This window comes from Gymnoscopelus braueri, assembly GCF_963280865.1.
Source record: "Gymnoscopelus braueri genome assembly, chromosome: 2".
Lineage (NCBI taxonomy): Eukaryota > Metazoa > Chordata > Actinopteri > Myctophiformes > Myctophidae > Gymnoscopelus > Gymnoscopelus braueri.
In genome coordinates this window covers 7,275,902-7,390,901 of record NC_137604.1, presented here as the reverse complement: position 1 = coordinate 7,390,901, position 115,000 = coordinate 7,275,902, and the positions used below count along the sequence as shown (strand labels likewise).

At 41.0% G+C, this 115,000-nt stretch overlaps 4 protein-coding genes across 9 annotated transcripts in view; 1 reads left to right on the top strand and 3 right to left on the bottom strand.

Annotated features, from left to right (window-relative positions):
• The window catches only part of LOC308100334 (equilibrative nucleoside transporter 1-like), a 29,917-nt gene extending 28,039 nt beyond the window's left edge, over nt 1–1,878 (top strand). For all 6 annotated transcript variants that reach the window (XM_080449347.1, XM_080449349.1, XM_080449350.1 and 3 more), the window contains one exon: nt 1–1,878. This exon is cut by the window's left edge and continues 732 nt beyond it. The gene's annotated coding sequence lies outside the window, so the exon portion shown is untranslated.
• A 10,803-nt stretch (nt 1,879–12,681) lies between these two features.
• On the bottom strand, nt 12,682–22,839 carry LOC308101799 (chemerin-like receptor 1). Its single transcript, XM_080451274.1, has 3 exons — nt 22,713–22,839; nt 14,758–15,178; nt 12,682–14,199 (listed from the first exon to the last, which is right to left on the bottom strand). Exons 2-3 carry the CDS (start codon nt 15,173–15,175, stop codon nt 13,601–13,603), a joined length of 1,017 nt encoding a protein of 338 aa, XP_080307400.1. The 5' UTR covers nt 15,176–15,178; nt 22,713–22,839; the 3' UTR covers nt 12,682–13,600.
• An 11,936-nt stretch (nt 22,840–34,775) lies between these two features.
• Nucleotides 34,776–47,328, bottom strand: LOC308100324 (GTPase IMAP family member 8-like). The gene is made up of 9 exons (XM_080449335.1): nt 47,311–47,328; nt 44,030–44,609; nt 42,906–43,613; nt 41,608–41,726; nt 40,403–40,991; nt 38,429–38,586; nt 37,196–37,280; nt 36,517–36,617; nt 34,776–35,357 (listed from the first exon to the last, which is right to left on the bottom strand). The coding sequence occupies exons 2-7, from the start codon at nt 44,154–44,156 to the stop codon at nt 37,251–37,253; spliced, it is 1,731 nt and encodes a 576-aa protein (XP_080305461.1). The 5' UTR covers nt 44,157–44,609; nt 47,311–47,328; the 3' UTR covers nt 34,776–35,357; nt 36,517–36,617; nt 37,196–37,250.
• Nucleotides 47,329–52,039: 4,711 nt separating this feature from the next.
• On the bottom strand, nt 52,040–56,857 carry LOC308093769 (uncharacterized protein; the record flags this gene model as incomplete). Its single annotated transcript, XM_080440102.1, has 4 exons — nt 56,685–56,857; nt 53,100–53,294; nt 52,750–52,894; nt 52,040–52,052 (listed from the first exon to the last, which is right to left on the bottom strand). The coding sequence occupies exons 1-4, from the start codon at nt 56,722–56,724 to the stop codon at nt 52,040–52,042; spliced, it is 393 nt and encodes a 130-aa protein (XP_080296228.1). The 5' UTR covers nt 56,725–56,857.
• Nucleotides 56,858–115,000: the final 58,143 nt, after the last annotated feature.

The following is a 115,000-nucleotide window of genomic DNA, read 5'->3' as shown; positions in this document are numbered from 1 at the left end:
CGCGGCCAAGAATCAAACCTGGGACCGTCTGTTTTCCAGGCGGCCTCTCTACCCATATTATTAATGGGTATATATATATATATATTTTATAACAAATGCTCAAAGCATGTTGTTGAAAAAAAAATATACAATTTCTATGAATTTGAATATAAATTTGTAATTACGATGTATTCAGTTGTTTTGAAATTACATTTGATCTGTTAATTAATGTGGGAATTAATACAACTACTGATGTTGATCTGGTATTGACTGTGCGTTTTTATCGAACACACACGAACTGCGTCAGCTCCCATTCAAAGTATTATTCATCAATGTAATCAGTATTAATACTTAGCACTTAGCCATTTCAAGTATTTTTTGAGCACTATGGACTAACTTAATATATGAGTTAAAGGACGACTTCACCCATTTTCAACATATCTTCATATAGCTAATTGGTCCTCACTAATGCTCATTATAAAATGGTACAATGTTTTGTCTACTCGTTCTGTGTCTTCAGAAACCTGCCTACCAGTGACATCATCAATAGGGAATCCAAGCTAATATAAACTGCAGGCTTTCTATTCCTGGAAAGTTAGCATGCAGAAATGCTAAAATAGAAGCAATTGTTCTCGTATTAATAAAAAAAAAATCTGAAATGACCAAACCTGCCTACCGATGACGTCACTGGTAGGCAGGTTTCTGAACTGTCCACAGCCCTCCACTGAGACACAGACCCGAGTAGACAAACATGGTTTCATATTGCAATGAGCATCTAATGAGAAGATAAGGTTGAAAATGGGTGAAGTGCTCCTTTAAGCTTAAGGATTTTTTTTGTTTTTCTTTCAGTGTCAGAATACATTTTATGATAACCCTTTTTTAATCAGCAATTAATTAAACTTTTTTAAGTGTTGTATGGAGAACACAAATGTGTAGTTTACTGCCATATCCAACTATGTTTCGTTCTTATGTTGTTATGCATTATGACATTTTATAGTAGACTATTATAATTGTTTTATAATCATCCATATTTTACATTCAACGTCATCTGTTTTGTTGCCCACTCTACGAGAACAGGCAGGGAAATACACTGTGAGTGTAAATGCAACTCTGAGAGTGTACAAATGGAACCAAATGGACCCGTGAGGGTCCATTTGGGACCTCTGGTGGTCCCCGGACCGCACTTTGAGAAACAGCAGAATATAAATACTTTACACTGTGAAGTCCTGGGTGTTCATTCAACTCTGAGAGTGGACAAATGGAACCAAATGGACCCTTATGGGTCACCTATAAGAGCAACCGATATCTTTATTGGAGTTGAGCAATAAACCAAGAGCTATTTTGGGGGGGGATAAAACGTATACTATTGTTGCTGTCAGCGCAAAAACCTTTATCGTAAAATGATTGCCTTTCTTCATCATAACAGTGTCACAAAAGTAGCAACAATAGTTAAGTGTTGTGAGTTTGCTATTTTTATCTTTTGAAAGTTGTTGTAAGTATGTGTAGCGGTTTTAGGAATATTTAAACAATGAAAGGTATTAATTAAAGTGCTTTTGACTAAATAATAACTACATTGGATCCACTGAAACACAGGTTATTATTTTTTTCCATTTCCTGAAAAGTATAAGGTCAAGTTTTGGACATGCGACAGCGATTATAGACATCCTTGTTATGAATAAAAGCAACACTACCTCTTCCATTACTTTGTGAAACATGAGAAGCATAGTACATGTCATAACCTTATATACAGACGATGCACACTGGGGGTTTTATTGCTGGTCAATCTTTTCATTGTACTGCTCTGATCTGATCCTTTGAGTTGTTGTTTTAAATGTCATTACTGTATTCAAGCAGTCAACTCACTTCTAATTAAAAAGAAGAATAGAAAACGAAAAATAATCATGTATTTTTTTCTTCTTGTTGTGTGATGTTATCTAAGACAAGCGTATTCGATGCGATGTGATTCGATGCGATGTGAGAGTGTGGACTATCCAAGCCCCCAGAACCCATTGGTTGCATTGAAGCGCATTGGACATGCTGGCCATTCATAGGTACTGCAGTTGGGGCCACTGTACGTGAACGAGCGAAAACCGTTTCGACCAATGGGCTCGACTCACGTGCTTGCGCACGAGCTTGCGCACGGGGCTGCGCCCGAAACGCGTCGCAAGAAGCCCCAGATAGGCCTCGCCCATCATATTTCACAACCTGGAAGAAGGGGTGATTTAATTCGGCCCATGTGCTGGGTGAGACACTCAATGCAAGTGGATGGGAGGGGATATCCAGTGCCCTCTCTATATGTTTTTTTACTATGGGACTATCATAGCTTATTACACAGCTTGGTTGAATGCTTGATTCTGATTGGTCAATCACATTTAGATCAGCGGTGTGTTATTTCTGGATAATGACCGATGAGCTCCTGCTGCACTGCTTGATTTTTGGCCGTATCCAACATGACAGCCATGTAAAGAAACGCACAATGTCATTTACAGCTAAACGTTGCTCTCAAGAATGCATTTGAAAACATTTGAAGCGAGAAATAGACACTAACCAAAAATGTATTCTATTTGATTAACACTTCCTTGTTATTTTCCAAGGCGACCATGGCGAACACTAATGGAATACTTTCATTACCGTAAGCAAGGAAATACTTTGTTTTGTTGTTGCTTTTGGGTCAATGTATTAATTAATTCATTAAGTAGCCGTGTAATAAGCAACTTCGCCTCAGGGTTTAACCATCCCGTCGGGTTTATTTCTCAACAATGACCGCCGTGCCGTCAATTATCCCTTGCATAGTGGTTCTCAAACATTTTCATGTCAAGGATCCCCAAATTCATTATTTATTAGGCCTCTGTGATGCCACTGGCTTCAGATTAGTTCAAGAGTGCATTTAAACGTGTAAGCCATAGGCTGATCTCTATGTGAGGTTCCTCTCCCATAAAATACATAAAGGGGTCATACTCCTGAACAATAGGTAAGAAACATATCACCATACATCAAAACATACACAATCAATAAATATTACATACAATATAAAAATATACATACAGTATATCGTTGCTGTCCGGCTGGAACCAGCTAACTCAATTTTTCCGCTTTTGCATTTTTTTCCCATAAATCAGTGCTATTGAACACCCTTTATGTCTGTGTGTTGGTAAAAAAATATTAAAATAAAAAGTGCTAAAAAGTGCTTTTGACGAAATCAACTCCATTGGATCCTCACTCCAGGCTCCACCCCTTTTGACCTCCAACCTCATTGTGAGCTTAGAGGTCCATTCAGCTGTTCTTATCAATGATAAACAAAACCTCCTAACTCATTTTTTTTCCAGTTTTGTTTTTTTTCATTTCCTGAAAAATGAACATTTTGGAGTTAGCTGGTTCCTGCCGGACAGCAGAGATATATATGTGTGTGTGTGTGTGTGTGTGTGTGTGTGTGTGTGTGTGTGTGTGTGTGTGTGTGTGTGTGTGTGTGTGTGTGTGTGTGTGTGCGTGCGTGCGTGCGTGCGTGCGTGCGTGCGTGCGTGCGTGCGTGCGTGTGTGTGTGTGTGTTTATATATATATATATATATATATATATATACTGTATATATAAATACACACACACGACAATCCATCTGAAGGTAGGCCTACTTAAAGCGGCACTATGTAACTGTTTTAAATGAATACAATTACATTTTGTCCAATCTGTATGGTAGAGTATGCTATACAGTACAATATTACTTATACAATTGGGGTGGTCTCCCTGCTCTTCTATTGAGACATTTAGATCGTGTCAAAGATCATGTCTCACCTAGACACAGGATCTGACACAAAGTTTGACCTGATGGTAAAGATTCTCCCCCGAACATGGGCCAATTGTGTTCATTTAAACGCTCAGAAAAGCCGGATGCACCATGGTGGATCCAGACCCTTAGACGCTGCAGTGGTGGACAGGTACTTTACCCGAGGTCCACGTTTCTGATGTGGTCCGCCCATACAGCAGTACTGACTCCACTGTAGCCACTAACAGCCGTCCCTTGAAGTCATCTCCCACCTCAGATTGATACATTTGTGGAAATAAAATAAAATAGAATAGAATAGAATAGAATAGAATAGAATAGAATAGAATAGAATAGAATAGAATAGAATAGAATAAAACAAAAAAAAGTGCTCCTCGGAGCACAGGTCAGGTAGGTTATTGTGGCCTCCTGGTGGCCAGGCGCGTATGGTGGGTTCTAACGTGGACCGGGCCAGATTCTTAATCTTTTCCCCCTGGGGGAGCAGAGTTTTCCAGACCGGGCCATGGCCCCATTGGCCTCTATGACGATACGCCCTTGCTGGTGGCGCTATAATAGGCCAATGTGAAAAAGGGTACCATTTCCTCTTAGGCCTTTCACGGCAATCGGACACTGCATTCATGATTTGAGGCATTTTGTTCGAAACATGTGTTTTGCTAAATTAGACCTGCTGGTGGCGCTATAACAGGCCAATTTGAAAAGGGTGGCATTTCTTCCTCAGCCTAGTGGGACTGTGCGTGTGAAAATTCTGGGAAATCGCAAGCTGCGTTCATGATTTGAGGCATTTTGTTCAAAACGGACAAATCCTGCAAACTTTGGAAGCCAACCTTAGCCAATGAGGATGACATCTGGAAAATTGGACAAATCCGGGTTGATCACATGACTATAGAGATAATGTGTACCGATTTGCATGACGACGGTTGGATAAAATCTGTAGGAGTAATATATAAAAAATGGGTTTTGCACAAATCGGCCTCCTGGTGGCGCTATAACAGGCCCATAGGTTCTGAATTGGCATCCAGGGAGAGTGTGTGCACAGTTTTGCAGCGACCGGGCCAACGGTGCCGGAGATTAGCTGGTCGCAGACGGACAAGACACACGGACGGACACACGGACGGACACGGACGGACGGACGGACGGACGGACAGGGGCTAAAACATACTCTCACCATGCCTTTCGGCCTGGCGGAGACAATAAAATAAAATCAATAAGCTCTATGGACACAAAAACTAAGTGGTTACACAAACTCTATTCAAATTAAATGCTGGCCTTAACGTCACTAATTGCGACCACTAGGTGTCAGCATTTTGTAAAGAATAAATGTCATATTGTGCATGTGGTCAACAATAGGTGTTTAACTGGTGTGTTTAGGCATCTGACCTGCTGATTCAGGGTCAGCCATATGTATGTACAGTGTACATGTTACACTGTTGAGACTAATGATGAGGTTGGAATTTATAGATACTGTGTAGGTCAGGGATACTCAAATGGCTTAACCTGAGGGCCACATTAGGAAAATGGCAAGTGGCCAGTTGATAACATTTTGGTCGTAATGGTAGCTGTATTTTGACAAATCAAACACATGTAGTGCTAAATGATTGGCATGAAAGGGTAAAAAAAGAAAAGAAAAAGAAAAGCTACATCATCTGTCCATTTGGGGGTAAAGTAAAGTATTCTTTTTTTTTTTCATCAAGCTGGCTTCTGCTCTTTGCTGCAAATGCCACTTGTAAATCGGGATATTATTAATGTAATACTGTATTATTGTTAATGCAATCGTAATGTTATTAAATGTAACTAAAGTCATGTAATATAATGTTATAATACATAAAAATAAAAATAAATAGACACTATTAAACTCAAAAAAGTTAAAGCAGAAATGCCTCAATGTAGAAATACTCTGTTACAAGTAAAAGTCCTGTGTTCAAAATGTTACTGGAGTAAAAACAGTACATCTGCCAAACCAAATCTTGGAAGCACACTGGGAGGCCTGGTGTTCTGCCAACTGGTTCTGTCATCTGTACAATTAGTGAAACAATGGGGTCGTGCACGTAATCTCACAACAGCATTGTCATGTCTCATCGGACTGTAAACAATGGGGCCGACGCGCTGTACCACAAGCTTCCCAAGGAGCTTGCTGGGTGAAGAGGGTGTTTCAATTTATTATGGGCAGAGATGTCCACGAGTCTCTGAGCTCGAGTCCGAGTCAAGTCTCAAGTCTTTGAGGCACGAGTCGAGTCAAGTCTCAAGTCTTTGAGGGTTGAGTCGAGTCGAGTCCGAGTCAAGTCTTAAGTCTTTGAGGCACGAGTCGAGTCAAGTCTCAAGTCTTTGAGGGTTGAGTCGAGTCGAGTCCGAGTCAAGTCTTGAGTCTTTTTAAATTTAAATTTAAATTTTTTTTTTATTGGGGGGGGATTCTATTCTTAATTTATTTAATTATGTATTTATATGATGTAGCCTAAGGCTGAAATACAGTTATTATGCACACACACACACACACACACACACACACACACACACACACACACACACACACACACACACACACACACACACACACACACACACACAAACACAAACACGAAGGCATAGATGTAAAAGTATAGACAGGTCATAATAAATCACATTAGATTCACAGATTAGAGATTTTATGTATTTTCCCCACAATTTATTTTCATTCAAATGAAATGTGATTGAACTTGCACTAATAATGACTTTAGTTGATTTTTCACTCTTTAAAATATAGTATTTCTTAATTATTAATAATTACAGCTTGTAGATTGGCTATTTTCACGATTTTAAATTGTTTTTAAATAATAATAAAAAAGGAACATACAAGATTTCCACCCGACAGCGATAATATATAGCCAATATGGTTCTGTATATCAGTATATGAGTCAGTTTTTGCAGATTTCATTCTAATTGGCTACTATGCCTGCATATGAATTTCATGGGCCTGGGTAGGTCACCCTGGCTTGGCGGAGATATGCCCTGTTGCGCACAGGTTAGGCGAGCAGAGCAGTGGCGTCTTATCTTCTCAGCAGTGGCGTGATATCTCTGTGTCTCCTCAGCTGTCATAGACATGTCACTTGCTTGTAGTCAGTGGTTCTCAACCTGTGGGTCGGGACTAGCTGTAGTATACAACCCTCGTAGACGTAGGCCTATTTATGATTCAGAATCATAAATACGTCTACGAGGGTTGTATACTACAGCTAGGTCGGGACCACAACGGAGCTCACAATGCCTCGCAAGCTTGTAGATCTGCTATTTTCACAATATTTATCTGTGGAATCGAGTCAAACTAAATGTGGATCCCCAGTTCAAATATGATTCTTTTGGGGGTCACGGCCTGAAAAGGTTTGAGAACCACAGCTTTTATGCAGTGAACATTACATGAGCGTAGCGTTTACCGTGGTGAAGTGTTGAATATTCACCCAGCTGGGTTTAACGAAATGAAAATCCGATGTTTCCTAAACGTGCTGTCACAGATGATCCGACCATCTTATAAAAAATGTAAGCATACGCCAAGATAACTGAGGTTATATAGCTGATTCTGAGCTAAACATATTTGTTTAATTTCGAAGTTTTTATATTTAAACTTTATGATGAAAGGCCGCGGCGGCCACACACATAGCAGCTGTTGCGCTCGCCTCTCCATGTTTTAGTTAATGAGCAGCACGAAACAGCTTGACTGAAGCCGGCTCCGCGCAGCGCGCACTGGAGCGGAGGTTTCTTCCCCACAGGGGAGTGGAAGTTTCTTGGGCATTTCATTCATTTATTTGTCAAAAAAAAAAAACATAAAATAAAGATTGTCCACGAGTCTTTGAGGCTCGAGTCGAGTCAAGTCTCAAGTCTTTTCGAGTCAGAGTCGAGTCGAGAGTCTCGTTTTTGGCAACTCGAGTGCGACTCGAGTCCGAGTCCCTAACTCGAGTCCCCATCTCTGATTATGGGCATCACTTCCTGATATTAGTCATTCAATTAATGTGAGGGGTCAAATCAGTCGACAACAATGTGGGAACACAACCTGACAGAAATTTAAAAAAAGGGTCATATTAGTCTGCCTACTTAGTTATCCTACAAGATCTCCCTCCACACAGCTGATTCAAATTAATGATTGAAGGAGCAAGTTTAGGGTTAACAGCGCAGACGCTTCTCCCGGTCGCAACGGGTTGAAGGAGAAGTAAGGGTAGAGACAGTAGATACAGAGAACATCAAAGTGTTGCAGAGATGACCCAGGGGAGCTGAGAGAGAAGTAGAGAAGAGCAGAGTGACACAGCAGAAACATCTGGAAGCCAGTAACGAAGCAGGGTGTGAGATGGAACATTCCACAAGATAGCGTAAGGTAGCGGTTAGCGGTTACTCTAGCACAGCGGTTTTCAACCTTTTTTTGCGTCAAGGACCCCCAAATTGACACATATTAGCCCAGGGACCCCCATTTGAAAAGATATGCCAGGGACTCAACCATTTTGATTCCTTGGGGGTCCCAATCTACACAGTAGTATCATCATCTGTGTTTATTTAACTCTGAGAGTGTACAAATGGAGCCAAATGGACCCTGTTAGGGTCCATTTGGTTCCATTTGTACACTCTCAGAGTTACAGACACATAAGGGTCAATTTGGTTCCTAATTATTCATTTGGCTGGGGACCCGCTGGAACCCCCTCAAGGACCACTGGTGGTCCCCGGACCACTGGTTGAAAACCACTGCTCTAGCAGTCCCCAGGGACAGGACGGGTTGGGTTGCTGCAGTGTCAGCAAATAGGTCTCACAGAGGACAATTAGAACCCATGGTAATATGAATGCAATAGAGAAAAGGAGGGGTGGCAAATTAGGCTAAGGGTATTTAATTGTTATGAAAACATGTTTTTTGCCTTTCTGTGGTGAGAATAGTATTGAGAAAGAGGGTGACACTGACGCATGACCCCTCAGAGGGTTTGGGAGACAGGGAGATGCCCCGAGTTAGGAGGGAGGGGGATATAGATTCTGGGAACCCCCTGAAACGATATAAATATGTCATGTAAAGGAGAGAACTTAGGGATTCGGATCATTATGCTGCTCACCACGCTGCTTGCTGTATCTTCGTTGCTGTGAACTCTTCTATAATAAACCTTTGTATGAAGTAACTTTCACGACTGGACATGCGTTCTTCTACCACCTCACCTGAAGATGATGGCGATTACTAGGACCTCGTAAATCAACAACTACATGATCAATGCTTATTAACAAGCGCTGAAGTCACTTAAAGGACATAGGAGGTATTTATTTGCTAGGGTATACAAAGGGATATTTCACTTTCAACGTTTATTTTTGTCATTTTATCGTCTACTCAGGCTTTTGTGAGCCCCCCAGACAGTTTTTAAGTTGCTTGATTCAGTATTTAGATATTTGATATTCATTTTATCAGACACAAAATGTATAAAAATCATTTGAAAATAGCAGATCTACAAGCTCATGAGTACTTTTTCCACCACTGTCTGCAGGTAAATGCCACCTCACTACTCCAGTGGCTGATGACCGCTCGTATAGAGCAGTTGTTCTCAACCTGTGGGTTAATTTTTTTTGGGGGGTCCACTAAGATGTTTTTGGGGGGTCCCCAGATGACAGTGTTGACAATGACAATGACAATTTAAGGGCTTTTAAGACTTTTTTTATACAAAATACTTTTTAATGCTATCAAAACTGGTCAAACATCGGCCAAATTGTCAAATAATATAGGAAAGAGGTGAAATGTTTAAAATTAGCCGATCTACAAGCTCACAACACCTTGCAACGCAAGGTATTGTGTATAGTTTCACAATATTTATCTGTGGAACCGAGTCAAACAAAATTGACAAAATCCTACATTTCGAGTTCTTATCAGGGTGGGGGGTCCCCAGTTCAAATGTGATTACTTTGGGGGGTCCCCAGTTCAAATATGATTACTTTGGGGGGTCACGGCTTGAAAAGGTTGAGAACCACTGGTATAGAGGGAAATGATTGTTAAATAGTTTTAATGTATTTGTTGTTTTGTTATGTAAACACAGGGCAAAGCTAAATACTATATATTTAAGTAATCATCATCATCATCATCATCATCATCATCATCATCATCATCATCATCATCATCATCAATTCCTCCAACAGTATCTATTTTCATTGTCTATTTCCCAGTGGGTTGGTAAAATGTCCCCAGCAGTAACAGTTTGTCTATCTCTGCACAGGAAGCTGTGAGGTCAGCTGTAATCTCCAGTGTTTCCCAAGGCCGTCAGCAGACTGGATGTGGAAGAGGAAGTGAAGATTCCTCTATCCTTACACAATAGGGGAATCTTCTGTCATGAACTTAAAGGCAGTGGGGGAAAGTAACTAAGTACATTTACTTAAGTACTGTATACTTGAGTATTTCCAATTTCCAATACTTTCGCTTCTACTCCACTACATCTCAGAGGCAAATATTGTACTTTTACTCCACTACAATTATTTGAAAACTTTAGTTACTAGTTACTTTGAAGATGTTGATTATTATTACAAAACATACATTAACATACATTGAGTGTTGAATACTTTTACTTTTGGTACTTTAAGTACATTTTTATGCCAATACTTTTGTACTTTTACTTACGTAAAAAATGCGAGTACTTTTTCCACCACTGCTAAAGGCCTGCATGCTGATACTTCTCAGTGTTAATCCCCCATTTTAACCTCCACAAATCCTCTGTCTCCTCACTTTCATTATGAGTACTGTGTATATTTGTGGTTTCTCTTTCCTCAGGCTGAGCTATTACTAAAAACTTCAGACTTGCACTAGCTTGCACATTTGTCATGTTGTGACTACTATTGTGAGTACTGCTGCTTTAGTATAAACACTAGGTACAGTTATTGCACTTTTATATCGTTGTTGTCGGGCAGAAACCTCTTATCTCCATGATTTTCCCTTATTTTTTTCCTTTTTCCACACAGAACCAGGAGATAACATGCATACAAACTGGCTCAATAGCGCCCCGTGCCAAACAGGACAATGTGGTATTACAGGTGAAAGTGCTTTATAAGCCAGAGAGAAGTTAGTTGGAATGAGTATATCTGAAACTTGATTTACGCTCAAACCTTTTGAAAAACGTTTGAGGGACATAAACAATATGATATTAAATATCAAATATATTTTTTGAATTCATGGTGTAGATCCTTTAAAGCCTTATCTCGAACCTTATTTTTCTTTTTATTATTACTATTGCCATTGTTGATGTAGTACAGTAGCACGCACACAATTGCATTTTACTTCTTGTACCTGTATGATTAGGGACAAATAAAACCTTCTTGATTCTTAATTCTTATTCTTTCCCTTTGCTGCCTCGGTCCCTCTTTGCAGCCTTGTATTCCTCACAACCTGACAGAAAGGCTTTGCACCAGGTCCTCTATGGATTCACCTTCCTGTAGGGTTGCCAACTGGTCCCTTCAAAAAGATGTTCCTTATTTGGACACTAAAAGAGGTGTGTCCCTTATTGAGCTGATAAGGGACACACTTTGTTCCTTATACTGTTGGGAATCGATCAATGGCACACATTGTTACAAGTTCAAACAGCTCATATAATACTATATAATACAGGTTGTTAACCACTTAAACCAGGGGTGGGCAACTTTGATGATGGAGAGGGCCACTGTATTTCCACACTCACTCCAGAGGGCCACGTTGCATATACTGTCGGGGAGAAACCTCTTATCTCCGTATTTTAACTTTTTTTCCGCAAATTAATGCTGTACTTCGGCATTCTTTGTCACACAAAAGTAGCAGTAACATTTTTATTTAATTTTAAATGCATTTAGTACTTATGTGAACTATATGAATTTAAATACAAACATATTGGAAATAAAAAAGACAATATAATTTTAATACTAGTCATTAAGATACTAATATAGACTGAAGTAATTAAAGCGGGTCATGTTCGCGTGTTTGATATTGTAACAACTGAAATAATATATATAATAATAATAATAATATGTCAGTATTCCGATATTAACCTGCGGGCCGCATTAAGTGAAGGTGGGGGCCACATGTGGTACCCGGGCCGCCAGTTGCCCATGTATGACTTAAACCCTCTGGACTTAGTAAACTGGACCTGAGTTGTCTCTGTACTTGGAACACTTTTTTTACCACGATGCTAGGGTTCAAGTGGGTTATATAAGAAACTCTACATATACAGTGAGAAAGGTTTTGGCTTGGGGCATACCCTATTTTCCTTGGAAAAAACAGACGAGTGTCTCGTATTATAATTTCAGGTAGTTGGCAAACCCTTGTGTGTGTTTCCTTATACTTACTAGGGCCTGGCTCTCAGTCTGTGTGCATGGCCATGCTAAGGACCTTTGGTAATGCTTTGGCAGTGGTGTAAAGTAAATAAGTACATTTACTCAAGTACTGTAGTCTACTTAAGTATAATTTTAGGTACTTCTACTTTAGTGGAGTATTTCCAATTGTCTATACTTTTACTTCTACTCCACTACATCTCAGAGGCAAATATTGTACTTTTACTCCACTACAATTATTTGATAACTTTAGTTACTAGTTACTTTGCAGATATAAATTATTACATTATAAAACATACATGAACCACTTTAGCCTTATTTTATAACTAGGCTATTTGAAAATAGCCGATCTACAAGCTCACATAGCGATGCGTTGTGAGCTTGTAGATCAGCTATTTTCAAACATTTTTGTACTTTTACTTTTGGTACTTTAAGTACATTTTGATACCAATACTTTTGTACTTTTACTCAAGTACATTTTGAATTCCAAACTTTTACTTGTAACAGAGTACTTCTGCATTGGAGTAGTGCTACTTTTACTTAAGTAAAACATTTGAGTACTTTTTCCACCACTGTGCTTTGGTAATAATAAGGGTTTTATGATATTTATCGCCAACTTGTAGGGCCTAGTGACGCTTGAAAAGAGACATGCGACACAATGTTAAACATCCAAGAGGTTTTTATTTTGTTTACACAAGTGTCGGCTACATGAATCACACACAAGGATTGGACGGTGACATCCCACACGCCTTCTTAATCTGTCCTGAATCTATCCTTGAACACTGAACAAAAATGTAACTTTAGTTGAAGCTATAATTGACAATATCATGTAATAAAGCTGCCTGCACTGGCTGATGATATAAGTGAATATACTTGAATATAAAAAAAGTATAGAAAATCATGCCCACATACCCACACAGACATAAAGATAAATGAACACATATGCACTCACTCACTCACTCACTCACTCACTCACTCACTCACTCACTCACTCACTCACTCACTCACTGTGACAGACAGACAGATATGTTTGTATTACTATACTTCACTACTACACATTGACATGTTAAGATGTTTAGGTGTCTGATATCCCCGCACGACTGAGTACAACATTGAGAAAACTCTAACTCTAACCCCAACCCCTAAACCTGACCTCTAAATGACTATTCCCAACCACAACCTGAAATATGTCAATGTCTCTTGTGAGGACCAGGATGGTTTAAAGGAGAAGTTCACCCAAAAAAAAGAACACATTTTATATCAATTACACACCCCATGAAGCCTTGAATCCATGGAGATTTTTTAGTTTGTGTCGCATTCCTGAGCCAATAATTTGATGACCGGCGGTAGGAGACTCAATTGACCTGCATTTGAGTCTTCTGAGTCTCCTGTAATTGATTGAAATAATAATTCTTTGGGTAAACTACTCCTTTAAAATGTCTTGCACACACACACACGCACGCACGCACACACACACACACACACACACACACACACACACACACACACACACACACACACACACACACACACACACACACACACACACACACACACACACACGCACACACGCACACGCACTAAGGAGAGGTCCCCATCTCAAGCTCGTCCCCATTTGTACTCTTGTAACCTTCCATATCCGCCTTTCCCTTCCAGAGACAGACGAGCGGACAGACACAGCTGTTGAACACAGACAGCACCGTGCAGACCGGCAAACCGTATGTAAAGACGTCGCTGCCCGTGGCCTGAACAACCGAGAGCAACAACAAAGGAGCCCAGAACGTGAAGTGGCTGACGGTCGCGGGCCACAAAACCAGTGACTCTGTCTCTGCAGTCTCTGGCTCATCGTTCTCTCTCCTGCGTTTCTCGCTCTTGCGTTTTAGGAAGCGGCTTATCCCGATAACGATTATGGGAAACAAATGTCCAAAGAGGAAGCGGGAGACCATCACCGCTGTCATCCTCTTCACAGCCACCGCGGACGGGCTTTTCTTTTCGGTGAAATCGTAATTCTCGGTGCATAAGTCTCCGCCCGCCCAGTCGTTTTGCTGCAGCTCCATGGACAGTAAGGAAGGCACGGCTAAAACGGCTCCCAGGAACCAGCTGACGAGGACCGCGCTGCCGGGGCTGGGGAACCATCTCTTAGGGATCGAACAGAAACACAGTTTCACCGTTGTTGTACCTGGGACAGTGGTGGAAAAAGTTATCACATGTTTTACTTGAGTAGAAGTATCAATACTGCAATGTAAAACTGCTCTGTTACAAGTAAACGTCCGTAATTCAAAATGTACTTTGAAAGTACAAAGGTGTTAGTATCAAAATGTACTTAAAGTACCAAAAGTAGAAAGTACTCATTATGCAGAATGTCCCATTTCACAAGTTTTCAAATTTGTAAAAAACATTTGAAAATAGCAGATCTACAAGCTCACAATACGTTGCATCGCGACGCATTGTGAGCTTGTAGATCGGCTATTTTCAAATGGCAAAATGTATATACCTGTAGGGCTGAAGTGGTTCATGTATGTTTTGTAATAATAATCTAAATCTAAAAAGTAACTAGTAACTAAAGTTTTCAAATAATTGTAGTGGAGTAAAAGTATAATATTTGCCTCTGAGATAGTAGTGGAGTAGAAGTAAAAGTACTGAAAATTGGAAATACTCCGGTAAAGTAAAAGTACCTCAAAATTGTACTTAAGTACAGTACTTGAGTAAATGTACTTAGTTACATTCCACCACTGACCTGGGACCTCCTCGGGGACACACCAGCGCACGTTCCAGAAGGTCATGATGAGCGTGGTGGTGAACATGTTGACAAACGCCACGTAGGAGCCCAGCTTGCACATGGAGCTTCCAAACTCCCAGGAGAAGTAATTGTAAGCGTTGTTCACATACAAAGGAAGGAAGAGGCAGCGGATGAGATGTGTGATCGCCAGGCCGAGGATCTGCGTCCATCGGGGCAGCTTCTCCTTGTATCTGAAGACGGCCACGATCACGGCCAGGTTGAGCGGCAGCCCGAGCAGAGCGAAAGAGTACGCCGACACGTACAGGAGTCTGAGCGACTCGATCGTCTGCTTCTTCGTGTCGTCGATCCAAAAAATCTCACTGAGGACCCCAGGATCCGAAGACAAATAGTCATAATCTATGGAATGGTTCGCCATGACCTTGAGAAAGGAAGAATAATATCATTATATTTTACGTTGGTGCTACAGATGTATGGACTCACACAAAGTAGAGCCACAATTCACTGCCACAGGTCATTTTTTTGTAGGAATACAAACCAATGTTATTCATGATAGGAATATAACCTTAAAGAGATACTAGGCAGGATCAAAGATCTGTGTGAGTAGTACACACACTCCCCCCTCCCCTCCCCTCTCTGACAGGTATCAAAGTGATTGCTGTCTTTGATGCATTCGTTGATTAGAGAGAGCACTTGATTTTGATTGATTGAAATTTGTATTAGGCAAAAGAATGTAAAACAACACAGTTACATTTATAATGCTTTTGTCTAAAAGGTCCGGCCAAAAAAGTCCTTGCGGTCTTGTTTCCGTTGGGGTCCTTGAATTAATTTCATAGACATATATAGTAGCAACCAAACAGTTCAAAAATCAACATGAAAATACAGATAATACAGAAACAATACCACTATGTACAAAAAAAAAGCATGAAAAAATACAAAAATATGTACAAAAAAAGGGGGGGAAGCAAGGGAAAAAAAATTATATACAAAAAAAGCATGAGGAAATAAAAAATATGTACAAAAAAGAGGAGGGTGGGTGGTCGTCTATCTACAGGGAAACTGGTACTAGCTCCTCTTTAGGCCTCCAGAAAGATGAGTTTTTAGGGCTGTTTTGAATGAGCCCAGCGAACTGCATTTTTTGAGGGATGGGGTTAGACTATTCCATTCCTTGGTGGCTGTGCTATAGAAGGAGAATCTGCCCATGTTTGTTTTATGGGTGGGTGGTACCAGATTGTTGTTTACGCTCCCTCTAGTTTCGTGGCTGTGGGTGTCACTAACTTTTTCGAGGTATTTATACAGATATGCGGGTATAGGGGGCATTTCGGGCAAATCTGCATTTACAATTTTGAAGACCAGTCCCATTTTTAGTTGTTTAACCCTGTCTTCCACCCTGAGCCAGCCTAGGCTGGCAAAGTGAGTGGGAGAGAGGTGGGTCATGGGCCCCAGTCCGAGAAGTAGTCGAATCAGTTTGTTTTGGGAGGTTTGAAGCTTAGTCTTCAGTGACACTGAGGTGTTGGAGTACCAAGAGGAGCTAGCATAGTCAAAAAGGGGCTGAATCAGGGCCCCTGAGAGGGTCCTGAGGGCCTGAGGGTTGACAAAAGAGGAAACTCTGCCCATAAATCTGGTTCTCTGGTTTACTCCTTTGACCACCTTTGTTGCCATGCTTTCACCTGTCAGGTATTTGTAAAGAATACATCCCAAATAGGTAATCTCTTCTTTGCTAGTGATGATTGTGTCATCGACTTTGACCTTGAAGTCATTTACCTTCATTTTACTGAGGGAATGTTTGGTCCCAAATATAAATACTTGACACTTTTATGGCCCAAACAATCAACTCAGTGCAAAACCCCTTTGAAGTTCAAAGGGATCAATTAAGAGCTCCGGCCGAGCAGCCCCCCCCCCCTCTCCCCCCACAGACTTTTCAGTCCCTGCAAGGGATGAATGTTAATATAAACAGTGGAATGTCAACATAAATAGTGGAACAAAACCAAAATACAGCCAGAGGGATGTGTCTTTCTGCAGGAAAACAGACCAGCATAATTGCGAACGCGGGAGGAGGCGCGGCGAAGCCGCGCCTCCGACCAAGTGGAGCTTACTATGTAACCCTGCTTGGGTTGTGTCTCTGTCTCTCTGTGTGCACTGCCTGTGTGCAGCTCCTCTGAGATAAGTAAATGTCCAATTTAGACGTACCATACATCAAATGAAAGGTCTTTGAAAACTGAACACACCTGTCAAGGTTGCGTTTAAGCCCGCCCCTTCCCCCGGAAGCCACGCCCCGGAGAAGGCTCCTAAAAACTCCCCATTGAAACCCCATGTTAAATGAAAAGTGCCCGAATCGCTCCCAAACTTTTTCTACCCCCCCTAAGTGGGGGTCTACGAACAAATACATCGGGCTCGGATTTTGGCTCCGCCCCCCGGAAGTGGGTGAAACAGGCACTTCAAACACTTTGTTGAATTGTTCAAAAACATTCCAAGTTTTTTTTTGGGGAATTTGTATTTTTCTAAGATGCTCCTTTTAACGCAGATAAAAAAAAAAAAAAAAAAACAAATTATTGGTTACTTTTTTTTAAATATTTTTTTTCATTCTTTTTTTTCTTTTTTTGCGTTCGCTTACCGCGTTCGCGCGTCTTACTTGTGATATAGTGGCTGATAGAGGGGAAAAATGCAAAATAAATATATGTATGCTCAAAGTTACCCAGTCTGCCTTTAATTAATTCAGAGAAATAGAGACACACTGGCTAGGAGTTTAGAGGCGTTATTTCAGCAGAAAAAAACAACTAGAGGGTGACAAAACATGTTTTAAAATAACGCAACACATTGTGAGCTTGTAGATCTGCTATTTTTTGCTATTTTTGAAAAAGATCAACAGAACATCAAATGAAATAGAACCTTTGAAAATGTTCGCCTATAATAACATGAATGCATGGTTGACAAGAAAACATGTAGTGGATTGAGATGCAGTCGATTTAGAATAGGATTAATCTGAAAAGGAATAAAGAAAAAAAAAGAACTAGCCTGCGACCTCAAATGACTCTCCCGCAGGAGTTCACTTCCTCTCTTTAGCCCTGAGACTGACTGTAGTTTCTCTCCAGGAATAGACTTCCTCCGTACAGAGAGGATCCTTTTCCACTACAATTATGTAAACTTGGCACATTTCCCACGACTATTGATATTTGAGACTGAACCATTAAGACCTGAGGCTGATTCCACAAATGACTTCTAAGGGCGCGGTCACACCGAAGTGTAATTCTACCTATGAGCAGTGGTGGAAAAAGTACTCAATTGCTTTACTTAAGTAAAAGTATCAATACTGCAATGTAGAAATACTCTGTTACAAGTAAAAGTCCGGAATTCAAAATTTTTGTAAAAGTACAAAAGTATTGGCATCAAAATTTACTTAATGAACCAAAAGTAAAAGTACTCATTATGCAGAAGGTCCCATTTCAAGTTTTCAAAGGCATACAAATCTTTTGAAAATAGCAGATCTACAACCTCACAATGCATCTTATCGCGATGCATTGTGAGCTTGTAGATCTGCTATGTTCAAATGGCCCAAATGTATATAGGGCTAAAGTGGTTAATGTATGTTTTTTGAAATAATAATTCAAATCTACAAAGTAACTAGTAACTAAAGGTTTTCAAATAAATGTAGTGGAGTGAAAGTACAATATTTGGATCCGAGATGTAGTGGAGTAATACTTCAGTAAAGTACAAATACCTCAAAATTGTACTTAAGTACAGTACTTGAGTAAACGTACTTAGTTACTTTACACCACTGCCTATGAGGGTGGATTCTGCCAATGCTTTTCAATGGGAATGGCGTGGTTTGATGGTCTTGCGCATCTTTCTGTGTGTCGCGCACACCTTGCGTTTATTTGAAGCAGATAAATGCTCGAGAGAAATGCTGCTTTTCCCCCTCTGTCCAATCGGCGGACCGTCCCAAGACTCAGACTGGTTCTGCGTCACTCTAAAATATTATCTGAACCGTCCATCATCCAAGCGAAGCTCTTGGGCCAGTCGCCAGTAATCCCCTTCTTGTTTCCTATCTCGAAGAGTCTCAGTAACCCAAACCTTTTTTCTTTTCTTTCTTTTTTTTAGCTTGTTGCTGTTGCATCTCCCCTTCCAATAAAGCAAGGGCAAGTGCCCTCCGCCTGTCCATTATGGACACTGCACCTGAGATCTAGTTTGATAAAGATAGCCCCGGCCGCCAAATAAAGTTGGCTCAAGTCGCAACGTAACCGTGGCTACAAACAAAGCGATTGCTATAGTCTACGGGCTAAGGGGAGGGAGGGGCTTGAAAGCGAGTGACAGATGCCGAGGTGCGTCAGTGGTTGCCTGGCACCGTCAAGACAGAAGGTGGTGCGGGCTACGGGGAGGGTCCTGAAAGTGAGTTACAGGTGTGTCACCGATTATTGGGACGGAAGGTGCTGCAAGCTACTTGGCACTGGCTGCAGAAAAACTGTCGGCCGCGTACAACCTGAGTTCATCAGCCGGCAGCCATGGTTTGGTGTGACTGTGCCCTAAATCAGTTCTCACACTTTCAAGATCGAGCAGATGTACAAGCTCGCAGTGCGGCACCAAGTGATGCGCTGTGAGCTTGTATATCTGCTATTTCTGAATGACATAGATGCTTTCCCGGTTTGAATGGGTTGAATTACAGTTACAGCAGGGCAAACAACTCTAGTAACCAGGTGCAGAACAAACAAAACTTGTATTAAATCAATTTTGCTTTAACTTACTTTGGTACTGTAAGTATGAGCAATTTGGTGCCCTAGGCAGGATTTTACCTGCCCCCCTCCCCCCCAACAATGTATGATGATAACAATATAGCCTAAATAAGGCTATTTCACAAATACAAATAACTAGGAGATCGTGCAAAATACGAAAGTCAAATTGAAAAACTATTTAAATTTTAGACTATATTAATATAAATGAATTTGCATTGGGCATTAGCAAAGTAGATAGCATGGTGTTTCAATGTGTGCACGCATGCCCATGTACAGTATGTTATACTGTACTGTACTATTGCAATTAATGAACAGGTTTCTGCACATCTAGGGATGAACGCAGCACTCTTTACATTATCTGGGATGCATCCTTCTAGCAATAAATGTCTTAATATCTTTAGTTTGAGACACTTGAGGTAACGTGATCACCATTACATACTGCAGCTCATGGCTCTAGCTCAGGGGTTTTCAACAGATGGTCCGTGGACCACTGGTGGTCCGTGAAGGTATTGCATGTGGTCCCTGATCATGCACGTAGTAATGTAGGAAAGTGAAAGTGAATATTTTCTTCCACGGAACAGTGCACTAATGATCAAGTGACCTATGCGTCATATGCGTCAATGTTGTCAGTTACTGGGAAGCCGGAGGTCAAGAAATTACAATCTCAAGAAGGGGGAAGTGTACGGGATTGCCTGATTGAGTCATCATTATTAGGAAAGGTGCTCATATAATCACATGTGTCTGCTCACTCATACATAAGATACAAAACATGAGTTTAGTGGAAGGTTGGATAAAGTAAAAGAATGGAATAAGGGTAGCTGTGGGGTAGGAATAGATCAGTGGTTCTCAACCTTTTTTTTTGTTTCTCTGGCCACTCACATTATGTCAGTTAAGTAATGCCTGGGTTTGATATAATTTGTTGCACATAGTATCGTGCAACAAATTAAATCAAGCCCTTTAACAGTCATTATTTAATTGCAAGCTTTTTCTCCCACACCACACGCCTATTAATTGAAATATTTGCTTACATTTGATGTACTTACTAAATATATTTTTAATACATTTTACAAAGGTATTTTATTCTATTTTCATTTTAACACATTTTCCCATGGACCACCTGCAGGCCTAATTATACTATGGACCACTATTAGTCCGTGGACCATTGGTTGAGAAACAGTGGGATGCAGACATGGGATGCATAGAAAGTGTTACCAAAGCACTAATCTTAGTCCATATCCCCAGGTTGATTCTTAGTCAGGGTGGTGGTCCCTGGTTCACGATCAGTTGAAAACCCCTGCTCTAGCTGACTCTAATCAAACAGTGTATGAATCTCAGCTGTGTGTGTGTTGCTTTTAAAGTGGTTTTGCACCCTGAATGTGCAAACACCCACTAATGTTTGTAAACAAGAAACCTGCGTACATCCTCCGTGTTGCCACAGAGAGTGAAAAAAAACGAGAAGGTAGAACACAGTAAAAACCCTCAAAGTTAATTTAACTCTGAGTCTGCCAAACTGTTGAAATTGAAAGCAGCCGTCTGGATACACACATGGCTGGGCGAAACCAAACACGTATGAGAGAGAGGGGTGCATTGTTCGGGTCTACTCTGCCTAATGGAAGGTGTTTGATACTCAATACTTTTGTACTTTTGTAAATATTTGTATAGGCTACCGGCATGCCAACAAATGATTGATAATGATCATAATCTGCTCTGACATGTGACACCTGTACTGATAGGAACACAATGGTAGCAAACTGAGGAGCCTAGGTCAGTGGTTCTCAACCTGTGGGTCGGGACCCCCAGGGGGGCCCCCAGATGAGTGGCTTAATGTGCAACATTGTTTTCTCACTCAGAACCAACCAACATACAGTATTAACAGGGCAACTGCACATTTCTAAAGTGACAATTTAAATCCTTTTAAGAAATGTTCAATGGGCCTACCTCAAACAAATTAAAAAGAGACCAAAAGAGACGTAATCAACAAACTATACTATGACACATTGTCAAACATTTGCCAAATTGTCAAATATTACCTCAGACAGAGGCAAAACAACATTTGAAAATAGCCGATCTACAAGCTCACAACGCCTCGAGGCGTTGTGAGCTTGTAGATCTGCTATTTTCACATTATTTATCTGTGGAACCGAGTCAAACTAAATGTAATGCCTCAACTCCTACAATTACATGAAGTGCTTGTCAGGGTGGAGGGTTCCCAGTTCATTTGGGATTTTTTTGGGGGGTTTACTGGCTTAAGTCAGAGGTCTAGGACAAAGGTTACTAGACACAACGTTTAATTTTCCAAAATAACTACACACTCACAACAGACATGGACCGATTACGTTTGGACATTAAGTAGTAATGCACTAGTTATAATGATAGCTTTGAGAATTTCTTCTACTGGCATTTTACTAGTAAAAGAGTACAAGAGTAAGAGTAGCAGTGGTCGAAAAAGTACTCACATTTCATACTTAAGTAAAAGTATCAATACTACATTGTAGAACTCTGTTACAAGTAAACGTCCGGAATTCAAAATTGACTTGAGTAAAAGTACAAAAGTATTGGTATCAAAATGTATTTAAAGTTCCAAAAGTAAAAGTACTAAAATGTTTGAAAATAGTATATCTACAAGCTCACGTTGCGTCGTGATGTGACGCGTTGTGAGCTTGTAGATCGGCTATTTTCAAATAGCTTATGTATAAAATAGGGCTGAAGTGGTTAATGTATGTTTTATAATATAATAATTTATATCTGCAAAGTAGCAACTAACTAAAGTTTTACAATAATTGTAGTGGAATAAAAGTACAATATTTTCCTCTGAGATGTAGTGGAGTAGAAGTAAAAGTGCAGAAAATTGGAAATACTCCAGTAAAGTAAAAATACCTCAATATTGTACTTAACAGTTCTTGAGTAAATGTACTTAGTTACTTTGCACCACTGAAAAGTAGCAAAACCACAATACTGTGATACCGTTACTTTTACTTTTAAGTAAAAACATCTGAGTACTTCTTCCACCTCTGCACGAAACAGACTGCTGACTGTCAGGGAGATAACAGATTTATTACAAACAGCTGCAGCAGGGCGGTGGATTTTACAGTTTTCTTTAAAACCATAAAACAGCTGAGTTTTACTTTCACTTTTGCAACTGTACTTAACTCTCAGAAAAGCATTATTTTATACACTCTGGATTGGCAAAAACAAACAACAATGTGCATTAGATGATGTTGTTCTTACCTTAGCTGTGTTTTAGAGCAGAACAAATGACAATTGAAAAGGTCGGGGGTGGAGAAATGCAGCTCATGTGCAGAGTCCCAGACAGCTCATGTACTTCTGTGAAGACGTGTATGTTTCTGGGTGGGGAAAAAAAAGAAAAAGAAACAACAGGAAGAAGGGGCTTGGATTTCCTCCAATAAAAAAGCCATTCATGCCACTGTCAGTGAACAAAGTGGTTCTTTCATGTCAAGGACCCCCAAATAAAAATATTTTGCCATTTTAAAAGATGTGGTGCCAGGGAACCCCACAAGAGTCTTTTTTCTTTTTTTTAATTACCTAAAAAAAAAAAATATATATATATTTCAATATTTTTGGCTTAGGAATGCGACAAAAACAAAATGCCTCTCCATTAAAAACATTGTGAACTATCCCTTTAAGAGACTTCACTGCATACAATGATTAATGATGTTTACTACAAAAACAATATTGTTTACAGATTGCAGAGTCTGACCGTAAACATGACATGGAGTGACTCAGGCTCCATTGCAGGAGAATCCGCTCAGAAAAGCTAAACCCTGCCTGATGGAAGGTAGGGGGCACCGGAGCCATGCAACCCAGTCTCCAGGGGAAACCGTTTGTTATTGAACGTTTCTCCGGAAACGTTCAATAACAACGTTTTTGGAGCAAAAAACTTAACATTTTCACATTTTTACATTTACGTTGCATTTCAATGTTTTTCTTTAGGGGTTAGGGTTAGGGGTTAGTTTTAGGGTTAGGGTTGGGGTTAGGGTTAAGGTTAGGGTTAGGTTTAGGGTTCAGGTTAGGGTTAGGGGTTAGGGTTTACGGTTAGGTTTAGGGTTCATTAGTATGCAACGTATAATCACAGATCGACCCTGCATGGTTCTCATCTGCACACCCCATTCAAATGCAACATTTTTGGGACAAAATATTTTCTCACTTTCTGCAAAACGTGCTATGACAACGTTTTCTCTAGAGATCGGGCTGGGAGCCAGCAAGAGTGCAGCACGGCAAGAGCGCAGCACGAGCATGAGCTTGTATCCACTGTTCTAAACCACTGTTCTAAATCCTAAGATTTATTGCTCTCTCTCTCTCTCTCTCTCTCTCTCTCTCTCTCTCTCTCTCTCTCTCTCTCTCTCTCTATATATATATATATATATATATATATATCAAATGACTTGACATGCTTCGCTGTTTTTAATGGGTTAAAGCAACACTGTCAGTGAGCTAGACCCGATCTGATTGGAGCAGGGCCAAAATGAGGACATTGAGTTGATGGGGGAGAGGAATGTTAGGAATCACAATACACCCGACAATACAGGTGAATAAACTAGTCTAGGACAATTAACATTTTATCATTCTTACAAACACTATGAATTGACAATGTATACTACACAATATAACTCTTGCACTAAATGAACGAGGGACTTCTTGGGCATTGAAAGCAGAACTGAAACATTTCACTGAGCTGTGAAAAAAATGTCTTGTGACTAGCAGCCAATAGAATGAATGAATGAACGCTTGGCAATAAGCCTGGCATACAGGTTGGGAATTGCTGCAATAGTGTGTGCTAGTAAGAGGAAGTGCAAGTCAGGACAAGGAAATGATCTATACAATTATAGTATTAACTTTAATGTGTGATACATCAATCACGCATACCAGGATACATGAGTCACTGCTGAGTTGTGTGGTACAATAACATCATGAATGATTAATGCAGTAGAATCAGTGGTGGAAAAACTACTCAAATGTTTTACTTAAGTAAAAGTATCAATACTGACTGATAGACTAAAGTGGTTCATGTATGTTTTATAATGTAATAATTTGTATCTGCAAAGTAACTAGTAACTAAAGTTTTCAAATAATTGTAGTGGAGTAAAAGTACAATATTTGCCTGTATGTAGAGTAGAAGTAAAAGTATAGACAATTGGAAATAATAATAATAATAATAATAATACATTTTATTTATAACGCACATTACATTCTCACGAATCTCAGAGTTACAGATTAAAAGCAAGGCATAAAAACAGCATAGGCAACAAAACAATTACAATAGACCCAACTAGGCTAAACTAAAGGACCATGACGGAGGCGTTACTAAAAATGACTTTAGGATATAGGCTTTAAGTTGTTTTATCACTTGATTTGCTTAAAGAAAGAATATGATATTGACTGGTTGAAATGACTGCTGAGGTGCGCTCGAAGGCTTGCAGCCTGTATTTCCTGTATGAGAGCTGCACTCGCTGCGTACGTGACATACAGCCTGCAGTGAGGTCATAGAGTACCCAAGATTTGATAGCTTTAACCAAATGTTACATGCACACATGCAAGTGTGAATCATTATTGATTTATTAATGATTTAATTTAATCATATATAATTGCTGATAATATGCAGTATAATTGCATTTACGGAATTATGCTCAGGTATAAGACACATTTTGGGGGACATTTAACCCCTCAGTATGCCCATATATGGCAATGCTGATAATGTCGTACAAGGTGCAAAGTAAGCGTTTTTTTTGTGTGTGTGGGTGGCCGTTGAAAAAGGCATAAAAAGCCACACATACACACATACACACAAACAGACACAATGACTTCTAAGAATAGGCATGCATGCCTATGTGCACAGAAATACACACACACTGACTTTCTTAACTTTCGAAAAGTCACCTACGTGCACACACATACACACACTGATGTCTGGAGAGCTTCCTTTAGACCGTACTACCGTATAAAGGGGCTCTCACGAGAGCATCAGAGGAGAGGCAGAGGCTGAGGGAGACTTGGGAGGTTTTGGGCCATTTGGGCTCTTAGGTTTTTGGGGTTTCTTCTCTTGCACCTTGCTCAGATGTTAAGCAGTCATGGCTCTACATGGAGGAAGGTAAAACATTACTTAAACTAGAAAAAGTGCTCCTCGGAGCACAGGTCTCCGCCAGGTCAGGTAGGTTATTGTGGCCTCCTGGTGGCGCTACAATAGGTCAATGTCAAAAGGGTGCCATTTGTTCTTAGGTCTTGCACGGCAATCGGACACTGCATTCATGATTTGAGGCATTTTGTTCAATTTTTTTTTTGTGCTAAATTAGACCTGCTGGTGGCGCTATAACAGGCCAATGTTAAAAGGTAGAATTTGTTCCTCCACATAGTGTGAATGTGCGCGCAAAGTTTGACCGCAATCGGGCGCTGCATTCATGATTTGCGGCAATGTGTTCTAAACGGGCCACTCCTGCAAACTTTAGATGTGAATCTTAGCCAATCGGGATGGAATATGAAAAATTAAACAGATCCATCTTGATCACATGACTATAGACATCATGTGTACCAATTAGCGTGAAATTGGGATAAAATCGGAAGGAGTAAAGTAAAGAAAAATGTTTTACATAAGTCGGCCTCCTGGTGGCGCTATAAAAGGCAGACGTTAAAAATGCAGGGTAAAGGTTTTTTCTTGACCTCTATTGGTGCAGTTATAGGTATAAACACGAATGGGGCTATTATAGCGCCACCATGAGGCTGATTAGAAAAATCTCAAGTGGAATTTCTTCCTCGGCCTAGTGGGAATGTACGTACAAAGTTTCACGGAAATTGCATGCTGTGTTCATAATTTGAGGCATTTTGTTCTAAACGGAGCAGTCCTGCAAACTTTGGAAGCCATGTTTAGCCAATCAGGATGGAACATGAAAAATCGGAAAGACCGGTTTCGTTTAATGACTATAGAGATACTGTGTACTGATTTGCGTGATGTTTGGACAAAATATGTAGGAGTACTGTGAAAAAATGTGTTTTGCAAAAAGCGGCCTCCTGGTGGCGCTATAACAGGGCCATATGAAAAAATTGGGGCAGAGGTTCTGAATTGGCATCCAGGGAGTGTGTGTGCACAGTTTCGCTGCGATCAAGCCAACGGTGCGGGAGATTAGCTGTCCACAGACGGACGGACAGACAGACGGACAGACGGACGGACAGGGGGTAAAACATACTCTCTCGCCATGCCTTTCGGCCTGGCGGAGACAATTAAGAAGGTAAACAATTAATTAAATCAAAAAGGGTAAATTTCTCTATTTTGAGATGAAACCTATTTAGTGCTACTTTAAGGACATTTTTGGAATTACCAAATTTAGACTGGCCTGTATTTCAGGCTGAATGAGATCTAAATGGAACCTCCTCCTCTTTAATCTAAATTCTAAATTATTTTAGGACAAGCCTAAATTAAGGCATTTGTAATCTGACCAGACAGACATGAAACATTACTAGATTTCATTTCTATTGGTATTTTGTATTTGTATTTTGTATTGTTAAATCTGTAATCCCACTATGAACTGAGCAAATAAAGGGAAGCTTTTAATCTTCCAAAAAGGCAAATTTTCTGAGTTATTGTTATAAAGATAAATAGACTAGGGGTTTCTTTTGAAGGACACCACCTTGGTGAGTATGAGAATTCCACACAAACGGCTGATACACAACTGATATAATACACACCCCATACAAGTAGAGATTTGTAGCTGATGCAAAGTTTGATGCTAAAGTTTGTTGCAGTGTTGAGGTGTGTAACCATATGTATATATATATATATATATATATATATATATATATATATATATATATATATATATATAATAAGGGAGAACCGAGTTCATGGCTGACGGGGAAAGCTATGATGGAGCCGAGGAGGCAGAGACCGAATTTGGCTCCACACAAGAAGAAGAGTTAGAACGACCCTCTCCCAACGTCCCTCAAGGAGCAAGGAGCTCGGGAGAGTGGGAGCTGGCTTTCTCCCGTTATAGGGAGGTGCCCGCTTATGCAGAAAACCTACAATGACAGAATAGACGGTAGAAACCCCCCTCCGTACCCGGGAGAGGAGGAATCCATGTCTGTCAAAATAGGCAGAAAATAATTGACTTGAAGAAAATGGCAGCTGATGATTTGTGACCCATTGGTTGAGTTCCAAGTAGAGGGACACTTAACCAAACAACCTAAGAAAGGACATGGTATATTAGAGAAGAAGCAGCCTAAGCCTGGGATAACTTTATTCACAGATGGTAGTGTGCAAGGTGGTGATAAAGAGGCTGTGTGGGCTTGTATAATGAAAGATGAGGAAGGCAATGTGATTGTAAAAAGGAGAGGACATTGCCCTGGAACCGTGCAACAGGCGGAGGTAACGGCCATTTTGGAAGGCCTGATTGTTGCAAAGAAAATAAATCTCTCTAGTCTTAGAATAGTGACGGATAGCGATTATTGTTATAAAGCTGGCAGACTAGAAAATCAAGATACCAATACCTAACATAAGTTAGTTTCAAGGAATATATATCAGAATATATATATTATAAGGGAGAACAGTGCACATGGCTGACGGGGAAACCTTTGGTGGAGCAAAGGAAGCACAGACTGACCTTTAGCGCAGACATTACAAATGTTAAAACAAATGTTGGGATGAACCACTAAAACTAATTCAATTGAATTTGTTATAAATAAATAAAAGGTAAAGTGTGAACTGAATAGATAAATAATAATGAGAAATTTTGGACCAACACACTCTAGGAAAATTAGGGAAATGGTCTGAAATAGCATCCCCTCATCCCATCTCACCTGAAGCTGACACCTGTGAACACCTTTTATATATCTCACAAAGCCGTGTGGATTCTTTTTACTTCCCGGGGGACAAGAATAGGGAGAGGCTATTAGTTATGCAGTTGTACCTCAGATAAAGCATGTCCCACTCTGGGAGAATTTCGGGCCTAGTGTAACTGAAATATGAGCCTCTCTGTTCAGGAAACACTCACAGAAATGCTCAGTTCTATTTATAGAAACAATGTCTGCATACGCTTACTCTCACCAATTTGCCAGAGATAGAGGTCAGACCCAAAAGGTCTGTTTTTCTCTTATAAGAAAAGGGGTCTTATTTCACACTTAAGCTATTACAGGCTCTAAGCAATGGCATCAACCATAGGAAACTAAACAAAACATAACTTCTGGTAAGACAGAAGCGTTATCTCAAAAGCATCAATCTAATGTACCTGGCACAGTCATAGTAAAAATGATCAGCAGACAATTATTTAACCTGTTTAAACCTCTTTAAAAGAGACAGGCTTGCTTTGAATTCTTGGTTACATTTTATATTTGGAAATATCTATCAATACCATGCATGGGCATCAATAAGATAACTGAAGCAATTGTTAATGCTAAAGACTGACAGAATTCTCTGTTTTATTTAATTACATTAGAAAAGCTCTATACTGCTAGACTGTTGGGTTACAAAGTCATGTCCAATGCTGCACAAACCTCTACTTTTCAGCTATGGCAAGTCGGTATAAGCAAAAGGAAGTTGTGGTAACATACTGTAGCATTCTGAACACTGAGACAATTTATTTTTGAACTTTGACATACATTTGTTTTTTGATCTTGAACACCCCATTTATTTTGTATTTTAAAAAATAAAAGAGGTTAGTCAAGTAGATTGACAACACTCCTTCTAAAGGCATGACTTGAACTGTAGTTAGACCCCTTGAATGAATGTAATAATTTGTGTTAGAAGGTCCCTGAGAGCCAAGGACCTCCTATCTGGAAGTACACCGCTCCAGCGTGGGCTGGACGGTTGTTTGTTTAGATTGTTTATTTATTTCGAACACTGTTTAAAGACAAAAGAAATACATAAAATAAACATAATACACTTAAAAATAAGAAACATAAAAATAGGAAAAACAAATACAACTCTGGGGTGTTCGAAAAGGGCATAGGAAGAAGTTGAAAACTTATCTAGTCCTATCCCTTATTACTTTTTCAAATAATATTTAGAAATACAATTTCTAAAATCTATGTAAAAATTATGAAGTATGAATTGGAAGGTTAATTTTCATTTACATTAATCTTTTGCTTATTTCTGTTTAATTTTCTAGTACTTTTGTTATTTGTTCTCTAATTTTCGTTTTTTCTGTTTTCATTTTTTCTGTTTAGTTTACTCATTATTTTCTGATGAATCATGGTGATGTATTGGTTGGTAGGATATTTGATGATTTTAATGGCACAAAGGGACAGGTATAAATAAGATGTATCTTCTTCCTGTTCCTTTTCAATTATGGAATATGTGCAAAAAGTTAAAAAATAAAAATAAATGTATGTGATCATGTAAAACATAATTGAAATAAATGAAATGAAATGAATTTTTTTGCAAAAAAAATGTTTTGCTAAATTAGACCTGCTGGTGGCGCTATAACAGGCCAATGTTAAAAGGGTGGCATTAGTTCCCAACATAGTGTGAATGTGCGTGCAAAGTTTGACCGCAATCGGACGGTGCGTTCATGATTTGCGGAATTTTGTTCAAAACAAGCCACTACAGCAAACTTTAGATGTCAATCTTAGCCAATGAGGATGGAATATGAAAAAACAAACACATCCGTCTTGATCACATGACTATGGAGATAATTTGTACCGATTTGCGTGAAATTTGGATAAAATTGGAAGGAGTAATATAAAAGAAATTGTTTTACATAAGTCGGCCTCCTGGTGGCGCTATAAAAGGCAGATGTGAAAGATGCAGGGCAAAGGTTTTTCCTTTACCTCTAGGGAGTGCGCATACAAAGTTTTACACAGATCGGTGCAGTTATAGGTAAAAACATGAATCGTCCTGTTATAGCGCCACCATGGCTTCACGGAAAGTTTCACGGAAATTGCATGCTGTGTTCATGATTTGAGGCATTTTGTTGAAAACGGAGAACTCCTGCAAACTTTGGAAGCCATTTTGAGCCAATCAGGATGGAATATAAAAAATCTGAAAGACCTGTTTCGTTTAATGACTATAGAGATACTGTGTACCGATTTGCGAGATTTTTGGACAAAATCTGTAGGAGTACGGTCAAAAAATATGTTTTACACAAATCGGCCACCTGGTGGCGCTATAAAAGGCCCATGTGAAAAATTTGGGGCAGAAGTTCGGAATTGGCATCCAGGGAGTGTGTGTGCACAGTTTCGCTGCGATCAAGCCAACGGTGGCGGAGATTAGCTGCTCACAGACGGACACACACACACACACATACGGACGGACGGACGGACAAACGGACGGAGGGTAAAACATACTCTCTCGCCATGCCTTTCGGCCTGGCGGAGACAACGACAACAAAAAAACAGCTTAGGGTTAGTGGTTAACAAGTGCTTGAGTAAATGTACTTAGTTACTTTACACCACTGCCAGCAAGCATTGGAAGAAGGTATGGGCTGAGGTTTATACAAAGGACGTGTCGCCCTCTAGTGACCATGCATGAACACAAACTGTCAAATAATAGCAACACATCCTACGGTACCTCTGTGACAAAATATCCAAATGTCCCACATCCAGGTATTAAAATATCCACGCAGTACACAAACTTGCTCCAGTAATCAGGACAGAGCAAGCTACACAGCTGTGATTAATTCCATCAGATTACTGAGCGGAGGAGGGGAATCACCTCAGTGTGGTTGGCAGTAAAATATGAGTATGAGAAGTGTCTTATCAATAAGGAACTTTTGTTGGCTAGATAAGTCATAGGAACAAAGTTCTGCCTTCGATTCTCGAATTGATTAATTTGGAGCATGGAGGCAGCTTTAAGGTTTGGGTTAGCATAGTTTGCATAGTTGTTGCCGATGAGACACATACATTGCCCCCAAAAAACACAACCATTGTGAAATAAGTGGTGCCAGCTGTCTCTTTGTGGACACACACACACACACACACACGCACACACACGCACACACACACACACACACACACACACACACACACACACACACACACACACACACACACACACACACACACACACACCAGTGGCGTAACGGAGGGGCAGCAAGTGATGCGGTGCGGGGGGGCCACCAGCTGATACAAATATGTTTACAGCAAAAAAAAATAAAAAAGTTGATTTATATTGGTCAAATAGAACCGAATTAGACCCGAATTAGACCGAATTAGACCCGAATTAGACCCGAAAGTTTTCACGCACGCGCGCTTCGCGCACGCGCGCAGGTTGTGCACGCACATGTACGTGGGCCTCACGTGAAACTCCCGCGGGGATGGCCTTTGGTGGAGGACAGACTTCATATTTCCCTGCTGTCTTTTGTCAGAGGCATTATTTCATCCAGGGTCCTGGCTGTCCTGTATGGCCGGCTGAAGTTTAGCACCGATGAACACACCTACAACACCAGACATTCATCACAAGTAAGACGCGCGAACGCTGGAAGCGAACGCAGCTCGAAAATATTGTGTATTTACGGACTTGTAATCCGTGTTATTTCACTGTGATGGGGGATGGTGTGTGTGTGTGTGTGTGTGTGTGTGTGTGTGTGTGTGTGTGTGTGTGTGTGTGTGTGTGTGTGTGTGTGTGTGTGTGTGTGTGTGTGTGTGTGTGTGTGTGTGTGTGTGTGTGTGTGTGTGTGGTGTTGCATTGCATTGTCTAAATTCCTGCACTCTGGCGCCCTCTACATAGGTACTGCATGCACACAGACAGACATACAGACAGACACACAGACAGACAGACCCACAACCTGAGCAGGGTTACATAGTAAGCTCCACTTGGTCCTTCCGCGTTCGCAAGAACATGACATTTCTTTATGTTTCCCATTTCAAAAACGGGAATTCAATGCAACACACAGTAATGTATAGAGCAATGAAGGAGCTGCAAAGTCTTCCATCACAACTCATACAGGCACCAAGTAAATATGATTTTAAAAGGAAATTAAATAAATATCTCATGGAATCTGCTTGATTACGGCTAACTGCACACTGTTTAATGTTTTTACATAGTATAACTGAATTTGTAAACCTGAATTTGTGACTAACTATGGTTGTTGTATCATTAAGATGTTACATTTATGCAATTATTTAGGCTACTACACAATTTGCTTTACCATTTTGGTTGTATTTTAAGTGTTTTTACTGTTATGTCATGTACAAGGTTTTCATGTTAATGTAATGTCATTTATTTCTGTGTGGACTCCAGGAAGAGTAGCTGCTGCTAAGGTAGTATAGCTAATGGGGATCCAAATAAACAAACAAACACACACACACACACACACACACACACACACACACACACACACACACACACACACACACACACACACACACACACACACACACACACACACACACACACACACACACACACACACACACACACACATAAAGTTATTGTTAATTGTTTGTTACTTTGGTAACAGATTTTTTATCTGTACAGCACTTTGTTAACCCTGAACAAGTTTTAAAATGTGCTATATAAATAAAGTGGATTGGATTGGATTGGACAGATCACCTCCAGTGTGACGAAGGAATCATAAGGCTTACTGATGCACGCTCCCTCAGTGAAGATTGGGATTCAACACAGTAATACGCCTTTGCAGAGGCACACAAACTGATTTAGCTGTTCATAAACGATTTAGTTATATGGAAGGAACAAATATTTAACAAGACATTAATCCAATGAGACACATACATTTCCAAAAAAGACCACAACCACTGGTAATGGTTTATACATGTCTATAAATCTATTAACTGGTTAAAAGGCATCATTATTAATCCTTAACTAGCTATTAACAAATGCTTAACCAGTCATTAACAAGGTATTAACTAACAGTTTGTGAATGATCTATCAATATGAATGGTTATACTAAAGGGCTACCAATGTTTTAATCATTTTGGGGTCCCTGGCACTAAATCATGTAGGCCAAATACATGTATTCATTGTGGGGGTGCATAAAGTTTGAGAACCAATGCAATAGGCTATTGGGATGATGATGTAAGTTATAGCATTTTAGGAGATTGTCTACATTGTTGGACATGGGTGTCTGGCACCCACAGCACCCATGGAAGCTGTGTTTATACAAAGTATGAGATCAAAGTAACTGACATGAACCCTCAGTCAACAACAGGGCAGGAATAATTAGAGTAGGAAAACCATTAAGTGCTACAAGCAGCAAGTAGCAATGGTAGCAGTTAGATATAGAACCTTTTCAATTCATGGAAACAATATCGAATCCAGTAACACAGAATCACTGTAAAAGTGAACAACATACATCTATCTAAATAACATAACTTGCATCTACCTAAACAAAAGTGAAAACGCTGATTCTGTGTATCCTTTCATCTCAGTCAGCTTAAATTTTATTGTCACATTACCAGTTTACACTAGGTTCTGTATAAAGGAGCGTGTGCAATTATTTGTGTTCAAGCTGCAGATTAAATTGCAGTTACATTAAATGAATGTGGGAACAGTAAATGTAAACCAAAACCTCTCAATAGAGAGACCTTGCAATGCATGCATGCGGTTGGGTCTGCTGCATGCTTCTCATTGTAATGGACTGTCCCTCTCTAACAGGGCGATGTGTGTCTCCATCACAAAGAACCAGACCAAAACTGAAACGTTCAGACTATTTTAAGTTCATTGCACAATACTTTAAGCTCATAGTAGTTTAAAGTTTAAAAAATGATGGATTAGTCACCCCATGGAGACTTGAATTCATGGATTTTTTTATTTTTTGTTGCATTCCTAAGCCAATCATTTGATGACCGGCAGCGGTTCCGGTAAGAGACACAAAGAGTCTCCTTTGTGTCTCCTACTGGAACCGCTGCCTGTCCGCTGGTCATCAAATTATTGTCTTAGAAATGCGACAAAAACTAAACAAATATCCATGAATTCAAGTCTCCATGGGGTGACTAATCCATAGAAAAAAATATATTTTCTTTCTGTGAACTATCCCGTTAAGGCTTATTGAGTAGCATTGAATGGCCTTGGCTAATGCATTCAGATACTTACACATGTTTTTTTTAATGAAATAGAGCTAAATATATATAAATATAAATTGTAGCAAATTGTATTAAATGTTTCAGTTTTCGACTGACGTGAGAACCAACGCTGCGCTACAATTAGATTAAGAACACAAAGGGCCCTGGAGTTACACCTCATCAAAATGATACAATATTTTCAGTCTCTCTCAGGCTTTGAGCTTTTAAATGTAAAATAAACACTATTTAACTGATAGTGATTGTGGCATTGTTTGTCATAATGAAGAGGCGGGAGGCAGTACTGAGTCTCTGGTTCTTTAATGAGGACGTGTGGTGATACATACAAATAAATGAAAAACACATCAGCTGTGTGTGCAGAGGTGGTTTATAGAACCGACCTGCCAGGCCCAAGGCCCCGAGGCCCAGGGGCCAAAGACATCAGGGGGGCCCTCAGGTGGGCTTCTGTGTAAATATAAGTCACAGTTATCAACTTTCTATTTCCTGTAGCATAGTCAAAGTGTTTAGTCATTCATGTTCTTTGCTCAACTACTCCACTGTTTTGTATCCATGTCAATTCTATTAGCTGAGATAACGTTTCACACCCTCACTGAATATTCACACAGTCACCTCTTATCACCATGATACAGACACAGCCGCTAAACCAGGATAATGTTTCTCATTTACACATAAAGTAACTCTACATTAATTGTATTGGTTAATATTTCCTACACACCTACACTTAGTTAGTATTTTATTTGATGAAGAAAAAAAAACTACAATTAAAAACCAACAGGGTGAGTTGTTCTCGTTGGTGTAGTTTCTTCAGGAGCTTCTCGTTCTCCATGACGAGACGTTTGTTGTCCTCAGTCCTCCAGTCTCTGCTGCAGCCTGACCTGTTCTCCTGACACACACCTGTGGACATCACATGAGAGGGACGCTCTTGTCAAAGGCTGTGTGTGTGTGTGTGTGTGTGTGTGTGTGTGTGTGTGTGTGTGTGTGTGTGTGTGCGTGCGTGCGTGCGTGCGTGCGTGCGTGCGTGCGTGCGTGCGTGCGTGCGTGCGTGCGTGTGAGCCCGAACACAAAGATCAAATATAATACTTGTATTTACATTTTATATTATGTAGGCCTATATTATTATTGCGAACGCGGAAGGAGGCCAAGTGCAGCTTACTATGACACCGTGCTCGGGGTGTGTGTGTCTCTGTCTGAGTGTGTGTGTCTCTGTGTGCAATATGTGTGCAGCCGCGCCCCCATGTGACTCGCGCTCTCATTGGCTGCTGACAGACGCGCCCCCATGTGACTCACGCTCTCATTGCCTGCTGACAGATGTCAGAGTGGAGCCGTGCATAGATGAGTAGGAACTCTGAAACTCTGTGCATAGGAGAACCATATCCCCCCTATTAACTTCAATATGAGGCGGAGGCAGTCACGTCACTTTCTCTCTACGCTCTCCCCATCACAGTGAAATAACACGGATTATTAACACGGAAGTCCGTAAATACACAACATAACAATTTCAAAAAGACAAAAAAATAAAATAGGGCTGCGTTCGCTTCCAGCGTTCGCGCGTCTTACTTGTGTATCTATTCATGAGTTATCTGACTGAACTTGAAATTACTACTAACTCTCTGCATATATGCATACATGCATATTCTGCATACTCATATTTGCCAGCCCGGGCCATGTGTATAAACTTACATTATAAAGTTACACAAAAAAAGTTGTCTAACATAATTTCTGCTTGTGGATTTACATTTGCTGGTGGTGTGTGTTACTGTTATTACATCTCTCTCTACTGAGTATAACACATGGGAGCAGAGCAGACAATTACTGTAGATACAGACAATCATAAACAGAAGAGAAAAACAGGTCTGGTGTATGTGTGTGTGTGTGTGTGTGTGTGTGTGTGTGTGTGTGTGTGTGTGTGTGTGTGTGTGTGTGTGTGTGTGTGTGTGTGTGTGTGTGCGTGCGTGCGTGCGTGCGTGCGTGCGTGCGTGCGTGCGTGCGTGCGTGCGTGCGTGCGTGCGTGCGTGCCTGCGTGTGACGTGTGTGTGTGTTTTTTTGCTCTCACCAGTGTGTTCATCACCATGAGTTTCTTTTAGTTGTCTGAAGGTGCAGTTGGATGTTCTTAGTCTCCAGCTCCAACTTCACACTCTCCACCTGCTGCTCCAACTACACCACATGAGAGGAAGTAAGGATGGGAAGAAAGAAAGAAAGAAAGAAAGAAAGAAAGAAAGAAAGAAAGAAAGAAAGGAAATGGTTTATTGAAAAGTGCTGGCACTGTTTTAGTGAACATGAATGTTATGCCGGTTTCACACCAGCAGAGGGCAGTCATAGACTACCAGTGTTCAGTGATGTGAATGTCTCTAGTGACAGATGACACACAAACACGCTTTATTTGACTTTGGTCCAATTTCATACCAACTCTTTTAGTATCATCTAATTAAGCAGTGTTTGATAAAACTATAAATGCATTGTGTGTTTGTTTAATTTCATAAAACTAGAAATGCATTGTGTGTTTGTTTCATTTGATAAAACTATAAATGCATTGCATGTTTATTTCATTTGATAAAACTATAAATACATTGTGTTTTTGTTTCATTTGATAAAACTATATTATGCTATGCGTGTTTGTTTAATTTCATAAAACTAAAAATGCATTGCGTGTTCATTTAATTTGATAAAACGATAAATGCATTGTGTGTTCATTTCATTTCATAAAACTATAAATGTATTGTGTGTGTATTTACCAGGCTCTTGTCAGCAAGTATCCTCCTCTTCTCCTCTTTCTCTGCTTTCAGCTGTTCAACCAGGACCTGTTTCTCTGATTTGTTCCTGTTTGGAGGGAGGAAGAGAAGTAAAAATGCAATATCTCATGAACGCCTGGGGGCAGATTTCCTTACGTTAGGCAAAAATGTCCACTTGGACTTTAGGATGAAATCATTTCCATTTGGGGTTCAAATGTCAAAGGTCAAGGTCCCTGTGAACACTTTTGATTGATTTAATTTGATTACGTACAAAGTCTTCACTCTTAACAGCATATCGTCGAAAACTCCATTTTCAGATTTTTCATAAATCAGCGCTATTGAACACCCTTTACTATTTCTAAAATCTATGAAGTGTTTAATGAGGAGAGCATTGTGACAAGAAATTAGTTCATAGCATTTATGTCGCGCTAGTTCTACTCAAACTCCAACTCTGTGAACCCCTCTTTGCAGAAGTTATTGTAATATTTAAAGTCCTGTTTATTATTAAAGGCCTATATAATAAGTGTCATGAAGCATCAGGGCTTTAATTCACACGTTGTGATGCATTGTGAGCTTGGAGATCCATTGTAAGCTTTTGGGAATTTAGACCCATTTGAAACCTCTCCCTCAGCAGCGATTGGAGCTATTGTCAGCTGTTCGGACTCCACTTGAGCCGGATTTCTGCTCGGACAAAACTCCTAACTCCACTTGAGCTGGATTTGGGTAAAGTGTTGATAATATAATGACACAGTCATGCAAGTATCTGACAATATATAAAGTCACTATACCAACTTTGATGAGGGAGTACTGCTTTGTTTAAAAATATATAAGGTTTTCTTAATTTCCTGAAAAACTTATATTATGTTTTGGAGTTATCTGGTTGCTACTGGACAGTAGAGATATAATATGATAGGACCCCCTGGCAAATGACTACATGTCAAGGGGCTTTCCTTTCAATACATTCTAACAAATGATGTTATGAATGTGGTCAGACATGGATATAACTCTATCTGGTTGGTGGATACAACCAGATATGAAGAACATATTTCTCCATTTGGCACAGGGTGAATCACATTAGCATATTTCTACCAGAATAATAAAATATATGGATATAATAAGTAAATAGCCAATGGAAGTGCCTCCTTGAGTGCAATGATGCACTTTATGGATTCCTGTTATCATTACCACACCGGAAGGAACTGCATTTCTATTAAATAAAATCAGTGTAATTGTTACCATAGTTTCATCTGTCTGGCTAGGAGCTTCACTCATGGTGTCATATCCTGCAGAGGACGCTATTGGCGCAGGAGGTCTCTTCATCAGCCAATCAGAGACCTTGTCAGGTGACCAGCGGTATGAACTTCCTGTTTCAGATGGTGATGTTCCATCACTCACTGCAACAAGACATTTTATGAAAATACAAGAATGAGAAAAGCCTGCAACTGATTATACTAATTATAACAACATCACGCATGCATAATTGCATACTGACATATTTAACCCTTGCATTGTGTTAGAAAACTGCATCCACTTGTGGTGTTAGCGGGTCAAATTTGACCTGTGATTTAAATCAGCCCAAAATACTCAAAAAATAAGTATTTTAATTATTTTTTTCCTCCCACCTCATAGCTGACTTGTAATGCATTCATATCCATGTAAACACTTTTAAAAATATTATGTTGGGTTAGGGCTAGGGTTTCATCTTTCAAAATATCTCGTTTTCTATTATAAAAATGTTAAAATTCACTCATTAAATTTCCTATAATGAAGGCAATGGATAATTAAGTTATCTAGCTAGAATAGAATAATTAAGAATAATAATTAGAACACACTTCCAAAAAAATATATAAAAAAATACTTGTTTTCGTTTTTTAACTTTAAAAAATGTTAAAATTATAAAAAAATAGTGACACTAGTGGTGTTAGGGTCCGAAATGACCCGTGTACCATAGAAGGTAAAAAGTCATTTATTTTTCATAAACTCAAACTTTATTTTACTTCTGATAGCAAATGCTAATTGAGGACAAGTCTCTCTCACTCTCAAACTAGTCCATGAGCCAGAGCCCCAAAATTGAGCAAAAATTATCGAAAGAGTGGGCAAAACCAAACCTATATTAAATTGTTCATAGGGTCAATACGAGTAAATAAATATATGATAACCTTTCCACAGGAGCAGCTTTTTCATGGTTATCACACATTTTGTTATTTTCCCCATACGTACATGACAGGTGAAAAAATGACAAAATTTAAAAAAGAGTTATCATAATGAAACTTCCTGAGTTGATTACTTACATGAAGACAATGATTTATCGTATTACAAGTTTTCTGAAATTGTATATTTAAATATGCAAATTAGGCATAGGAAAATATGCCCAAATTTGCATAACTTTCCAGAATCAACATTGGACAAAGCCAGAGTCAACATACTTATTTCATTTTGTTAAGATGTTGGATTCAAAGGTTTTTAACGAGGGAATATTCAATATCTGCTCAATTTTGGGGCTCTGGCTCATGGACTAAATGCCTAATTTGCATATTTAAATATACAATTTCAGAAAACTTGTAATACGATAAATCATTGTCTTCATGTAAGTAATCAACTCAGGAAGTTTCATTATGATAACTCTTTTTTAAATTTTGTCATTTTTTCACCTGTCATGTACGTAATGTATGGGGAAAATAACAAAATGTGTGATAACCATGAAAAAGCTGCTCCTGTGGAGAGGTTATCATATATTTATTTACTCGTATTGACCCTATGAACAATTTAATATAGGTTTGGTTTTGCCCACTCTTTCGATAATTTTTGCTCAATTTTGGGGCTCTGGCTCATGGACTAAACATGTAAACATTGAATATTGACAATTTGGGGGGGAATTGAGCCACACTTCTTTGCCGGGTCATTTCGGACCCTAACACCACAAGTGTCACTTTTTTTTTTTGAGACCATCAGAATTAATTAAAATTATGATAAATAATTTTGTTGCGTTAAAATGTCTGTTTCTGAGGATATCATGAAGCCTCGTTCCAATAAAGAAATGTAAAGGGTACTTTTTACCTATCTAAACTTGAAAACGGGTCAAAAAAGACCCTAACACAATGGAAGGGTTAAATCAAGATCGAGTCCAAACGCCACCGCCAAATTTACAGTCATCATTGTAAGAACCATCACATTGAAGTCTGTCAGCAGATCAATTATGTTGATACTCACTACTTGGAGGACAATGGGCTATATCTATGCTCTGTCTTCTCCTGACACCTGGCAGTGTTGGTTCTTCTGGCTCCCATTCCTCCTCCATTGCTCCTCTTTGGCTCTGTTCCACCGTGAAGTGTCCTCTGTTCCTCGTCACCATGTCTTGTATTTTCCCCATCAGCGCTGTGACTTCGGAAATGTCCCAATTGGAGCAGTCTAGAACATGGTACCTGTAGCCACATTTCTCCAGGAGCCACCTCAGAGCCTCTCCCTCAGACTCTATGTACTCCTCAACACTTCTCTCGCCCAGCCAGAATCCCCATGTGAACAGAACCAGAGTGTGTCTCCAGACTCTGTCCCCAAGCAGCTCCATGTGTTCCTCCACTGATCTCCTGTCAGCTTCAGAGAAACTGGACATGACATCAACAGTCAACAGGACAGCGTGGGGTCCAGGAGAACACAGAGACACACCGTGTAGGACGTCTTTCATCTTCTGTGATGGGGGCGTAGTCGACCAGTCTGGACAGTTCACCACTCTCACATTTCTTCCAGCCACTCGTCTCTGTTGTCTGTCACATTGTGTCAGTTTAGTCTGGGTTTTAAACTCCTGGAATATGAGCTTTACTATATGTTAGTCATAATAATCATTACATGCGACTTAAACAAAATCTTCATCAAAATTACTATTCTGTCGTCATTGAAGAATTCCACCTCAAGATTGACAGAGATGAACACATTGGTTTATTATTCTCCATCACTTTGTCTAACAGTGCCACTACAAATCAAACCGTGTTGTACTTTTGTACTTTTTACTCCACTACAATTATTTGAAAACTTTAGTTACTGGTTACTTTGCAGATATAAACCATTATATTATAAAACATACATTAACCACTTTAGCCCTATTTTATACATAGGCTATTTGAAAATAGCCGATCTACAAGCACACAACGCGTCACATCGCGACGCGTTGTGAGCTTCTAGATCTGCTATTTTCAAACATTTTAGTACTTTTACTTGTGGTACTTTAAGTATATTTTGATGACAATCTTTTGTACTTTGACTCAAGTAACATTTTGAACACAGGCCCTTTTACTTGTAATGGAGTACTTCTACGTTGTGGTATTGATACTTTTACTTAAGTAAAAAATTTAAGTACTTTTTCCGCCACTGATGTCTATTCTGTTTACTTTGAGATCTTTCCATCAAATGCATTTATTCACCGTGATTAAAGTTTCTGTAAACACAGCGCTGTGCAGTATGATGTTTCCTGCTCTGCTTCTTCCAGGCTGGTCGCCACCAACCATCATCACCCTGACGTATGGAAGACTCTGATGTTCTCCTGGAAGAAACTCTACATTAGTTCGCTGAACACTGATGTGACTGTAGGGTCTGGATTCACACGTTCACTTCTATGAATTCTTATGTTGAGTATATATAGTAGCCTGGCGTAGCCAGACTATATCACTGCGTGGATATGAGTCTGGTGCTTCTATGAGGACGTTTTTTTTCCAAGGGGGGGGGGGGGGTCAAAACAATGACTCTCGACGCAATTGGTTAGTCCTACAAACCAACTACCAATTACACTCTCCCATATTTGAATACTGGGCCCTGATTGGTCACCCCCGTCTTCTGGAGCAGGTGCCAGACCCAAATGGCCGAGTGCATTTTTTTTTGTTGCACTGGCAGATTCGTCTGGTCCCAGGCTATATATATAGTACAATACTGACTAAACTGACCTCAGAGCTGTACTAATGTATCACTCATGATACATTATGTTTATACATTATGCACATTGTCATGAGATCAATTATGTCAATGTGTTGAAAATGTATAAACTGATGTCACGCACGCACGCACGCACGCACGCACGCACGCACGCACGCACGCACGCACGCACGCACGCACGCACGCACGCACGCACACGCACACACACACACACACACACACACACACACACACACACACATACCCAGCAGCTAAGAAGACAAGTATAACATGCTGAGGTAAGGTATGTGTCATATCTGTCAGGCTGAAACCTTGTATGTCCAAAACTGTTACTTTTACGGAAATGGGAAAAATAATCGTCTATTTTTGCTATTTTTGTGTGACACTGTAATATGACATAACAAAACGTTGGAATATGGATATACAAGGTTTCTGCCCGGCAGAAATTATATGAACAATACTAGTATCATGTTAGTCTAAAATGATATTAGACATAACATTAGCAGCCCCTAGAGGCCGTTCTACTCCATGCACCCAACTGGAAATGTTGGCTTAAGTGCTCTAGAGAAAAGGTTACGGTGTCACAAAATCAGTAGGGTCCATCCAGAAAATCTGTCCAATAGCGTATTATATATTTTGCATTTTAGCCTGAGGATAGCACTAGAGGAAAGGTCATGGGGTCACCAGTAGGGAGCATCTTCTGAGGAGCATGAATTTCCTCAGCAAGTTATGTGGCAATCCAATCGTTAGATATATGAATATAATAGTGAAAACATGAATATAAGGAACTCACTGCCACACTCAGCTTCAAACAGAGCTTTCAGAGCAGCTCTCTGTCTGTGTGTCCTCGTCATGAATGTCTGGACGTGTTCCTCTATGTTCCTCTTCCTCTCTGACAACTTCTCTGCAACATCTCCATCAACTTCATAGTGACCACCTCTGTTTCCTGCCACCATCTCCTCGATCTTCACGAGCAGCTCTGTAACCTGACTGTCATCTCTCATCTGATTGTTGAAGACATGATACCTGTTCCCACATTTGTCAACAAGCCAGCGGAGGTCTTCCCCTTCAGCCTCAATGTGCTGCTCAATGCTTGTGTCTCCCAGACAGTCTCCATGGGTGAACAGTACTATAGCATGACTCCAGAGTCCCTGTGACAGAAGTGTGATGTGTTCCTCTACTGCTACTTTCTGTGCTTTGGTGAATTCTCTATAAAGAGGAACCATCAGAAGAACAGCATGTGGTCCAGGAGGACAGAGAGACACACTGTTCTGGATCTCCAGTTTGTCCATCTCTGAGGTGTTCTGTAGTGGACTGTTGCAGAGCCAGCCTGGTGATTCAACCACTGTCAGATGTCTCCCTGCTACTTCACCATGTCTGACCTCACACTGCGCTGACCGTTGACCAGCTTTAAAAACACCTCCTCCAAGAATGGTTTTTACTGCTGAACTCTTCCCAGACCCCCACCATCCCAACAACAGAATCCTGAGGTCAGTCAGTCCTGTAAGAGAAAACATTGTTTAAGGAACAAAGCTACAATGCGTGTGTGTGTGTGTGTGTGTGTGTGTGTGTGTGTGTGTGTGTGTGTGTGTGTGTGTGTAGGATTTTAATACATATCATTTATCTTGATGCAGAGGTGAACAAAGGGTAATAAATACATGAACACACACCTTTATTTATTGTCATGTCACATCACAATAAGCCTCTTTAAGCGTTTTACATACGTCAGTGTTGCACACCAAAAATAGCCTACTAGCTCACAAAGCGTTGCATTGTGACGCTTTGTGAGCTTGTAGATCAGCTATATTCGACTGTTACACCATCGTCCGATGGTATAAATAGTTTATAATATTGCTCATTGGGACCAACCACTGAATAGCAGAATAGAACTACACCACTGGATTTAATAGAACTCACCTCTGATGGAAGCTGAGGTTTGATCAGCTAACACAGGGAAAACCCAGCTAAAACATCCGGGACAACGCTCCACACGTCCCAGACTCTTCTCCCTTCTGTCTCCCAAACCATGGAATGAACTCCCCATAGCAATTAGAACTGCAGACTCACTCCCAATCTTCTGCCGTAATCTGAAGACTCTCCTCTTCAGACTCCACCTCAGCCCGTAGCACTTGCCCTAGCCTTGATGACCTTGTAGGATTATGCAAAGGCTAAAATGTAACTTAGATAGCATGTTATGTAGACAGATACCAGGTCATTGTTGACCTGGCATCCTATAGTGTGTATAGTTTCAATGTAGGCTGATGATAGGTTATTGGTTTACGTATGTATTTGTTATTATTAGATTATTGGTTTACTTATGTATTACTTTATTATTAGATTACTATTTCTATGCATTTGATGTATTATTGATGTATTATCTTGAGTCCTTGCTTATTGTAAATTGCTCTGGATTAAGAGCGTCTGCTAAATGCCTAAACTGTAAACTGTAAACTGTAAACTGTTTGACTGTACATCTTCTCCACCGCTGTTGTTTCAACTGTAAAACAAAAAATTCAAGTGTTGATCAAATAATATTTTCTTGTTGTCTTTGTGAATAAATAAAGGTACAGATGAGGGCATGTGATAAAATTATCACCCAGGCATTCATTGTGTCCCTCTTTATCCAACAGTTAGATAAAGAGGGTAATTTTTGTGTATCATTCAGCCACCAGGTAAAGTACATTAAAAGAAGATGAAACTTCAACACAATATCTCTGAGAGAGCTACCTGGGACTTTACACTAAACAACGCTGTGAGCTTGTATATCTGCTCATTTTGAAACAGTGTGAAAACCCTTGAAAGGTTTGTGAATAGTTGTGGCACATTTTAACAACACAAATCTTATGTGGGTCCCTGGCGCCAAAATATTTTCAGACGAGGTCCGCAGCCAAATATATTTGGGGGTATGAAGATGTAACCACATGCCTATACGGAGGTGTGAAGGGTGGAGACAGAGGTCTATACCAGGGCCTTCTTGGCCAGGTTTAGTCTAAGAAATGGATCCCCAGCTTAGACTAAACCTGGTCCTTCTAACTGTTAGAAGGTGTAGCAGACCCCTAAAGTTGAATTTTCTCTTTGTTTGGGCCAACGATTGCATCCTTCGGGTAATAAAAGCATCAACACTCTGAGATAAAGAGTGCCTCATACCAGAGGGTGCAACGCTGAATACACAGACTTGACGCTTTCACTTTCACTCAGCAGTAATCTGCATACACATTTCGTATGTAGATCGGCCGTATATTGCATACAGTATGTGCTGTGAGCTTGTAGATTGGCTATTTCCGCGACTGATTGGCTCTTTTTCATGACACTCTTGTGCTACAGTGGTACAGTGGTTCTCAACCTTTTCAGGCCGCGGCCCCCAAAATAATAATTTGAACTGGGGACCCCCCACCCTGACAAGCACTTGCATTTGTAGGAGTTGAGGCATTATGTTTAGAACTCGGCTCCACAGATAAATATTGTGAACATAGCTGATCTACAAGTAGAGCAGCTATTTTCATATTATTTTTAGACAATTCGGCCAATGTTTGACCAGTTGTTGATGCAGTGATGGGCTTTTTTCATTAATTTTTTCTTTATCTTTTTTTAGGTATTAAAAAGGTCTCAAAAGTCCTTAAATTGTCACTTCATTGTCATCTAAGGACCCCCCCCCCCCCCCCCCCAGAATCATGTGGGGACCCTCCTGGGTGTCCTGACCCACAGGTTGAGAACCACTGACGTAGGGCGTTCATTTACGAAACAACGGTTTCTGCCCAAAAGCAACAAAATAGAATGTTAACTAACTGATGCCTGTTGTTGGTCAAGTAAGTAGAGGTGCTGCGATCAAGATTTTTCACTCCCGATCCGATTCCGATCAGGCAGCATTAATACCGATCCGATCAATACCGTTCCGATACGGCACATATTTAAGTCTCTATGCTGTCTAAGTTTCCTTTTTATGTAGACATTGTCTTTTTTAATAAGACGGACAATATTAAATCCTGTGGGTTAATGATTAATCACCAGGTCCGAGAGAGCAGTGGTGGAAAAAGTACTCCCATTGTTTAAGTAAAAGTATCAATACGTAAGTATTGGTATCAAAATGGACCAAATGTAGAAAGTACTCATTATGCAGAATGTCCCATTTCACACGTTTTCAAATGTATAAAATGTATACAAATCTTTTGAAAATAGCAGATCTGAAAGCTCACAATGCTTCGCATCACGACACATTGTGAGCTTGTAGATCGACTATTTTCAAATGGCCGAAATGTATGTACGGCTGAAATGGTTACTGTATGTTTTGTAATAATAATCAAAATCTACAAAGTAACTAGTAGTAACTAAAGTTTTCAGATAATTGCAGTGGAGTAAAAGTATAATATTTACCTCTGAGATGTAGTGGAGTAGAAGTAAAAGTACTGAAAATTGGAAATACTCCAGTAAAGTAAAAAATACCTCAAACTTGTACTTAAGTACAGTACTTGAGTAAATGTACTTAGTTACTTTACACCACTGCGAAAGAGAGGGGCTCGAGTCGCAAAAGCGAGTGTGGTTCATTCAGCCAAAGTCACTTGCGTTTCAAATCGTATTCTTTGATCGGCTGGTGATATAACTTAACAGTCACAAGGTATTTATAAACATACTTGTGTGGATTACGGAGACATTTGACTGCAATCTTGATCAGGGACGAGCTACGCACTTCTGTGTTGCACGGAATTTTTGTCAGTCCGTGCAACATGTGGTGCGCGGCCCGACCGGAGCAGCTTGGAGCGGCAGGCGGTCCTCGCTCCCCAAACATCTTTACTTTTTAATACTGATTTTATGTGAAAACTAAGTGTTGAAAAAGGATTGATCAAGTGATATTACTCAAACAGAGAACATAACCTCTCCAGAATCATAGTCAACAATGTTCCACAACTTGCTGGGAGGAAGTGCTGGATAGAAGTGCTGGAGCAGAGTACTGGAATGGAGTGTTTTGATCAGAGTGTTTGATATGTCATTTTCGCTGCAGTCCGATTCGATCCGATCTATCTTTTTTTGGCTGATATAGCACCGATATCCGATCTGTGAATATTCTGTCATAACATCATTATGCATTCATCATTTGATATACTCTTCTGTGGTCTGCCTATAAACAGTACCTTTATTTAATTTTATTTGTTATATTTGGTATATTGAAAGATAATAACTTTTCTCTCATTCAGAGTGCTTACCTGCGTGCAAGGTGTGTCGTAGCAGAAATGAGTCCAGACTGTAAGTGTTGTGCTGCAGTGAAAGTTATTCCTGTTAATCAAGTTCATGTTCACTGAGCGAGAATGACAGGAATGACAGTAATGAAGAGAGTCAGTCAGACAGACAGACAGACAGACAGACAGACAGACAGACAGACAGACAGACAGACAGACAGACAGACAGACAGACAGACAGACAGTGTGTGTGTGTGTGTGTGTGTGTGTGTGTGTGCGTGCGTGTGCGTGTGCGTGTGCGTGAGCGTGTGTGTGTGTGTGTGTGTGTGTGTGTGTGTGTGTGTGTGTGTGTGTGTGTGTGCATGCGGGCGTGCATAATGTTTGCCCCAGAATCAAGGACATGTCTGGTATTTCCAGCTGGCAGATGTGTTAGCGACTGTCGACCACTGGGAGGCAAACTGGAGTCGCAAGTTTGATGCAATGCATTGAAGTCAATGAGAGCTGATGAATAAACACTAATGGTGGGGTGGGGACCTTTGTTAAACAATCAGTTCAGGAATATAAAAGACATATCATAGTGATGTGCGTTCTGATCTCTTGTTTTTGATGAAAACACAGAGGACCAGGACAGTTAGTTCAGTTAGTATTATAACACTAAATATAAGGGGCAGGGTTTTTCAGGTTGTTCAATACAATCAAAACAAAAACTAAATTGCCCGTTGCGAGGCCTTGGCGATGTCATCTGGCATGGCACGCACAGAGGATGGACAGGCTTTTTTCCCCCTGTTTACTAAAGACCTGGAGAGATGGGGATAGAGCTATAGAGCCAATAATGCAAAGGTGGATAATAATAATACATTTTATTTATATTGCATTTTACATATGAAACAAATCTCAAAGTGCTGCATTACAGAATAAATAAAATTTGCACAAGAAAAAAAAAGCAAGGTGGGGGAAGGGGGGGGACCTAGGGGGTAAAACCCGAAAAGCTAACTGAATGCTTTATTAAAAAGGGAAGTCTTTAGTCCTCTCTTGAAATCATTGACAGACTGTGGAGCTCTTAGCTGGTCCGGGAGTGAGTTCCACAGTTGAGGGGCAGCTGAGCAGAAGGCTCTGTAAATCATTCTATACTGATAGATAAGTTGAAGGCAATTGATCGGTTTTGATGCATCTGTGATGAAATCCTATCTATTTTTTTTTTTTTTTCTTTATAATTTTTATCCCACGATTTTGTAACCCATATTTTTTCACCCAGTGCCAATTGCCTATGTAATCCTGGGCGCTACTCTCCCTCTGCCAGCCTAGGGAGAGCCCAAGCTGAAGCTCATGCCTCCTTCAATGCATGAGGAGCAAGCAGGCCGCTTCTTATCACCCGACAGGGGGGAGGTTCCCTGGTTAGACGTAGCGCGTGGAAGGAACACGTTATTCCAACCAGTTCCTTTCCCCTCCATCAGGCGCCCTGGCTGACCAGGGGGAGGCAGTATAGTGACCAGGATTACTGCATGTTTTTGTGAGGGTATTAACTACCCTAGGAGACACGGGGAGAACATGCAAACTCCACACAGTTTAATGAAATCCTATCTAGAGTAGAGATAGAACGTGGTGGATGTGAACGGAACCCTATCCACCCCCTCCCAGTGAGCCGCAGCGTTCCTCAAGAAAATATACTAGGGCCTTTAGGCCTACTGTTTCTAATTTACGTTAACGACATAACATCAGTTCAGTTCAGTTCAGTTTTTATTTTCGGATATTAGACACACAACATAAATAATACATGTTGTTAATACATGTTGCTACTGCAGCATTATCCAAGTGTCAGAAATTTTCAGTCATGTGACTGCAATTTGTTGATGACTCGCCACTCCTGGTCTCGGACAAGGACAAATGGCTGTAGCTCTGAGCTCGGAAAAATCTGCACATCGCTGATAACAAACTGTCACTACACCTGGGCAAAACATAATCCTTTATTTTTGCGTTCAAAAATTAAACTCAGTAAGGCCACAGACTTTACAGTCAGAGTGGGTGACAATGTTATCAAAAGGAAAGAAGACATTACCTACCTGGGTTGTATTTTAGAGAAAAATCTTTTCAGTGAAAAAATGGCAACAGTAATCAAGAAAGTCAACCAAACATTTTAGGGCAGGGTCCCCTCGTTGGTCAGTAGGAACGCTCTGAGGACACTAGCTGGAGCACTCATCCAACGTCATTTTGACTATGCATGCGCTTCATGGTACATGCATGGCATACAGGCATTAAAAGCCACAATGAGGCCACAATGGAACCAAGCCCTCAGGGATTTTAGTGTTATCCTTTAAGTATTATTGTATAACTGTACCGTTGTACCTTTTGCAAACTGTTAAGTATCAATAAATCAATCAAAGCAGACTTAAAAGGCATTAGGACCTGTAGCATTCTCCTGGCATCCACCAAACCCACATAGGTCAACCAGACTGATACTGTAGGTGGTAAGAAGTGATTCATCCCTCTAGAACTAGGCTTTGTTGCATGCTGCTGTTGTCCGGAACGGTGTGGAGGACCCAAAAGCAGTACGACACAACACGGACGAGGATCAAGATTCAAGAGGTTTATTAACCAACTTAGGCTTCCCTAATAAGAACGATAACAGATATTAAAGATGGCTAGCAGCCTAAACACTTTACATACACTGACTGACAATAAAGCGATGATCTGACGAACACACAGACTAACAGAAGGGTATATAAAGACAGGGAAATTAACTAGAGACAGGTGAACTCAAAAGACAATCAACACAAGATAGGCTGACAAGCAAACAGGACACAGGTGACTAGTCTTACAAAAATTACAGGGAGGAGAGTCAAGACAGGAAGGCACAAGAACATTACTACACCATATACTACAAAACACAAATATCTCATGCAAGTCTCCAGGTCGTGTACACCAGTTTCTTTTCCCCATCGTAGACATGTGGTGCAGCATTGTCTGACATTTAAACATTATGCAGCAGCCAATATTCACATAAAATGATGTAACCGAACATCTTAAGTAGCTTGAGTAAGTATCCCTAACATTAATAGGCAGGTGTGACGGGGTTAACAGGTGACATAAATACAAGCATCTAAATGCGAGGTATTTCACTGCCACAATTATTGCTGGCCGTGTTTGCCCACTGCCAGAGATTTTTCATCGAAAAAAAAAAAGTACTCAGGAGCCAAGATACAGAATTTTTAAGTTTTAAGTTAACAAGGAAGTGGATGGGAGTCTAGATCTTCGAAAAATCATATCTCCTTGGTCTTTGGGTCAAATTTGAAAAAAAAAAAAAAAAAAGATTTTTACGTCAGTGGCAGGATTGGTAAACGGGAATAATTACGTCAATTACGTCAGTGGCAGTGAATGAGTTAAAATCATCAATAATACATTTTGGCCTGATACATGTAGTTTGGCTAGGATCATGATATGCTACATGATAATCCCACTCGCAAACAATGTAGGAGTGCATGTTCCACAGTGTGCCAAAAATACACACGGCTTCACTTGGATCAAGGGGGGGGGGCCGACTGTCCATACATGCTGCCACGTCAGGTAAAGTGTCAAACATCTAGTCTGTGGGGTTGTGCACAATATGGCTTTAATATTATAGCATTGACGGGGTGCCATCGGAGGCATAGGCACCAGAAGTGCCTGAATGTGCCGAGTTGGGACTGTGATGGATTTCACAGTCCCAAACTGGAGGCCGCACGACGGAGGGACGGGACAGGGAACTCATCACTTCTAAAATCATGTCTGGCAAGTAGGCTTAACAAACAACACACGTCAAACATTCTCCATATCATCGGTGATTTTCTTCCACACTGTTCTGACTCTTTTTAGTTTGTTCAACTGGACTGTTACGATTGAGGTCATACTTTATCATATTTGTGTCAGATGTAGCCATAATGTCTTGTTCCTGTGTATGCAAATACGTGTGTGTGACTCCACTGAAATGATTGGAGGGGTAACTTTCCACCGGAGAATTTGCTCTTACTTATTGGCTTCCCAGAACTCTCCGGGACGCGCTTCCGTATGAAGGGTATGTTATTTAAATGATGATCGTTTGCAGCTGCCAGATGTATCAACACATCGTCCATTCTTACGCTGCGATTGACAGGACGTGAGCCCCTGTTGTAAAAGGATTCCTGGGCTCGAATTTATCTAGTTTGTACGTTCCATTGATACATGAGAGCCATTGCTTCCATAAAAGGAAATAATGCTTAACAGAGAAATTGTGTGGATTTTATTTGGTGTGACATCAGATCTTCTGCACTTCACATGTCATATACTGGATTACAAAGTAAAATATGTTCCTGCTTTATAAAACGAAGAAAAGAAAAAAACATGTGACTGTAACTACTAGCGTTCTCTCCTATATGAATACACATGTTTCTTAATAGTTGCATTTTCTTTGCAACCAAAGTATTTGCCACAAACTAAAACTATTCCCCCTCTGTATGAGCTGTCATGTGCTCCTTGATATTATGTCTGTCATTAAAGGTTTTTCCACAAACGGTACAGGTAAAGGTCATTTCCCCTGTATGAATCATTGTATGTCTCTTAAAGTTGCCCTCATTATTAAACGTTCTGCCACACTCTGTACAACTAATCATTTTCTTCTCTGTAAAGGGTTTTTCCCCTGTATGGATCCACATGTGTGTCTTCAAATTACCCATCTGCCCAAATCCTTTGCTACATACTATACAAGTAAAGGGTTTTTCTCGTGTATGAATCCTCATGTGGGTCTTCAGATTGCCCATCTGACGAAAACATTTGCCACAAACAGAACACGTAAAGGGTTTTTCCCCTGTATGAATCCTAAAGTGTGTATTCAAATCACCCATATGACCAAATCCTTTACCACAAACTGTACACGTGAAGGGTTTTTCCCCTGTATGACTCCTCATATGTGTCTTCACATCACTCATCTGACCAAATCCTTTACCACAAACTGTACAAGTAAAGGGCTTTTCCCCATGAGTACTCATGTGTAACTTCAACTTGTCCTTACGATTAAAGCTTTTGCTACAGACTGTACAGGTAAAGGTCCTTTCCCCTGTATGAATCATTGCATGTCTTTTAAAGTTTCCCTCATGATTAAACGTTTTGCCACACTCTGTACAACTAATAATTTTCTTCTCTGCGTAAATGCAAGTTTGTTTTGATAATTTCAGGTCCTGGGACAGCTTGCTACCCACAGACAATCTTAGTCCTTCCACATGTTGTGTCTTGTGTGATTTCGGTGTGTTTATAGCGGACTGATCTTCCCTGGTCTGCTCCCACTCATCACTGTCTTCAGTGTCAGAGTCAGAACAGTGTGAAGAGAGGAGCTGCTCATCTCTAGTTGGTTGTGATGTTCCACAGCACTCTACATCAGCTTGTGTTTTCATGTGTTGAGTTGAGGTGCTGGCTACAGGCTCATCTTCCCTTTTTACTGCCAGTAATGTCAACGTTGACCCAGCAGCCTCCTCTGGTCTTTGAAGTAGCTCTGCATGTCCGTCTTTAATCTGTGGAGGTTCTGGTTCCTCCTCGACCAGACTGGAGCTCCTCTCCTGCTGTTGAGGGGAAACCTCCTCTTTACATACATGGAGGTGCAGGAACTCTAGAAAAGGAGAACATGAGAGTTAATTATTCGTTTTTCCGGTTTTAAGCGTTAGAAGGCAGATAACCCACAAACTGTAACAGGTGTGAAATAATAACAATAATAATAATAATAATAATAACAAGTGTAATAATAATGATAATAATAATAATAATAATAATAATAATAATAATAATAATAATAATAATAATAATAGAGTTTTTACCTGAGGGAGCGTCACTCCACACCTTACTAACTAGTAATGTCGACGTTAACCCAGCAGCCTCCTCCGGCCTTTGAAGTAGCTCCTCTTGTTCCTCTTTAATCTGTGGAGGTTCAGGTTCCTCCTGGACCAGACTGGGGTTCCTCTCCTGCTGTTCAGGGGAAACCTCCTCTTTACACACAGGAAAGAGTGGGAGATCTAGAAGGAGGAGAGAGGAGGCAACATCAGCACAGAGCAACTCAATGTGTTTCCCCTTCCATACTTTTGTTGTAGGTGGTTGATAGATAGTGTGTCAGACTGCAGGGCAGCCGGTCAGATGTAATGTGTAATGGTGAGCAACACCGCCGCTTCCCAAGGAGCCATGCTTCCCTATTCACCCTCGAAACCTCTGACTTCCACTTCAACTCAGGTACATGCCACCTACACAAGTTCTCAGATGACTCCACCATTGTCAGCTGCATCATAGATGACAACCAGGAGGAGTACAGAGCCCTGGTGGAGAGCTTTATATGTATTTATTACACGGCTTGGTTGAATGTTTGAATCTGATTGGTCAATTATCTGTCATTATTTCTTGATAATGACCGATGAGCTCTATAACGGAACGCTGTCTAATCAGAGACTCAGAGCACCTGCGCTGCTTGGTTTTATGCTGTAATCCAACATGACAGCCATGTAAAAAAACAAACAATGTCATTTACAACTAAACGTTGCTCTCAAGAATGTATTTGAAAACATTTGGAGTGAGAAATAGACAATGCATTATCCAAAACATGATTCAATTTGATCCACTACATTTCCTTGTTTATCGTGGCGCACCAACGCAATACCAAAACGCTCGCCCCAAAACACAGTCTCCCCGGGGAAAATCCGGCGGTATTATAGGCAAATCCGGCGGTATATAGCATGGGGGCGAGTGTGTTTTGGGGCGAGTCTTACGGTTACCTTATGGACTGCTGTCATTTGTTTTCCAAGGCGAACTTCTCCGCCCAGCCCAATACTTATGGAATACTTTCATTGCCGTAAGCAAGGAAATACTTTGTTTTGTTGTTACTTTTGGGTCAATTTATTTATTTATTAAGTAGCCGTGTAATAAGCGGGATAATGTATGGGGAGGTGGTCAATATTGAAATTTAAAGCCGCATATAAGCCCCTAGATAATCACCCAGTCGGGCTTTAAATTTCAATTATGACCAACTCTCCATACATTATCCCTAGCTTAATTATTTACCTTCACCTTAACTCATTGACTGTCATTGACGAGTACACTCGCTGTTCCGTGTGTCATGATGATGATGATGATGAAGACCACAGCCAAAGATCACATGATCACAACAAAATCGAGCTGGTTTGCATTAGTATTATAGCATTTATAAAAGTCAATTCTTCTCTGTTTTCTGTTGCTTTTTGGCGAAAACAAGCCACATTCAACTACCCATAACTATTGAACGGATTATCCCGATGGCTAGCTTCCTTCCATGTTGGAAAATGTTCTTACATTTTCAAAAGAATATACTGTCAAATGTTTAATTTTTTTTTTTAAATAGCTGATCTTCAAGCTCACCATGCATTGCGAAGTGACACATTTTGAGCTTGTAGATCAGCTATTTCTGTAATAAAAAAATGTAGGTTTTTATCATATCTGACCAGTGCAATTTTAGTTTACAACGCCACTCCTTGCAACTATTTGCAACCATTATCCAACCATTATCCCCAAATGGCACCGGTCTACAACTGGTCAGTCCAGTCCGGAGCACAATTAAATTGTGTTAATCACAATTACTTGTATGACAAGTAATCATCAAGTAAAATGTCATGTGACAATTTAACCTATTAAAACCGGGGAAAGCATCTGTGTCATTTTTTATTTTATCTATATAGCAACATACGTTTTTTTTTTTTTTACTCTTAGTTTTTAGAACAGTGATATTAAAGCAAAGACAAAAATAGCAGATCTACAAGCTCACAATCTGCTATTTTTTTTATTTATTTTTAGCACAAATCTTCTCTCGACGCATTGTGATCTTGTAGATCGGCTATTTTCAAATGGCCAAAATGTATATAGGGCTGAAGTGGGTAATGCATGTTTTGTAATAATAATCCAAATAAATGAAGTATAAGTACTGAAAACCTGAAATACTCCAATAAAGTAAAAATACCTAAACATTTAACTTGAAGGGATATTTCACTTTAAAAAAAATTGGGTAATTTTATCGTCTACTCATGCTTTTGTGAGCACCCCAGACAGTTTTTAAGTTGCTTGATTCAGTATTTAGATATTTGATATTCATTTTATCAGACACGCCCCCTTCCTATAAAAAAACATAACTTCAAACTCAATTTTTAACATCCTGCCCTCCTAATACGTGAGGGGGCCGTGTTTTTTTGGTTATTTAATTAAAATGTTTTATTGTATTGAAGTTTTTTCATTTTCCAAAAAAAATATTTAAAAAAAAATGAAAAAACACGGTCTCCTCACGTATTAGATGAACAATATCAGTCACCAGAACCAAGGATGGGTGTTTCCGATGAATCTAACATGGTTAAAATGGAGTTTGATGTTACAATGGGTTTGTATAGGAGAGGGGCGTGTCTGATAAAATTAATATCAAATATCCAAATACTGAATCAACTGAAGCAACTTAAAAACTGTCTGGGGTGCTCACAAAAGCCTGAGTAGCGATAAAATGAACCAATTTGTTTTGAAAGTGAAATATCCCTTTAAGTACAGTACTTGAGTAAATGTACTTAGTTACTTTACACCACTGAACGTACCTCTGTACCATTTGCAAACTGTTAATACATTATTCAATCAATCAATCAAAAGATTAAAGGCCTTGCCTTACATTTACGTGTACTGTATATGTGAGCCAATTGCGCCACTCAGTGGCCGTAAGTGGTCATGCATCATGGTCAGCTGTGAAAGGTACAGATGATATTGACAGGTGATATGTTCATGCATATATTATATTCACTGGGGATATATTGTACATTATTATACTTATATTTATTGATGGAATATAGGCTACAACTCAGCCAGACTAAATGAAGATGTCTAGGATTAGGTTATTTATTCATGTCATTTCACTCTATTTGTTATTCTTATCTCTGTACTCTATCAGTACCTAAAGATCTATCTTATCTTATATTGTCTTAGTTTCAGGAGGGAGGCAGTGAAAGAATATGACATATGATATTCAATATTTGAATACAGTCTAAGTTCTAAGTCTGGGAATTCAACAGCAACGCCTCACATTGCGAGTTGTAAGCTTGTAGATCAGCTATTTTCACAATGTTTGCCTCTTTCTTATAGTATTTGACAATTTGGTCAATGTTTGACCAATTTTTAATAGTATAGATTGTTGGTTACTTTTGATGCAGTAATAGTCTTTTTTTAGATATTAAAAAGGTCTTAAGTCTTCAAATTGAGAAGACACACACACACACACACACACACACACACACACACACACAGTGTCACACACACACACACACACACACACACACACACACACACACACACACACACACACACACACACACACACACTCGTCTGAAGCTACAGTACAGTGTAGTGTTTTCACCAACCTGCTGTGTGTACTGTGATGGCTGCTGTGTTTAAATCCATGTCCACTATTCTTTCTATTGTTGCTCATAACGTGTTGTTTGGATCAGAACAGCCTAGATGGTCCTCATTGTCTGTTAATACCACCACGTTCTAATCTACACCATTCATATTACAATACAGCTTCATATAGCTATTATATTGATGTTAATACATATTATATTATGCTCCTCATAATGTCTGTTACAAATCTCTCAACGACAACAAAGTAGGCAGCGTTGCCAGATTCTGCTAGAGAAATTAAGCGACCAGGTCTGTGAGAATAAGCCCCAACAGAAGTGAGCCCTTCTCCTGCATTGGCTATTTGAAAAACAAATCTTGAAGAAATTTAAAAAAATGTGGACTATTTTACATTTTAATTTTAATAACACAAATCTTGTATGGGGGTCCCTGCCATAAAATGTTTTCAGATGGGGGTCCGTGGACAACTACAGGCTATACATTTTGGGGGTTTCCTTGACAGGAAAATGTTTGAGAACCACTGATTTACACAACATTAGTAAACAAGACCAAATAAGCACCTACACTTTAGAAACAAGCCCCCAGAAACTACCAATATTTACTAGCGACTTTACAGAAAAATGAGCACAAAGACGCTTATAAAAAGCGGACATGGCAACACTGGAGTCACTGGTTTTTATTAGAGAAATTAATGTTATCATTTAAAACATTGAACAAATAAAGCAGCGGAAGATGGTGGGGATTATTATTAATACCCCCACGTTCTAATTTACACCAGGGAGTTTATATTACGATATAACTTCATATAGATATAATATTATTATACACAACACTTGACCATAGAGCTGTGCGCTGCGTCACACGGCCTGTTTACATGGACGCACCGATCCGTCACCAGTGTTGCCATGTCGGCTTATTATAAGCGACTTTGGGCTTATTTTGTTAAGTTGCTTGTAAAATAATATTGGTATTTGCGGGCTGCGTTTTTTTGTTTTGGCCTGTTTCTAAAGTGTAGTTGCTTATTTGGGCTTACTTCCACATTTTTTTAATTATTTTTTTAAACCAGTGGTTCTTAAATATTTTCATAAATGTTTTGTGCCAGGGAGCATTTGTATTGTTAGAATGTTTCACAAAAAACTATTCCAAATATTCACATGGTATTGCAATAATTGAAAATAGCAGATCTACAAGCTCACAACGCGTCACATCACGACGCGTTGTGAGCTTGTAGATTGGCTATTTGTGTGACCTTGTTCAAGAAGTTGCTACCTGGTTGCTTATTTCTCTCACAAAATATGGCAACATTAACCGTCACCGCAATGCTTCCTACCGGAAACAGCGCGGACGACGATGAATGGTTCCGATGACCGTTTTTAAGTTGCTTGATTCATTATTTAGACATTTGATATTCATTTTATCAGACACGCCCCCTTCCTATACAAACCCATTATAACTTCAAACTCCATTTTTAACATGTTAGATTCATCAAAAACACCCGTCCTTGGTGCTGGTGACTCACCCTGCCCTCCTAATACGCGAGGGGGCCGTGTTTTTTCGATTACTTTTTTCATGTATTTTTTTAAAAAAAATTTATGGTATTTAAAGGAATATTTCACTTTAAAAAAAACTTTGGGTCATTTTATCGTCTACTCAGACTTTTGTGAGCCCCCCAGACAGTTTTTAAGTTGCTTGATTCAGTATTTAGATATTTGATATTCATTTTATCAGACACGCCCCCTTCCTACAGGGCCCTCAGGGCCGTGGAACTACACCAAATCAAAGGCCCCCCCTCAACATTAATCGGACAATATTGGGTGCGTTCACGCACACGTGCGTTTGGTGCACGTGCCACCGCCAGCACGATCGGTGCTGACACAGGCACTGGGCACAGCCTTTCCAACTTCAGTCTATGCTATAACTACAGTGTCTATCATTACAAATTACATTTATTATTAAGGAGGTTACTTTATGGTCATTACAGTCGTAGGCTACTAGACATATGGTGATGAGATGGGTAACAAATGTTTCATATTTATTTTCTTATTCTTCATAAGAAATTCAACAATTCAAGTTTAGAATTGAGAAAACAATACTCAGCAGAGATGGGAAAAGTACTACTCACTTTCTTTACTTAAAGTAGATAGATACATACATAGATACATTTACTTATGTATAAAGCGACTTTAGTAAAAAGTACTCATTCAACTAATTACTCAGGTAAAAGTACAAAAGTACAGGCTCTGAAATGTACTTGAAAAGTTAAAGTAAAAAGACCTCTTGAAGTCTACCGCAGTGGTTCAAACCTTTTTACCACCTCAGAAAATAATATTATGGCTCACCATTATGACTGACTGATGATAAAATACAGCAGCGTAGACCTACTACCCCATCCTATTCAGCTATTTGCACAGTACAAATGTATTAAGAATATGTCATTTAGATTTTCACAGTGTACATTATGGTAGCACTAAGACAGACAGACAGACAGACAGACAGAGATGACATTAACCGTGAGCTACATTATTCAAACACAGCATGTGAGATACAGTTATAAGCTAAGCCTACTTCAAACAAACACACACACACGCACACACACACATCTTCATTGTAAGATGAACTCACCATGCTGCGCCAAGGTTCAAAGAGTTTAATGCACGGCACTTCCAAAGTTTGTACAATGTTTAAGTCACAGGAGCTGGTTTTCATATCGTAAATATGAACGTTGGCCCAAATCTTGCGTTTAATCCACATGGTTCTTGTTTATTTGTGTTGCTGTCACAGACCATGATAGCAGAGTCATACTGGTTAACAGAAACAAACTTACCCTAAAAGCGGAGGATTTCAAATAAGAGCCACTTGTAAAGATTAGTCGACAGTAGTTTTATTTTTTTGTCTACTTACAGGAAGTAGAAGTGACACATCAGTAACAAAAAGCAGTGTTCCGTCAGCAAATCCAGTGAGGTCAGGGGTCAGAAAAGGGCCGTTTTCAGACAATAGTGTCTACAAATTGGACACTGGACAGGAGACGGTGCTTGGCGCCGGAACTTCGGAGGTACGCACGTGTTCGGGGAGAGCCCCTCTACACCGCCACACTCTCCGCTAAGCGGGAGAGCTGTATTTTGAAAAGTGGCGGGTCGTCCAGTGAGGTCAGGCGCCGGAACTTCGGAGGTACGCACGCGTTCGGGGTGAGCCCCTCTACACCGCAGCCGCAACCCTAACCTTAACCCTACCTCCGAAGTTCCGGCGCCAAGCACCGTCTCCTGTCCAGTGTCCAATTTGTAGACACTATTGTCTGAAAACGGCCCTTTTCTGACGCCTGACCTCACTGGACGGCCCGCCACTTTTCAAAATACAGCTCTCCCGCTTAGCGGAGAGTGTGGCGGTGTAGAGGGGCTCTCCCCGAACGCGTGCGTACCTCCGAAGTTCCGGCGCCAAGCACCGTCTCCTGTCCAGTGTCCAATTTGTAGACACTATTGTCTGAAAACGGCCCTTTTCTGACCATTTATCCATTTAGATAAATTATTAATGTTTAAAAAACCGTTTTTGTTACACAGAAACATAATATGTGTTGTGTAGAAACATAATATGTCGTTTAAATGCTTAATTTATAGTTTTAATGTGCAAATTAACCGTTTTTCAATGGCTCCTTTTTGCTCTAGAGGATACTCTTATTCTGAAGAGATCGTCCACCGGAAGTCTTATATTTGCTCCGTTATATTTGCTGACAGAACACTGCTTTTTTTCACGGTATTGTCAAGCAAAGGTGGCGGTGAAAAATGTCTCCTAAACGAGGTCGTCAAATGGAGTCTGTACGGTGGTCGATAAATGAACACATGACGTCAGTGGGAGAGGAGATGTTGCGTGTTTTGGAGAAACAGCAGCTGAAGCTTCATGTCAGAGTGTTTGTGTTGGAGCGCCTCAGTGCGGCTGCAGAGTTCATGTGCAACCTCTTTCAGAGAGAGATAGAGACAGCTCCGTTCCGGTAGCAAATATAACACATCCGGTTTCTGAGCTAGCAAATATAAGGTTTCCGGTTGCCTTCAAAGTAAGAGCATCGCATTTAATGTTTTATGAAAGCCATACATGCATTTCGAAAAAGACATTTATACAGTGGTGGAAAGTAACTAAGTACATGTAATCAATTACTGTACTATGCATTTTGAAAAATACACGTATACAGTGGTGGAAAGTAACTAAGTACTACTCCACTACATTTCAGAGGCAGATATTATACTAGTTACTTGTTACTTTGTATATTTTTGATTATAATTACAAGACCACTTCAGCCCTATTTAAACTTTGGAAATTTGAAAATAGCCGATCTACAAGCAAAAGATTTTTATATTTATACAAGACCACTTCAGCCCTATTTAAACTTTGGCAATTTGAAAATAGCCGATCTACAAGCAAATATTTGTATATTTAATTACTGTTTAAATACAGTAATAACAAGCAGGTAATATAGTATCTGCTGCTTGTATTGTACTTGGTAGCAAAAGGAACTCCAGCGAGGTGGCAGCTAGTCTTGGCCGCATTGAGGATGAAACACAGAAGCTGCCAGGAATTGCAGGAATTATTGATAAAGAGCATGATCGACAAGACAATTCATATGACACTGCGGTTGATGATATATTTGACTTGACTGCTGATGTTTGTGAAGGTACATCTCCCTTCAAAGACTATTTTGAACAACTAAGGGCTACAGCCAATAATACAATTAAAACCAGCAATGATACAGGTGAAAATCAAAACCATGGAGAAACTATTTTAAACAAACTGTTCTCAAACTTCCTCCCAACTATTCCAATATGGTCAGATCTACTCTCAGGTGATTTGCAGCGATTCTCTGGAGCCTATGCTGCACAAATAAACCATGGTAAGAAAAGCACAGCTATTAGTGAGGCCATGTTCAAAAACACAAAAGTGTTGCTTTTACGAAATGAGAAACACAGAATTGACGAATGTATACAGCGCATACGCTCACTATACAAGCAGTCAGCCATAGATTTCATTGCCAAAGTAGGCTACAGGATATCACAGGCATCACAGCGTCCACACCCACCACCTGTAGAAGAGTGGAACAAAAAGAGAACTCTGCCGCCACAGCTGAGACGCTCTTATCAAAATAAGCCACAAGCAAATTCAAAGATTTTCTTACAAAATGACAGCTCAGCAAGTGTGCCAGACAAAACAAAGGCACAAAACAGAGGCACAAATGAGGAAATATGCAAAAGTATATGCAGGTTTGCAAATAATGAGAGTAATTGTTGGCTAAATGCAACCCTACAATCGATACTGCATCTGCAAGTAGTACAAGATAAATTGAAACAGTTGACACCTACTTATATGGTTGCGATGTCATCAATGCCAGGGAATTTAGCAGCTCTCATCCAAGCGTTTTTTCAAAATCCAGGGCACACATTTGATGCTAAAACAATCCATGGTGTCACTCAAGAATTAGTCAAGAGCATCCCAGCGTTGTCCTTGTCAATGCACAATGACCCACTAGATTTGATACACAAATTATTAATCTGGTTGCATGATTGTAGTGTCCAAACAACTGCTATGGCAAAACATACAGACATCTGTAAAAAATGTGCATCGAAAGTTGAAAGCATTTCATGCGCGCCTACTGTTTTTGCATTACCGCTGACACAGAAATGTGAGTCCCTCAATTCTCTTTTCGAACACACAATCATGGAAGGTGAAGGTCAACAGAGATGTACAGCATGTGGTTCAGAAATGAAGAGACAAATATGTTGGATTGATGCTCCTGATGTCATTACTCTTTCTGTGTCCCGTGTTGATAATGGTGGGACGGTGCTCCACACGCCTGTAGTCCCATCTGATATAATCGAAATTCCCATTCGTGACAGCAGTAAAATTAAGTATAAGTTGGGCTCAATCATTTGTCATGTAGGCTCAGTGGCCAAAGCCGGACACTTCTGGGCACATTTGCTTTATGACAATGTTGTAATTAGAGCAGATGATACAAATATAAACATCCTTCAACCAGCAAATGCATTGCAATTGGCAAAACCACATGGGTACATTTATTTCTATGTGAAATGTAATGATGCATCACTTAATGCTGTTATCACAATAGAGGACAATTTGGAAGATATTGGCCATGGTGTGGATGTGTTTTTTTGCAATGAAAGACCAAATCACAATATGTGTGAAGCCATACCATTACCAATACTAACATTTCTAAAACAGACATCTGCTTTCCAAAAATGTCACACACGGCTTGCAGCAGCAGCAGCAGCAGCGCAGTCCCCAGCATTGTTTAAAAGAGCGCTTGAGAAACTTGCCAACACTCAGGTGGTGTCATTAGTGTCTCGGCAATTTTCTATGACAGACGTGTACCACATATTAAACAGCTTTGTGAATGACACACTTGGGGCTCCTTTCCTTGGAAATGACCTGCTTTGCCTTAAAAGTCTTGGTCGCTATATTTGTACTCAATGTGGTGACCAGGCCGTACCATCTAGAAAGAACATATCAGAACTCATAGTGCAGCCACTTGAAGTGTCACAAAAAGGCATCTTGGACACAGTTGCCAAAATATGTTCTGCTCAACTTGACCAATGTGAAACATGTAAGCAGGACTTAAGCTTATCAACCTATCAAGTAATTCACAGCCCACAGACTTTACTTCTCCTGCTAAGATCTGGTGCAGAAATTCCCAAAACGTTCACTCTCTCCTGTCTGTACCACCAAAATGATTATGCTGTGTCCAGCATTTGTGCATTTTTTGACAAGTCACCATATGTGTCATTGTACACGTGTAAAGACCAGCAATGGCATATCATGACAAAAGCATCCAATGACACAGCAGGCTATACCTTTGAGCTGATGCTAAAAATACTGACCACAGCTAGTTGCTTTGTCGTGTCATACGAGAAAACTAATAGTGTGAAACTAATCAACTTTCAGCAGGTCGAACAAAAACATAAATGCACAGACAGATGCAAACAACACAAGCAGACAAGGGCTAGAAAAGGGAGATCCATTCCAACGGCAGCTGTGGAGAATAACGAGTGGCTGAGTGATAAGATGATCGATGAGTACCATAAGCTCTTGCTTTCGAGTGTTGAAAGAAAAAAAAATGCATTTATTTGTCCCAGCACTTTTGTAAGCCAACAGTTACAGAGTTTTTGGTGTGATGACATCAGTGTCCTCCCAGATGTACCACGAGCATCACGCAATTGGTGGAACTACGAGTTGGTGATATTGCCCGTCAACGCAAATAAGTCCCATTGGGGAGCCATCGCGGTAGATTTCACCAAAAAGACAGTGAATGGTGATGTTATAGTATTAGATGTTGTGATAATGGATTCACTACGTGTGCATGAGCAAGACCTGGTTAAGGCATTTTTTCCACTGCAAAGGTACTTAGCATTACAGTACTTTGCATTGTATGGTAGAGGTATGGGTATTACATTTAGATATGAGTGTTATCACAGTTGTCCCAATTTCATAGAACAAACTGACGGCAGCAGCTGTGGTATTTTCACTTGTTTGTTTTCCAAAGCTGTTCTGTTTGATGTGAGCCTCAACACTTTCAAAAGCCACCGTGAAAAGCGAGATTGTGTTATGCATGAGTTGTCAGGCAAAAATATATTTATCTGAGTACAAAGTTAAAGCATGTACTGTGATTTACTGTATCTTGGACAAACTACCTAAAAGGCTCTGTTGTGTCTGTTGTAGGAGAACGTCACAAATGGAGGATGCGAGGGACCAGAACTGACATGTTCCCAAGACACCAGGAGGGAACGTCATTTTGGTCTTCCTTTTTTTCCTTTAGGTTTTGATTTAATCAAATGTTTTCTTCTTTTTTTCTTTTGTCTTTGTGCTTACTGTGATCATCTAAAAACAAACATTAGAGCACAGGACTATGCAATGTTTGGACTGAGTTGGTTCTGCTTTATATACGTACATCTATCTATTGATCAATTTGTGTGTGTGTGTGTGTGTGTACAATGTTTGCACTTTAAGTTTGCTGTGTTGCACTTTTGAGTGATGTTTGCACTTCAGTATATTGCATGTTATACTTTTTTATACATTTGAGTGATGTTTGCACGTTGGTACATTGCATGTTGTACCCGTTTATTATACATTTGAGTGATCTTTGCACTTAGGTACGTTGCACGCAGTACCATTTTATACTTTTGAGTGTGGTTTGCACTTCCTAGAACTTCCACATTTTTACAGTTTTGCATGATGATTGTGTTTGAATAATGTTTGCTGTTATTAACACACACACATATAGTAAATTGATCAAATCTGTGACTACTAAACTACTAAAGTAGCCTCTCAGTCCACCTTAAGACAATTGGCAATGTTTAAAAACAAATATTGGAAAATGTATTTATATATATTCTGTTTTTGATAAATTGTACACTGTTTTATTAGTAAAGAGTAATTAAAAGGTATTTTTTTAAACTTTCAAAGCCTGTCTGTATTCTTTTATGGTGTGGGGTTGTGTGGCCACTTGTATACACTATTGGGTTAGGGTATGGCCACTTGTATACACTATTGTCTGAAAAGGGCCCTTTTCTGACCCCTGACCTCACTGGACGGCCCGCCACTTTTTTCTACACCTTAGTGCCGCTTAGCGGAGAGTGTGGCTGTGTAGAGGGGGTCTCCCCGAACGCGTGCGTACCTCAGAAGTTCCGGCACTAAGCACCGTCTCCTGTCCAGTGTCCAATTTGTATAGGCTATGCACTGAAAAGGGCCCTTTTCTGACCCTTGACCTCACTGGACGGCCCGCCACTTTTTTTTACACCTTAGTGCCGCTTAGCGGAGAGTGTGGCTGTGTAGAGGGGGTCTCCCCGAACGCGTGCGTACCTCAGAAGTTCCGGCACTAAGCACCGTCTCCTGTCCAGTGTCCAATTTGTATAGGCTATGCACTGAAAAGGGCCCTTTTCTGACCCTTGACCTCACTGGACGGCCCGCCACTTTTTTTTACACCTTAGTGCCGCTTAGCGGAGAGTGTGGCTGTGTAGAGGGGGTCTCCCCGAACGCGTGCGTACCTCAGAAGTTCCGGCACTAAGCACCGTCTCCTGTCCAGTGTCCAATTTGTATAGGCTATGCACTGAAAAGGGCCCTTTTCTGACCCTTGACCTCACTGGACGGCCCGCCACTTTTTTTACACCTTAGTGCCGCTTAGCGGAGAGTGTGGCTGTGTAGAGGGGGTCTCCCCGAACGCGTGCGTACCTCAGAAGTTCCGGCACTAAGCACCGTCTCCTGTCCAGTGTCCAATTTGTATAGGCTATGCACTGAAAAGGGCCCTTTTCTGACCCTTGACCTCACTGGACGGCCCGCCACTTTTTTTTACACCTTAGTGCCGCTTAGCGGAGAGTGTGGCTGTGTAGAGGGGGTCTCCCCGAACGCGTGCGTACCTCAGAAGTTCCGGCACTAAGCACCGTCTCCTGTCCAGTGTCCAATTTGTATAGGCTATGCACTGAAAAGGGCCCTTTTCTGACCCTTGACCTCACTGGACGGCCCGCCACTTTTTTTACACCTTAGTGCCGCTTAGCGGAGAGTGTGGCTGTGTAGAGGGGGTCTCCCCGAACGCGTGCGTACCTCAGAAGTTCCGGCACTAAGCACCGTCTCCTGTCCAGTGTCCAATTTGTATAGGCTATGCACTGAAAAGGGCCCTTTTCTGACCCTTGACCTCACTGGACGGCCCGCCACTTTTTTTTACACCTTAGTGCCGCTTAGCGGAGAGTGTGGCTGTGTAGAGGGGGTCTCCCCGAACGCGTGCGTACCTCAGAAGTTCCGGCACTAAGCACCGTCTCCTGTCCAGTGTCCAATTTGTATAGGCTATGCACTGAAAAGGGCCCTTTTCTGACCCTTGACCTCACTGGACGGCCCGCCACTTTTTTTACACCTTAGTGCCGCTTAGCGGAGAGTGTGGCTGTGTAGAGGGGGTCTCCCCGAACGCGTGCGTACCTCAGAAGTTCCGGCACTAAGCACCGTCTCCTGTCCAGTGTCCAATTTGTATAGGCTATGCACTGAAAAGGGCCCTTTTCTGACCCTTGACCTCACTGGACGGCCCGCCACTTTTTTTTACACCTTAGTGCCGCTTAGCGGAGAGTGTGGCTGTGTAGAGGGGGTCTCCCCGAACGCGTGCGTACCTCAGAAGTTCCGGCACTAAGCACCGTCTCCTGTCCAGTGTCCAATTTGTATAGGCTATGCACTGAAAAGGGCCCTTTTCTGACCCTTGACCTCACTGGACGGCCCGCCACTTTTTTTTACACCTTAGTGCCGCTTAGCGGAGAGTGTGGCTGTGTAGAGGGGGTCTCCCCGAACGCGTGCGTACCTCAGAAGTTCCGGCACTAAGCACCGTCTCCTGTCCAGTGTCCAATTTGTATAGGCTATGCACTGAAAAGGGCCCTTTTCTGACCCTTGACCTCACTGGACGGCCCGCCACTTTTTTTTACACCTTAGTGCCGCTTAGCGGAGAGTGTGGCTGTGTAGAGGGGGTCTCCCCGAACGTGTGCGTACCTCAGAAGTTCCGGCACTAAGCACCGTCTCCTGTCCAGTGTCCAATTTGTATAGGCTATGCACTGAAAAGGGCCCTTTTCTGACCCTTGACCTCACTGGACGGCCCGCCACTTTTTTTTACACCTTAGTGCCGCTTAGCGGAGAGTGTGGCTGTGTAGAGGGGGTCTCCCCGAACGCGTGCGTACCTCAGAAGTTCCGGCACTAAGCACCGTCTCCTGTCCAGTGTCCAATTTGTATAGGCTATGCACTGAAAAGGGCCCTTTTCTGACCCTTGACCTCACTGGACGGCCCGCCACTTTTTTTTACACCTTAGTGCCGCTTAGCGGAGAGTGTGGCTGTGTAGAGGGGGTCTCCCCGAACGTGTGCGTACCTCAGAAGTTCCGGCACTAAGCACCGTCTCCTGTCCAGTGTCCAATTTGTATAGGCTATGCACTGAAAAGGGCCCTTTTCTGACCCTTGACCTCACTGGACGGCCCGCCACTTTTTTTTACACCTTAGTGCCGCTTAGCGGAGAGTGTGGCTGTGTAGAGGGGGTCTCCCCGAACGCGTGCGTACCTCAGAAGTTCCGGCACTAAGCACCGTCTCCTGTCCAGTGTCCAATTTGTATAGGCTATGCACTGAAAAGGGCCCTTTTCTGACCCTTGACCTCACTGGACGGCCCGCCACTTTTTTTACACCTTAGTGCCGCTTAGCGGAGAGTGTGGCTGTGTAGAGGGGGTCTCCCCGAACGCGTGCGTACCTCAGAAGTTCCGGCACTAAGCACCGTCTCCTGTCCAGTGTCCAATTTGTATAGGCTATGCACTGAAAAGGGCCCTTTTCTGACCCTTGACCTCACTGGACGGCCCGCCACTTTTTTTTACACCTTAGTGCCGCTTAGCGGAGAGTGTGGCTGTGTAGAGGGGGTCTCCCCGAACGCGTGCGTACCTCAGAAGTTCCGGCACTAAGCACCGTCTCCTGTCCAGTGTCCAATTTGTATAGGCTATGCACTGAAAAGGGCCCTTTTCTGACCCTTGACCTCACTGGACGGCCCGCCACTTTTTTTTACACCTTAGTGCCGCTTAGCGGAGAGTGTGGCTGTGTAGAGGGGGTCTCCCCGAACGCGTGCGTACCTCAGAAGTTCCGGCACTAAGCACCGTCTCCTGTCCAGTGTCCAATTTGTATAGGCTATGCACTGAAAAGGGCCCTTTTCTGACCCTTGACCTCACTGGACGGCCCGCCACTTTTTTTTACACCTTAGTGCCGCTTAGCGGAGAGTGTGGCTGTGTAGAGGGGGTCTCCCCGAACGCGTGCGTACCTCAGAAGTTCCGGCACTAAGCACCGTCTCCTGTCCAGTGTCCAATTTGTATAGGCTATGCACTGAAAAGGGCCCTTTTCTGACCCTTGACCTCACTGGACGGCCCGCCACTTTTTTTTACACCTTAGTGCCGCTTAGCGGAGAGTGTGGCTGTGTAGAGGGGGTCTCCCCGAACGCGTGCGTACCTCAGAAGTTCCGGCACTAAGCACCGTCTCCTGTCCAGTGTCCAATTTGTATAGGCTATGCACTGAAAAGGGCCCTTTTCTGACCCTTGACCTCACTGGACGGCCCGCCACTTTTTTTTACACCTTAGTGCCGCTTAGCGGAGAGTGTGGCTGTGTAGAGGGGGTCTCCCCGAACGTGTGCGTACCTCAGAAGTTCCGGCACTAAGCACCGTCTCCTGTCCAGTGTCCAATTTGTATAGGCTATGCACTGAAAAGGGCCCTTTTCTGACCCTTGACCTCACTGGACGGCCCGCCACTTTTTTTTACACCTTAGTGCCGCTTAGCGGAGAGTGTGGCTGTGTAGAGGGGGTCTCCCCGAACGCGTGCGTACCTCAGAAGTTCCGGCACTAAGCACCGTCTCCTGTCCAGTGTCCAATTTGTATAGGCTATGCACTGAAAAGGGCCCTTTTCTGACCCTTGACCTCACTGGACGGCCCGCCACTTTTTTTTACACCTTAGTGCCGCTTAGCGGAGAGTGTGGCTGTGTAGAGGGGGTCTCCCCGAACGTGTGCGTACCTCAGAAGTTCCGGCACTAAGCACCGTCTCCTGTCCAGTGTCCAATTTGTATAGGCTATGCACTCCTTTGAACAGCATCTATCAATTTAGATAAATAATTAATGTTTTAAATCCGTTTTTGTTACACAGAAACATAATATGTGATATATAGCTTCGTTTAAATGCTTAATTTATAGTTTTAATGTGCAAATGAACCGTTTTTCAATGGTTTTCAATGGTTTCTTTTTACTCTAGAGGGTACTCTTATTCTGAAGAGATCGTCCACCGGAAGTCTTATATTTGCTCCGTTATATTTGCTGACTGAACACTGCTGATAGAGACACTACACAACACCGAACTACACACTGCAGGTATGTCTACTGTTACATACACAACACAACCTCTTCCAGAGACAACCGAGACTCTAGAAACTCTGCTGGAGAAACAAAACAAACTGCTGGACATTGATTTTGATATGGACATCCATCTTTACACTGCAGATTGGTAAACACATGTTAACACGACGTTCAACACCGGCCTAACTAACCGTAGCTACATGTAGGCTAGCTATTAGCTACATGCAGTACAGTGTTGTGTTCTAGTTTTTTTTTGAAGGTATACTATGATTATTCCCTGCCTCCCACACGCACGGCATGTGCGCGTCTATAATTAATTAAATGTAAAAAAATTGCACGCGCGCTTCGCTGCCCCCCAGCCTTGGGCAGTAGCGTATCAGAGCGTATCAGCGTGTCAGATATGAAGGTGTACGGTGGCGACGAAAAAAAATCTCAAGGTATACGTCGTACACAGCATCTGACGGTAGAACACACCACTGATGCAGTAGTAACGTAAGCTTATTGCGAATGCGGAAGGAGGCGCCTCCGACCAAGTGGAGCTTACTATGTAACCGTGCTTGGGTTGTGTGTGTGTGTGTGTGTCTGTCTGTCTGTGTGTGTGTCTGTCTGTGTGCATGCACTGCCTAGTAGAGGGCCAGAGGGCGCCAGAGTGCAGGAATTTAGACACAGCCTGCAAAACACACACACACACACACACACACACACACACACACACACACACACACACACACACACACACACACACACTCAATCTTCTCTCCCCATCACAGTGAAATAACACGGATTACAAGTCCGTAAATACACAATATTTTCGAGCTGCGTTCGCTTCCAGCGTTCGCGCGTCTTACTTGTACAGTGACATAGAGTTATAAGACTAGTAGCTCAATTACGAACCTCTCACTCTGTATAGCGCCTATGTATACATTTCCCAGTGGCGTGTCACTGCGTGTGTGTGCATGTGTTTCACTGCATGCTTGCTTTTCCACCTATTTAGCATCGTTTTCACCAGCTAGATCACGGGTCTTCAACGTTTTTAAGGCCAAGGACCCCTAAGCTGAGAGAGACATGAAGCAGGGACCCTCCATTAGCTAGTACAATTGTGTAAAATGTTCATAGATCGCATAGCGTCATAGAGTTATTTGACGGCAACCATCATCAGTGTTTGTTTGTTTACACATATTTTCTATTATATGTTGGAATGATTGATTGAATACTTTATTAGCATTTTTTTTAACAATACAGATAGTACAGTCAAATGCTATGCTAAAAGGATAGCACAAAAGGGGGGCTTGTTTCCATTGTGGTCCGTAAATGGATTCATGTTAATGTGTATTTTCAGATATTTAACCACTTAAACCCTCACTACTGTAATTGGCTCACTCTTCCCCCCCCCTCTACACCATACCTCGTCGCCTAAAATAGCCGATCTACAAGCTCACAATGTGTCGCTGTGTGACACATTGTGAGCCTGTAGATTGACAATTTTTGCCGAATATCCCCCCCACCCCCCCTTTTAATAGTATATTGTTTTAGACAGATGCTTGGTTCTTGGTTTACATGCGATCCTAGTTTACTGAGGTACTGTACTACACAGTCTCTCTGCATTCTATGTATGTGATTACCTTATTATAATCGCTCTGGATTAGAACGTCTGCTAAAGCTTCATTTGTAAATTGTAATTGTAGTCACTACGTAATTTAGATAATTCATACGAAACATACATTAACCACTTTTATTCTTAAGAAAACAGCCTATCTACAAGCTCAGTGACCAAACAAATCATAAACAAATAAGGAATAATTTTGAGTGTGCTGAAGGCAGATCTGCAAACTCATGAGGGCTGAAAAAGGTGACAAGCTGTGAAATGAAACCCCTGTTGGGGGTTCTGGGGAATCTTGGCTTGATGATCTACCCTGGTAAATAAAAATATATTCACTATATGTAAAAAATGTTCAGGGGATTTACTTACTCTGTAGTGATGAGCGGGCCGACCCGTAACCCGCGGGACCCGCGGGTCAACCCGCGGCGCGGGTGGGTCGAGTCAGGATTTCAGAGGAAATTATGTGGGCTGCAGATGAGCGGGTCAGCCGCTCTCACACGCAAAAAAATAAAATAATCACATGCTCTTGTTTTGTCTTTATTTCTAATAAGAATAAGAATAATAACAATAAAACAGTTTGAATACACTTGGGGTGTATACTTGAAGATTATTTTCCTTCATGATTTTACCGGTTTTTTTTTACCGCGGGTTGCGGGGCGGGTTGAGCCATAGATTTATATATGGGTTCGCGGGGCGAGTTGAGGCGGGTTGGGTTCCGTGGCGGGGCGGGGCGGGTCATGATAAAACCCGACCCGCACATCACTATTACTCGGCCTTAGGGGGAACACACACACACACACACACACACACACACACACACACACACACACACACACACACACAGATCATAAATACATGTAATCCAATGAGAAAAATACTTTGAGTTGTTGTGCTGATGCTGCCTCTTCTCTCCTCATTCTGTCTGTGTGTAAAGAGGAGAGGAGTTCCAGTCTGTTCCAGGAGGAACCACCTCCTCCACAACATGAGGAGATGAGCCCCAGTCTGGTCCAGGAGGAACCACCTCATCCACAGATTAAAGAGGAACAGGAAGAGGAGGCTGATGTGTCAACATTGACATTACTACACACGAAGACCAGGTGTGACACTCTCTTAGGTAAAACAAATACATAATAATAATAATAATATTTTAGTACTAATCTAACAAGACTAAGAGTCTAAATGCCCCTAGACGCTGCTAGGTCACACACTAGATTTGATGAGAGTGTTTTCTAGAACCCGACCAACTGTGAATGATATTCGAATATTCAACTTCCTGTACATTCATTCTGCAGACTAGAGCTTTATACCATAGATATAGAAACCTAGATACCTCATTGGCCTCTGCAGTTCATTGGAGCGACCAGTATCGCAATAAAAGGCTCTTCCGCAGGGCTACTTGACAACTGGCCAATCACTTTTTCCAGTGTTTCCAAAACATGTGCTAAATCCAAAGGGTGCATAAAAGCGATGGAAACCCAGTTGGGTAGAAAAAAGTGCCAAATAAATCATCCATTGGCCCTGGCAGTGCGCTTCTGAATGATTCAATGATATGCATTTGCACTATGATGTATGATATTTCTGACCGCTTCTCCGATCTCGCCGGACGCCATGGGGAATGGCAAACGGTGATTGATCATGTAGTGTGGCCAGTCTTCCGACAAGAAAATGGCAAGGAGTTATTCCCCTTTAATCGCATGGTACATGGCATCGTTGTGAAAGAGAAGGAAAAAAATGTTGTGTAGTGGTATGTTTTTTAGCCCTTTAGTTTCCCTAATTTCCCAGCCAAAGAGGAAATCTAAACACCAATGGTGGTCGAGTGTTAATGTTTTCTGTACACAATATGTACGGTTGCTGAATGGTAACTACAAGTTCTTTCTACTGTTGATTTCCACAGAGCACCACAGGGAGAGATCTACAGTATTTAGAGGGATGGCTTCCAAAAGATATTCAACATTCTCAGAGGAACAGCAAGAGATGGACGAGAGACGTGGACTGTTTGATGCAAGGATGCAACCTGTAGTAAAGCTGTACAGGATAGGTAAGTAGCCTAGTGTTTTATTTACTGGTGGTTTAAACCTGTAGTAAAGTTGTACAGGATAGGTATGTTTAAGCCTGATTGACAGTGATATCAATCACAGTATTTCTGTAAGTCAAAATAAAAAGCTGATTTATGTTGAAAAACTTGATATGGAGCTGAGTGGGGGAAATGACTGTGGTCTTCCCAAGGCTGGCAGGTATGGGACTGTTTCAGATTTGTAATAAAACAAATACTGCTTGTTAGATTTTCCTTTTTTATTTTGAGATAAGATTATTATATTTTTACATTTCTGCAGGAAACGGTTAAGGCTGTGGTGGTGGTGTGGATTTAAATTATATCTTCACTTTCTGGCAAAATAAATGTCATTATTATAGGTTTGAAATTTGACAAGATCACACTGACCTGTACGCTGCTTGATTGATTGATTTGCTTCATTAAACTATAACTGCCAAAGACGTTTATAAACGTCTTTGAGAAATTAGCTGTTGCCTGCCAAAGACGTTTAAAAACGTCATGAAAAAAAAAAAAAAATCTAAAAAGATTCTCTAATTATTTAGTATTGACACCTTTTCGATATTCCAAACGAATAAGGAGATAACAATTTCCAAAGATTTGCTGCTCCATCCACTTCAATGTTAAAATTGAAACGGACAAACAATTCACAATGTTTTTTGGTTTGAAACTACTGGTTTTTAGCTATTTTCAAACATCAAACAACACATGACAACAAGGTCAAATTGACCTCGTTGACATTTGTGAAACCACACCTGAATCTCATCTGTGATTAGAAATTTTCTTATCTTACATACTTGAGAAAAATATTTTGTGGCTATGCGAAAAGGTACCAAAATCGGTCAAAACCCTGGCAGAGGCTACAGACTGTTCTGAAAAAACTCTGGCAGGGTAAGAGTTAAGTTAGCAAAAGGTTGTTTCCATTGTGGTCCTGTGTATTCAATTCATCAAGACATAAAGACATACAACACTATACAAGAGCTCATCAATACTAGGAGCAGTAAAAGTATATATACAGAAAGAAAAAAAAACATTGAGGGGTTATTTCTTTTGGCAAGCTAGAAGTTTTGTCTAAGTCCAGTTGCAATTGCAGACAGGTGCTCTTTTATGGCGGTTTTGGAGGGTACATTTTGGTGGCATATTAGCGTACATAGAATGAATTCATCCCCATGTTTGTGCCAAATCTTGGGGGAATGAGATCAGTGGAGCTCCCTCTGGTGTTGTGTCCCTTGGGTATCTTGAAGAGCGGGCCCATTGCAAGTTGCAATACTCTGTCCTCTTCCCTGTGCCATCCCACCCTAGCATACTGAGCAGGGATTAGGTGAGTCCTAGGTGTGAGGTTTAGTAGTAGCCTGATCAGTTTGTTTTGAGGGGTCTGAAGTCTAGCTTGTAATGCCTTTAGGTACCATGAGGTGCATGCATAGTCCTCAGAGAATTCCTACTGACCAAGGAGGAGATCCTGCCCAAAAATCTTGTTCTTTGGTTGACTGGTTGACTGGAAAGATTGTTCTCTAAAATACAGCCATGTGCAGATTTTACCGAGCGCAGAGCTGGATGGAGAGGTTTGTTATGTGGGCAATGACTGGAGCAATGGAGGCAAATGTGTCTCTGAGAAATTTGGAGGGGATATTGTCGTGGCCGGTGGCCTTATTTGGTTGTAGGGCATCGGTTATTTTTAAATCATCAGTTGTCACAATGGTGAGTTTTAAATCATCTTTGCGTACACCTAGATTTCCGTAGAATGCTTGGATGTGCTTTGCACCATAAAGCCCAGAATGAGAGGGCAGAATGTTAACCAGTGTGGACGCTACGGTTGTAAAGAAGTCGTTAAAACGATTAGCCACATCCAGCTTTTCTGTGATTAGCGTGCCATCCAAATTAATGTTTATGTTTGTAGATCTGGATTTTGGTTTCTTACTGTAGCCCAACTGTTTAAATACCGTCCAGAGTTCTCGTGGTGCGTCAATTTAGTCAATGAGGAAATCGCCTCTGGTAGTGTCAATCATGCTCTTTACCTTATTACGTAGCTTGTTGCTCTTTTCACGAAGCTCAGCAGTACGGTTTTTGAGATACTCAGAGTTACTGTGGTCTCTGACCCTTATAGTATTCAGGATGTCCGCCTTCATCCACGGCTTCGAGCGGGCTTTAACCATGGCAGTTTTCATGGGTGCCAAACTATCTACCACTTTCAGGAATTTAGTTTTTAAAGTGGGACCATGTCTCCTTGACCATTGTACAACTGAGTTCATTGGACCAGTCCAGCTCCTCCAGATCGTGATTTAAGGCCGCACTTCAGTACTTTTTCAGTGGTCTGAATCTGACTGTTCAGCCGGCTGGAATTTTACGGGTACATACAATTATGGAGAGCTGTTGACTAACGCACTGTTGTTCTCACTTGCAGTGGTGTATCTGCTGTCTGGGGTGCTAGTGTTTGTAGCATAACAGTTTTTGTGATAGTCTCGTTATCTTGGATGCTCTGTGGACTGGTCTGGCTCACTGTTGGTAGAGTGGTGATTTTCCTGGTAACTGCACCGGTGCATGGGTGTACATCTCCCGAAAGTAGTAAACAGATGTATATCATAGTCCTACGATCCATACATCCTCGCGGGGCCTTGTTCTTTAGAGCCTGACTCGTGGTCGGTGTCGTATGTACAGCCGCAACGCCAAATCCTGGGTGTTTTCTTGAAACTCAGTCTTCTGAGAGGTAGAAATTGCTATGGAAATGGTCACCCACGCGCTTCTCCATAAGATGGGCATCTTTAGCCCTGGCATGGCCAGCCTGATATCACTGTGTAGATATTAGTCTGGAATCTCTGAGCGGAACCTGCATTTCCAAGGGACGAAGAAAAAAGAATACCTCGGGTGATAAACCCGCCCCATATTTGCATACTGGGCACTGATTGGTGCCCCACAACGTCGGGGGCAGGGAAATCCAATCTCAACCGAGCGGGGCCAGACCAAATCTGCCGAGGGCAATTTTCTTTTGCATTGGCAGTTTCGTCTGGTTTCCAGGCTAGGGCATCATGTGGATTGTACAACACTTACTCGACCCTTATGTTCCACCCCGCAAACTCAGATCTTCGGACAAGGCACTGCTTAACGTTCCAAAGTGCTACAACAAACAAAAGGTGAATGTACCCTTGGTTCAGAGCCCCGCCACTCTGGAATGCCTTGCCCGAGGGGATAAGGCTCACTGAATCTCTGCCCCGTTTTAAATCCCTTCTGAAAACTCACCTTTTATAAAGCTGCTTTTAACCGCCAGCACTCTTAATTATAATGTATGTAATAATTTCAATAAGAGAGAGATCACGCTACTTTGATACAATGCAACATTTATTATTAAAAGTGTACACAAGTTTTGGCGATTAGACTCCATTAGCATTTAATCGAGCAGGATTAAGAATAGGAGAGAAAGCCCCCATGGGGTCTAGACGCTGGTGGTGGCAGTGCAGAAGAATCGTCCTCCCTTCGGCTCTTGGACAGCACGGGTGGAGCTGGGGATGGAGGTGGGTTGCTTGGTCGCTGACTGGGAAGAGAGTGACATGTAAGAGGCAGTGGTATTTGATAATCAGAGCCCGATCGCCGATTGGCTGGCTGCAGATAGGAAGTAGCACCCTATTGGATGCTAGCGCTCACTTAGAATTGTGAATGGAAAGATTTTTGACAGCGTGGGAACGGGAGTGACGTAGATTATGGGAGGCGCGGATCGTTAGATCTTCTTTATTGAATTTGAATTTCAATAAGAGAGAGATCACGCTACTTTGATATAATGCAACATTTATTATAAAAATCAATCGGTTAAGTTAAGAGAAAACACTGTGGAGCCAGAAAACGTATAAGCGAATGATGGGGCTAGAGGAGCCCGAGACATGAGATGACAATTAGCGATGAAAGAGAAATATTGTAGATAGCATGGAATGGCCTATTAGGCCAGCGGAAATGTAGCCAGCAATGGAAGGCTACAGAAATGCGAGAGCATTGAAATGGCAATTAGTGATGAATGAGAAATGGAGTGGATAGCGTAGAATGGCCATTGGCCAGCAGAAAATTAGCCAGCAATGGAAGGCTAGGAGATGCAAGGCCATCGAAGGCTCGTAGAATGACCCTTTGAGTCAGTAGAAATGTAGCCAGCAATGGAAGGCTAAAGCTACTAGAAATAGCATAGAACGCCCTAGCCAGCAATGGCAGGCTAGGTGGAGCGAGGCCATCGAAGGCTCATAGACTGACCCTTTGAGTCAGATGAAATCTAGCCAGCAATGGAAGGCTAAAGCTACTAGAAATAGCATAGAATGACCAGCGTAGGTCAGCAGAACTTTAGCCAGCAATGGAAGGCCAAAGCTACTAGAAATAGCATAGAATGACCAGCGTAGGTCAGCAGAAATTTAGCCTGCAATGGGAGGCTAGATGCGGGAGCCGTGGAATGCTCGTATAGGGGCCAGCTGGGCCAGCAGAGAGACAGATAAAAAGAGGAACTAGTAGAACGCACGCGACCAGCGTGATTAGCAATGACATGAACCACCACCAGCTATATGTAAAAATTAGCACTTACCGATAGAGATCAAGGCTTGAATGCTTTTTGAACAGAAAGAATAGCAGCAGCGCTTGGTCGGATATAAGACGCATATGCAGATGAGGACCTTAAAGCATTTATCATAGCATGAAGAATGGAAAGTGTAATAGGGCGTCTATTGTCAGAGACAGGAGGGGACGATTTGGGAATGCCTGTCAATATTAACTTTATTGAAGTATGTGCAAACAAGCTAGGGAAGGAGGTATCATTGCACCTAGCGTTAAATTGAACCCCAGCGACTAAGCTACGAGTGTAAGGAGGGCTTAATTTTTTCACATCCTTACAGAAACAAATGAAAGTACAAACAGTTGAAAAATAAACAGGAAAAAGTGGCACGCAAAAAAAAGCTAAAGTTTTCCAGGCAAAAACATAGGAGGCGATCGTGCTATCAGCTAAACCTTTCCTCATGTAGAACCTAGCAGACTCGAGCAGATTGCCTAAGAGAGGATCAACGCTGAGTAAGTGGGAACAGGAGTTGGGGTTGGAGAGGCATCCGGGCATAGCCTGCAGAAGACCTGAAATGTAACCCTCGTAGGGTCTTCGTGTTTTAGTCACACCCAGGGCCTTCGGGTCACTTTGATCCGGCTCATGTTAAACCATTCTAAAGTAGTTAGAAAACCAAAAAATCCTAATGAATATAGTTTGTTATTCATCAATAACTACAGTACTAACAATTCAATCAATATTGTTATTTAGTTTAGTGTCAGGCAGGCAATAGAAGGGCTTTGTGGCAAACGCCCATGTACCATTCATAAGCTACTCAAGTGTGTTATTTGTTAATTTCAAATTCTCAATTCAATCAATATGATCAAGTTCTCAATAAAAAAAAAAGAAAAACTTAGAGAGAAACAGATGACATTAATTCTTGTTTCAAATCTCTTTATTTTGAAGCACAGGGTAAAGACATACAGTTACACTTCTGAAGTGCTTCCGAATTTTCCTTTTTTTGAACAACTCAAAATCAACAATGAAATTAATACAAGCAATGTCAAAATGCACATGTCGGGTTCATTCCCATAGACATTAATTCTTCCCCAAACATGAGTGACATGTGAGAACAGTGTGCTTTGGGCAAATATATTTTGCACATTTTGCACATGTTTTTGTTGTCTTGCTGTCAGTTGGCATGCAGACATAGCATCTCTTCCTCTCCTTTCTCCCCCCAGCAGCAACCTATAAAGATGAGGATGATAATTACTCTTTTTGCCGAATCCCATCGTTTGACATGTGTTGCACGCACGTACACACGCACGCAGACAGAGACACACACACTTACCATAGTCACTGGTGTCGGAGAAGCCCTCTCTGGGATCGCACTCAATGTGGCTCCAACGGCTGGCCTTTTCCTCTTCCTCCCAGAAGCAACCTAGAACGATGAGGATGACTTAGTCTTTTTGCTGACCCCAATCCCCTGACATATGTGCACACACACACACTCACTCACTCACTCACTCACTCACTCACTCACTCACTCACTCACTCACTCACTCTCTCTTACCTCATGCACTGGTGTACAGGGGGAAGCCCTCTCCCGAATCGCCGTCATTGTTGCTGCAGCAGCAGGGGTCCTTGGAATGTGCTGCCTCTGTAGTATCCATGGTTCCACAAGTGCTTTCCCCAGCTCTTCATGGAAGATGCGCTTCTTGTAGAGCTTTGCCTTATTCCACTCAGGAAAGAGTTCCCTCCAGATCACAAAGGCATTATAGACTGACACATCAATGATGTTGTAGAATACAACCAAAGGCCAGCGTCTAGTCATCCTCTTGGTGCTGTAGCACCCTGTCACTTTGTCAAGGTTGTCCACTCCTCCTTTTGTACTGTTGTAGTCGAGGATCATGGCGGGTTTTTGGTCGTCTCTCAGGCTGATTTCGGCATCTTTGTGTAGTGTACTCATGAGGACGATATTTTTCCCCTTCTTGGGGATGTATGACAGTAGGGCTGTGTTTTCTGTGAAGACACATTTTGATGACTGTACAGCCCGTTTCTTCGTCTCCAACAGTTCAGCAGGGAGTTCTGTTCTGTTTTTTCTAACAGTTCCCAGCATTGTGAGCTTTTTCTTCAGAAGCTCCTGTCCCAGGTTGTAACTTGTGAAAAAATTGTCACATGTGATGTTGTGACCCCTGAGACCCTGGACCATGTCAAGCACAACCCTCTTGCCCTGATTTTTTTCAGGGGCTTCTCCAACTGGCCTTCCAGTGTAGACCTGCATGTTGAGTGCATAACTTGATTTTGCATCCGTTGCTGCCCATATTTTTATGCCATACTTCGCTGGTTTGGAAGGCATATATTGTTTGAAAGGGCAGCGGCCTCTGAATGCCACCAGCCTTTCATCCACTGTTATGTCAGGACCTGGGTTGTAGAGTAGTGGAAGAAGCTCTACCCACTTGTCCCACAGGGTCCTTATTGGTGCCAGCTTGTCCCCTCTACTTCTCGTTTCACGATTATCAAATCGGATTATTCTGGAAATCATCTTGAAGTCTTTCAGAGACATGGTTGCCCCGAAAAATAGACCTGCCTGTGTCTGCACCCCACAGGCTTTCTGTGGACTCATTCTTGGACCTGTAGACGCCAGCCAGTATGAGAAGCCCAAAATACGCTTCCAATTGGATTTCCCCAATGTCCTTCCAGCGCTCACCAAAAACTAGCCTCCCTTCCGAATTGCTCATTTTTAGGACGATTCTCTTCGGTGATCTGGGGATGAGCAGCTCAAAAGCTGATTTGATGTCAGTGATTTTAATCACTGCCATCCTGGTGGGCCCTGGCTTCATCTTGATGACATTTACAGCATTCAGTCTTCCTTGATGTTGTTTAGGGGTTGATGACCATTGTATTTCACCATTTTTTTAGATGAAAGTTTCTCTTGGAGTAACAGGAACATCTTCATCTTCAGATGGTGCATAATCTGAATCCTCATGATCTTCATCACTGACGTTATCTTCCACTTCTGACTCATCCTCTATGTCACTGTCACATCCATCTTGTACTTCACCCTCTTGCTGGTCAATAATGCTTCTAAGATACCCAAAGGCTGTGTTCTCCTCACTCATCTTCTCACTTTGACAGTCAGCTGCATCTTGTGTAGGTTTAGTACATGTCTCCCCTCTACTTCTGTGAGGGGGTTTGGTTTTCTCTGGGTTTTTGCGAGAAAACCCCACCCACACACAGGTAAAAGAGAGTTGGATACATTGTGGATACACTGTGTATGTGTATGTGTGTGTGCATGCGCATGTGTGCACATGCACTCGCATGTGTGTGCGTGACGCACACACACACTTTACCTCATTTGACCCCTTTCAGCGATTGTGTGAGTGTGTGTGTGTGTGTGTGTGTGTGTGTGTGTGTGTGTGTGTGTGTGTGCACACGTGTGCTCACATGCGTGTGCGTGAGACACATGCGCACACACACACTTTACCTCATGTGACCCCTTTCAGAGTGTGTGTGTGTGTGTGAGACACACACATCTACCCTGTTTGACCCATTCTTGCCTTCATTTTCAATGGCCGGGTCAAAAGGACCCGAAGACCCTGGGTGTTTTAGGTTGATGGAGGGGGGGGGGGGGTGTGCACATGATTGAATTTTCATTTTCATATCACATGTTTAGTACAGTAAATAAGTCAAATAGAAGAAGTTTCATAGAGAACAAATATGTTTTACATACTTTTAATTCATGTTGAAAATGTAAAACCGGGTCAAAAGGACCCGAGGACCCTACAGCGAGAGGGAGAATCTGCTATTACATTCGAATGACCAGGAACGTGTCACGCCGTAATGATGAAATTATGCATTACAAATAGCCAAGTGAGGCGCCGCATGAACATCATGATATCTGGCAAAGCAGAACGCCCTCTGTTAATAATGCTAACTATGGCTTCGTTGTCGCAGAGCACTGTTATGCGTTTGCGCCGCCACAGAGAACCCCAGACTGAACAAGCAGCTACGATGGGATACATTTCGAATAGCGCGTAGGAAGGCGAGAGATCGGCGAATTGAAAAGGCCATTCGCTTGCAAACCACTGGCCTAAATAATACCCCTCAAAATCCACGGATGGTGCTGCGTCCGTGAAAAAAGTCATGGAATCAGATAATGTACCATGTCGTCATAAAAAAAAGAAACGCCGAAGTTTAGATGCCCGAGCAGGGACAATAGTTGGCGTTTTGAGATTGATGCGCTGGAGATGTAAGATTGGGCAATCTCGCGGATGCGGAGCAGCTTTTCCTCTGGCAGGGAAGCCTTCATGGCGCAGCTATCCAGCGTGATGCAGAGGAATTCAATGCTAGTGACTTGGCCGAGCGTTTTCTCCTCTGACAGAGGGATGCCTAGAAAAGTAAATGCAGATTTTAATTTGGCCAGGGAAGCACATGAATGGTCCTTGGGCGGGTCGACGAGTAAGAAATCGTCGAGCAGGTGCACTACGGATGTCAAGCGAATTCTATTCACCATGATCCAGCAGAGTGCTTCTGAGACCAAGTTAAATAATGCTGGGCTACTTCTGCAACCGAACGTCAGTCTTACTGTGAAGTAGAATTTTGACTCCCATTTGATGCCGAAAAGATGCCACTGGGAAGGGTGGATGGGCACTATTTTAAAAGCGTCCGTTATATCTGCTTTTGAAAGCCATGCGCCTTGGCCGGCAGATTTTATTAGCCTGATGGTATTATCCACCGTTGCATAGTCCAAGGAAAAGGGGTTCTAGTGGCATCAAACTGTTTATTTTTGCCACTGGGCCTGAACGGGGAGCCGACAGATCGAAAAATGAGCCTTTTCTTTCCAGAGTGTTTTCTAGTAGCGATGCCGACGGGGCTAGTGCGAAACAGAAACATGAGAATCGCGAAAAGATTAGATACCCCTTTTTTAACTCTTTCTCGAGCAGTTGAGAAACGATTTTGGGCTCTTTAAAGGCCGATTGCAGGTTACTACAAACATACGATTCACTCACGTCTGAAAGTACCCCTACTCTAAAGCCCCGAGACAAACCAGAAATCAAATGATCAACAAAAACATGGTCTTGATGCTCAGCCAGTTTGCCGGCCAGCGTGCTTTTATTGGGGTTGAGGGGTGGACCCGCAGCAGATCTTGGAACTATCCTAGTCCTTTTTCCGAGGCGGACGAGGGCGGGATGGTATGCGGGGACAAACAGACTTGGGATGCGCCTCTCCGCATGCACTGCAGACGTGGAGGAAATGGCACTTTGGGAAAACACTGAGTTTGAAATTATTGCATACAGGCCTGTTGTTAAGCATATGCACCTGCCGTCCGGTTTTGTCGACTCGAGGCCCTGCGGTCGGGAGCAACCATGGAGCGCCGGCAGGCTATGGTGCCGTGGATGCGTAAGGCAGGAGTGGCACTCTGGGGCAAAGCGAGGCTGAGTGGCCAGTGTCGCCGCTTGTCGCGCAAGAGAGTGCCTGTTGGCCCCCAGTTAGCAGCACCAGCAGTTCGGTATCGAGGATCGACCAATCGATAATAGAGTTATACTGAGATATGTAGTGCAGACTTGCTGGAGAGCGCTTTGTGGTATTGATAGAAGATGCTTCTCCCATATTTTAAATTCAAAATCCCCGATTAAAGCTAAGTAAGAGTCGAGCTATTTTCTCCTATCGAGATACACCGAGCACATGATGTCTCGGTAGTAGGGATGGCCAACCGATAACCGTTAAAGGTTTAATGACATTCACTTTTACACCACATTCAAAGTCTTTGTCCTGGTCCTTCAAAAGTGTACAAAAAGTTTTAAGTGAAAATTCCATTCCAGTGATCCATGGCAGGTGTTTTTCTCTCACAGTTCTAAAGCCTTTTCAACTGCAATGAAAAAAGAAATCTTTGCCTGCGGGTGTCGCTGGTGAGGGATTTTGCCTGTCAATCATCGCCTCTGCTCCGCCCCCCCCCAAAGGAAAGGATAGGGGAGGGGAGGGGAGGGGCGAGGAGGAGAGTGGGCGGGATTAATCGACTGTGACCTCACTGTCGAAGGGCCAAGCTCAGATTACTTTTCAGCCTAATTATTCAGAAAACCCCAGACCACAGAAAATCCACTGAATGTTCTAAGTTCAGGTTTTTTGGGTGTAATTGAGGTCATAAAACCCCAAATAAAACATTGAAAATAAAAAAAGTGAAAATGAATGTCATGGGGAAATCGGCAACCGATTAATACTAACGATTAAAATTAATCGTTAAAGGGCCAAAATGTTTTTAAATTGTTTTTTGGCCAAGTCTACCCCTGCAACCACACGTGACTTCCACTTTATTCTTCTTCTTCCTCGTCTTTGTATTGGTATTGTTTGTGTTGGAGCGCCTCAGTGCGGCTGCAGAGTTCATGTGCAACCTCTTCCAGAGAGAGATAGAGACACTAGAAACTCTGCTGGAGACACAAAACAAACTGTGTAGACTTAGCCCTTCAAAATAAAATGTATTTTGGCCCTTAAAAATTATAATTAATTAATTAATCGGTAGGGCCTTACGGTAACCGGTTAATAAAATGTCTCCATTTGGCCATCCCTACTCGGTAGATGCCAAAAGCCACTAGGAATTCCCAGATTGATAGATCCCTTGCCAGCTGAGGATCAGTGTTTTTTAGAACGGCGACAAAGTGATTGCCTTTGGCTATTCTCCTGTCACACTCTGGAGAGGGCAGCAGAATGCTGACCAGATTGATGTCCTTGCCTTGATCGATTTTTGATCTTAGGCGGGGGGACGTGTTAGAGGCTTGAGGGATGTAAGCTCTACCTTGGACTGGAAGGCGGGCAGCACAGGCCAGGGAGTACCGGGGAAGCTGCTCTAGGGCTGGTGGGAGAATATTTGCCCCGGTGGGCTGCTGTATGACTGCAGCGGGAGGAGGGGCTGCTGCCGTAGGCACTGCGGCCAGAGGCACTGCGGCCACAGGCACTGCGGCCAGAGGCACTGCGGCCACAGGCACTGCGGCCAGAGGCACTGCGGCCGGAGGCGCAGAATGAGCAGCGCCGCTCTCCAGTGATGATAGGCGAGAATGAATGGCATGGAGGTTATCGAGGACAATTTGCATGTCGCTAGCTTTGGGCTGGATTGGAATCGCGCCGTTTCCACTGGGCATCGGGCTGGACTGCCTTGGTTGTGCTTGATGAGGTGGTGGAGGAGGCGGGGTAGACTTCCTGGTCCTCTTTCTCCCCTTAGATGGCTTGGGGTTGGCTCCAGCAGGAGCAGACATGGATGCGGGAGTTGACGCCGTGTTTGAGTCGGCAGCAGGGTCGGATGCTACGTGAACTGAGGCTAGATCGGCTAGGTTTTTTTGTTTGGGCGACAAACAACCCCGGTGCTGGGTTCACGTTATGCGCAGCCAGCTGCTGGTGTAGCTCGACCACCTCATGCCTCTCCGGCTGCCTGCCAGATAGCCTGAAGCTTCTCCTAGGCTGGCTCTGTGACTCGAACACTAGATCGGCGTGCATTGATATAACACTTGCAAACTCATCATCTGATTCGGACATGATGAGCAGCACGAATAGTACGTTTTAGAAATGAGGATTTAGAGAGAGCAACGCAAGCCCGTATGAGATGCTTGTTGCTTGGTCGCTGACTGGGAAGAGAGTGACATGTAAGAGACAGTGGTATTTGATAAACGGAGCCCGATCGCCGATTGGCTGGCTGCAGATAGGAAGTAGCACCCGATTGGATGGTAGCGTGGGAACGGGATTGACGTAGATTATGCGAGGCGCTACGAACGTGGATCGTTAGATCTTCTTTATTGAATTTGCGCTTTGTATTTATATATTTTACTTAGTTATTGTTTTATGTATTGCTTTTATCTTGTATTGTGGATACTTCTTTGTATTTTGGATTCTTCTGTCAAGCACTTTCTGACTCTTTCCTTAAAAAGCGCTATACAAATAGAGTTTATATTTATATTAAGTACACATTGACTCATTCACGGCCTCTTATTTCCCCCGTTTTTCTCACACATAACCCAAGATATTGTGATCCGAAGATTTGCTGCTCCATTCACTTCTTGTTTATACTTATTACTTAAAAATCCTGTATCTCTGCTCCTGTGTACTTTTTATTTTTACTATGTATTTTTAGCCAAGACATGCTATTTTGTCGTAGTGTCTTGGCCTTATTATTAAAGTCATTCATGTCACATTAACTCATTCACTGCCAGAATAAATAAATCATCCCTTGCCAGTGATCCCCTGTGGTGGTTGGTAGTCACAGAGGGTTTCACTGTGCTTCTGTGAAGAAAAAAAATATTCTCACTGCAACCTCCCGTTGGCTTGCTATGGGCCGTTGAAAATAGCATGTCTCACCAAAAATACGTAGTAAAACACAGGAGCAGAGATACAGGCTATTTCCCAAAGACGTTAAACAAGAAGTAGATGGAGTAGTACATCTTGGGATCATGTGATCTCCTGCTTTTGTGTGTATCTGGGGATGAAGTAATCACTCATGTTTTAGCGAAGAGCGCCATCTAGTGGAAACTCAAAACAAAAGTTGTCATAGTCGTCGTTGGCAGGCTGGCCCTTTGGAGAAAAAAAGTCGTCATAGTCGTCCTTGGCAGTGAATGAGGTAAAGGGGAATACTACTCATCAAGAAAAAAGCCCTCCCCCCTTCTATGTTGCCTAGAACTTGAGAATTGATTGAGGTCATGTGATCAGTGACATACGCACAGTGTACTTTTGTCTCCGCCCTCTAGGCTGCTGCATTCACTACACTGGTGAATCTCACTTCCAACTGAAACAGTGCGACTTATAGTAGTTTATAATGGCATTATGGTTATATATCACATTTCACAAGACATAGATAATAGAGTAATACATTGTTATAGGCCGTTGGAAATAGCCTGTCTTGCCAAAAATACATAGTAAAACACAAGAGGCGAGATACAGGCGATTTCCCAAATACGTTAACCAGGAAGTGAAGGGACCAGTAAATATTGGGATCATGTGATCTCCTAGTTCTGCGTGTATCTGGGGATATAATGATCGCTCATGTGATAGCAAAGAGCGCCATCTAGTGGAAACACCAAAAAGCACAAAAAGTTATCCTTTGCAGGCTGGGCTTTTTGGAAAAAAAGTAGTCCTTATTCATGTCATATAATAAACCTTGTTATTAAAGTCCTTTTTCTATTCTTACATTCCAGACCAGTGTGTGGAGTCCAGTCTGCTGAAGATGAGTTCTCCATCCAGGACAGTTTCTTTTAATCAGGAACCTGAAAGCCACCTTAAACAGGAACCTGAAGACCACCTGGATCTCAGTAGGTTTCAAGCTCTTTATTTGTTTGATTCTGTTCTGTTGTAGAGCTATTTGTTTTCTTTCTGCTCTGTTGTAGAGCTATTACCGGTGCTGAAAGTGGGCCAGTAATAAGAGTGTAAAGATGAACGGATATGAATCTGTTATCAATTTTAACATCAACAATGCGATTACATTGATGTGTGGACCCCTGGATCAATCTACATGTACCATGAATCGGACGATGGTTCAATTATAAAGTAATTAATCGGTTCCCTCAAGGTTTCGATCAGTGAGTTATTCATCAGGAAATTCCTGATGAAGAAAATCAGACTGATTTATTTTTAACCAGTGTGCAGACTTTATTTTCCTTTATTGAACTATTGGCACTGAAGTAGATGTGTGTGAACTAGCTGTTCATAAAATGGAGGAAACACAGCATGAAAAGATGTAAAGTTCAAACTTTTTATGATCTGTCAATGTATCTTTTCCTAGACTTCCTGCTCCTCCCTGTGTGTAAAGAGGAGGTTTACCCTGAACAGCAGGAGAGGAGCTCCAGTCTGGTCCAGGAGGAACCACAACCTCCACAGATTAAAGAGGAACAGGAGGAGCTATTTCAAAGACCAGAGAAGGCTGGTGGGTCAACGTTGACAATATTATCAGTGAAAAGTGAAGATGATGAAAACAGAGAGACAGAGCCTGTAGCCAACACCTCAACTGAACACATGAAAACACAAGCTGATGTAGAGGACTGTGGAACACCACAACCAACTAGTGATGGCCAGTTCCTCTCTTCACACTGTTCTGAATCTGACACTGAAGACAGTGATGTGTGGGAGGAGGCCAGGGAAGATCAGCCTGCTTTAAATACAATGAAATCACACAAGACACAACATGTGGAAGGACATAGATCGTCTTTGAGCCACAAGCTGCCCCAGGACCTGAAATCATCAAAACAAACTCACTCCATTACGAGTCACACAGGGAAGAAAATATTTAGTTGTACAGAGTGTGGCAGAATCTTTAATAGAAGTGAATATCTGAAGAGACACTCAAAGATCCATACAGGGGAAAAGCCCTTTCCTTGTACAGTTTGTAGTAAAGGCTTTGCGCAAATGTGTCATCTAAAATCACACATGATGACTCATACAGGAGAAAAGCCCTTTGCTTGTACAGTTTGTGAAAGAACATTCAGGGATAGTTATACTTTAAAAGTACACTTGAAGACCCATACAGGCGAAAAGCCCTTTACTTGTACAGTTTGCGGTAAAGGCTTTGCTCATATGTTTACTCTAAAAAGGCACCTGAGGACTCATACAGGGGAAAAGCCCTTTGCTTGTAAAGTTTGTGAACAAAGTTTCTGTCACAGTAGTAGTTTAAAAACACACATGAGGACTCATACAAGTGAAAAGCCCTTTGCTTGTACAGTGTGTGGTAAAGGCTTTGCTTTAAAGTGTACTCTAAAAAACCACTTGAGGACTCATACAGGGGAAAAGCCCTTTGCTTGTAAAGTTTGTGAACAAAGTTTCTGCCACAGTAATAGTTTAAAAACACACATGAGGACTCATACAGGTGAAAGCCCTTTACTTGTACCGTTTGTGAACAAAGATTTAATAGAACTGAAAGTCTAAAAATACACCTGAGGACCCATACAGGGGAAAGGCGTTTTGCTTGTACAGTTAGCAAACAACGTTACCGTAATAGTGGTGGTTTAACATACCATATGAGGACTCATGCAGGTGAAAAGCCTTTTGCTTGTACAGTTTGTAAACGTTTCCGTAATAGTGGTGGTTTAACAAACCACATGAGGACTCATACGGGCGAAAAGCCCTTTGCTTGTACAGTTTGTAAACAAAGTTTCAGTCAAAGTGCACACCTAAAAAAGCACACATGAGGACTCATACAGGGGGGGAATAAAGCCTTTAGTTGAAGTTGGTGTCAAATACTTTGGTCAAAATGCAAAGATTTGAAGATAATGAGAATTCATTCAGGAGAGTTGTTAGATGAACAGTAATCTGGGAACCTGTTTGGTCAAATATATGACATATTGTTTTACATTTATATTGAATGGAAACAAGCCCTTAGGCCTTTTTTGTGTTATCCTTTTTGCGTCATAATAAAATCGTACCACTGTACTAATTGCAAACTGTTAATAAAGTATAAATCAAAAACATGTTTTAAGGCAGTGGTGCTGACATATTCTGCTGTTAACAGCTGGAATCTGTGCTGAGCGATTAGATGAACAGTAACGCATGTTTTCTTTTTTTTAAGGTGTGATGTCACACTCATTCATTAACTATAATCCAGGATGACAATGACAAGTCATAGATACAATATCAACTTAACTGAACAAAATTAACTATCAGTTAATCTCTTCACTCATTATCTTGTGTATGGATTTTTGTTTCATCTTGTGAATGGCTCTCTTTTTTATTAAGCAGACAGCATTTCCCCCTCTTTTTAATATAGGTTTCACCACTAGTGCTGTATGATTACAGAAATGTTCTCAGAATATGTGTGGTTGTACTTATCCCATAACTACTGTGAACAATACAGTAACAATCGATGCTTCATTTTACACACTGCACACCTTGTACTTAAACTTACTACAGACAGGGGTGTACTGCAGATTTGTTTAACTAGTGGAACACTACATCACATGCATATACGTGCACACTGAAATAAATATGTAGGTCTATTTATTAATCCACACACTATATACATTTTTTTTTAAATTCTATTTACTTTCATAATTGTGATACCTAAGGGTTATCATATGCATTTACTGTGCATATGTCATCTCTGTAAATGTAGTTCATGAATCCATCAGAAACTATCCAAACGTTCTCTTTAGTCTGCTTCAGAGCATCTGCCAGCTATGCCTAGCCTGGTAAACCCTCCCTCCGGAAATCTCATTTCTATTTGATTCCTGGAGTGAGGCTGGCATGAACCGCCTCTCTGCAATATTGGCTGTGTATGCCAAACGGCCGCGCCTATCAGCGTCGTCGCTCATTGTTCTGTGATTGACAGCTTACGTTGGCCAATCAGGTGGCGAGTTCGAGTGAGCCCAAAACACGAACGGCAGCCATCTTTTTCTTGTGCGGCCAATTCTCCGCTATTTTTTTACTTCAAAAAGCTCTCTAACTTCTATTTTGAGGCACGGAATTTACTTATAAGATATCGTTTGGATAGAATTTAGTTGTTTAACTTCATATATGTGGTCAATTAATCATGACAAAGCCTATTTAAAAAATAATAATTAGAGAACCGGTAGGGGCGGGCAGTGACACCATTGTACCCGAAAAAGGCAACCCATTTTGGGTATGGCTGTCTCAAAAGTCCCGTCGCGTCACATTAAGACTGGTGAACTGCTGATTGGCTGAAGGGGAAAAATTATCATTGGCTGAAGGGGTTGTCAGTCAACGGTATTACTCCCGCCCAACTCCAGCACAGCCAATATTGCAGACAGGCGGATCAGGCCAGACTCACTCCTGAAATGAAATGGAATTGAGATTTCCGGAGGGAGGGTTTACCAGGCTAAGCTATGCCTACACCTACAGTAGTTAACAGGTCACACAATGGACCGTTGTAATGCATACAGCCTGGGTCATTCCTATGTTAATTCAAATGTTGACACTCGTAAGGTTTTGTAAGCTTTGGTCAAGAGGTGTAAATGGTTGTTTTTGATCGATACGCGAGGTACGCACGTGCATGGCCATGCATGTGTGTAGCTCAAACCACTAGTGGAGCGACGCCCCCACCTCGAGTACACCCCTGACTACAGAGTACATGATGGAGGTAAGTATTTATTTATCTTGTACTTAAACTATTACTACAGAGTACATGATGACGTAAATGACAACTGGAACAGTTGATTGTATAACATGATTTCAGGATCAATAAAGTATTGCAATTCGATCTTTATTTCAGACTCAATAAAGTATTGCAATTCGATCTTTATTTCAGACTCAAGTTCCATATCACATACCAAATGACGAAATGTACAAAACAAAAGAAAAAAGAAAAAAACAATCTGTCCAACCTACAGCCAGTCCACATAATGTGCTCACAGTCTGTAGTAGAGGCTGTTGCGCCAATGTCTCCAAATCATGGAAGAGAACCGATTAGAACTCTTCATATGGTTGATAAAAATCACAATAACACAGTTGTCAGACCCTTCTAAACAACACATGAATGTGTACATAACATTTCTTAAAAGGGCTTGACAGGTAGGCAACCCCACGTTCAGTTCAGTTTCAGTTTATCAAGGGGACCAAGGGGTCTCAGTGCACTTCACAACAGGTCATACAAAAAAGACATAGTAGCCACGTTAACAGCTGGCTGGTGCTGTGCCATCTTGGTACGTTTTTGCATGCTGCTAGCCCTGTAGTTACTCCACGGGTTGCAAAATGCTTTAAAAAGTGAAACCTTGACATCTGAAGAGCACTTTGTAAAATTTCCGCATTATAGCAAAAATAGATAAAATACACATCTGTGCCGTGTTTTCTTTTAACACATCGGGTGCCAGAGGTTTATTAAAATATTGTACGTTCAGTGCCTGCTATTCTTCCATCCACTTACGTTGATACGTTTCGTGCTGTAGAAGCCCCGACGTGGAAGTGCATGTAAACAAAGCGTGCGTGCGAGACGGCGGAGGGTCCCGACTAACGCCTGGAACAATAATATTTCTAACACGATCCTCCATTGCAGAGTGATCGCCGATCGAAAACGGCTCACTTCCACCACGTTAAAAAGAAATGGAGATATTAAGCTTTTAGTCAAGGAGTTAACATTGGCGAGGCCGACCGGAAGGATTTTTGACATGGATCCACATCCGGCCTCTCCTTCTCAGAGACTCCTTGGATGATCCCAAAGTTCCGTTAGAGCGCCCCACGTGGGCCCCACGTATACAAAAAAAAAAGTATGGCAAAAAACGTTTATGGCACTCCCCGCATGGATTTTGGCACACAATGTGTTAAAACCAAACTGGTTGTCAGCTGTAGTAATATATATTTTCAGCCTGTTCAACAGAATTGGGTCTGTAATTGTCTCCGCCAGGCCGTAGGCATGGGGAGACTATGTGTATGTGTGTGCGTGTGCGTGTGCGTGTGCGTGTGCGTGCGCGTGCGTGCGTGCGGCCTGTCAAAAGTATTACCTTACCTAATCACGAATATTTGAGATAAAAACAATTATTTTGCATAATGGTCGTCAATCCTCCCCCCTCCCTAAAAACGGTTTACTGTACAGAAGACCCCAATGGAAACAAGCTTTTCATTAGGGTCTTTCAAGGCCTTCTTGGGTTTAAAATCCTCTTAGCAGACCGTGTATTGAACTGTACTTTCCTGTGCTTTGTTTGTGCAAACCGCCAATAACGTATTCAATCAATCAGTCAACCGTTTCCATGCTGAAAAAGGCTCCTACATTTAAAAAAAAATAATGGAAATAGCCGATCTACAAGCTCAGAACCCGTCTGACTCTTCCATAGACCATATTCACACGGCGGCCATGTTTCTATGAAGTCAATGAAAGTAGCCACCCCGGGTGGCGGCACTTTCAATGTTAAATTCCAATATGGCCGCCGTGTGAATATGGTCAATAGAGCGTCGCAGTTCCCGCCCACTTCCTGTTTTTTTTGGTGCCGGAAGAAAAAACTCAATGCATTTTTCCATTGACATTTCCAGAAATATTTATATCTATTAATTTAAGCCTTGAATCAAGCCATCATGACATGACATGAATCATGACCATAAACGTTTGATTCTGTGATTTTTTTTTTGTTGAAAACGGCAAAACAAAGGGTATTTATTAAATATAGTATATCATATAATTAAATATAAAATAAAAAAAAATCACAGAAAAAAACGTTTTATGGTCATGATTCATGTCATGTCATGATGGCTTGATTCGAGGCTTAAATTAATAGATATAAATATTTTTGGAAATGTCAATGGAAAAATGCATTGAGTTTTTTCTTCCGGCACCAAAAAAAACAGGAAGTGGGCGGGAACTGCGACGCTCTATTGAATGATCATGAGCCATGTTCTTGTAGGCTCCTGGAGGCACCAGGCCAAGGTGTTCTCCATGAGCCATCATTATGGAATGCAGGTTGCCCCGCCCTGCTCACTTGCATGGGACCAGAGGTGGATGTAGTAGGGTGTTCCACTAGTCAGCACAATGTCCAGCTGTTTGTGGGTCAAAAGAGTAGCCAGCCGGGTGCTCCCGCGTGCATGCAGGGTTTTTATGGCTCTATTCTTAATATCTATGAGCAGCTTTCTCCAGATGTCCATTCCTTTTCTTAGCTCTATTAAAGACCTCCAAAGTGGGGTGTGTCTACCTCCTTCTCAGAGGAGGTCCCTAGGTGTGTGGTTATAAATATTAACTCTATAACTGCCAAAGACGTTTACAAACGTCTTTGAGAAATTAGCTGTTGCCTGCCAAAGACGTTAAAAAACGTCCTGGAAAAAAAAAAAAAAAAAAAAAATCTAAAAAGATTCTCTAATTATTTAGTATTGACACCTTTTCGATATTCCAAACGAATAAGGAGATAACAATTTCCAAAGATTTGCTGCTCCATCCACTTCAATGTTAAAATTGAAACGGACAAACAATTCACAATGTTTTTTGGTTTGAAACCACTGGTTTTGAGCTATTTTCAAACATCAAACAGCACATGACAACAAGGTCAAATTGACCTCGTTGACATTTGTGAAACCACACCTGAATCTCATCTGTGATTAGAAATTTTCTGGGGATCAATCATACTTGAGAAAAATATTTTGTGGCTATGCGAAAAGGTACCAAAATCGGTCAAAACCCTGGCAGAGGCTACAGACTGTTCTGAAAAAACTCTGGCAGGGTAAGAGTTAACTCATAATACAAACTCTACAATACAAAACCATACTACGTTGGGGCCGTTCATTTCCAGTCGGCGACAGTGCCAAATATCAAACATGCCAGATATCGCGAAACTCTCGGCGAGGCATCCCCAAGCGCTAGAATTGTGCTCGGGGAACTTTTCACACACAGCGAGCAAAACCTTTGCGAGCGAAGCCCGTTCGGCAATCGGGGAAACAATTTTGCAGTGTGAACCTGCCATTAATGTGTAGCATTGAATGGCTTCGTGTGGGAGTGTATCATGCGACCACGTGTCCATGTGCACTGATGCTTGGCATGTTTATGCATGTTTTATTTTACTTGAGCTGAATATCACCTTCAACTTACACCAGTTTGACTAGTGTAGCGCAAGTTTGTGACTATACTCCGGGCCAGATTAAGAACACAAAGGGCTTAATGAATCATAATGTGCACATTTCCCCCCATTAGCCACTACAAGCTCAGATCTACAAGCTCATAGCACGGCACGAGTGCCGTGCTATGAGCTTGTAGATCTGCTATTTTTGAATAGCCTAAAGAAATAAAATAAAAACACACAGATGCGTTCCCGGATTGAATGGGTTAACTGTTAGTCCTCATCATGAAACCGACACAGCCAGTAAAGCAGGACATGTTTCTCATTTACAAATAAAGTAACTGCATTCATTGGTTCATATTTCCTTACACGCCTACAATTAACTTATTTTATTTGAATACATTTTAAATGAAAAAAAAATAGATAATAATAATACTAATTTAAAACAGCAAAGACAGGATGAGGCAGGTCTTATTACATTACAGTCATTTAGCAGACGCTTTTATCCAAAGCGACTTACAAGAAGTGTATTCAACATAGGTAGGGAACGAAAACTACTAATCACCAGAAGTCTTTAGTGCATTTTCTGCAAAAACAAGCAACCAAGAGTATACCTAGCGCTAAGGTAAAAGTGCAATATATCAGCTACCTATTTCCTTAAACAGATGAGACAAAATAGCTAAATCAAATGAGCATGAGCTAAAACAAATAAGTGTATCGACTAAACAAGATCCAATAAACAATACAGAAATAGAAAACAAGCGTTCGTACAACTAGTTAACAACAAGTAGGTCAGGCAGAGAGCAGTTTCTCCATGAAGAGACGTTTGTTGTCCTCAGATGCCTTCTGCAGACTTTGCTGCAGCTTGACCTGTTCTCCTGACTGATACCTGGTGGAGACAGAGAGCCAGTGGTGGAAAAATTACTCAAATGTTTTACTTAAGTAAAAGTATTAATACTGCAATGTAGAAATACGGAAAATTATCAAAATGTACTTAAAGTACCAAAAGCAGAACGTACTCAATATGCAGAATGTCACGTTTCACAAGTTTTCAAATGTATAAAATGTACATATAGCAGGGCGGAAAATTGCCGTTTTCAATACACGATAGTGCACTTGGTGATACAAGCGAGAAATTTGGCACAGATGACCTTCATAAGTCATCAGGTCTTTGCTTCTTTCATGCATTCAGCGGATGCCATACAGTTCCGTCCTTCCATGGAAAGGGAAAAAGGTCAGCATGGCAGACATGAAACTTCTCCAAATTAGGTTCAACACCTGTTGCAGTAAATGATAAACACATGCAAGTCATTGAGGAGTTCGTAGTACTCATGTACGATAGAAGTAGTTCCTACAAGGAAGTGAATGAGGCAGGACTGGACTTGTTTGCAAGAAAGCAGCGATCATATGACTGCATGCAAGAGAGCTGCATTCCAAGCAGGACATATATAGGGCCAGTCACTCTTGTGCAGTCCTGTTTTGCCAAGTCCAATCCAATGGTGATGGCACCAGAAGGACAGAACCTGGCTTCCACACTGGACGGATCTTCCGGCAGTGGCCAAATCATGCCAGGAGCTGACACGATGTGGATGTAGAAAGGCATGTTCTGGTCACTGCAAATGCTTTAATGTTGGACTTATCTGCACACCCCTCTGTGATTGCAGTTGCTAGTACCCTGGCCTGTCACTTGCCCAGCCACCATTGTAAATGAGAATGTGTTTATAATGACTTAATAACAAAACAAAAAGTAAGCATTAAGCTTTACCAAGCTAATTAATCACTTTAAAATGTTCCATAAATGGATTCTGTGTATGGTAATTAATACAAATACATGTACTACAAGCTCATGTGGATAAACCATAAGCAGATGCACATTTCTGCAATTTATCGGCAGCCATATTGGAAAACATGCCGCCATATTGGAACCTAATGTTATTTTTTATCTTACTTGGTAGAAATACCTCCAGAACATATTCTCATAATATTAAAATAAGCCCCAGCAAAGTGATATAGTCCAAAACATTGGCTAAGTTGCAGACATTTTGAAAACTGGTGGTGGGCATCTTGAAATCTTAGGAATTCTGCGTGGCCAGAGGTTGATTATCAATTAGGGTCATATGAAGGTCATCTGTGCCAAATTTTTCGCTTGTATCACCAAGTGCACTATCGTATCAATTTTCCGCCCTGCTAATATATTTATGTCTACAAGCTCACAATGCATTGTGAGCTTGTAGATCGGCTATTTTCAAATGGCCGAAACGTATGTAGGGCTGAAGTGGGTAATGTATGTTTTGTAAAAAATAATCAAAATCTAAAAAGTAATTAGGAACTTGAAGTTTTCAAATAATTGTAGTGGGTTAAAAGTACAATATTTGCCTCTGAGATGTAGTGGAGTAGAAGTAAAAGTACAGAAAATTGGAAATACTCCAGTAAAGTAAAAAATATCTCAAAATTGGACAGTACTTGAGTAAATCTACTTTAAGTTACTTTATACCACTGCAGACAGCAACATCAGACTGTGTGTGTGTGTGTGTGTGTGTGTGTGTGTGTGTGTGTGTGTGTGTGTGTGTGTGTGTGTGTGTGTGTGTGTGTGTGTGTGTGTGTGTGTGTTTTTTTGGTCTCACCAGCTTGTTCATCTCCTTGAGTTTCTTCTCGCTCTGGTGTAGCTGCACCTTCAGTGTCTCCACCTGCTGCTCCAACTACGAAAGAAAGAAAGAAAGAAAGAAAGAAAGAAAGAAAAAAGTTTATATTGTTTCAGGAAAAGTATAGTGAGCCCAAATCATGCCAGTTTCACACCAGCAGAGGGCAGTCATAGACAACCTATTCTCCACCAGCGGTCACTGATTTTAGTGCCCCTAGTGACAGACTTTATTTGACTTGAGTCCAATTTTATACAAACTATTGAAGTGTATCACCTAACTTTAAGCCTGCATTGCATGTTTATTTCATTTGATAAAACTATAAATGCATTGTGTGTGTATTTACCAGACTCTTGTCAGCCATTATCCTCCTCTTCTCCTCTTGCTCTGCTTTCAGCTGTTCAACCAGGACCTGTTTCTCTGATAGAAGTATTTGCTCCTGTTTGGAGCAAGGAAGAGAAGTAAAAATGCAATATCTCATGAATGCCTGGGTCAATTTCATTACTGTCCAAAATTGTCCACTTGAACGCTAGGATGAACTAATTACAAATTGGGGGTCAAAGGTCTAGGTTACTGTGAACTCTTCTGATTTAATTGATTAGCTTTTTTATTATATCAAAAGTCTTCACTACATATAGGACCCCCTCTGAAAATGATATGATTTCAATACATTCTGAAAAAATCAGACAAAAATATGATTTGAGTGTGGACAAACATGGATGTAACTCCATCTGGTTGGTGGACACAACCAGATGCGAAGAGCATCATGTCTCCATATGGCGTAAGGTGAATCTCGTTCACATATTAGCATTTCTACCTAAATAATAAAAAGTAAATATAGAAATCTCCTTGGCCACACTGAAAGAACCCTGCTGCATTTCTATGAATTATAAAAGAGAGTGATTGTTATCAAACCATATATTCATCTTCATCTATCACTGTCACATCAGTCTCTGTCTGGCTGGGAGCTGCACTCATGGTGTCATATCCTGAAGACGACGCTATTGGTCCAGGAGGTCTCTTCATCAGCCAATCAGAGACCTTGGCAGGTGACCAGCGGTATGAACTTCCTGTTTCAGAAGGTGTTCCACCACTCACTGCAACAGAAGACACAAAGCAAGACATTTACAATGAATGAAGACAGAACTGCAATGTATTATTATTAGTAGTAGTAGTAGTAGTAGTAGTAGTAGTAGTGGTAGTAGGCCTAGTAGTGGTGGTGGTGGTGGTGGTAGTAATATTAGTATCAATTATATATATATATCATCATCACTGATGATGATTATGATATTATACTACAACAACAACAACAACTACTACTTAATATACTACTGCTAATAATAATAATAACAATAATTAGAATAATAATAACAATAATTAGAATAATAATAACAATAATTAGAATAACAACAATGTTATAATAAAAAGTAATTATTATGTTATTAAATAAAAAGTCTGTTAACAGATAAATTATGCATACTGATACTCACTACTTGGAGGACAATGACCTATGTCTATGCTGTTAATTCTCCTGACAGCTGGCAGGGTTGGTTCTTCTGGCTCCTTCACTGCAAACGTCAACATCCTCTCTATCATCTCCTCCTCTCTCCTCCTCCATTGCTCCTCTTTGTCTCTTAATGTCAGGTTCTTGTCCAGCCTTTCAGACAGTGTCATCTGTCTTGTCTCACGTCCCACCCTGAAGTGTCCTCTGTTCCTCGTCACCATGTCTTCTATTTTCTCTATCAGCTCTGTTACTTCTGAAATGTCCCATTTTAGAACATGGTACCTGTAACCACATTTCTCCAGGAGCCACCTCAGAGGTTCTCCTTCGGACTCGATGTACTCCTCAACACATCTCTCTCTCAGCCACCATCCCCTTGTGAACAGAACAAGAGAGTGTCTCCAGACTCTGTCCCCCAGCAGCTCCATGTGTTCCTCCACCGATTTCCTGTCGGCTTCAGAGAAACTGGACCAGACAGGAACAGTCAACAGGACAGCATGGGGTCCTGGAGAACACAGAGACACACCGTGTAGAAGGATGTCTTTGATATTCTGTGATGGAGGTGTAGTCGACCAGTCTGGACAGTTCACCACACGTATGTTTCTTCCAGCAACTTGGCTCTGTTGTCTGACACATTCTGTCAGTTTAGTTGGGATTTTAAACTCCTGGAATGTGAGATTTACTGTATGTTAGTCATAATAATGAATGCATGTGACTCAGGAGGTGTAAACAAAACCTTCATTTAAATAACTATTCCACCTCAACTCAGTAAATGTATTATTCTCCATCACTTTGTCTAACACTGCCACAACAAATAAAACAGTAATGAACTATAATGGAATAATTTAACCAAAAATATATCTGAATGAGTTAGATACTGTGACAGTTTGCTAAATCAGATCACAATGAAATGTGAGTGTAACATAGAATGAAAGATCAATAAGACAGGATGAAAATCTATATTTTGGGGGGATTATGTGCACATATATCAAGCAGCTTCTAACCACTGCATGTTAGCAAACAAACAAACAAAGGATAAAGTTACCATGCTAATGTGACAGACTGAACAAAGGAAATCTAATAACTCACCTAATAACTCCAAGTTAATTTGATACGGAACAGTTTGTATTGATCACTGAACATGTATTGATCACATGCTTCTCAAACAAGAATGACAGCTGATACTTTCACATTGTCATCAGACAACATTTATATATGCTGGATTGTCTGTTTACTTTGGGGTCTTTCTATCAAATTAATTTAGTCACCTTCAATAAAGGCTCTGTGAACACAGCGTCCTGTAGGATGAGGTTTCCAGCTGTGCTCCTCCCAGACTGCTCTCCACCAACCAACATCACCCTGACATCTTGAAGACTCTGATGTTCTCCTGGAAGAAACTCAACATTAGTTCACTTAGCACTGATGTGACTATTTAGGGCCTGGATTCAGATATTCAATTATAATAATTATTATGTTTTTGTAGTACAATTCTGACTGAACTGACCACAGAGCTGTAGTAACATATCACTCATTTGATGTTATATTGAGTGTATGTTATGATACAAAATAATGTAAAAAATTGCATTAACTTATGAAAACAATAAAACATAAAGAGGAAATATTGATATACAAGGTTTTGGTTTCACTGCCACACGCACCTTCAAACAGAGCTTTCAGAACAGTTCTCTGTCTTTGTGTCTTGGTCTTGAATGTCTGGACATGTTCTTCTATGTTCCTCTTCCTCTCTGACAACTTCTCTGAAACATCTCCATCAACTTCATAGTGACCACCTCTTTTTCTTGCCACCATCTCCTCGATCTTCTCTAGTAGCTCTGTGACCTGAGTGCCATCTCTCTTCTCATTGTTGAAGACGTGATACCTGTTCCCACATTTGTCAACGAGACAGCGGAGGTCTTCCCCTTCAGCCTCAATGTGCTGCTCAATGCTTGCGTCTCCCAGACAGTCTCCCCAGGTGAACAGTACCATAGTGTGACTCCACACACCCTGTGACAGAAGTGCCATGTGTTCCTCTACTGCTACTTTCTGTGCGTTGGTGAATGATCGGTCAACTCGAACCAACAGAAGTACAGCATGCGGTCCAGGAGGACAGAGACACAAACTGTTCTGGATCTCCAGTTTGTCCATCTCTGAGGTGTCCTGTAGTGCACTGTTGTACCACCAGCCTGGTGATTCAACCAGTGTCAGATGTCTCCCTGCAACTTCACCATGTCTGACCTCACACTGCACTGACCTCTGACCAGCTTGAAAAACACGTCTCCCCAGGATGGTGTTTCCTGCTGAACTCTTCCCGGAGAACTGCCGACCCAAAAACAGAATCCTGAGGTCAGTCACTCCTGTCAGAGGAAATATTATTTAATGAACAAAGCTACAATGTCCATTATGCAGCATTTACACACTGTGTGTGTGTGTGTGTGTGTGTGTGTGTGTGTGTGTGTGTGTGTGTGTGTGTGTGTGTGTGTGTGTGTGTGTGTGTGTGTGTGTGTGTGTGTGTGTGTGTGTGTGTGTGTGTGCGTGCGCATGCGTGTGAGAGAGAGACATGCTGAGTATACAAATTATCAATACAATTGATACAAATGAAATACACAGAAAAGTAACAAAATATGTTTGTCAAAGTAAAACAAAACATACCAATATTTTTCAGGGGTCTAGTAGTTTGTTTCTGAGTGTCTGTCCTCCTTTGTTCTGCTCTTCTTCTGATAGTTCTCTCCATCTCCTTCAGTTCCTCAGAGACGTGTTTGTCTGTCTCATGGTGACAACCATTACTAGTCACCATCTGCCCTATCTTCTCGAGCAGCTCTGTGACCTGACTTCCATCTCCTCTGTCAGTAATGTTTAGAACATGGAAGCGCTCTTCACATTTCTTAGTAAGATATCGTAAGCTATAGCTTGAACTAATGAGATCTCTCACAGGTCTCATTTTGGTTTTATCAGCTACAGTAAACACCACAATAGTGTGTCTCCACACTCGGTCATTGAGCAGAATACTGACATGCTCCTCTACTGACATCCCTGTTTCTACGTAGGTGTTGTCCAAAGGCATTACTAGGACTACGGCATGGGGTCCTGGAGGACACAGATGCACACTCTGTTGGATTTCTAACTGAGTCAGTTTTGGGGTCAGATCTAGAGGATGAGGGGACATCCATCCTGGAGTGTCGACCACAATAACCTTTCTCCCAGACACTTCCTCTTGTCTCATGACACTCTTAACTGTTCTTCTGTTGGTGTCAAACACATCTCTGCCCAGGATGATGTTTCCTACTGAACTCTTCCCACTGGGTCTTCCCCCGATCAGAACAAGTCTTAGTTCTGTTGGGTCATATTTCTTCCCTGGTTGGAAATACAAACGCATTATTCATTATTCATTCAAGATTACAGATATGATTAATCCAGTTGTCATTTTAAAACGTAATGTCTTAATCATGGATGTTGTGCTATAAGAGAGGACCAGAGTGCAGCTCATTTCCAAAAGATCACCAAAAGTTCAATATGTCAAATGAATTACAATGAATGACTATGTATATACTTTTCTATTAAAGGCAGGGCAACCGATACTTTTAAATGCTGTAGATTCAAAAAAAAAATTGTTTACAATTTAGCATTCTCATACGCAATCAATGATTTGTAAATGTTGGGAAGATGTGTTTGAACAGCTACATCTGAGCAGTTTAGTGATGTCAGGAGTGGAGAAAGTCCAACCTGCTAAACTCACCTAGACTGCCCATAAACACATAAATGTTTAACTTAAATCATCCATATGCATTCATTTGAAGCTTATACAGTAGAGAGGCTTCCAGAACATTACAAATATATTAGATTTATGGTAAATGCTAGACATTTACAATGTTCATTTATAGTCCAATATTGTACCAAGTCCTGGCAATGCAGTGTACAGCAGCTGCAGCTTCATCCACTGATGATACCATCACTGTGCAGTGGTGTAAAGTACATTTACTCAAGTACTGTACAATGTTGAGGTAGTCCATTACATCTCAAAGGCAAATATTCTACTTTTACTCCACTATATATATATATATATATATATATATATATATATATATATATATATATATATATATATATTATATATATTATTAAACTTTAGTTGCTACTATTGAAAATAGCTTGTAGATCTGCTATTTTCAAAGGATTTGTATACATTTAAAAACGTTTCGTTTTGATACCTTAAAGCTCCTTACACACCGGGCGATTTTTTCATGCAAATAATACGTTTTTTTTTAAAAAACCTTATAGACCTTAAGTCAATGCAAGCTTCCATGGAGCGAAAAGTCTTTTAATTATTCGGAACGAGTCCGAATTTTGCGTATATTCGCATATTCGCCGGTGTGTAATGACCTTAAGTATATTTTGATGCCAACACTTTTTTTTTTTTTTTTATTCAAGTGAATGTTGAATACCAAACTTGTACTTGTAACAGACTATTTCTACAATAGGGTATTGATACTTTTACCTAAGTAAAACATGTGACTACTTCTTCCATCACTGTCACTGTGCAGTTCCATTCTGCTACCAGTAGGGTCACCTTTACTATAAACTTCTCATTTTAAGTCATGTCCATGTAATTATTACATGTCCATGTAATTATGAAACATTGTTTAGAACTAGTATGTAAATATCAAAAGTTGTCCCCTACCTGTTGCCCTAGCTATTATAAAAAATATATCATAATTGATACGAGCAGTCGTGGAAAAAGTACTCACATTGTATTCTTAAGTAAAAGTATCATTACTGCAATGCAGAAATACTCTGTTAGGGCGCGCTCCCACCAAGAGTTGGCTGGCCGCTGTTTGCAGAATCTGCCAATGCATTGTCAATGCAAATGCGTTGATTCACGCAAGAGCAGATTTTTCCGCTAGTCGCGCAGACTGCGTTTATCTGCTCTCCGCGACTAAGCATAAAACTGCTGGAGGCAGGCGCTGATTTTCTCCCTCTGTCCAATCGGGTGAGTCGAAGGCGGACCGTCTCAAGACTCAGGAAGCAACATGGTGCTCAAGGCAGCAGGCACAGGCGGTGCGGGCTACGGGGAGGCTCCTGAAAGTGAGTGACAGGCGCGACACTCCCGTTTTTTAGAATCCGCTGGCTGCAAAAAACTGTGGCCGCGCACAACCTGCGTTTAACAGCGGCCAGCCAACTCTTGGTGGGAGCGCGCCCTTACAAGTAAAAGTCCGGAATTTAAAATTTACTTGAGTACATGTACTTAGTTACTTTACACCACTGGATACGAGGCACCATCGTAGGACCAAAATCTTAATATCACTACCCAGTGGTTTTAATAGAACTCACCTCTGATGGAAGCTGAGGTTCTACTGGACATCTTCTCTACCGCTGCTGTTTGAACTGTAAAACAATAAGAGTCAGTCAAATATTGATCAAATGCTATATTTTTGTTGTTTAAAGGTACACATATGGTTATTATGTGATAAACAAAATCATCACCCAGGCATTTATAATTGCTCTCTTTGTCAAACAGTTGGATCAACAGGGCAAGTTTAATGTGTTTATAAAAACATTCTAGTTCTAGGTGCATTTAATAACAGCGTTTCTGTGTGTGTGTGTGTGTGTGTGTGTGTGTGTGTGTGTGTGTGTGTGTGTGTGTGTGTGTGTGTGTGTGTGTGTGTGTGTGTGTGTGTGTGTGTGTGCGCCGTACTTCGCATTCTATGTCACACAAAAGTAGCAAAAATAGACACGTTTTGAGCTTGTAGATCTGCTATTTTTGCTACTTTTGAATTGGAATCCTGAAAAGTAACAGTTTTATTTAATTTCAAATGCATTTAGTTATACTTATGTTAACTTTATGAACTTAAATACGAATGCATTGGACATAAAAAATACAATAGAATTTTAATAGTCACTAAGCTACTAATATAGACTGAAGTAATTAAGGCGGGTCATGTTTGCATGATTGGAATTGTAACAGCTGAAATCAATAGTATATCAGTATTCCGCATTAAGTGAAGGTGGGGGCCGCAATGTGGCCCCCGGGCCGCCAGTTGACCATGTACAGTATGAGTCAGATGTAAGAATGGAGGGCTCCAAGGGAAGACAAAGCACAATAGCCCCAGAGAATGTCATTAAACAATACAATCTACCTGGGACTTTGTACTGCCATTTAGATCTGATAACACTGATGTGAGACCCATGACATGTCCCCTTTACTATGCAGCAGTGAGTTACCTGGACTAACCTTGAATAAGTATGTGGGTCAAGTAAACAGTAGAATGTATTTAGTGAATTCAAGGCTCAAGGCAAGCAGTTACTAGTTACTACTTACTAGTTATTATTATTACAACACATACATAGCGCTCGGTGCCGCGCTGTGAGCTTGTATATCTGCTATTTTTGAACAGCCAAAGAAATCTAAAATGTCACAGATATGCATTCCCGGTCTTAAAGGGTTAAATGCAGCCTCTATTACCAGGGGTTGTTAGACTGATGAACTCTGGGCCCCAATAAATGCACGTTTGGCTGTTCTGCCTTGCTGTGCTGTTACACAGTATGTCATGCTGCCATGTTATCTTACTTTGAGAAATGCTGAATGCTACTGTTTTTAATATGCTTCCCAGTTTTGATTCACTGCACTTAAGGATTTTATGCTTTATCTTTTATTTATTGATAATTATTTTCATTGTACACTGCTGGTCCTCGGTACGATTTCCGTTTCATGTGCAAGCATCTAAATGACACTGCCGGGGCGGCGGGGGTCCGCGTCAATATGCCGACGGCTCGTTATTCCGACGGTTACTAACCCTATACCAAACCCTAACCCTAACCATACGTGGAGCACAGGTCTCTGCCAGGTCAGGTACGTTATTGTGGCCTCCTGGTGGCGCTATAATAGGCCAATGTTTAAAGGGTGCCATTTGTTATTAGGCCTTTCACGGCAATCGGGCACTGCATTCATGGTTTGAGGCATTTTGTGAAAATGTTTTGCTAAAAGGCCAATGTTAAAAGGGTGGCATTTGTTCCTCAACATAGTGTGAAGGTGCGTGCAAAGTTTGACCGCAATCGGACGGTGCGTTCATGATTTGCGGAACTTTGTTCAAAACAAGCCACCGTCTTGATCACATGACTATGGAGATCATGTGTACCGATTTGCGTGAAATTTGGATAAAATCGGAAGGAGTAATATATATTTTGTTTTACATAATTCGGCCTCTTGGTGGCGCTATAAAAGGCAGATGTAAAAAATGCAGGGCAAATATTTTTCCTTGGCCTCTAGGGAGTGTGCATACAAAGTTTTACACAGATCGGTGCAGTTATAGGTAAAAACATGAATCGGCCTGTTATAGCGCCACCATGAGGCTGATTTGAACATTTTCAAGTGGCATTTCTTCCTCGGCATAGTGGAAATGTGTGTGAAAAATTTCACGGAAATTGCACACTGTGTTCATGATTTGAGGCATTTTGTTGAAAAAAAAAGTACTTCTGCAAACTTTGGAAGCCATTTTTAGCCAATCAGGATGGAATATGAAAAATCTGCAAGACCCGTTTCATTTAATGACTATAGAGATACTGTGTACCGATTTTGCACAAATCGGCCTCCTGGTGGCGCTATAAAAGGCCCATGTGAAAGATTTGGGGCAGACGTTCTGAATTGGCATCCAGGGAGTGTTTGTGCACAGTTTCGCTGCGATCAAGCCAACGGTGGCGGAAATTACCTGGTCACAGACGGACACACACACACACACACACACACACACACACACACACACACACACACACACACACACACACACACACACACACACACACACACACACACACACACACGGACGGACGGACGGACGGACGGACGGACGGACGGAGGGTAAAACATACTCTCTCGCCATGCCTTTCGGCCTGGCGGGGAGACAATAAAGTGAACCGTGAACTTCGAGAGAGGGGGTGGTGGGCTGTGTGGCATGAGAAAAGAGAAACAAAAGCGATCTCATCATCTTTTTTTACCTTCATTTTTCATTATTAATACCAGGTGGGTCGAGGATTATGATTTGTGTTTTCAATGAAACCAAACCGTCAGTGCACAATTCAGAGGAGAGATTAAGTGATTTTCTCACGGTGATCTTTAAAGTTATTATTTATTATTTTATTATTTAATGAATGATCTCCTCATGGAACATGCACAGGCTACATGGCTGGTGAACTGTGTCCACGTCCATGTGCTGATTCCAGGCAGTTTTATAGACTATAATTAACACAGCAATATTAACATTGCTACCAATATTTATGACACCTGGACATCCCCATGGGAATCAACAAAGGTCTATTTATAGATATACATCTATACAGACAGACAATCTGTCTAAAATTATACAATCAAACAAGTTCCCGTGTCCACCTGTCCTGTGCTCTCATTGGCTGTAGCACGTCTCTGCTCTAAGTGCAGAGACGCAACCCTGTTCATACTATCATGTCCAGTTGGCGAGTGTAGGGAGACTAGGGTCAAAAGTAACAGGGGGCAAACGTAACACACTCAATAATTCTAATCAGAAACAGGCTAGAGGGGTGAGACCTCTTGTGCACATGTTCAGTAGGATCCTTTCTCTGCCTATGGAAGAGAATGATCATTTCATCTCAGCAGAAGTTTTCACCAAAAATGTTTAGGTGTAAATGTACATTTTTTAATGTACAGTATATTTTCCTTCTGCTGCCTAAAGTTTAGATGTCAGCTAATTTAAACTTAGATGAATTATATCTCTATGTTATTGGTCACAAATTAACGTCAGCAGCCTATGCTAGTATAGGTGTTTCTAGCTAAAATATGGGATTTTATCATGGCTGGCCGATCAGGGGCAGTTGTAACACAGTGTTTCAATGCAAGCCGATTTTTTTGTCTGAGATTACATACTTTTATGATAGTAAATTAACATATTTCACTAAATTAAAAATGTAAAAATGTTGAATTATAAAAAATACATATTACTTAGTGATGTGCTTTTATTTGAGATATAGAGTGTTAATATGACTTATTTTTACAGTGTTACAATTGCCCCCCAACCACTGTTACAATTGCCCCCGTCACGGTGGCAATTGTAACACTCTGACTTATTGCATTAAAAGTAATATTTTAGTCTTGTCCTTACTAGCAAAAGCTTATAAATGGTATTAGTAATTAGGGCACATATATATGTTTCTTAAAACAAAAGATGACTAGTATATTTCAAGTATTCTGTGAATTATGAAGGAAAATTTAAAAAGTGTTACTTTCGACCCCAGTCTCCCCTACCAAATGTCAGAAATCTGGAAACGGTCAGCCAGGCATCCCCGAGCTCTAGAATCGCACTCGGGTTGCGTCTTTGAACAGCTCACACAGCGAGCAAAACCTCTGCGACAGCATAATCGGGGCTAAAATCTTGAAGTGTGTACCTGCCACAAGCTTAAGAAGTGTTCTATTTCCTTTGCTGGCAAGACTGACTTGCTAATGACCTGGAAATTATTTGTAGATTTGTATTTTGTTTCATGTAAAAAATCTGTGTTAACTAACTCCAGGCATGCAATGCTCATTTGGTATGTTCTTGCACTCTATTTCAATGACGTGACGCGCACGTTGCTTAACACCTACACTGCAAGGCACGCAATGGACAATTGATATGCATCTAGATTTGTAGATTTGTACCTTGTTTCATGTTAAAAATCTAACTAACTCTATATTCTGAGAGTATATGGTTATAATAGGTCGAAATCAATACTATGTGCTAATGTCCAGTAGGCCTATGCTGTGTGTGTGTGTGTGTGTGTGTGTGTGTGTGTGTGTGTGTGTGTGTGTGTGTGTGTGTGTGTGTGTGCGTGTGCGTGTGGGGGGGGGGGTGATAGTGAGACAGTAAAATTGCCCAATCGGCATCTGCCCCAGTTATCTCTGTAGAGCACATAGCCGGCATGGCGGTACAAGTCTAATGTCTGCAGTGCACACCTTTCTGCGTGCGTGCGTGCGTGCGTGCGTGCGTGCGTGCGTGCGTGCGTGCGTGCGTGCGTGCGTGCGTGCGTGCGGCAGCGAGAGAGACAAAGAGAGAGGACACATAGCTTTACATTAGAATGATTGTTCTGAAAACACAACTGAGAATGCAATGAAATAGAATGTTCACATTATGTGGAAGAAAGTCCATTTTGGGTGAAATAAATGCATAGCGGTAAATGTATACAGTTTGAATTTAGCAACAACTTCTGTCAACTTCTAACGTCGACGTGTGTGTTCCCAGAAAGCAGGGAGCTATAAACCCACGCACCGAGGCTACCCCAACCACACACTGCACACACACACACACACACACACACACACACACACACACACACACACACACACACACACACACACACACACACACACACACACACACACACACACACACACACACACACACACACACACGTGCGCGCGTAGAAAAATGTTAATTCCTCATCCGCACAGATTTGCTGCTATTTCTGTGAGTGGGGCCAATGGCCAAGGACAATTGTGTTCATGTGTACAATATAGCAATTGCATCATGTGTATTAAAACTATGCCTCAATGCATAGTTGTCATATCACACAATATTGATAATTATTTTATCTGCTCCAAATATCATAGCAGGGGGAATCCCAGGTATGGGAACTACTGTAACCCAGGTTGGATAATATGGGCTACAGTATAGCTTTATGTCTGTGCTGGGAGACATAACAGTACCACAACAAAACACAGCCAAATCTCTTGCACTTAATGGAATAAAGCTTTGGCAAGTGGTGCCAATGTTATTATTACAGCTATAGGCGGCAGTGGTTCTCAACCTTTTCAGGCCGTGACCCCCCAAAATTATCATTTGTACTCGGATATTGTTTTTTTTTCTTTTTCACTTTCTTAGGTATTTGAAGGTTTTTATAGTATAGTTTTGACGCAATGAAAGATTGTTGCACACTAAGCTAGTCATCTGTGGGCCCCCAAAAATCATTTGGGGCGGGGTCCCGACCCACAGGTTGAGAACCACTAGTCTATAATAGGAAGAGCCAAGTAGAATATCAACTAGAGTTCATATCATGTTAACAAGATAAACGTATGCAGCTTGGTGCAATAAATGAAAAAAGTGATTGAAAAAAAATAATACGGCCTCCTCAGGCTTTAGAAGGACAATATCAGTCACCAGACCCAAGGATGTGTGTTTTCAATGAATGGAACATGTGTAAAATGAAGTTTGAAGGGATGTGTCTGATAAAATTAATATCAAATATCTAAATATTGAATAAAGCATCTTTAACCCATTCAATCCGGGAACGCATCTGTGTCATTTTAGATTTTATCTATAACCATTATTTTTATACTTTGGCTTTTCAAAAATAACAGATCTACAAGCGCACAGGGTGCCGCCAAAAACACATAATTTTGGGGGTCCTTGAAGAGTATCACTGAAATAGCAACAATAGTTTTTCAGAAAGACATTTGTTGAGACATTTGACAGTTACAAATGTTATATATACAGTATATATATATATATACATATATATATATAAATATTCAACGATTTGCACACATTTTCACGATAAAAATAAATAGCCAAATAAATCTAAAATGACAGAGATGTGTTCCTGTATTGAATGGGTTAAAGATGTCTGGGGTGCACACACATTTCTATTTGTTTTTTAACCTGATTGATTGATTTTATTCCCAATTTCCCATCAGGCCACAATTGTAAATAAGAATGTGTTCTTAATTTGTCTTGCCTGGTTGAATAAAGGTTAATATAATACAATACATAATGTAACTTTGTTATAATTTTTTTATCACATGTACCCATGGTTTGTTATTAGGAATCATAGAAATGAACTAACGCAAACCTCTTTCAATTAATTTCAATAATAAATAATATTTGAACTTAAGTGGAGTGTTTTAATGAACCTTGGATTCATCTTTTTTTGCTTTATTGTGCCTTAATTAGGCTGTAGTTTGCTCTACATAAAAGAGAATATAAACCTAAATTTAATTTAATTAATTAATGACTCAGTGTTTGTAACATTAATTGTAAACATCATATTGATTTACACAACACTGTATGTACCAGAGAAGAATGATATATGCTTATTTCTTATTTTATTTTATTGTTTACATGAAACACAAATTGTGTGTCAGACTTGAATCCACAACATTTTGAGTGTCATGCTCTTCACTTTGTCTGAAACAATAATAATTTTTATTTTAATTTAATTATCAATTAGTGCCTTGCTGCCTTGCTCAGGGACACTTTGGCACATAGACCGGGGCCAGGGCATGGGCCTCTCTACCCACTCAGCTACATCCGCCACGGGTTCATTTGGTTACAGACCTGTAATGGTCATTTACGGGTCATTGCTAGCTAGCTCTCTATGTGTCTCAACTCATTTTGTATGTCCATGGCAAAAAAATTGAATTTTGACAAAAATGTTCACCACAAGCCAGCATGGTGATGACCCCTGAGTCATTTGACTTCTAATGACATGATTAAAAGATGAGTTTTAAGTTGTCTCTTCTTACCTGCCTAACAAGGTGAGTTGTTGTAGAATCAACAGTCCAGACTGTAAGCTTCAACATGCACTGACACCTGACCTGACTCCTGCGAACCAACAAGAAACTCTAAATGTTAATCATTAACCAAAGTCCAGAGTATCATAGAGCTATACCACTGCTCATATCACATAACAATGCATTTACCCTGCATCTACACCCAGCATTTTTTTTTTACTGTTTTATCTGTATTATATATTGTCCTTTAACAGTTTTATCACAGCACTCATCAACTAGACCGGTGGTTCTCAAACAGTGGCTCGAGGCACACAGGTGTGACGTGAGAGAAGTCCAGGCGTGCCTCGTGACGTTGTGACAACCACACATTATTGCAATATATGCAATATAAACAGTTATGCAAATGTATTTAGTTACTAAATCAATATAGCAAAAAGTTTAAAAACCACAGAGGGAAATTCTAGCTCTGTTACTAAACAAACATTCTCTATTAATGATTGCTACCAGACCATAATTATTTATGACTTATAATTTTTTATTTTCTTCCCTCTTTAACAATTTTATAGAGTTTTTGACATATATGGTTGAAACATAGTGCACCAACAAATCATAAATAATTAAAATGTTACACACATAACACAATACACATACACATGCATATACATAGAATACACATCATTAGGCCATAACCCACTCCCTAGCTCAAAGGCTAATCTCTATTAGCCCCAATGAATTTGACCTTTGAGGAAATACAAGAGTCCATGAAGGGTTTACATAATGGGAACTGTAGGAATCAGTGTTCCTAAAAGGTCATGTTTTACATGTTACAAAAAATGAAAGACAAACTCACAGTGCGTCACTTTGTGCCGCGCTGCGTGCTTGTATATCTGCTATTTTTGAACGTTTTTGAAAAATCTTGAAAGTGTTTGAAAAATATTGAATCATTGTTTTACACGAATCTTCTCTTTGTTGGGGTCTCTAGCACAAAGCGTTTTCAGATGGGGGTCCAGGGCCAAATACATATTTGGGGGTCCTTGGCAAACTTGAAAAAGTTTCAGAAACGTATTTAGAAGGCATTTTGTAGAATCGGCCTCAGGTCTTAATGGGTTAAGAGAAAAACGCAATAGTCAGACTACATTAAATGAGTGGTATCCTGGCAGATTAAAGCCTTGTCTTGCATGTGTATACGTACGTATATGTAAGCCAATTGTGCCACTCAGTGGTTGCGTTTCGCAGCTGGCCATTTAAATGACTGTAGCAGACTAAAACAATGTTTAATGTTGGTTATTTTAAGTAAGTAAGTAAGTAAAATGTTGGCAGTGGTGGAAAGTAACTAACACATTTACTCAAGTACTGTACAACCTGGACTGGATCCACGGATTTGGATCCGGTTCTTCAAATACAGTATAAAGAGAATAAGAGAAAACAAACAAACATACTGGTCTGGATTTGTGTAAGAGAGAAAAAATAATTCGGTCATTCGGAAAATAATTTTGTGTTTAAAAAATCGTATCCTGAACCTCAAATCGTGATTCGAATCGTATCGTGAGTTGATTGAATCGTTACATGCCTACTTGCGACCGATAAAAATTGGTCCACGACCCAAAGATGGCTCGTGGACCACAATTTTCTTTTTTTAACTGAAAAAAATTTATTGAAAAAACATGGTCTCATCACGCATTAGAAGGACAGTCTTTTCAATTAATCTAACATGGTTAAAATGGAGTTTGAAGTTACAATGGGTTTGTATAGGAAGGGGGCGTGTCTGTTAAAATGACTATCAAATATCTAAATATTGAATCAAGCAACTTAAAAACTGTCTGGGGTGCTCTTTTATGCCTGAGTAGACTTTAAAATGACCCCAAACATGTTCTAAAGCGAAATATCCCTTTAAGAGATATAAGGAAAATAGCAGATCCACAATCACGGTGCGTGAAGCGACGCGTTGTGATCTTGCAGATCTGCTATTTTCACTAGTTTGGGTCTTGAGCTAAACAGTTTGGGAACCACGGCTCTAGTCTGTTGCAATGACTTAATCCGTCGATGTTGTCACTTAATGTTCAGATGCTCAGGAAACCAGACCAGAGTGCACTGGTCAGAGTTTTTTATTTCCAGTACCAAAACGTGTATAATGGGGCGGCACCTGGGACGGCCAGTCAGATTCCAGGGGGAGGACACAGTATCAGAAAGCAGTGGGTGAAGGTATCTGTGGAGCTTCAGCAGACACAGGATTAGGCAGCAGGATGAAGATGGTACTGTGGCTGAGTGTGGCCTCTCTGCTTCTTTCCTCCCTAACCATGGCGATGGATGGTAATATCTAATATCTATTATCCTGCGTTGCTAATATAATTTAGAAAACATTGAATTGAATGCCAAATATGATTATTAGCCTGCCACCTAGGGACAAAGGGGAAACAAAAAACAACCTGTGACTCTTATAACTGCATAGCTATTGCATTGGGGGCGGCCATAGCTAAGTGGTTAGTGAGCCCGCCTGGGCAACCAGAGGCCCTGGTTGTCGCAGATTCGATTCCAGGCCAATGTGTGTCCCTGAGCAAGACTATTGATCCCTGAGTGCTGGCTCCCCGAGCGAATGGCTGCTCACTGCTCCTAGTGATTATCAGATGGGTAAAATGCAGAGGACAAATTTCACGTTTGTGTCACATATATATATATATATATATATATATTCATATACAGTGACAAAAACACCCCAAGGAGTGGGGACTATATTATTATTATGTATTGTTAATGAACAGCTTAGCTATTATGAATTGGAAATTGAAACTCTTAATTGATATTGATTGCTATCAAAAGGTGATACTATGGCGCAATTATCGGAAACATTGTGGGAAACATTCTAAGTATTAACCATTAAAACCGGGAAAGCATCTGTGTCATTTTAGATTTCAGCTATAAATATATATATATATATATATATATATATATATATATATATATATATATAACAGTGGTTCTCAAAAATAGCAGGTATACAAGCTCAATGCATCACGTTGTGCCGCACTGTGATCGTGTACATCTGCTATTTTTGAACATTTGAAAAAAACTCTTGAAACTGTTAGATAATTTTTTTAAATAATTTAGATTTCAAATCTTCTCTTCTGGGGGGTCTTCCTGGCTCAAAACATTTTCAGATGGTGGGTCTGCGGTCAAATACATATCATCTTGGGGGTCCTTGGCACCAAAGATTTGAGAACAACTGATTTAGAAGGCATTTGATTAAGAAGGCATTGGGTCTTAATGGGTTAATGGTTCCACTGTAAAATACAGCAGACCCTGATGTGTGCTCAATTGATCTATGGTTTAGGAGTCTGTGTGTAGCCAGCAAAGGTGACGTTATTACCATTGATGTTCTCACTTAAAATATGAAATTATAGCAGATATACAAGCTTGCAGCACGTCACTTCGTGCCGCGCTACAAGCTTGCACATTTGCTATTTTTTTAATTATTTTGAAAAATCTCAAAAATGTTTTGAACATTTTTTAATAATACTTTTGAATATTTGTTCTTCTCTTCTGGGAGTCCCTGGCAAGAAAAAAAAATCAGATGGGGGTCCACGGCCAAATATATATATCAGTTAGGGGGTCCTTGGCACTGAACATTTTGAGAATTACTGATTTAGAAGGTATTTGTTGAATCTGCCTCATAGGTTAAGCCTGAAGTGTGTTTCCCAGTGTTGTTGTTGTCTAATAGTAACAAGTCTCTGATAAACTGTAATTCAGAGGAGCGTTCTCAAATACCATAATGAATTTGTGTGACTGGAACTACAACTGTTACCTGTTGTTTGAAGCATTGCTCCTTGTTAGACTGTATCAAATGCACTGTCCAGTGGTGATTTTATACGGGGGGGGGAGTCTCTCTTTGATCTCTGCTCTGCCCAGGAGTTAACGAGCATTGTTTGTTCCTTTGAAAATCAAACTACAATAATAAGGACTGTCTATCTGTCACCCTGACATGTGCATGAAGGATATAACATGTAAGCAAGCTGTGATACTTAGGCTACATGGAATGTTACATTATTAGTTACATTGTTTGTTGTGCTTACTTTGCAACTGTCTGGTAGTTTAATTGTTTTATTGGCTTAAGTACGGTGTACCATTTTTATTCAGTGTTCATTATGTATTTGCACTGTATTAGCCATACTGGTGACAGTAGATTAATAGTGTTGTCT

Bases quoted from the DNA above. Each gene is read 5' to 3' on its own strand.
- LOC308100324 (XM_080449335.1), bottom strand. From the start codon at position 44,156: ATGGGGAGTTCATTCCATGGTTTGGGAGACAGAAGGGAGAAGAGTCTG. The intron at 43,614-44,029 runs GTGAGTTCTATT...TTTCTCTTACAG, and splicing joins AACCTCAGCTTCCATCAGAG to GACTGACTGACCTCAGGATT. The intron at 40,992-41,607 runs GTGAATAAATGC...CTCATATTCCAG, and splicing joins TTACAGAAACTTTAATCACG to GAGTTTAAAACCCAGACTAA.
- LOC308101799 (XM_080451274.1), bottom strand. From the start codon at position 15,175: ATGGCGAACCATTCCATAGATTATGACTATTTGTCTTCGGATCCTGGG. The intron at 14,200-14,757 runs GTCAGTGGTGGA...CCACTGTCCCAG, and splicing joins TGTCCCCGAGGAGGTCCCAG to GTACAACAACGGTGAAACTG.